Source organism: Oryctolagus cuniculus, chromosome 2 (genome assembly GCF_964237555.1).
Source record: "Oryctolagus cuniculus chromosome 2, mOryCun1.1, whole genome shotgun sequence".
NCBI lineage: Eukaryota > Metazoa > Chordata > Mammalia > Lagomorpha > Leporidae > Oryctolagus > Oryctolagus cuniculus.
Window position 1 is genome coordinate 93,379,744 of NC_091433.1, and position 144,179 is coordinate 93,523,922.

The window sequence follows — 144,179 nt, forward strand, 5'->3', positions numbered from 1 at the left end:
AATGGTTAAGGTCCACAGAGGTCGATCTGCTAAAGACAGGGACAAGGCTGCAAATTTCTCCCCTTGGGGTCCATGAACATCCTGCGCTCCAGTCATAATCAGCATTTGAGCCACAGGTTCTTCTGGCTTGATTTGTATAATACCCTTTGTAGATTGTATTAGCACCTTTAACTTATCAAAAGGTAATTGGATAACTCCGGTAATGACCATTAGGCCTCTTAAAGCATTTGTTTCTTTTCCTATGATTATTCCAAGTCCCTTATGCTCAGCTGAAATTGTTTCTGCCCTCACCTCTATGGCTTGTGCTCCCATTTGAGGTGTTAGTACCAAATACCCGGTGGCTTGTAACTCTGCGCAGTAAATATTTGGTTTTTGTATTGTTGGGACCGTGGCACCCACCGATTGTTTTGGCCCCGGGGTGCAGGGGCCCACATTCCATTTTTTTGTTGTTGTCCATATACACCTGGTCTTTTTATGGGGCCCGGCTCATTTGGCATCCTCAGGGGATTGCCTGTGCTATACATTTTAGAGTAACATTCACTGACCCAATGATTCCCTCTTCTACAGCGTGGGCAAAGGCCTGGTCTTCTCGAGTTCTCTATGCCCTGCTGATCTCGGGCTGGAAATTTCGCCCTACATTCCCTCATTAAATGCCCTTCTCGACCACATCTAAAGCATTTTCGTCCCCTCATGTTCTGTCTAAATTGTCGGGTCACTGCTGCTGTAGCATGTGATCCAGAAGCTACATCATCCATGACATCCCTACAGATTTTCAAAAAGGTAGGGATGTCCTTATGCTGCCATGGTCTAAGAGCTTCACGACATGTTTTATTGGCCTGTTCATACACCAATCTTCTGACTAAGGGCATTGCTTCTTCCACAGTTTCAAAAATATTTCCTGCTGCTTCCATTAATCTGTTCATGAAGTCAGCGTAAGGTTCAGTAGAGCCCTGCACTATCTTAGTCAAGCTGTGTCTTATCTCTCCTTTTCTGGGTACCACCTTCCAGGCTCTTCTTGCTATCTCTCTTACTTGTAAGAGGACAGCTGTTGGTAGTCGGGCCTGCTCATTGGGATTGGCAAATCGCCCTTCTCCATTTAACATTTCCTCATCCCATGTTTGATTCCCTGCTCGATAGTTCTGCTTTGAATATTCTTGCGCGAATTCTCTATAAGCAGCTAACCATAAGAGGAAGTCACCCCCGCCCAACACCGCCTTTACTAAGTTTCTCCAATCCTCGGGAATTAGGCCTTGCTGTCCAATGTTATCAAGGATTGCCTGTGTGAAACTTGCATGGGGGCCATATAATTGCACTGATTGTTGCAATTCTTTAAGTAATTTGTGATCAAGTGGCGTCCAACCCCTGTTTCCCTGTTGATCCTGAATTACAGGAAACACCTGGCCTGGTTCCTGGTACTGCTCCCAAGCAGGTTTTCCATAAACAGCTCCCCTTTGCTTGCTTTTGGTTCTTGGCCTTTCTATCTCCTCCTGCATACCTACTCCCTCCATCACTCCTTCCTCCTCCCACTCTTCTTCAATCTCATGTGGAAAAAAAGGGCTTTTCTTTACAGGAGGAAACTTTGGTAGTACCAATGGGCGATACCGGGGTGGTGATTCATCCTTTATGGTTGAATTTGCCAGCCTTGTAGGGCCAGGATATATTCTTGGCATCTCTCTCGGGGGCGAGGTTCCCTCTTCAGCTTCCTCCTCCCCCCTGTAAGCTTCCTGGCTCTCTAAATCCTTCTTTGATTTTCTTCTCACCTGTTCGTTACAATAGCTGCTCACCTGGCTGCCCTGCCGTAATTCTTCCTGCAATTCACTCCCCTCATTAAGCAACAACTCGATCCCTTCCGTGGGGTCCTAAAGCACCTGATCAATGAGTTGCCACAGCTTCAGCACTCCTATTGATTCCCCAGCTGCGCGCAATTGCCGTCCCACCTGCCTCCACTGCTGTAGAAACCAGGGGGACGTCTCTATGACTGCTCTTACGAATGCATGAATTTTCCTCCCCCCTCGTTTCCCTCACTTAGAAGAAAAGCTGCGAGGAGGTGGGGAGTAGGAAGAGAGAGAGAAACCGCATTCAGCCCATAACGGATAATCTTTAGGGAGAAATAGAGGATGGTGCCTAGCAGGAAGAAGACAGTGGGCAAAGAGTAGCCAAAGAACTCCATTGTCTGTACCGTCCGTGACATGTTGGAGCGGTGGGCGTAGTGGAAGACTGAGTCTCCCAGGCATTCCCAGTAAATACCTCTTTCCTAGCTTCTATTTTTCTTCCCCCGTGGCTTTTTTCCTGGGTTCTAACTAGCTTCTCACCGGCACTTTTTCCGTCCGGCTTTCCCCTAGGCTCTTTGCTAGTCTCTCTCTCCGGTATTTTCCCACTTCTTCCCGCTTCTTCCCTCCTAGGTTTCCTATCCAAGTCATGGCACCATTTGCTGCTCCTCCGCATGCGGAGGAGCCGCACCGGACCGGACACTTGTTGTTCCCCTTTTTTACAAGTCTTTTCTATAGTAAAGTAAGAATAAGTAAACAGCAAACTCCCAAAGCAAGAATGAGTAGAGAGAAATGAGAAAGAACGAAGCAACGAACTTCCCCGCGAACTCTCCAACGCACTCTCCAACCACCCCACACCACCATGCCGTCTCTCTCCTCCTATATAGTCCTCTCCACCAATCCATGCTCTGCTACCCACATGCTGAGCACGCTGCTCTCCTCCAATCAGGAGCAGCTCCTGCAGCTTGTCAAGTTGGTGAGAGGCAGCTGGGTAGAAGCTGTTTGCTCCTCTCCCAGCGCCATATTGTGGGAGAGCAGATGTATAGAATAAGTCTTAATTCCAGTAACAGTATAGTCCGAGTTGCTCCCCACAGTGAGGATTAGAATTTTGCCCACTTCAGTGAATTGTTGGACCACTTCTTCATTTTCCTAGTTTTCTTAAAGTTGTTTCTCTGGCTCAACACATCAATGGAACAGAATTAGGGTGAGGAGGGCGTAATGGGAATTCCAATCAGTGTGCAAATCTGGCCATTTTTAGCAGTGACCTCAGTTTCTTCTATTGACACCATTAGCTAGAATATGTCTTTTTTTTTTTTTGACAGGCAGAGTGGACAGTGAGAGAGAGAGCGACAGAGACAGAGAGAGAGGTCTTCCTTTTTCCTTTGGTTCACCCCACAGTGGATGCTGCAGCCGGCGTGCTGTGGCCAGCGCACTGCGCTGATCCGAAGCCAGGAGCCAGGTGCTTCTCCTGGTCTCCCATGTGGGTGCAGGTCCAAAGCACTTGGACCATCTTCCACTGCACTCTTGGGCCACAGCAGAGAGCTGGACTGGAAGAGGGGCAACAGGGACAGAATCCAGTGCCCTGATCGGGACTAGAACCTGGTGTGCTGGTAAGGGACACAGTGATAAGCCAGACAGACCCAGTCCATACCTTCCGAGTATTTGTGGTCCAGCTTGATCTGTTGTTACTCAATAGCCCCCTTACTTTCTACGTAACCCTGAGTTTCAGGGCATGTCTTAGCACTGCTTGTGTTTGCAAGTCCCCATATGTTTGCCATGGAGTATCTGTAAAGGCAACTGAGGCAGAGATGAAGTGATTTTTCTCAAGGTCACATAATAACAGAACCAAAGCTGCAGAAACACTACTTCCAGCACTGATGATCAATTTCAGCATTTTAGATAACACAGCCCTGAATATTATGTTATTGATTTATAGGTATGGTGGCCACTCAACTTACCGTCACCACAAAAAATGTTGACAGTGAATGGAGTGTCCAAGACAATAGATGCTCACGAAGGTTGTACCAGATAGACCAGCATGAGTGTTCCGTTATTCACTTGTAACTCACCTTGCAAAATGGCCAAAGGCAAATGTGTACTGGAAGCTAGGCAGGAACTCAAGTTCAGCAGGACTTCCTTTCAGCTTGTCTCTTCTTACTGTTGGGACACGTCCAAAGAATGGTCAAATTAGTGGTAGTTATCTGAATCACTCTGTCACTTACATAGCAAAATTCAAAGGCTATGAGCCTTGTAAGTCCCAACTGGGGAGGACAGACTTCAGGAGCCTCCACTTCCATAACTTCTTTCCCCAATAGGGGCATCCTCCTGTCCTTCTGTTCGTGGGCCCCTGGAATGTGGGAGCTTGTTCTGAGGTATTTGATGTATTTGATTCTTTTTGGAGCTACTGTGAATGGCACAAATCTCACAAGTTCTTTTTCACCCATGGCATTGTCTGTGCATACATAGGCTCTTAATTTTTCTGTGTTGATTTTATATAGTGCCGCTTTACCAATTCTTTTATGAGTTCCAATAGTCTCTCAGTGGAGTTTGTTGGATCTCCTATGTATAGGATCATGACATCTGCAAATAAGGATAACTTGAGTTCCTCTTTTCTAATTTCTACCCCTTTGATTTTTTCCTTGCCTGATGGTGCTAATTAAAGCCTGCAGAACTATATGAATAAAAATAGTGAGAGTCAACATCCTTTTCTGGTGTCAGTTCTGGGGGTGGGGGTGTTGACAGCTTTTCTCCATTCAATAGGATGCTTGCCATGGCTTGTCTTATATTGCCTTGATTGTGCTGAAAAATGTTCCTTCTATACCCATTATCCTTGAAGTTTCCATTATGAAAGGATGTTGTATTTTATCAAATGCTTTCTCTAAATCAATTGAATAATCATATGATTTTTATTCTTCAGTTTATTAATGTGGTGTATCACATTGATTGATTTGTGAATATTGAACTATTGCTGCATTCTGGGGATAAATCCCATGTGGTCACAGTGGAATATCTTTCTGATGTGTTGATGGATTACTTGCTAATATTTTGTTTTGGAGTTTTGTGTGTATGTTCATCAGGGATATTGTTCTATAGTTCTTTTTCTTTGTTGTATAGTTTTCAGGTTAAGTATTAGGATAATGCAAGCTCTGTAGAAGCAGTTTGGAACGATTGCCTCCTTTTCAATTGTTTTGAATAGCTTGAGAAGAATTGAAATTAATTCTTCTTTAAATATCTGGTAGAATTTAGCAGTGAAGGTGGTACTGTGATTTTCTTTGTTGGGAGGGTCTCTATTACTGATTCAATTTCTGTCCTGATTATTGGTGTGTTTAGATTTTCTATATATTCATGACTTTATTCTGATAGATTGTATCCTTCTAGGAATCTATCCATTTCTTCTAGGTTTCCCAGTTTGTTAAGATAGAGCTCTTTGAAATAATTTCTAAAGGTTCTTTTTTATTGTTTTTTTTTTTCCCTTTTGTTTAGTTGCACCCGTGCTGTTTCAATTTTGTTTATATTGTCAAAATAACAGCTTTTCATTTCACTGATTTCCAGTATTATTTTTGGTTTCAATTTTATTTATTTATTTTTTAATTTTAATCCTTTCTTTGTTACTGCTAGTTTCACCTTTGGTTTGTTTGTTGCTATTCTCGGTCCTTGAAGTGCATTGGTAGTTCATTTATTTTGTACCTTTCAAATTTATTCAAGTAGTCACAGATTGCTATGAAATTTCCTCTTAAAACTGATTTCTCTGTTCCCCATAGGTTTTGAAATGATGTATTATCTTTCATTTGTTTCCAGAAATTTTTTCATTTCTCTTTTAATTTCTTCCATGACCAACTTCATTCAGGAACATATTGTTCAGTCTCCATGTGTTTACATAAGTCTAGAGAATTCTGAGTTCTTGATTGCTAGCTTTATTCCATTGTCTGAGAATATGTATCGGATGATTTTGATTTTTTTTTTTTGGAATTTGCAGAGACTTGCTTTATGGTCTAGCATATCATCCATCCTTGAGAATGTTTCATGCACTGATGAGAAGAATGTTTATTCTGCCACAGTGGGGTGAAAGGTTCAATGGATATCTATTAGCTCCATTTGGGTCTATACTGTCAATTAACTCTGTTTTTTTTTTTTTTTTTTGTCTGGTGTATCTTCCATTGCTGAAAGTGGGGTATTGAAGCCCCCTGTTATTATTGTATTGGAGCCTATGTCTCCATTAAGGGCTGCATTTCTCTGAGTTCTCTGGCTGCATGTTAGCACATTAGCCATGCAAGTTCAAGACATTACCCTTCTCACATGAGGCTTCCCAGGAAGTTTGCTCCATACTTATCCAGCAAGTATGTACCACCTACACTATTTTCCTCATTGATTTTTCCAGCCATATCCAGACAAAGTGTTGTGGAATTTTGGTGAAATGGACGCAGAAAATCACAGTCAAACTGGTTTTGGAGAAAAGTGAAATACTGCTCGTTGGCAACTGTCTTTAATTTCATGTTTACAAACAAAGAATTCATGTTGCCCATGGTTACTGTAGCATTCTGCCTAGAAAACTTGAATGTATAGTATTCTTGTATCCAGTTCCCTCCATTGCATTCAGCAGCAAGACAACTTCAAAACCGTGAAGTCCATGAATAATGTCCAGAAAACACAAACAAACACAGAGGCTGTAGCAAGATCTGAGATGGAGTTAGCAACACCTGAACCGAATATTTTCGGTTTCATCCAGCCATAAAGGACAAAGTGTTGTGGAATTCTGGGTAAATGGACCCAGAAAATCACAGTCAAACTGGTTTTGGAGAAAAGTAAAATTCTTCTCATCGCCAACTGTCTTTAATTTCATGTTTATAGAAAATAATTCATGTTGCCAACAGTGAATGTAGCATTCTGCCTAGAAAACTTGAATGTGTAGGGTTTTTGTATGCAGTTCCCTCCATGGCATTCAGCAGCAAGAAAACCAAATGTTGAGTGCTAAAATTCATTCAAAACCGTGAAGTCCATGAATAATGTCCAGAAAACAAAACACACACAGAGGCTGTAGCAAGATCTGGGATTCAGTTAGCCACATGTGTACCTGATATTTCTGGTTGGATCCAGCCATAAAGGACAAAGTGTTGTGGAATTCAGGTGAAATGGACCCTTAAAATCACAGTCAAACTGGTTTTGGAGAAAAGTAAAATTCTTCTCATTGGCAACTGTCTTTAATTTCATTTTTATAAGCAGATAATTCATGCTGCTGATGGATACTCTAGCATTCTGCCTAGAGAACTCAAATGTGTAGTGTTTTTGTATCCAGTTCCCTCCATTGCATTCAGTAGCAAGAAAACAAAATGTTACATGCTAAAATTCATTCGAAACCGTGAAGTCCATGAATAATGTCCAGAAAACACAAACACAGAGGATGTAGCAAGATCTGGGATGGAGTTATCCACACCTGAACCACATATTTCCGGTTTCATCCAGCCATATCCAGACAAAATGTTGTGGAATTCTGGGTAAATGGACCCAGAAAATCACAGTCAAACTGGTTTTGGAGAAAAGCAAAATTCTTCTCAACGACAACTGTCTTCAATTTCATGTTTACAAACAAATAATTCATGTTGTCCATGGTTACTGTAGCATTCTGCCTAAAAACTGGAATGTGTGGGATTTTTGTATCCAGTTCCCTCAATGCATTCAGCAGCAAGACAACAAAATGTTACATGCTAAAATTCATTCAAAACCGTGAAGTCCATTAACAATGTCCAGAAAACACAAACACACACAGAGGATGTAGCAAGATCTGAGATGGAGTTATCCACACCTAACCACATATTTCTGGTTTGATCCAGCCATATCCAGACAAAGTGTTGTGGAATTCTGGGTAAATGGACCCAGAAAATCACAGTCAAACTGGTTTTGGAGAAAAGTGAAATTCTTCTCTTCGGCAACTGTCTTTAATTTCATGTTTACAAGAAAATAATTCATGTTGTCCATGGTTACGATAGCATTCTGCTCAGAAAATTCGAATGTGTTGGGTTTTTGTATCCAGTGCACTCCATTGCATTCAGCAGCAAGAAAACAAAATGTTACATGCTAAAATTCATTCAAAACTGTGAAGTCCATGAATAATGTCCAGAAAACACAAACTAACACAGAGGCTGTAACAAGATCTGGGATGGAGTTAGGCACACCTGAACCACACATTTCCAGTTTGATCAAGCAATATCCAGACAAAATGTTGTGGAATTCTGGGTAAATGGACCCAGAAAATCACAGTCAAACTGGTTTTGGAGAAAAGTGAAATTCTTCTCTTCGGCAACTGTCTTTAATTTCATGTTTACAAACAAATAATTCATGTTGCTCATGGATACTCTAGCATTCTGCCTATAAAACTCAAATGTGTAGGGTTTTTGTATCCAGTTCCCTCCATTGCATTCAGCAGCAAAACAATAAAATGTTACATGCTAAAATTCATTCAAAACCGTGAAGTCCTTGAATAATGTCCAGAGAACACAAAGAAACACAGAGGCTGTAGCAAGATCTGGGATGGAGTTAGCCCAGCCAAAATGCATATTTCTGGTTGGATCCAGCCATTTCTGGACAAAGTATTGTGGAATTCGGGTGAAAGGACTCAGAAAATCACAGTCAAACTGGTTTTGGAGAAAAGTAAAATTCCTCTCATCGGCAACTGTCTTTAATTTCATGTTTACAAACAAAGAATTCATGTTGCTCATGGATACTCTAGCATTCTGCCTATAAAACTCAAATGTGTAGTGTTTTTGTATCCAGTTCCCTCCTTTGCATTCAGCAGCAAGACAACAAAATGTTACATGCTAAAATTCATTCAAAACCGTGAAGTCCATGAATAATGTCCAGAAAACACAAACAAACACAGAGGCTGTAGCAAGATCTGAGATGGAGTTAGCAACACCTGAACCGAATATTTTCGGTTTCATCCAGCCATAAAGGACAAAGTGTTGTGGAATTCTGGGTAAATGGACCCAGAAAATCACAGTCAAACTGGTTTTGGAGAAAAGTAAAATTCTTCTCATCGCCAACTGTCTTTAATTTCATGTTTATAGAAAATAATTCATGTTGCCAACAGTGAATGTAGCATTCTGCCTAGAAAACTTGAATGTGTAGGGTTTTTGTATGCAGTTCCCTCCATGGCATTCAGCAGCAAGAAAACCAAATGTTGAGTGCTAAAATTCATTCAAAACCGTGAAGTCCATGAATAATGTCCAGAAAACACAAACAAAAACAGTGGCTACAGCAAGATTTGGGATTCAGTTAGCCACACCAAAACTGCATATTTCCGGTTTGATCCAGCCATATCTGGAAAAGTATTGTGGAATTCAGGTGAAATGGATTCAGAGAATCACAGTCAAACTGGTTTTGGAGAAAAGAAAATAATGCTCATTGGCAACTGTCTTTAATTTCATGTTTACAAACAAATAATTCATGTTGCCCATGGTGACTGTAGCATTCTGCCTAGAAAATTCGAATGTGTTGGGTTTTTGTATCCAGTTCCCTCCATTGCATTCAGCAGCAAGAAAACAAAATGTTACATGCTAAAATTCATTCAAAACCGTGAAGTCCATGAATAATGTCCAGAAAACACAAAGAAACACAGAGGCTGTAGCAAGATCTGGGATGGAGTTATCCACACCTGAACCACATATTTCCGGTTACATCCAGCCATATCCAGACAAAATGTTGTGGAATTCTGGGTAAATGGACCCAGAAAATCACAGTCAAACTGGTTTTGGAGAAAAGTAAAACTCTTCTCTTAAGCAACTGTCTTTAATTTCATGTTTACAAGAAAATAATTCATGTTGTCCACGGTTACTGTAGCATTCTGCCTATAAAACTCAAATGTGTAGGGTTTTTGTATCCATTTCCCTCCATTGCTTTTAGCAGCAAGACAATAAAATGTCCAGAAAACACAAACAAAGACAGAGGCTGTAGCAAGATCTGGGATTGAATTAGCCACACCCGAACCACATATTTCCGGTTTGATCCAGCACTGCTAACAGAATCCACAGAATCACCCTGGGCATCACACCACCTCTGCTGACTCCATCCACATCTACTGCATTTTCCCAGAAATGAAAGCTCCTAATTCTTTGTTTCTATCTTTTCTTTTCTTTATTATTTTTACTTTTTTTTAACTTTTATTTAATGAATATAAATTTCCAAGTACGGCTTATGGATTACAATGGCTTCCCCCCCATATCGTCTCTCCCACCCGCATCCCTTCCCTTTCCCACTCCCTCTCCCCTTCCATTCACATCAAGATTCATTTTTGATTCTCTTTATATACAGAAGATCAGTTTAGCATACATTAAGTAAAGATTTCAACAGTTTGCTCCCACACAAACATAAAGTGAAAAATAATAGATAATTTTTTTAAATGATGATGAAATCAGATCAGACCTATTGTCATGTTTAATCCCAGTGAGAGTCAAGTTGGGAATTGATAATTTCTTTCTTTCTTTTTTTTTTTTTTTTTTTACAGAAGATCAGTTTAGTATACATTAAGTAAAGATTTCAACAGTCTGCACCCCCATAGAAACACAAAGCGAAATATACTGTTTGAGTACTCATTATAGCATTAAATCTCAATGCACAGCACATTAAGGACAGAGATCCTACATGAGGAGTAAGTGCACAGTGACTCCTGTTGTTGACTTTTAAGAGTCGGAGAACTCAAGGGGCTTCCATAGCCTTGGAAACTCATGACTGGAGCATGGGGAGATTACTGAAGCCATAAACAGGAATGTCAATTTGTAAAGTCAACAACAGGAGTCACTGTGCACTTACTCCTCATGTAGGATCTCTGTCCTTAATGTGCTGTACATTGAGACTTAATGCTATAACGAGTACTCAAACAGTATATTTCACTTTGTGCTTCTATGGGGGTGCAAACTGTTGAAATCTTTACTTAATGTATACTAAACTGATCTTCTGTAAAAAAAAAAAAAGAAGAAATTATCAATTCCCAACTAGACTCTCACTGGGATTAAACATGACAATAGGTCTGATCTGATTTCATCATCATTTAAAAAAATCATCTATTATTTTTCACTTTATGTTTCTGTGTGGGAGCAAACTGTTGAAATCTTTACTTAATGTATGCTAAACTGATCTTCTGTATATAAAGAGAATCAAAAATGAATCTTGATGTGAATGGAAGGCGAGAGGGAGTGGGAGAGGGGAGGGTTGCGAGTGGGAGGGACGTTATGGGGGGAAAGCCATTGTAATCCATAAGCTGTACTTTGGAAATTTATATTCATTAAATAAAAGTGAAAAAAAAATCCCATTCACAATAGCTACAAAACAATCAAATACCTTGGAATAAATTTAACCAAGGACGTTAAGGATCTCTATGATGAAAATTAGAAAACCTTAAAGGAAGAAATAGAAGAGGATACCAAGAAATGAAAAAATCTTCCATGCTCATGGTTTGGAAGAATCAATATCATCAAAATGTCCATTCTCCCAAAAGCAATTTATAGATTCAATGCAATACCAATCAAGATACTGAAGACCTTCTTCTCAGATCTGGAAAAAATGATGCTGAAATTCATATGGAGACACAGGAGACCTCGAATAGCTAAAGCAATCTTGTACAACAAAAACAAAGCCGGAGGCATCACAATACCAGATTTCAGGACATACTACAGGCAGTTGTAATCAAAACAGCATGGTACTGGTACAGAAACAGATGGATAGACCAATGGAACAGAATTGAAACACTAGAAATCAATCCAAACATCTACAGCCAACTCATATTTGATCAAGGATCCAAAACCAATCCCTGGAGTAAGGGCTGTCTATTCAATAAATAGTGCTGGGAAAACTGGATTTCCACGAGCAGAATCATGAAGCAAGACCCCTACCTTACACCTTACACAAAAATTCACTCAACAGGGATTAAAGACTTAAATCTATGACCTGACACCATCAAATTATTAGGGAGCATTGGAAAAACCCTGCAAGATATAAGTACTGGCAATGACTTCTTGGAAAACACCCCAGAAGCACAGGCAGTCAAAGCCAAAATCAACTATTGGGATTGCATCAAATTGAGAAGTTTCTGTACTGCAAAAGAAACAGTCAGGAAAGTGAAGAGGCAACCAACAGAATGGGAAAATATATTTGCAAACTATGCAACTGATAAAGGGTTGATAACCAGAATCTACAAAGAAATCAAGACTCCACAACATCAAAACAAACAACCCACTTAAGAGATGGGCCAAGGACCTCAATAGACATTTTTCAAAAGAGGAAATCCAAATGTCCAACAGACACATGAAAAAGTGTTCAAGATCACTAGCAATCAGGGAAATGCTAATGAAAACCACAATGAGGTTTCACCTCACCCCGGTTAGAATGGCACACATTCAGAAATCTACCAACAACAGATGCTGGCGAGGATGTGGGGAAAAAGGGACACTAACCCACTGTTGGTGGGAATGCAAACTGGTCAAGCCACTATGGAAGTCAGTCTGGAGATTCCTCAGAAACCTGAAGATAACCCTACCGTTCGACCCAGCCATCCCACTCCTTGGAATTTACCCAAAGGAATTTAAATTGGCAAACAAACAAGCTGTCTGCACCCTAATGTTTATTGCAGCTCAATTCACAATAGCTAAGACCTGGAACCAACCCAAATGCCCATCAACGGTAGACTGGATAAAGAAATTATGGGACATGTACTCTATAGAATACTATACAGCAGTCAAAAACAACGAAACCCGGTCATTTGCAACAGGATGGAAGAATTTGGAAACCATTATGCTGAGTGAAATAAGCCAGTCCCCTAGGGACAAATGTCATATGTTCTCCCTGATCGGTGACAACTAACTGAGCACCAAAGGGGAAATCTGTTGAAGTGAAGTGGACACTATGAGAAACAGTGACTGGATCAGCTCTTGTCCTGACTGTTGATGTACGATGTAATACTTTATCCATTTTAGTATTTTCTCTTTGTTTTGTTCTAGTACTATTGGTTGAACTCTGTGATTAATACACAATTATTCTTGGGTGTTTAAATTTTAACGGAAAAGTGATCCCTGTTAAATATAAGAGTGGGAATAAGAGAGGGGGGAGATGTACAATTTGGGACATGCTGAATCGGACTTGCCCTAAATGGTGGAGTTAGAATCATGCCAGGGGATCCCAATACAATGCCATCAAGGTGGCATGTACCAATGCCATTTCACTAGTCCAAGTGATCAATTTCAGTTCACAATGGATCACATTGATAGGTCAAAGAGTCAAAGGGATCACACAAACAAGACTAGTGTCATTATCCAGAATGATTCATCCTTTGTATTAAAATTGCTAATAACATTCAACATTTTTTCCTTAATGCTCACATAGTGTCCTTTCACTCTCCTGCCTGCAGTTGAAACAAAAGCAGTTAGAACAAGCTCCTCTAAATTCATTTGATTTTTGAGAAAAGAATAAACAAAATGAGAACAGAAGGTATACAAGTTAACTTTGCAACATTAAAACTGGCTATAATCTCCAATCTATAGCACTAAGGGAAAATTCAGGGTACAATACAACTTTTACCTTGGTTGACATATTAAAATGACTTAGCTCAAAATTGATCTGAAGAATTCTCTTAGGGACCTGCTTTAAAAATACATCTAATTCTACTGCTTCATAAATGGGAAATTACATTTCTTAAAAAATGAATGATTAAAAATACACAGAGACTAGTGAATACATGGATAACAAAAAGAATTCACATGATAGTGGTGTTCTGGGTGAGAAACAGCACTGTGCCATGATACCAAGACGTAATGCTTGGGTCTGGTGAGCAAAGAAAGACTCAGGGACCCATTCTATGAACATGTTCCAAAACATGATGTTCATTGCTTCACAAAGAGAAAAATCATACAAAAGCATCTTCATAAAATTCTCACAAATGTTAAATAGTGTTTAAAAAAATAAAAGAGCATGCACAGATTTTCTTATCTTTAAAAAGTTAAAGATCTAAAAATATCAGAATGTACATATATTGACCATTGCATTCAGTCCACAAATTTCTACAAATCACACACTCTTCAGCTTGTATGTCCTGGTAGATTGCTTTCGTAAAAATTCAGGAACACATGCATTTGGTTCAAGATTTGGATTTAAAGAGTAATGTTCTTGGCCGGCGACGTGGCTCAATAGGCTAATCCTCCACCTGCGGTGCTGGCACGCCGGGTTCTAGTCCTGGTCGGGGCACTGGATTCTGTCCTGGTTGCCCCTCTTCCAGGCCAGCTCTCTGCTGTGGCCCGGGAGTGAAGGGGAGGATGGCCCAAGTGCTTGGGCCCTGCACCCACATGGGGGTCCAGGAGAAGCACCTGGCTCCCGGCTTCGGATCAGCACAGTGTGCCGGCCGTGGCGGCCATTGGAGGGTGAACCAACGGCAAAGGAACACCTTTCTCTCTGTTTCTCTCTCTCACTGTCCACTCTGCCTGTCAAAAAAAAAAAAAAAAGAGCAATGTTCTTGATTTAAAAATATAGTACAAAAGAGCTAATGAAACCATAGCAGTGCAAATCATTAGCAGAGAAAGTCTGTTGCAACCTCTTTTACAAGCTGGCATTTATAATAGCACATGAAACAGGTAAAAATAGCCTTAGGTTACAATACAATCAATTTCAAATTTTATTTTAGTACAACAATTTCAGAAATCAGGTCTTTGTGGATCATATATAGCTATAAAGGCTAAATTCAATTTTATATTTTACAAACAAGTCTGAAAAAAGAAGGTGTGAAGTATGGAAGAATGGTCTCTGGATGTTACTACTGGCCTCAGAAAAGTAGTGCTACAGATTTCTGTGCAAACAGAATATGCTGTTCAAACATTTTCCTATTTCAAGGCTTGAAAACATACTGGATAGAAGGAACAGGAAAATTACTTGTAACAAATTAAAGATAGGTGCAAACACACCAATCCCTGTCTGGCAGTATATAAAGCATATGGGGCTCAGAATTTTTTGTCTGTTGCTAGGACCTGGCTTTCATAATAGATCCATACCAAGTAATCAGATTGAAATTTCAAATCGTCATTAAGGAAAAATACCAAAACAATCCCTAGTGGCCATATCTCACTCCTCCATCAGATTTTCACGAGTTTATAAGTAAAACTGAGGTTGTCCTCTGAAGGTGCTTGACTACCTCCTGCCAGGAAGGTCAATGCCATTAACTTGGGGCAGGAAAGGCAGTAAGAGCTCCAGTTGTGCAAAAAGTGAGAAGTGGTCAGCGGGGATTAGAGGGTGTGGTCAGCTGCTGCTATTATTCTCCGTTAACCAGTGGTGGTCTAAAGGTCCCAGTGTTCAACTGAGGTTTAGAATAGAAGATTCAATATCAAAACCTTCTGAAGAAATCAAATGTATAATTTGTGTAAGGCATCACGCCACTCTCATAGGCACTCTTCAACTTGAAACCATGAGTGATCCTTCTGTTGGTTGTTCCGTTCTTCCCATTACTAATAGCTGAAGTTTGTAAGACTTTCATTCTACCTCAGTCCTTAAAGTCTTTATGATTTGTTTCTACTCAACCAGTTCTCAAATATTCCACAACAGCAGAGTCTGGCAAAGAATTAAGGTTGGCACATAACACAAGTGGAATAGTTACGAATTCTCCTAGTACCTTAGATCTGAGGCTTCGAAAGGCTTCATCGATAATGTTCTTCACTTTGGAGAGGAACATCATAGTTTGTACCAACTTCATATTGGAGTACTCTGGATCCCAGTGTATATGAGCATTTGCCATGAGAATGAGTTGTGTGCCATGATGTGCCTTTCCAGATGATACTTCAATCAATTCTATGCGAAGTACTGCAACTCCAATGTTATCTTTTTTCATGATTCTGTTCAGCATTGTTTCAGACCCTTATGAATTTGCCATTACTAGCTGATTAAATTCAACAGTGTGTTTCTGAACCAAGTTAAATTTTTTGATCTTGAAGAATATTTCACAGCATCAACATGCTTTCTTTTTTGGTCTGACATTGTCCTAGATCAAAACATAGGGCTAAAGAATCCATGATAGCCACTTTTTTTTTCAGTTATACCAGAAAAAACTGTAATACTGTTCCATTTCAATCTCCTTAAGGCTTATGATATCAGCACTGCAGCTCAAGATTTCTTGAATAAGGGCCTTTTTCCTGTAGTCCGAATTTAGTGCCCATGATGGACAGTAGCCATAGAATTCTCAGGTCTCATATTTATCACATTATAGCATACGACAGAAAGCAAGGCAGTTGGCCTTGTTCTGTCTGGTTCTTGTAACATTATCCAAGATCTCGGAGGTGGCTGTTCTGTTGAAACTGACAAATTATCAAGCACATAGCTCAGCAGCCTTCTTGGTCCATCGGGTTTCTAATAGAGGTTCAAGATAGCCTGTGTAAGTGGATTTCCTGAGTGATACCATGTTTCCAAGTTCTGCAAGTAAACTATGGATTTTATTAGAGGACAGGTCCAGATATATGAGACTGTGAAGCTTGGCAATGTCTGAGGAATGCAGGACATGAATTGTCACTCAGATGCAAAGCTGTCAAGTGAGTTAGTGACCGCAAAGATGAGCTTCAGCTTCTTACTTCACCACTTCTTTCAAGCTCTGCCCGATGTGATTTCTGTTTGCTGCTTCCTCAGAGGACATAATTGTGTACATCTCCGAGGCTCAGAGCATCCTATTTTCCTTTGGGGATGCCTCTGGGGCGTCACCGCCCTCCTCTGCCACTTCTGCTGCCTCCTCTCTGTGAGTGCAGCGGGGTCTCATCTGAGGAATTACCATACCAGTCCTGCCCACTGCTGCAGCTCTGCAGCCACCACTCTTCTACTGCCTCAGCCACCACTCTTCCTTCCCCTCCGAGTGCTGCTGCTCCAACAGCCAGCCTCAGATGCCCCATGGGCCTGGCCACCGCTACACCCTGCAGCTCTCTCAGCCCCAGGCCTCTCCCTCCACACCGTGCTGCCTTTGCTTCTGTGCCGCAGATGTCAAGGCCAGCAATGCAATAGTATCACCTCTTCCTCCCTGCCCCCTCATTTTCATTGAAAGCAAACAAGCATCATGGTCCTTGTTGACAATCTATAAGGGATGGCCGGCGCTGCGGCTCACTAGGCTAATCCGCCTAGCGGCGCCGGCACACCGGGTTCTAGTACCGGTCGGGGCGCCGGATTCTGTCCCGGTTGCCCCTCTTCCAGGCCAGCTCTCTGCTGTGGCCAGGGAGTGCAGTGGAGGATGGCCCAGGTGCTTGGGCCCTGCACCCCATGGGAGACCAGGAAAAGCACCTGGCTCCTGGCTCCTGCCATCGGATCAGCGCGGTGCGCCGGCCGCAGCGCGCCGGCCGCGGCAGCCATTGGAGGGTGAACCAACGGCAAAGGAAGACCTTTCTCTCTGTCTCTCTCTCTCACTGTCCACTCTACCTGTCAAAAAATTAAAAAAAAAAATCTATAAGGGCTCCTTTTCCTATACATTTTCTTTTTTTTTAACTTTTATTTAATGAATATAAATTTCCAAAGTACGATTTATAGATTACAATGGCTTCCCCCCCATACCGTCCCTCCCACCCACAACCCTCCCCTTTCCCACTCCCTCTCCCCTTCCATTCACATCAAGATTCATTTTCGATTATCTTAATATACAGAAGATCAGCTTAGTATACATTACGTAAGGATTTCAACAGTTTGCTCCCACACAGAAACATAAAGTGAAAAATAATAGATGATTTTTTTTAAATGATGATGAAATCAGATCAGACCTATTGTCATGTTTAATCCCAGTGAGAGTCAAGTTGGGAGTTGATAATTTCTTTCTTTTTTTTTTTTTTTTTTTACAGAGGATCAGTTTAGGATACATTAAGTAAAGATTTCAACAGTTTGCACCCCCATAGAAACACAAAGTGAAATATATTGTTTGAGTACTCGTTATAGCATTAAATCTCAATGCACAGCACATTAAGGACAGAGATCCTACATGAGGAGTAAGTGCACAGTGACTCCTGTTGTTGACTTTACCAATTGACACTCCTGTCTATGGCATCAGTAATCTCCTTATGCTCCAGTCATGAGTTTCCAAGGCTATGGAAGCCCTCTGAGTTCTCTGATTCTTATCTTGGTTAGACAAGGTCATAGTCAAAGTGGAGGTTCTCTCCTCCCTTCAGAGAAAGGTACCTCCTTCTTTGAAGACCTGTTCTTTCCACTGGGATCTCACTCACAGAGATCTTTTGCCAGAGTGTCTTGGCTTTCCATGCCTGAATTCCTATACATTTTCATCAGCACTTACTTACTGCTTGAGAATAGTCACTCTGTTGCTTTAATTTGCATAATTTGTTCCTCAAGGCATAGAACTTCTAAACAAATAACCAAGAGGAAATTTAACTGAATAATAACCTCCCAACAAAGAAAGCTCAGGAACAGATAGCTTCACTGCTGAATTCTACCAAATTTGTAAAGAGGAACTAATTCCTCAAACTATTCAAAACATTTGAAAGGGAAGTAATCCTCCCAAGCTACTTCTATGAGGTCAGCATCACCTTATTTCCTGAAACCAGAAAGATACAGGAAAGATACTCATAAACAAATAGCCCTGATGAACAGATGTAAAGATTCCCCAACAAAGTGCTAGCTAATTGAATCCAGCAACGCTTAAGAAAGATCTTTCACCTGTACAAGTTGCATTTATACAGAAATGGATCAACGTATGAAAATCAATAAATATGATATATAACATTAACAAATAGGACAATAAAAATAATATTATTTCAACAGATGCAGAGAAATCATTTGATAAAATAGTGAGACCAAAAGACTCCACCAAGAGACTATTGCAACTCCTAACATAGTTTGGTAAAGTTGCAAAAATAAATTCTACACACAAAAATCAGTGACATTTGTATGCACAATGCTGTGGCTGAGAATGAACTTGTAAGATCCAGTATCATTCACAATATTTACTAAAAGTTTAATTACCTTGGAATAAATTTAACCCAGGATGTGAAAAATCTCTATAATGAAAATCATAAAACATTAAGGAAAGAAATAGATGAAGGCAAATATAAAATGGAAGGCGTTTTCATGTCCATGGATTGGAAGAATTAATAGCATCAAAATGTCCATAATACCCAAAGCAATTTACAAATTCAACACAATCCCAGTCAAAATATCAGCCATATTATTCTCATGTCTAGAAAAAATTGATGCTAAAATTAATATAGAAATAGAAGAGACCCCTGATAGCTAAAGCACTCTTAAACAAGTAAAACAAAACTGAGGGCATTACAATAGTGGATTCATGACACACTATACAGGGAAGTTATAATGAAAACAGCCTGATATTGGCACAACAATAGACATGGCAACCTATGGAGCAAAATAGAAGCCTCAGAAACTAATCCACACATCTACAACCAACTAATCTTTCACAATTGAGCTAAAATCAATCCCTAGTGAAAGGAGAGTCTCTTCATCAAATGAAGTCTCTTCATCAAATGCATACAGAAGCATGAAACATGACCCCTACATTACATCTTATAAAACAATCAACTCAAAATGGACCAATCCTCTAAATCTAGGCGCTGATACAATCAATAACTAAAGGAAGACTTTAGGGAAACTGCAAGACATTGGCAATGGAAATAAGTTCTTGGAAAAGATCCCAGAAATACAGGTAATAAAAGTAAATATACAAGTGGAATCAACTTAAGCTAAAGAGTTTCTGTCCTGCAAAAGAAATACTCAATAAAGTGAAGAGGCAATCAATGGAATGTGTTAAATTATTTGCAAATTATGAAATAAAGGATTATTATCCAGAATATATTAAGAGCTCAAAAAACTCAACAACATCAAAACAAACAATCCAGTTAATAAATGGGCAAAGGACATGAATGGGCATTTTTCAAAGGATGGGTTCAAATGGCCAACAAATAAAAAGTGCTCAGAATCACTAGCCATCAGGAAAGTGCAAATATATACCACCATGAGAGGTCAGCATTGCCGCTGTAGCATGTATACTACCACCTGTAGCATCCTTGTGTCAATTTGAGTTCTGGTTGCTTCACTTCTGATTCAGCTGCCTGCTAATTCACCTCAGAAAGTTGTGGAAGATGGCCTATTTCCTTGGGCCCCTGTGCCATGTGGGAGATCCAAAGCCCCTAGCTTGTGCTTTAATCTGGCCTACACCTGACCACTACAGCTGCTTGCAGAGTGATCTAGCAGATGATAAATCTCTCTCTCCCTCTGCCTCTCTTTCTCTGTAACTCTTTCAAATAAAAAAAGCATTAAAAAAGTACAGTAGATAATAGCCAGTTTGAATGGCTATTATCCATAAATAAACAAATGCATTAACTAATTAATTAAATGCTGGTGAGGGTGTGGGATAAAAGATACCTTAATAGACCTTTGGAATGATATAAACTAGCGCAACCATTGTTGGAGATAATATCCCAATATCTCTGTAATCTGACAATATATCTACCATATGACCCAGACATCCCACTCCTGGAAATTTACACATAGGATATGAAATCGGAATATGAAAGAGTGATCTGCACCCCCATGTTTATTGCAGCACAATTCACAATAGCTAGGATATGAAATCAATCCAGATGTTAATCAACTGATGAGTTGATAAAGAAAATGTGATACACATTCTCACACACACACACCACACACACCACTACACACACACCACACACAGTCTGTGGAATAGTACTCAATCTTAAATATAATGAAACCCTGTCTCTTGTAATAAAATGGATGGACCTGGAAGCCATTTTGGTAAATGAAATAAGTCAATTGCCAAAAGAGACAAATATTCTGTATTTTCTCTGATTTGTAGTAACTAACATACAGAATACAAAAAATGTATTATATATAAATGAAAATTACATTTTGAGATTTGATTATTGTTTACAGCCCTTGTTTACACTATTGAATAGTTTTTTTTTTCTACTTACTATTCTTTGAATTATTTACTTAGTGGAACGTTAATTTTGGAATTATAACATAAAAAGAATGTGGTTCAATGTAAAGATTAAAAGAAAAAATAAGGAAGCAAGGAGGGATGGAGGTTGGGCACATGGGTAGGAGAAAGGGTAGGGCAGGATATATCACAATGCTCCTAAATCTGTGCGTATAAAACATCAAATTTATTCACCTTATACAAATAATTAAAAACAGAAAATAATAAAAAGGATCTAAGGTATTTATAGTTTCAGATGATTCCTTATAATACTACAATAGTTATATTTTAGTGGAATATTTTAAAAAAGGAAATCCATATGGAATGTCAAAGGATCAAAGTATCCAATATATTCTCAAAAATGAGATTAAAGATTTAAGTCTCACAATCTCTTAATTCAAAATGAAAAGTAATAGAAAACTGTTGAAGAAGCATAAACACAAAGGTCAATGCAATGGAATAGAGATTGAAGGTGTGCATTTGGTCCCTCAGTTAAGATGCTGTTTAAGATGGCTGCATTCCATACTACAGTATTTGGGTTTAATTCTAGCTCTGGACTCAAATTTCCTGTCAATACCAAATATGAGAAGCATCATGATGTGACAAATAATCAGGTCTCTGCCACTCACATAGGAGGCCAGATTATGTTTATGGTTTCTGGTTCAGGTTCCAGTTACAACCCAGACCTGGTCATCACAGAAAACTGGGCAGTGCACCAGAAGTTAGGAACTCTCTGTCCTTCTCAATCTGCCACACAAATTAACATACTACTACTAATAATGATAAACATTTAATATAATTGGCTATGTTAATAAATGAAACTCAAGATCTGTTAACCTTATTTATCAAAAAAAAAAAAAAAAACTGATTGAATCCAGCATATCATTAAAACCTTAAACACACTATGAATGGAAGAGAATTTCCACAAGAAGGTCACCTACAGGAAATCTACAGCAGACTTCAATAAATGGGAATAAGGTACAGATACTTTTAAAACTTTTTTTTTTTTTTGACAGGCAGAGTGGACAGTGAGAGACAGAGAGAAAGGTCTTCCTTTGCCATTGGTTCACCCTCCAATGGCTGCCACGGCCAGTGTGCTGTGGCTGGTGCATTGTGCTGATCTGAAGCCAGGAGCCAGGTACTCTCGTGGTCTCCCATGCAGGTGCAACTTGGGCCATCCTCCACCTCACTCCCAGGCCACAGCAGAGAGGTGGCCTGGAAGAGGGGCAACTGGGACAGAATCCAGCGCACTGACCGGGACTAGAGCCCGGGGTGCTGGCACCGCAGGCGGAGGATTAGCCTATTGAGCCATGGCACCGGCCTTAACACTTCTATTCAACAGTGTAGTACAGGATTCTGCCAAAGAAACCACACAGAGAAAGAAAAAACTCCACAAGGGACTATTTATTGCCTCAGCAGTTTTTCTCCCAGGTGTGCCACTAAAATATTCAAAATCCACATGCACACAAAGGTTCACAGCAGAAATATTCATGAAAGCCAAATCTAGAAGCAACACAAATACTGATGTATAAGAAAAACAGTGTGTATTATGTCTTTTATAATGCTATGCTATTTGGCAATCAAATACATACTGTTTTTGGTTTTGAGAGTCAAAACCAAAAACAGTATGTATTATGTCTTTTATAATGTCTTGCTATGCTATTTGGCAATCAAAATTAATAATGAAATGGCATACTACAAAATAATAAAACTCACAAAACAAAGAAATAAAAAATAAAATTTCACATATAGTAATTCTCTATGATTCCAATTTTAGGACATGTCAAAAGAAATCCTAAAAAATCTCTAAAGACAGATTTTAGATTAATGCCTGTCTGTCACTGATAGTGAATGAGGATCTATTGTAGATAATATTAATTATTTGGGAATTAATGAAATGTGCTTATATTAGACTGTGGTTATGATTATGTAATTTCCAAAATTTTATGAAATATGGAATATTCGGGGCTGGCGCCATGGTGCCCTAGGTTAATCCTCTGCCTGCAGCACTGGCATCCCATATGGGCGCCGGTTCTAGTCCCAGTTGCTCCTCTTTAAGTCCAGCTCTGCTGTGGCCTGGGAAGGCAGTGGAGGATGGCCCAAGTGCTTGGGCCCCTGTACCTGCACAGGAATCCAGGAAGAAGCACCTTGCTCGTGGCTTCAGAGCAGTGTAGCTCTGGCTGTTGTGGTCATTTGGGGAGTGAACCAACAGAAGGAAGACCTTTCTGTCTTTCTCACTGTCTGTAACTCTACCTGTCAAATAAATAAATAAATAAAATCTTTAAAAAATAGGGAATATTCACTTAAAACATGGAACAGTTAGGTCTGGGCATATAGGCTTCTGAGTTTGGTCTTCACAGAAGAAACTGGAGATTAATAAATATGAGGGGGTTTCAACTATTTGGTGGAACATGAAATTAAAATACACTAATACTCATTTGGTTAAAATATATAAAAGCATAAATATGAGGGACCTTACAATTCATAGACTGTTTTTCTATGAATGAAGTATGCATGTGATTCAAGAGATTCTTGCACCAAAGTTAACCTACCATTTAATTCCTTATTTGTTACTTGATATTGCTTGATGTAGCTCTAATTCAAATTAGTTCATATATACTTGAAAAATACTTCATTTTCTGTATGTGAAACAATTTAAAGTATATATTAACCACCAATGTAAGGAAAGTACTGTTTCCTAATCACTCAAAGTACCATGAAAAAATATAAATCTAGTTATTTCCAAACTGTTTGTCTTAATAAACTTCCTCCAAGGGTCATAATTTCAGCTGTGATACTAATTTAAATATTTCAACACCTCTTAAACTTATACAATAAGTGAAATGCCTTTTTGAGTGTATTTTTTGTTGCCTATAGTTACACATATCTATGTTTTACAGTGTGAAAATTTAATCCCTGAAAATGATGTCTACTGACCAAATCAGGGTAAACAACATTTTCCCTTCTCTGGTATTACACATCATGATCAAGCCTTGTAACACATTTTTTTCTGTTTGCTCATAAAATATAGTCTACTTTATGATGGACTTTAGTCACCCCACCATTCTTTGTAAGTCTAGGAACTCACATGTATAATCTAACTCATATTTGGTACCAATTATCCAAGTAGTTTTTACATACCAGATTTCAAGACATACAACAAGGGAGTTATAATCAGAACAGCCTGGTACCAGTACAAAGACAGATGGATAGACCAATGGAGCAGAGAAGAAACATCAGAAATCAATCCAAATATCTACAACCAATTTATATTCAACAAAGTAGCTAAAATCAATCCCTGGAGCAAGGACAGTCTCTTCTGGTGCTGGGAAAACTGGATTTCCTCATGCATAACTATGATGCAAGACCCTTACCTTATACCTTACACAAAAAGCCACTCAAAATGGATTAAAAACCTAAATCTATGACCCAACACCATCAAATTATTAGAGGACATTGGAGAAACCCTGCAAGACATTGGCATAGGCAAAAACATCTTGCAAAGACCCCATAGGCACAAGCAGTCAAAACCAAAATTAACAAATGTGATTTCATCAAATTGAGGAGCTTCTGAACTGGAAAAGAAATCCCCAGCTAATTAAAGAGGCAACCTACATGGGGCCAGTGCTATAGTGCAGTGGGTTAAACCTAAGCCTGAAGAGCTGGCATCCCATATGGGTGCCGGTTCTAGTCCTGGCTGCTCCTCTTCCGATGCAGCTCTCTGCTATGGCCTAGGAAAGCAGTAGAAGATGTCCCAACTCTTTGGACCATGCACCCACGAAGGAGACCTGGAAGAAGCTCTTGGATCCCAGCTTCGGATCAGCTCAGCTCTGGCCATTGTGGTCATTCAGGGAGTGAACCAGTGGAATGGAAGATGTTTCTAACCTCTCTCTCTCTCTCTCTCTCTGCCTCTTGTTCCCTCTGTGTAACTCCGACTTTCAAATAAATAAAATAATTCTTAAAAAAGAGGCAACCAACAGAATAGGAGAGAGTATTTGTGAACTATGCAAACGATAAAGGATTAATACCTAGAATATATAGAGATCAAGAAACTCAACAACAAAACACACAACTCAGTGAAGAAATGAGCAAAGCACTTAGACATTTCTCAAAAGAGGAAATCCTAATGATTGATAGACACATTAAAAAAATGCTCAGAATCATTGGCCATCAGGGAAATATAAATCAAAACTACAATGTGGTTTCACCTCAACCCTGTTAGAATGTCTTTCATACAGAAATCAACAAACAACAAATACTTGCAAGGATATGGGGAAAAGATACCTTAATCCACTGTTGGTGGGAATGTAAACTGGTAAAGCCACTATGGAAGACAGTATGGAGATACCTCAGAGGATTGAATATAGACCTACTATATGACCCATCCATCCCACTCTGAAATTTACCTAATGGAAATGAAACCACCATATGAAAAAGATATCTGTACCCCCATGTTCATTGGAGCTCAATTCACAATAGCTGAGACATGTAATCAGTCCAAATGCCCATCAACTGAAGACTGGAAAAAGAAATATGGGATATGTACACTATGGAATACCACATAGCAGGAAAAATTAAATCCAGTCATATACAATAAAATGGAAGAATATGGAAAACATCACACTTAGTGAGATAAGCCAGTCCCAAAAGGACAAATACCACATGTTCTCCCTGATTTTTTATAATTAATAGAGCACCTAAAAGGGAAACTGTAGAAGTGAAATTAACACTTTGAGAAGCAATGACTTGAACAATCCTTGTCTTGACCGTGGGGGACTATTTTTTTAAATACTATTTGTTGAACTCTTTTGTATGAAGTGAATTGAAAATAGATTTTGGTATAACATAAGATTGGGAATAAGGAGGAGGAAGAATGGTTTTGGGAGTACGGGCATGGTGGGAAGAATCACCATATATTTAAAGTTATAATTATGATGTGTATGAAGTTTATAACTGTAAAGCTGTATGGTTCTGCATACATTCCTACCAACTTACTTCTAAGGATATAGTTTAAATACTTTCCATGGAACCCCAAATCCACTTTAGAAGTATCCACAAATCCACAAAAGAAGTATCATTTTTGGATGCTTCTGTAATGTTGATTGCGTTTCTTTAAAAAAAGGAGTGAAATTAACTTCAAGATGCAATGACTTTGAACAGCCTTTGTCATGAATGTTGAACCTTTTTATTTTTTTGATGTACCAATTGTTGAACTCTTTACTTATATAGAGTCAGTCTTCTGTGTATAAATTTAATCAAAAAGGGGACAATGGAGAATGGGACTGGGGAAGAAAGAGGGAGGAGGAGAAAAGGTGGGATAGTGGATGAGAGGGTGGGTATATATTATATTCCTAAACATATACTTATGAAATGCAAGAAGTGTGTATTCTTAAATTAAAATATTTCTCTGTGGGAGTGTGTGTGAAATTCATCAGTTTGAAAAAAACAAAGAGACACACAGAAAGGCAGGGTAAAATACTTTCTGTCAATTGTCACTTCACAAATGCCTGAAGCAGTCATGGCTACGCCAGAACTATTTTGATATGACATCAACCACACAGATGGCAAAACTGAAAATAAAGTAGTAGGACACGTAAAAACAAATCAAAAGACTACATATTAAAGGAAAAATAAAACAAAATAGCAAAACATAGGAGAAAATACTGGCAAACTTAGTATGAGTTAGGGAATACTACAAAGAACATACAGAAACCAAAAGCAAATATAATAAAAATGGACAAATTTAACAATACTTCTTTTGTGAGCACTTAGACTTGGTTATAATACAACTCATTCTGAAAGAGGTCCTGCATAGGAAGTTAGTGCACAGTGATTCTTGTTGTTAATTTAACAATTAGCACTCTTATATGACGTCAGTGATCAGCCAAAGCTCTTGACATGAACTGACTAGGATATGTGGGGAAAAGGGAACACATAAATTGTTTTTAGGAATATAAAGTGGTACATCTGTGGGGAGCAACTCGGACTAGACTGTTACTGGAATTAAGACTTATTCTATGCATCTGCTCTCCCACAATATGGCGCTGGGAGAGGAGGAAACAGCTTCTACTCAGCTGCCTCCAGTTCAACCAATAAACAGCAGGAGCTGCTCCTGATTGGAGGAGAGCAGCGTACTCGGCGTGTGGGTAGCAGAGTTGGGATTGGTGAAAGAGGACTATAAAGGAGGAGAGAGACAACATGCACCAGGAACATCTAAGGGGAACACCTGAGGAACATCTGAGCAGCACCCGAGAGAGCTGGCCGGCGGTGTGCCGCTCCCCCACGGAAGTGGGGAAAGTGGCAGGGGGAACCGCCCTTCCACGGAGGTGGAAGGGTCGGTAGCCAACCCGGGAAGAACCAGCAGCAAACCTGGGGAGGGCCGAGCAGACGAAAGAACAACGCAGGGTCCTGTGTTGTTCCTCCACGAAGAGGGGGAGCGACAACATCTACTATGGAAAACACGATAGAGGAGTCTCGAAATATGGAACAAATGACAAAGCAATCCAACTAATGGATGTGTATCCAAAAGAAATAAAATCACTATCTCAGAAATATACCTGCACATCAATGTTCACATAAACATTATTCACAGGAAAAAGATATGGAAGTAACTACATTGTCTGTCAACAGATGAAAAGAGAGAACATTATATACATACACAATGGAATCACATTCAACCTTAAAAAAATTCTGATGTTTTGTGCCAATATGTATACTAAGGTATGAATATGTACATTAGGCTGCTTGATGTAATACAGAGAAAAATAAATGCCACTTATGTGTGGAATCTAAGGAAGTCAGTCATAAGCACAGAATATAATGTGGGTTGCTAGTTGAATGACACATTTGCATAAGGAGACAAATTAACATTAAGATATAATATAGAGCCCAGTACTGATATGAATACAATATTATATACAATGTGTTAAAATCTGAAATATGTTTTAAAAACTATGTAAGGTGATGGGTATTAGTTGATTGTCCTAATCATTTCATAACATATATGTACAAGGGGACATCAAAAGGTTTTTGATAATGGGCTTAAAATATAATATGTATATTCCATATACTTGTAAAAGTCCCCACATACCAAACAGTCAAGTTGCAGGCCTTGAATGTATACAAATTTTGTCTGTCAATTATACTCCGATAATCTTTTAAATCTTTTAAATCACCCTATATCAAAATAAAAATTAAAATTAACTTAGGAATCCAGGCTAATATCTGTGGAGTGGGAAGGTTATCATGGAACATAAATAGTTTTTAAATCACTCATAAATGTGACCAGTTAAAATTTGTATTTTGAAAGTTCAGAGACAGGTGACAGCCTGTCCACAGAATGTGCAAGGCTAAGATGACATCCAAGTATCAACGTACAGTGTCCTCCTGCCATTCCTCCCCATAGCCTACAAAAACCTGAGCCAAATATTCTTAGAATGAGCTACGCTGAGGCCCTGCTTCTCAGAAATCAGAAAACAAGGGGAATGAAGTCAGCCCTGGAAAAAATAAGTGAGGACTCCATGAAGGACTGCTCTTCACCCGCATGAACCCCACACATACAGGGTCTGGGTTCTCCCTGGTGTCCATCACGTGCTCACTGCACAATCTGGGAAGACGGGGGATGCCACCAACACTGGTTCTCTGAAATGGCTCCCAGCCGACAATGGGCTGCAAGGAGACAGGATTCCAGGAGTCCCAGCTGCCAGCCCAGCCCGGACACCGTAGACCAGAGTGGGCCGAGGGAAGGGCCGCGCCAGCAAGGAGATTCCCAGAGAGGACCCTGGGGAGGCCCGCCTCAGACCAGCCTTCTCCACAACTTTCCCCAACTCCTCCTTCCCCATATCTGCCTGCCGGGACTCTCACACTCACATTACAGCTTCTGAGGGGAGCGGTGTCCCGACGCTGAGCTACACCGGAATTCAGTAAACACCAGAGGCCCCGCCTTGGACCTCTGTCCATTGTGACACTAGAAGACTGTTATGGCATCAAGATCTTGCGTGATTACGTAGCATTCATGCCCCATGCCTGATTGGACAGTGTGGATATCCATTAGCATGCACACCTTACCAAAGTCGCAATCAACATCCTCCATAGTGCTGCAAATAACTTCAGATCTTGCTGGATGGGAAAAATAAGAGGTGAGTCCTGCGTTCTGTTCTGAAACTGTGTCCTGCCACCGGGGGTTTTCACCTCCCTGGTCCACCACCTGCTGGCCCACTCCTACCTCCATGGTCTCTCCTGCGAGGATCCTTCCTGGGCTCGCAGTAACTTGCTTCAGATCAGTGACAATTTAAAGGCTGTTTATTAGATCCTGAGCATTTTTCATCATATGTGTGATGCACTTTTCAGTTTAGTATTTTTTTATATTGCTTTAAAGAATGTTTAAAGACACATAATTTAATCCTTTTGTTTCCATTTCTCTTGTGGATTTTTTCTAGTCTGCCTATTGTCCTTTAATATTATTTTTTTAAATCTTTTATTTAATGAATATAAATTTCCAAAGTATGACTCATGTGTTACAATGGCTTCCCCCCCATACCGTCCCTCCCACCCACAACCCTCCCCTTTCCCACTCCCTCTCCCCTTCCATTCACATCAAGATTCATTTTTGATTATCTTAATATACAGAAGATCAGCTTAGTATACCTTAAGTAAGGATTTCAACAGTTTGCTCCCACACAGAAACATAAAGTGAAAAATAATAGATGATTTTTTTTAAATGATGATGAAATCAGATCAGACCTATTGTCATGTTTAATCCCAGTGAGAGTCAAGTTGGGAATTGATAATTTCTTTCTTTTTTTTTTTTTTTTTTTTTTTTTACAGAAGATCAGTTTAGTGTACATTAAGCAAAGATTTCAGTCGTTTGCACCCCCATAGAAACACAAAGTGAAATATACTGTTTGAGTACTCGTTATAGCATTAAGCCTCAGTGTACAGCACGTTAAGGACAGAGATCCTACATGAGGAGTAAGTGCACAGTGACTCCTGTTGTTGACTTTACCAATTGACACTCCTGCTTATGGCATCAGTAATCTCCCTATGCACCAGTTATGAATTTCCAAGGCTATGGAAGCCCCTTGAGTTCTCCGACTCTTATCTTGTTTAGACATGGTCATAGTCAAAGTGGAGGTTCTCTCCTCCCTTCAGAGAAAGGCACCTCCCTCTTTAAAGACCTGTTCTTTCCACTGGGATCTCACTCACAGAGATCTTTTTGCCAGAGTGTCTTGGCTTTCCATGCCTGAAATACTCTCATGGGCTTTTCAGCCAGATCCGAATGCCTTTAGGGCTGATTCTGGGGCCAGAGTGCTGTTTAGGACATCCGCCATTCTATGAGTCTGCTGAGTATCTCACTTCCCATGTTGGATCACTCTCCCCTTTATTTATTCTATCGGTTGGTGTTAGCAGATACTAGACTTGTTTATGTGCTCCCTTTGACTCTTAGTCCTTTCATTATGATCAATTGTGAACTGAAATTGATCACTTGGAGTAGTGAGATGGCATTGGCACATGCCACCTTGATGGGATTGAATTGGAATCCCCTGGTATGTTTCCAACTCTACCAATTGGGGCAAGTCAGCCCGAGCATGCCCCAAATTATACATCTCTTCCCTCTCTTATTCCCACTCTTATGTTTAACAGGGATCACATTTCAGTTAATTTTCAACACTTAAGAATAACTGTGTGATAATTACAGAATTAAACCAGTCATATTAAGTAGAACAGACAAAAAAAAATACTATGAGGGATAATGTATTAAGTTGTCCATTAGCAGTCAGGGCTATGCTGATCAAGTCACCATTTCTCATAGTGTCCATTTCACTTCAGGAGTTTCCTTTTTGGTGTTCATCAGTTGTCACCGATCAGGGAGAACATATGGTATTTGTCCCTTTGGGACTGGCTTACTTCACTCAGCATGATGTGTTCCAGATTCCTCCATTTTGTTGCAAATGACTGGATTTCGTTGTTTCTTACTGCGGTATAGTACTCTAAAGAATACATATCCCATAATTTCTTTATCCAGTCTACCGTTGATGGGCATTTAGGTTGGTTCCAGGTCTTGGCTATTGTGAATTGTGCTGCAATAAACATTAGGGTGCAGACTGCTTTTTTGTTTATCAATTTAAACTCCTTTGGGTAAATTCCAAGGAGTGGGATGGCTGGGTCGAACGGTAGGGTTATCTTCAGGTTTCTGAGGAATCTCCAGACTGATTTCCATAGTGGCTTGACCAGTTTGCATTCCCACCAACAGTGGGTTAGTGTCCCTTTTTCCCCACATCCTCGCCAGCATCTGTTGTTGGTAGATTTCTGTATGTGAGCCATTCTAACCGGGGTGAGGTGAAACCTCATTGTGGTTTTGATTTGCATTTCCCTGATTGCTAGTGACCTTGAACATTTTTTCATGTGCCTGTTGGCCATTTGGATTTCCTCTTTTGAAAAATGTCTATTGAAGTCCTTGGCCCATCTCTTCAGTGGGTTGTTGGTTTTGTTTTTGTGGAGTTTCTTGATCTCTTTGTAGATTCTGGTTATTAACCCTTTATCTGTTGCATAGTTTGCAAATATTTTTCCCATTCTGTCGGTTGTCTTTTCACTCTCCTGACTGTTTCTTTTGCAGTACAGAAACTTCTCAATTTGATGCAATCCCAATAGTTGATTTTGGCTTTGACTGTCTGTGCCTCCCGGGTCTTTTCCAGAAATTCTTTGCCTGTGCCAATATCTTGAAGGGTTTCTCCAATGTTCTCTAATAACTTAATGGTGTTAGGACGTAGATTTAGGTCTTTAATCCACGTTGAGTGGATTTTTGTGTAAGGTGTAAGGTAGGGGTCTTGCTTCATGCTTCTGCACGTGGAAATCCAGTTTTCCCAGCACCATTTATTGAATAGACTGTCCTTGCTCCAGGAATTAGTTTTAGATCCTTGATCAAATATAAGTTGGCTGTAGATGTTTGGGTTGATTTCTGGTGTTTCAATTCTGTTCCATTGGTCTATCCATCTGTTTCTGTACCAGTACCATGCTGTTTTGATTACAACTGCCCTGTAGTATGTCCTGAAGTCTGGTATTGTGATGCCTCCGGCTTTGTTTTTGTTGTACAAGATTGCTTTAGCTATTCGAGGTCTCTTGTGCCTCCATATGAATTTCAGCATCATTTTTTCTAGATCTGCGAAGAAGGTCTTTGGTATCTTGATTGGGATTGCATTGAATCTATAAATTGCTTTTGGGAGAATGGACATTTTGATGATGTTGATTCTTCCAATCCATGAGCATGGAAGATTTTTCCATTTTTTGGTATCCTCTTCTATTTCTTTCTTTAAGGTTTTGTAGTTTTCATCGTAGAGATCTTTAACGTCCTTGGTTAAGTTTATTCCAAGGTATCTGATTGTTTTTGTAGCTATTGTGAATGGGATTGATCTTAGCAGCTCTTTCTCAGTCATGGCATTGCTTGTGTATACAAAGGCTGTTGATTTTTGTGCATTGATTTTATATCCTGCCACTTTGCCAAACTCCTCTATGAGTTCCAATAGTCTCTTAGTAGAGTTCTTTGGATCCTCTAAGTACAGAATCATATCGTCTGCAAAGAGGGATAGTTTGACTTCTTCCTTCTTGATTTGTATTCCTTTGATTTCTTTTTCTTGTCTGATGGCTCTGGCTAAAACTTCCAGAACTATGTTAAATAGCAGTGGTGAGAGTGGGCATCCCTGCCTGGTGCCAGATTTCAGTGGAAATGCTTCCAACTTTTCCCCATTCAATAGGATGCTGGCTGTGGGTTTTTTATAAATTGCTTTGATTATATTGAGGAATGTTCCTTCTATACCCAATTTGCTTAGAGTTTTCATCATGAAAGGGTGTTGAATTTTATCAAATGCTTTCTCTGCATCAATTGAGATAATCATATGGCTTTAATATTATTTTTATTTGTTTCTTCCAGATTCATAATAATGAGTGAATTTTATGATCTTCCTAGTAATCTCATTATCAGTTATATTTGTTTCTAGATTTTTATCGATTATCTGCATACAAACATCATGCAATGCATTCATGTTTTGTTACATAGAAGTTTATCCTTACAACTTATGTTTGCCTCTTGCTGTATTATTTCCATGACTACTCTTGCAGTAGAAAGTTGAAGAGAGAAAGTGCAAGCATTGTCTAAGTTTACTCCTAGGAAAAAAATCTTTCAATAATTGTGTATTAGTTATGTAGCTTGTTGTAGGTTCCTTTTGCTCTTGATCATGCAATGGAGTCACTGACTTTTTTTCCTATTCTGCTAGCAGTTTTATTTTTTACTAGATGCTGAACTTTACTCAATGCATTTCAACATATAATCTACAAAATCATGTGATTTTCTTTTATTGTTTACTACCTGGATGCCTTGCATGGAAATCTTAACCACTGTTATATTTCTATTACATCTTGCTTGCTATTGATATGTTTTCTTAAGTGATTTCTTTTATTATATTGATATTTTGCTTAAGTTACTTGTAGCTGTGTTTATGAAAGGGATGCTTAAAAAAAGTAAGTTCTGGTTCATTTGCATCATCTTTAATGTAAAGATGGTTTCCCAAAAGAAATTTTTAAAAATTCTCTGCTTATTTCCACTTTGAATATGTCTGGGAAATGTAATTTATATGTTACTTTTTGAAAGTTTTGGGAATTCTCTAAGTCTGTACCTGAAATTTAGACTTGTGAGACTTTTTTCATGATTGGTTGGAGTTTTCAAAATGTGATTCAACTTATTTAGTTTATATAGGAGTTTTGCTATTTTGTACTTTTGTTTTGGAAAGTTGATTTTCAAAATACAGTGAATTTTGAACTCTGTAGTCATGTTTTTACTCCTAAGGTTTTCATACATTTCTCCTTATATCTTGGTAAAAGCTTATAATCTCTAGAAAAGGATGATTTCCTTTAACTCATGAAACATGTTGTTCCATTTTTTTCTTAAATGCTTTGCTAACATTTTTCTTAAAAAAGCACGTCCTTGTTTATTTGTGGTACTTTATATGGCACTTAATAGATATCTGCTGTAATCTTTTCCTCTTGGTTTTTTTTTTCAATATTCTGTCACATTTTTTGATTCTTGACAAAGAAGATGTAATGATTAATTTTCAGTGTTTTATTTTTACATCATCATTTAAGGCTGTACATTATCTCCAGGCACTGATTTATCTGCATTCTCTTTATTCCCTTGTGTATTTCAAAACCCTGTATATGCAGGCCCTGTCTGCTTCCTCATGTTTCTACCCCCATGTGCCTGCAACCATCACAGGCTTACATGTATCTCAATTTCTGCAACCCATATGTTATGATTGGTAAACTAGTGCTTCAATAATTAGACACCTTTTCTGTACTCTTGCCTAGCAATCTCAGCACATCAACTGCTACTTCCATGTCTGGAAAAGAGCTGTGGCTCCTCAAAATCTATCACATCCTCACAGAGCCATGTCTCTCCTGATTTCATCTAGAAAAGCAGGTAAAATTTTCCAGACATCCTAAGGTAGATATCCCCATTTTTACTATTGAAAACATCTGAACCATCTGGACTGCTCTGTCAGTTCTTTTTTTTCTTTATGGGGCTCTTAGTTAATTGCCAAATTGTGTTGAGGCTAATGAGATCCACATACCTGATTTTTCTATTTAATGAAGTATCCTGAATGGCAAATCTCCACTCTCACAGAGCGTATGTGAAGATGGTTGTACAAATTATATCTTTATGTAACAATATTTAACTTTTAAAATGCTCTGGAGAAAAAATAAAATAATGGATAGGCCTTAATACAGGGGGCAAAGGTTACTTTAGTGAGAATAGTTTGAAAAACTCACGTATGGGCAATATTTGAGTTTAAAACATAATGACAGGGCTGGGAGCCAAGATGGCGGAATAGTGAGGGCGCGCACCGATAGTCCGGGAAAATTTAGTTTAATAAAAGGGGAGTTATGGTAGCCTCAGAAAAAAGAACCAAAATATTGCAGAGGAAACCCTTCTGGATTGAGTGGTCGTGAATTGGAGGACCTACTGGGAGAAAAAGGTCGCCCACCGCGCGGAAGCCGAGCCGCGGGACCGAGCCGCGGAAGCCGAGCCGCGGGACCGAGCTGCGCAAGCTGCAGGCTCTGCGCGCCAGTGCTCGAAGAGAGTGCGTGCCACACAGACAACAGCAGGGAGACTTGGGACGTCCAGGGCTCCGAGTCCACACATCGGCGCTGGAAGGGGAGCGGACCTGCGTGGAGAGCGTGGGAGCCCACAGTTCGGGACACCAGTGGCAGACTCAACACACCAGCGCTGGAACGCGAGGTGAGCCGAACCTCAATAGCCCGAGACACCGGCAGGCAAGCGGAGAGAGGAGACTAGAGGGAACGACCCCCGGGGGGGGGGAGGAGAGAGGAAAAAAAAAAAGGTGACTGGTACGGACACGGGTTTCTCTCTCTCCGCTTACCTCTCAAGGGCGAGCAAGACAAAGAGCAGGCGCCATCTTGGACATACGTCATAAGCAGAGCGACCTCAGCTCTGCACCGGCCCTGAGCCTAGCAGAAAAACCTGACTCTGGGCGGGACAAATTAACAGGAGATTAGGACCTAGTAACTTTGTGGTGCTACTGAACTGAGACTGAAAAAAGAGATGGTGGGGGAGAGAACTCACGGAATTCACGTGAGCACTCTCCAGAGACGCTACAATTTCGTAACTTTGGCAACCCAGTGGGAGACTGAAGGAGAATTTGAGCCCACCCTGAGGGCCGAACAGATTCCCTGTGTGGTCCTTGGGAAAGAGCTTCTGATCTCTGGCTCCTGTGGGTATATCATTTGCCTGCTAACTACCTCCAACTTCGTTCAGCTGTGCAGAATAACTTCCCTTTTGAATCAAAAAAAAAAAAGAGAGAGAGAGAGAGAGAGAGAGGTTTACCATGCCTAACCTGGGAGTGTCACCTTTGGCACACCAAACAGAGCTCTCAGGCCACACCCATCTCAAGCCCTAAGGCTCCATCAAAAACAGATAGTCCACTTAATCTAGAGTCATAGTATAACAAGAAAAAGCACCACAGTGAAGAAACCAAATATCTCCAATATGCCAAATAACAAACACAAAAACCAAGGTAATAAAAACAAGGAAGTCACCATGACGCCCTCAAATGAAAAAGACACCCCAATTCAAGATTATGAAGATGATGACATAGAAGAAATGCAAGAAGCAGATCTCAAAAAATTGATAAGAACATTAAGAAGTTCTCAAAAACAAATTCTTGAACTACAGAAATCCTTAATGGACAAGATAGAAAATCTCTCTCGTGAAAATGAAATATTAAGGAGGAATCAAAATGAAACGAAACAACTAGTACAACAGGAAACTGGGATAGTGACTGAAGTGAAGAATTCAATAGATCAAATGAAAAACACAATAGAGAGCCTTACAAACAGAATGGGTGAAGCAGAAGAGAGAATATCGGACTTAGAAGACAGAGAACAGGAAAGGATACAGTCAGACCAAAGAAAAGAAGAGGAAATTAGGAATCTAAAACATATTGCTGGGAATCTTCAGGATACTATTAAAAAACCCAACATTCGGGTTCTAGGAGTTCCTGAAGGCATGGAGAGGGAGAAAGGATTAGAAGGCCTTTTTAGTGAGATATTAGCAGAAAATTTCCCAGGTTTGGAGAAGGACAGAGAAATCCTAGTACAGGAAGCTCACAGAACCCCTAATAAACACGACCAAAAGAGATCCTCACCACGACACGTTGTAATTAAACTCTCCACAGTGAAACATAAAGAAAAGATCCTAAAGTGTGCAAGAGAGAAACGTCAGATTACTCTCAGAGGATCTCCAATCAGACTCACAGCTGACTTCTCATCAGAAACTCTACAAGCTAGGAGGGAATGGCGAGATATAGCCCAGGTACGAAGAGAGAAAAACTGCCAGCCCAGAATATTATATCCTGCAAAGCTATCATTTGTGAATGAAGGTGAAATAAAGACTTTTCATAGCAAACAGAAATTGAAAGAATTTGTTGCCACTCGTCCAGCCCTGCAAAAGATGCTTAAAGATGTGTTACACACAGAAACACAGAAACACGGTCATCAATATGAAAGAAGGTAAAGGAAGGAAACCAAGGAAGGAAACCTCACAGCAAAAGATCACAGGGAATTCAAAGCATATATTAGAACTTATCTTTGGCAAATGGCAGGGCAAAGTTACCACTTATCATTAGTCACATTGAACGTGAATGGCCTGAACTGTCCAGTTAAAAGACACCGATTGGCTGATTGGGTTAAGGAACAAAACCCATCTATTTGCTGCTTACAAGAAACACATCTTTCCAACAAAGATCCATACAGACTGAAAGTGAAAGGCTGGAAAAAGATATACCATGCCAACAGAAATGAAAAAAGAGCGGGTGTAGCCATCTTAATTTCAGACACCATAAACTTTACCACAAAAACCGTTAAGAGAGACAAAGAGGGACACTACATAATGATTAAGGGATCAATTCAACAGGAAGATATAACAATTATCAATGTATATGCACCTAACTACAGGGCACCGGTTTATCTAAAAGATTTGTTAACGGACTTAAAGGGAGACTTAGACCCCAATACAATAGTACTGGGGACTTCAATACTCCACTCTCAGAAATAGACAGATCAATAGGACAGAAGATCAACAAGGATACAGTAGATTTAAACGACACTATAGCCCAAATGGATCTAACAGATATGTACAGAACTTTCAATCCTACAGCTAAAGACGTTACATTCCTCTCAGCAGTACATGGAACCTTCTCTAGGATTGACCACATACTAGGCCATAAAGCAAGTCTCAGCAAATTCAAAAGAATTAGAATCATACCATGCAGCTTCTCAGACCATAAAGGAATGAAGTTGGAAATTAGCAACTCAGGAATCCCTAGAGCATACGCAAACACATGGAGATTGAACAACATGCTCCTGAATGAACAATGGGTCATAGAAGAAATCAAAAGAGAAATCAAAAACTTTCTGGAAGTAAATGAGGATAACAGCACAACATACCAAAACTTATGGGACGCAGCAAAAGCAGTGTTAAGAGGAAAGTTTATATCAATAGGTGCCTACATCAAGACATTGGAAAGGCACCAAATAGATGAGCTTTCAATTCACCTCAAGGATCTAGAAAACCTACAGCAAACCAGACCCAAATCTAGTAGGAGAAGAGAAATAATTAAAATCAGAGAAGAAATCAACAGGATTGAATCAAGAAAAACATTACAAAAAATCAGCCAAACGAGGAGCTGGTTTTTTGAAAAAATAAACAAAATTGACACCCCATTGGCCCAACTAACTAAAAAAAGAAGAGAAAAGACCCAAATCAATAAAATCAGAGATGAAAAAGGAAACGTAACAACAGACACCACAGAAATAAAAAGAATCATCAGAAATTACTACAAGGACTTGTATGCCAGCAAACAGGGAAACCTATCAGAAATGGATAGATTCCTGGACACATGCAACCTACCTAAATTGAACCAGGAAGACATCAAAAACCTAAACAGACCCATAACTGAGACAGAAATTGAAACAGTAATAAAGGCCCTCCCAACAAATAAAAGCCCAGGAGCAGATGGATTCACTGCTGAATTCTACCAGACATTTAAAGAAGAACTAACTCCAATTCTTCTCAAACTATTCAGAACAATCGAAGAAGAGGGAATCCTCCCAAATTCTTTCTATGAAGCCAGCATCACCTTAATTCCTAAGCCGGAAAAAGATGCAGCACTGAAAGAGAATTACAGACCAATATCCCTGATGAACATAGATGCAAAAATCCTCAATAAAATTCTCGCCAATAGAATGCAACAACACATCAGAAAGATCATCCACCCAGACCAAGTGGGATTTATCCCTGGTATGCAGGGATGGTTTAATGTGCGCAAGACAATCAATGTGATACACCACATTAACAGACTGCAGAAGAAAAACCATATTATTATCTCAATAGATGCCGAGAAAGCATTTGATAAAATACAACACCCGTTCATGATGAAAACTCTAAGCAAACTGGGTTTGGAAGGAACATTCCTCAATACAATCAAAGCAATCTATGAAAAACCCACAGCCAACATCCTATTGAATGGGGAAAAGTTGGAAGCATTTCCACTGAGATCTGGTACCAGACAGGAATGCCCACTCTCACCACTGCTATTCAATATAGTTCTGGAGGTTCTAGCCAGAGCTATTAGGCAAGAAAAAGAAATTAAAGGGATACAAATTGGGAAGGAAGAACTCAAACTATCCCTCTTTGCAGATGACATGATTCTTTATTTAGGGGACCCAAAGAACTCTACTAAGAGACTGTTGGAACTCATAGAAGATTTTGGCAAAGTAGCAGGGTATAAAATCAATGCACAAAAATCAACAGCCTTTGTATACACAGACAATGCCATGGCTGAGGAAGAACTTCTAAGATCAATCCCATTCACAATAGCTACAAAAACAATCAAATACCTTGGAATAAACTTAACCAAGGATGTTAAAGATCTCTACGATGAAAATTACAAAACCTTAAAGGAAGAAATAGAAGAGGATACCAAGAAATGGAAAAATCTTCCATGCTCATGGATTGGAAGAATCAATATCATCAAAATGTCCATTCTCCCAAAAGGAATTTATAAATTCAATGCAATACCAATCAAGATACCGAAGACCTTCTTCTCAGATCAGGAAAAATTGGTGCTGAAATTCATATGGAGGCACAAGAGACCTCAAATAGGTAAAGCAATCTTGTACAACAAAAACAAAGCTGGAAGCATCTCAATACCAGATTTCAGGACATACTACAGGGCAGTTGTAATCAAAACAGCATGGTACTGGTACAGAAACAGATGGATAGACCAATGGAACAGAATTGAAACACCAGAAATCAACCCAAACATCTACAGCCAACTTATATTTGATCAAGGATCTAAAACCAATTCCTGGAGCAAGGACAGTCTATTCAATAAATGGTGCTGGGAAAACTGGATTTCCACGTGCAGAAGCATGAAGCAAGACCCCTACCTTACGCCTTACACAAAAATCCACTCAACATGGATTAAAGACCTAAATCTACGACCTGACACCATCAAGTTACTAGAGAACATTGGAGAAACCCTTCAAGATATTGGCACAGGCAAAGAGTTTCTGGAAAAGACCCAGGAGGCACAGGCAGTCAAAGCCAAAATCAACTATTGGGATTGCATCAAATTGAGAAGTTTCTGTACTGCAAAAGAAACAGTCAGGAGAGTGAAGAGACAACCGACAGAATGGGAAAAAATATTTGCAAACTATGCAACAGATAAAGGGTTAATAACCAGAATCTACAAAGAGATCAAGAAACTCCACAAAAACAAAACCAACAACCCAATTAAGAGATGGGCCAAGGACCTCAATAGACATTTTTCAAAAGAGGAAATCCAAATGGCCAACAGGCACATGAAAAAATGTTCAAGGTCATTAGCAATCAGGGAAATGCTAATCAAAAGCACAATGAGGTTTCACCTCACCCCGGTTAGAATGGCTCACATACAGAAATCTACCAACAACAGATGCTGGTGAGGATGTGGGGAAAAAGGGACACTAACCCACTGTTGGTGGGAATGCAAACTGGTCAAGCCACTATGGAAGTCAGTCTGGAGATTCCTCAGAAACCTGAAGATAACCCTACCGTTCGACCCAGCCATCCCACTCCTTGGAATTTACCCAAAGGAATTTAAATTGGCAAACAAAAAAGCGGTCTGCAGCCTAATGTTTATTGCAGCTCAATTCACAATAGCTAAGACCTGGAACCGACCTAAATGCCCATCAACGGTAGACTGGATAAAGAAATTATGGGATATGTACTCTTTAGAATACTATACCGCAGTAAGAAACAACGAAATCCAGTCATTTGCAACAAAATGGAGGAATCTGGAACACATCATGCTGAGTGAAATAAGCCAATCCCAAAGGGACAAATACCATATGTTCTCCCTGATTGGTGACAACTGACTGAACACCAAAAAGGAAACCTCCTGAAGTGAAATGGACACTATGGGAAACGGTGACTTGATCAGCATAGCCCTGACTGTTAATGAACAACTTAATACATTATCCCTCTTAGTAGTTTTTTTGTCTGTTCTACTTCATACGACTGGTTTAATTCTGTAATTAATACACAGTTATTCTTAAGTGTTAAAAATTAACTGAAATGTGATCCCTGTTAAACATAAGAGTGGGAATAAGAAAGGGAAGAGATGTATAATTTGGGACATGCTCAAGCTGACTTGCCCCAAATGGTAGAGTTAGAAACATACCAGGGGATTCCAATTCAATCCCATCAAGGTGGCATGTACCAATGCCATCTCACTATTCCAAGTGATCAATTTCAGTTCACAATTGATCATAATGAAAGGACTAAGAGTCAAAGGGAGCACATAAACAAGTCTAGTACCTGCTAACACTAACCGATGGAATAAATAAAGGGGAGAGTGATCCAACATGGGAAGTGAGATACTCAGCAGACTCATAGAATGGCGGATGTCCTAAATAGCACTCTGGCCTCAGAATCAGCCCTAAAGGCATTCGGATCTGGCTGAAAAGCCCATGAGAGTATTTCAGGCATGGAAAGCCAAGACACTCTGGCAAAAGATCTCTGTGAGTGAGATCCCAGTGGAAAGAACAGGTCTTCAAAGAAGGAGGTACCTTTCTCTGAAGGGAGGAGAGAACCTCCACTTTGACTATGACCTTGTCTAAACAAGATAAGAATCGGAGAACTCAGAGGGCTTCCATAGCCTTGGAAACTCATGACTGGAGCATAGGGAGATTACTGATGCCATAGACAGGAGTGTCAATTGGTAAAGCTAACAACAGGAGTCACTGTGCACTTACTCCTCATGTAGGATCTCTGTCCTTAATGTGCTGTGCATTGAGATTTAATGCTATAATGAGTACTCAAACAATATATTTCACTTTGTGTTTCTATGGGGGTGCAAACTGTTGAAATCTTTACTTAATGTATACTAAACTGATCCTCTGTAAAAAAAAAAAAAAAAAAAGAAAGAAAGAAATTATCAGTTCCCAACTTGACTCTCACTGGGATTAAGCATGACAATAGGTCTGATCTGATTTCATCATCATTTAAAAAAAATCATCTATTATTTTTCACTTTATGTTTCTGTGTGGGAGCAAACTGTTGAAATCCTTACTTAATGTATACTAAGCTGATCTTCTGTATATTAAGATAATCGAAAATGAATCTTGATGTGAATGGAAGGGGAGAGGGAGTGGGAAAGGGGAGGGTTGTGGGTGGGAGGGACGGTATGTGGGGGAAGCCATTGTAATCCATAAATCGTACTTTGGAAATTTATATTCATTAAATAAAAGTTAAAAAAAAACATTTAACCGCACATTAATTACACTTATTGTTGTCTAGACCATATATCTATAAACCTCAGAGAATATTTGTTTTATAATGCTATCTGAACATATATATTATTGTAGTAATGTTCTGCTAAAAAGAAAACCTTCCCTTGTCATCTGGGAATATCAGTAATTCTAAACTATGGTTACTAATTGAAAGATGGAAGACAGGATTAATAAAAATTACTACTTGAGTTTTTCTCCAATTGCGACAACTCAATGACTAGGACTCCCAAGAATATGATGCCTTGTGTAATTAAAGATTGGACTAATTATGCCATTTAATCCAGGAATTTCATTTCTAGGAATATATGCTAGGGGAACAAAAGGAGTAGACCACAAGCACATCTGCACATTTTGTTTCATACAATGTTGCTTGTAATGACAATAAATCAACAAATAAATAGGGAAAAAATGGGAGGTGGACATTCAAATTTCCATCAGAAATGGATTAGGTAGTTAATTATGGTACATTTAACAAGATTGGTCTCCTAATGTGGTCTCAGCAATTACTCAGTGTCGAAGAGATAGGTAGTCCCTTAAAACACCAGAGACATAAAAAAGATCTCTATGCTTGAAATTCACCTGTAAATTCTCATTTTATTTTTATTTAATTACTTGAAAAACTAATAAAATCTAAAATATACACAGTATATATTCACATATTACATACAATGAGTATTTCAAAAAGTTTGAGGAGGAAATTCAAAGAGAAGTTTATTTTTGTGCAAGAAAATTTTAATCCATTCATATAAAGAATCTTTAAACACACATTGAAAATGTGTATTATAAATATCTATACATCTATTTCAAGTTTTTTTCTAAATCTAAATCATTAAATCCATTTCATGTGAAGTTTTTGAAGTAGCATTATACATATTGTTTTGAAATATGTAGGTATTTTGCATTGGATTAATAAAGTGAATTATTATCATACACATAAATTTGCACATTTTTAAGAAGTAGGACTTTTTAAATCTATTTTCTCAATAGTCATTGTCATTGACTATAATCACATTGATTACATTTTTCTTCATCTTCCAACCTAATCATCTTTTATCCTTTGATTATACTCCCACATTTTTCTTTCTTTTATAAAGATCATTAAATATGTTGTTTTGATTCTTCAACTTAAATGAAATCTTCCTAGCTTCCTTACTGAAAGCTACTTCCTGTCATTATGTTTTTTTTTTTTTTTGCTAACACCACTCTATTGAACCTTTATTTATTTTTTTTAACATTTATATAATGAATATAAATTTCCAAGGTACGATTTATGGATTACAATGGCTTCCCCCACATACCGTCCCTCCCACCCACTACCCTCCCCTTTCCCACTCCCTCTCCGCTTCCATTCACATCAAGATTCATTTTCGATTATCTTAATATACAGAAGATCAGCTTAGTATGCATTAAGTAAGGGTTTCAACAGTTTGCTCTCACACAGAAACATAAAGTGAAAAATAATAGATGATTTTTTTTAAATGATGATGAAATCAGATCAGACCTATTGTCATGTTTAATCCCAGTGAGAGTCAAGTTGGGAACTGATAATTTCTTTCTTTTTTTTTTTTTTTTTTTTTTTTTTTACAGAGGATCAGTTTAGGACACATCAAGTAAACATTTCAACAGTTTGCACCCCCATAGAAACACAAAGTGAAATATATTGTTTGAGTACTCGTTATAGCATTAAATCTCAATGCACAGCACATTAAGGACAGAGATCCTACATGAGGAGTAAGTGCACAGTGACTCCTGTTGTTAGCTTTACCAATTGACACTCCTGTCTATGGCATCAGTAATCTCCCTATGCTCCAGTCATGAGTTTCCAAGGCTATGGAAGCCCTCTGAGTTCTCCGATTCTTATCTTGTTTAGACAAGGTCATAGTCAAAGTGGAGGTTCTCTCCTCCCTTCAGAGAAAGGTACCTCCTTCTTTGAAGACCTGTTCTTTCCACTGGGATCTCACTCACAGAGGTCTTTTGCCAGAGTGTCTTGGCTTTCCATGCCTGAAATACTCTCATGGGCTTTTCAGCCAGATCCGAATGCCTTTAGGGCTGATTCTGAGGCCAGAGTGCTATTTAGGACATCCGCCATTCTATGAGTCTGCTGAGTATCTCACTTCCCATGTTGGATCACTCTCCCCTTTATTTATTCCATCGGTTAGTGTTAGCAGGTACTAGACTTGTTTATGTGCTCCCTTTGACTCTTAGTCCTTTCATTATGATCAATTGTGAACTGAAATTGATCACTTGGAATAGTGAGATGGCATTGGTACATGCCACCTTGATGGGATTGAATTGGAATCCCCTGGTATGTTTCTAACTCTACCATTTGGGGCAAGTCAGCTTGAGCATGTCCCAAATTATACATCTCTTCCCTCTCTTATTCCCACTCTTATGTTTAACAGGGATCACATTTCAGTTAATTTTTAACACTTAAGAATAACTGTGTATTAATTACAGAATTAAACCAGTCGTATGAAGTAGAACAGACAAAAAAACTACTAAGAGGGATAATGTATTAAGTTGTTCATTAACAGTCAGGGCTATGCTGATCAAGTCACCGTTTCCCATAGTGTCCATTTCACTTCAGGAGGTTTCCTTTTTGGTGTTCAGTCAGTTGTCACCAATCAGGGAGAACATATGGTATTTGTCCCTTTGGGATTGGCTTATTTCACTCAGCATGATGTGTTCCAGATTCCTCCATTTTGTTGCAAATGACTGGATTTCGTTGTTTCTTACTGCGGTATAGTATTCTAAAGAGTACATATCCCATAATTTCTTTATCCAGTCTACCGTTGATGGGCATTTAGGTCGGTTCCAGGTCTTAGCTATTGTGAATTGAGCTGCAATAAACATTAGGCTGCAGACCGCTTTTTTGTTTGCCAATTTAAATTCCTTTGGGTAAATTCCAAGGAGTGGGATGGCTGGGTCGAACGGTAGGGTTATCTTCAGGTTTCTGAGGAATCTCCAGACTGACTTCCATAGTGGCTTGACCAGTTTGCATTCCCACCAACAGTGGGTTAGTGTCCCTTTTTCCCCACATCCTCACCAGCATCTGTTGTTGGTAGATTTCTGTATGTGAGCCATTCTAACCGGGGTGAGGTGAAACCTCATTGTGCTTTTGATTAGCATTTCCCTGATTGCTAATGACCTTGAACATTTTTTCATGTGCCTGTTGGCCATTTGGATTTCCTCTTTTGAAAAATGTCTATTGAGGTCCTTGGCCCATCTCTTAATTGGGTTGTTGGTTTTGTTTTTGTGGAGTTTCTTGATCTCTTTGTAGATTCTGGTTATTAACCCTTTATCTGTTGCATAGTTTGCAAATATTTTTTCCCATTCTGTCGGTTGTCTCTTCACTCTCTGACTGTTTCTTTTGCAGTACAGAAACTTCTCAATTTGATGCAATCCCAATAGTTGATTTTGGCTTTGACTGCCTGTGCCTCCCGGGTCTTTTCCAGAAACTCTTTGCCTGCAGAGTCAGGTTTTTCTGCTAGGCTCAGGGCCGGTGCAGACCTGAGGTCGCTCTGCTTATGACGTATGTCCAAGATGGCACCTGCTCTTTGTCTTGCTCGCCCTTGAGAGGTGAGCGGAGAGAGAGAAACCCGTGTCCGTACCAGTCACCTTTTTTTTTCTCTCTCTCTCTCTCTTCCAGTTAGCCTGGTGAACTTTCCACCCCCCCCCGGGGGTCGTTCCCTCTAGTCTCCTCTCTCCGCTTGCCTGCCGGTGTCTCGGGCTATTGAGGTTCGGCTCACCTCGCGTTCCAGCGCTGGTGTGTTGAGTCTGCCGCTGGTGTCCCGAACTGTGGGCTCCCACGCTCTCCACGCAGGTCCGCTCCCCTTCCAGCGCCGATGTGTGGACTCGGAGCCCTGGACGTCCCAAGTCTCCCTGCTGTTGTCTGTGAGGCACGCACTCCCCTTCGAGCCCTTGCGTGCAGACCCTGCAGCTTCCGCGGCTCGGTCCCGCGGCTTGGTCCCGCGGCTCGGTCCCGCGGCTCGGCTTCCGCACGGTGGGCGACCTTTTTCTCCCAGTAGGTCCTCCGATTCACGGCCACTCGATCCAGAAGAGTTTCCTCTGCAATATTTTCCTGGTTCTTTTTTCTGAGGCTACTGTAACTCCCCTTTTATTAAACTAAATTTTCCCGGACTATCGGTGCGCGCCCTCACTATTCCGCCATCTTGGCTCCCCACCTTTTTTTTTTTTTATTGACAGGCAGTGTGGACAGTGAGAGAGAGAGACAGAGAGAAAGGTCTTCCTTTTTGCTGTTGGTTCACCCTCCAATGGCTGCCGCAGCTGGCACACTGTGCTGGTCCAAAGCTGGGAGCCAGGTGCTTCTCCTGGTCTCCCAAACGGGTGCAGGGCCCAAGCACCTGGGCCATCCTCCACTGCCTTCCCAGGCCACAGCAGAGAGCTGGCCTGGAAGAGGGGCAACCGGGACAGAATCCAGCACCCCGACTGGGACTAGAACCCGGTGTGTCGGCGCTGCAAGGCAGAGGATTAGCCTATTGAGCCACAGCGCCGGCTCGGTTAAATGTGTGATGGAAGTAGAAATTTATATAGTATCAAAGTAACTTCACATCCTTGGTTACAGAAGGGGAATAACCATAATGGACAATGTGTCATCATCTCATTATTTAATTTGAGAAGTTTTATGTCTTTCAGTTAAGATGGTCATATATAAAGAAAGATGGAACTCTTAGTTAAATTTAAAATCAGTTAAACAGCATAAATTTTAGTATAACTGTGTTCCACACAGTATTAGGGTATCTTGTATTTTATCTGGCAGAACCACTCTTGTAGCAATACAATGTGTGATACACTTATTGCATATACACACACTCTTCCTGTCAAACATTTTTAACTTGAACTTAAAATGATTTGTCTTCCTATATCAAAGATATTTTGAGGATAGATTAAATATTAAAAGACATAATAAGAGAATCAATATGAAAAGAAGAGAATGGGAGAGGCTTTGAAACAGCTCGCCTTTGTTTCTAGCACATCAGTAAAATCTTAATGGAAATGTGGAACACTAAATGACAGAAAATGGGCAATGGGGCCAGCGCCACGGCTCACTAGGCTAATCCTTTGCCTGTGGCGCTGGTGCCTTGGATTCTAGTCCTGGTTCAGGCATCAGATTCTGTCCCAGTTGTTCCTCTTCCATTCTAGCTCTCTGCTGTGGCCCAGGAAGGCAGTGGAGGATGGCTCAAGTTGGTTGGGCCCTGCACCCACGTGGGAGACCAGGAGGAAGCACCTGGTCCTGGCTTCAGATCAGCGCAGTGCGCTGGCCATAGTGGCCATTTGGAGGGTGAACCAAGGGAAGGAAGACCTTTCTCTGTCTCTCTCTCTCTCACTGTCTAACTCTGTCAAAAAAAATATCACATACTGATATACAGAGAGCATATTCAAGATGGGAGGAATTTGATGGAAAGGAATCTTCAGTGGAAACACAACTAAAAACCATAATCCTTTCGATGTTGCTTATTCTACCAAGATGAAGAAAGGAAACTTGATTACTTGATTGCAAAGTACAACACACATTGACAGGCTAAAATGAGAAATTATGAACAATTTAAGAACCAGAATATTCCCTACTGAAGCACAAGTACATGATTTTCAGTTGATTGAACATTTAATATGTCTCATAGAGGTCTCCAGTGCTTCTGGAGTTTTCACTTTTTAAATTTCTTACAGCATTTGATCAAAATCTCGCATTTCCAAATCATATCTTAAAACAACTCATCCATTAAAATCTACTTCTACCTCAAATATTATGTTACTTAATCTCAGATCTGAGGCTTTAACGTCATGAATTGCCCCTTACTGATGGATCCTTCTCGAGGACTTCTGTAAGCTGTTGTGCTTGTTCTGGCTGGGTGGGTCACCCAAAGAGGACACCTGTGCTAGTGTAGATGAGGAGAGTGAGGCCACACACAAAGGACCTAGACAGTCAGAGTGAATTCACTGATACAATTAAGCTCCACTTTTAGTTCTGCCCCTTCATTTATGGTTTCTGGTCTCAAGGGTTTTGTTAATTTTTTTAAAAAAATTACATTCTATTATAGCATGCATAATTAGTATTTTGCCTTAATTTTAATTTATTTTTACTTGTTTTATAAAGGCAGAGACAGAGAGATAGAAGAGAGACAGAGATCTTCTGTCAGCTAATTAACACCCCAAATATCCTCAACAAGCAGGACAGACACAGAGTGAAGTCAGGAACAGGAAATCCTCTCAGTCTTTCACATGATTGGCAAAGATCTAGTGCTTGAGTCATCACCTGCAGCCTCCCAGGGTGTACTTTATCAGGAAGTGGGATAGAAAGCAAAGGAGCTGGGACTCAAACCAGGCACTCCAGTACAGCATGCAGTATCCAAAGTGGCATTTTAACTGCCGTCTCAATAACCTGACCAAAGTCCTTTTTAAAAAAATGTATTGTGTGGCTGGTGCTGTGGCATAGTGGGTAAAGCCACCGCCTGCACTGCCAGCATCCCATAAGGATGCCAGTTCAACTCTTGGCTGCTCCCTTTCTGATCCAGCGCGCTGCTATGGCTTAAACAAGCAGTGAAGGATGGCCCAAGTCCTTGGGCCCCTGCACCCACATGGGAGACCTGGAAGAAGCTCCTCTCCCCTGGCTCCTGGTTTTGAATCGGTGCAACTCCAGTCATTGTGACCAACTTGGGGGTGGGGGGTGAACCAGCAGATGGAAGACCTCTCTCTGCCTCTCCTCATCTCTCTGTGTAACTCTGACTTTCAAATAAATAAATAAATCTTTAAAAATATATTGTAATTGTAAGCTTACTCAGGAGAAAATTCATTATTGAAATTGCAAAGGTGGGCAAAAGAGACTATTTACTATGTTCTGAGTGATAAAAGCTATGGGTTCCAGAATATTATATTGAAAGATACTTACTGTCTGCATGTAGATTTTATTTGTTCACCATGCTTATCGTATCTTATTGAAGGTTAAAGAAGAAGTATTTCCAATCATCCAGTATAGTTTCATTTAGACCAAGTAGCAGTCCTGGTAAATAGGATGCAGTCATAGATGTAATCTTCCAAATTTGATTCTTAAAAGTTTGCAATCCTTTCTTCCCTGTAGTGTAATCAAGGAAGCTACATAGAAGTACAGCTGCAGGTGCTCATGCAGCAAATGGAACCCAGATGTTGGATCAATTGCCTGGGTAGGAGCAACAGTCCTGGCTGTCCTACAATGCACAGTGAGGTAAGTGAAACATACAGGAGGGAACTTCAAAAAGTTCATGAAAAGTGGAGTTAAAAGTATGAGTTTATTTTGGTACAATTTTTTGGCAAAAAGACATTTTCATAACTATAGAAAATGCATAATAATGGAAAGCACATGAATTTAAAATTAGTATTGCATCAACATAAGCTCATATTTTAGTTCCATTTTATGAACATTTAAAATGTTTTAAGGATTTATTTATTTATTTGAATGAGTTAGAGAGAGAGAGAAAAAGAGAGAGCACTTCTATCTCCTGGTTCACTCTTAGATGGGAGTTATACATAACTTTTTTTTTTTTTTTGACAGGCAGAGTGGACAGTGAGAGAGAGAGACAGAGAGAGAAAGGTCTTCCTTTTGCCGTTGGTTCACCCTCCAATGGCCGCCGCTGCAGCCGGCGCACCGCGCTGATCCAATGGCAGGAGCCAGGATCCAGGTGCTTTTCCTGGTCTCCCATGGGGTGCAGGGCCCAAGCACCTGGGCCATCCTCCACTGCACTCCCTGGCCATAGCAGAGAGCTGGCCTGGAAGAGGGGCAACCGGGACAGAATCCGGCGCCCCAACCGGGACTAGAACCCGGTGTGCCGGCGCCGCAAGGTGGAGGATTAGCCTATTGAGCCACGGCGCCGGCCAGTTATACATAACTTTTAATTTTATTATTTTAGTCGTTCCTTTAGGGTCTAGGATATAGGGTTTAAATGACAAAAGTTTACATTCAAATAATATTATATTGCTTTACATAATAGAACTTTACAATATAATATTTTTAACTTTTCTCCTCTTCACCTTCATATTATTTTCTTGAATATCTAATTTTAATTTATTTCATAAACTACATGATGCACCATTATATTTTACATACTCAATTATGATTTTTTACAGAATAGCATGATTTAGGTATAATGAACCCATTGTTTGAGTGCAATTTAATGATTCTTAGTAAAGTTCTAGTATATACAGTTTATACAACTAACACGAAAATTCTTTTTTTTTTTTTTTAATAAGATTTACTCATTTATTTGAAAAGCAGAGTTACAGAGAACCAGAGGCAGAAATGGGGGAGGGATTTCCATCTGCTGGTTCACTCACCAAATGGACATGTGCATGGCCGGAGCTGTGTCAATCTGAAGCCAGGAGCCAGGAGCTTCTTCTGGGTCTCCCATGTGGGTGCAGTGGCCCAGGGACTTGGGCCATTTCCTCCTGCTTTTCCACACCATTGCAGAGAGCTGTATCTGAAGTGGAGCAGTCAGGACACAAACCAGAGCCCATATGGGATGCCAGCACTGTAGGCGGTGGCTTTACCCAATACGCCATTTCTACCACTCACAAATTCCTTTCATGCCCATTTGCAGTTCATCCCATTGCCAACTTCAATACTTGGGAACTATACATATGCTTTCTCTGTCTATAGAGTACATTTTTTATAATACAACATGTAGATTCTGTGTCTAGCTTCCTTTACCTAGCATAATGCTCCTGAAATCCATTTATGTTGTAAATTGTATTGTTGAGTAATAATTCAACTGAATAGATGTACCATAATTTATCTATCTGCCCACTGGAAAACATTTAGGTTGTTTCCATTTGAGCATTAATAAAGCTGTTATGTATATTCATATCCAGAATTTTTTGTGAATGTTAAATTTTCATTTCCCTAAGCTAAATAAACTAGAATACTACTTCTAAATTATACTCATATGGTGATGTGTGTTTATAAGACACAGCCATGATTTTTTTTTCAGAGATGATATTTCAGCTTACATTCCAACAAGTAATTTGTAGAGGTCTAGTCACTCCAAATCCTCGTTTCCACTTTATATTACCTGCATAAACTTTAGTCAGTACAATAGATTGTGGTAGTATCTCATTCTGTCTTTAATCTGTATTTCCATAAAGGCTAGTGAAGTTGTTTATTTTTCATGTACTTACTTTCTATGTGTATATACCTACCCCTTTGTGAAATGTATGTTCATTCTTTGTGCATTCTCTAATTGGACTTTTTGCTTTTCTACCAATGAGTTTAGAGTGTGCACACACACAAACACACACACACACATACACATACTAGATACACGTACTTTCTGGGACATGCGATTTGAAAATGTTTTCACCCAGTTAGTAGGTAGTATTTCATCTTTTATTATAACAGTGTAAATGAATACTGAAACATTCAGCTATCATTTATGTACACAAATGATTCTCACTTCAGTCATCAGTTATTCCTATGTGTGCAAATTTTGAAGCTCTGTCATTTTGTATATATGTAAAATAATTATATATTCCTTGTCAATTGGTCATTTTGTCAATATGGAAACTTGTTTTTATCCCTAGCAATATGCCATGTTCTGAAATATATGTTGCTTCTTATCAATATATTCAGCCTTTCTTATTATGACTAGTGTTGGCAAGGTACTCTTTTTATTTTAACTTGTCTGTGTACTGTTATTTAATTTACTTTTCATTTCTTTTAGAAATTTAGCTTCTTTAGCAGATAGTTGGAGTGGATTTTTTAATTCAGTATGACAATTGATATAATAGGAATGTTTACAGCCTTTACAGTTAAGGTAAATCATCCATAAGGTACAATCCATATACATTGTACTGCCTATTTGTTGTTTATTTCTGTTTTTGCTTACAAGTTTTCTTTCTTGCTTTAGCTAATTGGGTTTATTTATTCATTGAGGATATATTTTGTCCTAGCTATTTGCTTATATACTTTAGCACTTTATTCTTTTAAAAATATGATTTTCTATGGATTAATATAACTGCATTTACCTTATCTCAGTCTATTTGTTAAACTTATTTGTTTACTTATGGGCATGCAAGGATAGAGATGAGGATGAGCAAGAGAATGAAAAAGTGAGAGTGAGAGAGCAAGAAAGTGAGAGAGAGAGGTCTTCCATCAGGTGGCTTTCATCTAAAATACCAAAAATTCTCATGGCTGGGCTGGGTCAAAAGTGGCAACTTTTGGAACTTGGAAACCTCCCAGTTTGAGGAATGGTTTTATCTTTGGCTTCCTAGTTTTACCTGATTCACACACAGCTTATTATCCATCAATACAGAGATCCTCATGCAAATTTCTTCAGTTCTTTCGTTGTGTAGCTTCCTTCTTCCCTCTCTATGCCTCCCAAATCACACCTGCTTCAGCCTCTGACAACACAAGGTCTACTCAGCCCAGAACCACCTTAGTTTCCCTCCCCTTGAGCTACCTTCTTCCAATATAAAGGGGTCCCATTTTATAGGGGTCTCTTTTGTTTTTCTGCTCAGGGATCATGGCCCAATGCTGCTGTTGTCCAGTATCTGTTTACATTGGTCTCATTTTTCTGTTTTCTTCATGTTTATGGTGGCAAGGTAAATTCGGTACCAATTACTTCAAGGCTCAAAATGAAGCTAGGTAATATTGTTTATTCTTTCATTAAAGTGTAGTACAGCAATACTAACTTTGAATCCAAAAATCTCCCTTTATTCTCAATTTTTTTTGTTCTTGCATTCTTTTGTGGGTGTAGATTGGTGTATTTGAAAAATTAAATAGATTTAATAATTAGAACTATCTCATTAGTGGTAAACTTTTTGTCCACCTTCTGTATAAATAGATAAAAATAGAGTCAAAATCTTTATCAATTCTTTTCCAATATAATTATTCATGACCATGAATTTTTTTCAGAATATTTTATGGTATATAATTAAATTAGTATAATTGAATGGAAGATTTTCTCAAATCTTTGGAGATGAGAATACATTTCTGTTGTTTTTCCACTTAAATGATAACTTTGATTTCACATAGCACTTCTATTTTGTACATTTAATAGAAAACAGTTGGATGTTATTTGTTGCTCAGCAGGTTAAGCTGCCTCTTGTGATGCTCACATCCCATATTGGATTGCCTGGGATGTGTTACACCTCTGCTGCCCCTCTAGATTTCTGCCTATGCACCTGAGAGGCAGCAGATTATGGCCCAAGTGTTTGGGTCCTTTTCACCCATCAAGGGAGATCTTAATGGAGTTCCTCTCTCCTGGCTTGTATTTGATCCAGCCCTGGTTGTTGTGAGCATTTGTGAAGTGAACCAACAGATGGAAGTTCATCTCGCTCTCTCTCCTTTTAAATACTAGATAAAAATAAAAAAGGCTCTAAAATATTTTAAAATCCTTACTTTTAGAATTCATTTTTTAAAATGACCAATATGAGAAGATCAATGCTATTTTAATTCCTTTGAATGTAATGATTATTTTATGTTCTGCTAGTATACATGTAGAATTCCTCCCCATTCAAAATTTGAGTGTGTTTCTAATATTTGTCCTCATGTATTCTACTCACTAAATTGATTTAGAATATAGCCAACTTTTTCAAATTACAGTATCACTTTATAGAGTGTGTATATATATATATAGAGAGAGAGAGACCACACCACATTTCAACATTTGGGGATAATTACTGCATGAACTTGTGATGCTAAGTTGATTTTTTTTCTGACAGGCAGAGTTAGACAGTGAGAGAGAGACAGAGAGAAAGGTCTTCCTTCCATTGGTTCACCCCTCAAATGGCTTCTAAGGCCGGTGCGCTGCGCTGATCCAAAGCCAGGAGCCAGGTACTTCCTCCTGGTCTCCCATGCAGGTGCAGGGCCCAAGGACTTGGGCCATCCTCCACTGCCTTCCCAGGTCACAGCACAGAGCTGGACTGGAAGAGGAGCAACTGGGACAGAATCTGGAGCTCCAACTGGGACTAAAACCCAGAGTGCTGGCGCCACAAGCAGAGGATTAGCCTAGTGAGCCATGGTGCCAGCCGCTAAGTTGATTTTGATACAGTCCTCTTTTCTTAAAAGATCCAGGCATTTATACTTCTAGCAAATAAATATCTGATAAAAAATAGTTAATTTTGTACAAATCTTGTCTTAATGCAAGCTATTCATGTGTGCTCATGCAAAACTAATAATAGAGATATCATGGGAGCAGCTGCTATCCAAATGACTCAATTGGCAAACTTGTCAAAACATAATAATTAAGCGATGGTACTGTGGCATGTTTTCTAATATCATACTTTAGATAGATTTGGTGCTTCATTTAATTTGTGATTCATTCTTTTGTGACAAACTTAATGAATTCAACTTGGCAATAGATTAACAAAATTGCCGTGAACAGAGTTACCAAAATCATATGAACATTAAAATTAAATTTAATTTAGCAGATTTTGATACCAAGATATCAAACATTTAAAATGACATTTCTAATATCTGATGATATTAATTTGATAAATATGAAGCTTTTTTATTTTTTAACAAATTGAATTTACTTAAAAGTCAGAGTCACAGAGAGAGAGAGGGAGAGAGAACGAGATCCTCCATCCGTTGGTCTACTGCCCAAATGAATTCAGTGGCCTGGTCTAAGCTAGGCCAAAGCCAAGTGCATGGAGCTTCAGCCAGGTCTCTCAAATGATTGGTAGGGATCCAAGCACATAGGTGATCTTCCATTGTTTCCACAGCCACATTTTCAGGAAGCTGGATCAGAAGTTGAACTGCTGGCCTCTGACACTCATTGGATGCCAGCATCAGATGCCTTTGCATTATCTGCTGAGCCACAGCATTGGCCCCAAACCACAAGTCATGTATTTCAAAATTAAACTCCAGAAATTATTAAGAATCTATTCATACTGTCTATCCCTCTCTATCACTCTGTCTTTCAAATAAATAAATCTAAAATTTATTTATCACAGTGGGATGAGCTACCACCCACAAATCCCAGATGCTTTACTTTTATTCCTGCTCCTTTTTAAGGTACCTTGGAAAGCAGTGGAAGATGACTCAAGTAGTTGGGACACTGCCACCCTGTGGGTGACTCATATTATCAAGTTTCTGACTCCTGGATTCTACCTAACACAACACCAGTGTTACAGCAATTTGGGAATGAACCAATAGTTGGAAGATCAGTGTCCCTCCCTCATTCACACTCCTTTCCTGCCATTCTGCTTTTCAACTAGATAGAATAAATCTTATTAAAAAGAGCATGTTAGTGGAGATGGCATTATGTTTCAGCTAGTTAATCCACTAGCGTCCCATATCACAGTGCCAGTTTGAGTGCTCCTCTTCTGATCAGGCTTCCTACTAATTTATCTGGGAAGGCAGAAGATGGCCCAAATATTTGAGCCCATGCCACCTGTGTGGGACACCCAGTTTGAGTTTCTGTCTCCTGGCTTCAGCCAGGCCTAGCCCTGGCTGTTGCATCCATTTAGATTGTGAACCATTAGATGAAAGGTATAGCTCTCTCTCTTCCTTCGTGTGTGTTTCTGACTTTCTGTGTCTCACTCCCTGTCATTCTGATTTTCAAATAAATAAAATGAATACATTTAAAAAGTAACCTGTTAGTGATTAACTTCCCAAAACAAAATAATAGAACACTTTATTTCAACCATGTTTCATAATTAGTTTGACTATCATAGTGATTCTGAAAGTCATTAAAAACTATTACCCTTTATGTAAATGTATTGATCAAGATTTCCTTGATTCCTTGCAAAGATGTTTGCTCATCTATACTAAATGGTATAGTCCATATGCCCATACATTATTTTTAGAACAGTTTCTAGCACCTATTAAGCCACTAAGCACAAGGAATTAGTAGTAGCATTAAAACAAAATACAAAAATAATCTAAGCAATAGATCTTAAGCTGTGATTAACACCAAGAGATCTAATCTCAAATTGCTATGTTCACCAGAATAGTCTCATTTTTCTCACTACTGACTTTATAATGAATAAGATATTTTTGAATTATGCTAACAACGAATATCAATTTTTGTGAAAAATCATGGCTGGATTGAAATCCTTCTAAGATCTAATCATAAATATCTATGACTCCTAAATCATCAGTATTGATTCAATTGTTTACTTTTATGTAAGCATCATGATGCACTCTTAAATGACTAACATGGAGCTGGCACTGTGGGTTAGCAGGTAAAGCCACCGCCTGCAGTGCTGGCTTCTCATATGGGCACTGGTTCAACTCCCCACTGCTCCACCTCTGATCCACTCTCTGCTATAGCCTGGAAAGCAGTAGAAGATATTACAAATCCCTGGGTCCCTACACCCAAATGGAGATCCAAAAGAGGCTCCTGGATGCCTTCGAATTGGTGCAGCTCTGGCCATTGTGGCCATCTGGGCAGTGAACCAGCAGATGGAAGACTTCTCTCTCTCTCTCTCTCTCTCTCTCACTCTCTCTAACTCTACCTTTCAAATAAATAAATATCTCTTTTTAAAAAGACTAACATATCTGTTGTTATAGATAAATATATGCTTTTCCAATAATCACATAATATATGCATACTACCTACAAGTAAAGCTGTCATATCCAATAAATGAGTAGTTTTAACTGTTCAGCATTATGCACAGTTGTAAATTCCAGTAGCATAACAGTAGCTTTAAGAAAGCTTTAACAAAGGAAGATAAAGTTTTTCAAAATGGTGGGAAAGACATTTGTACAGTAAACAAATACACTTATTTCTGAAGTTGTAGGTTTTGAATATTTAGAACAGGAAAGCTAAGTATCCCATTGCCAGAATAACTCATGTTGTGGCCAGTATAGAGCTCATTTTCCATACAAATACAACAATGGATTTGGTGTTATAAAAAATAATTTCACACATGCAGAAATTTTAAGCAAAACAAAATATAAAAAATGAATGTGTCATTTAAAATACATAAAAATGACAGTATTACACTAATCTCTGAATATTTTTATCTTTAATTGATGAATGAATTTTCTTTTCACTTACATAATGGAGAAATTATTCCATCTTCCATAAAAGTGAAAAGGAAATGTTTAAAAACTAAAGAAACTGGCCGGCACCGTGGCTCAATAGGCTAATCCTCCGCCTTGCGGTGCTGGCACACCTGGTTCTAGTTCCGGTCGGGGCACCGGATTCTGTCCCGGTTGCCCCTCTTCCATTCCAGCTCTCTGCTGTGGCCCGGGAGTGCAGTGGAGGATGGCCCAAGTGCTTGGGCCCTGCACCCCATGGGAGACCAGGAGGAGGCACCTGGCTCCTGGCTTCAGATCAGCACGGTGTGCCGGCCACAGCATGCTGGCTATGGCGGCCATTGGAGGGTGAACCAACGGCAAAAAGGAAGACCTTTCTCTCTGTCTCTGTCTCACTGTCCACTCTGCCTGTCAAAAAAAACTAAAAAACAAACAAAAAAAAAACCCAAAAAACAAAAAACAACTAAAGAAACTGGCCGGCACCGTGGCTCACTAGGCTAATCCTCTGCCTGCAGTGCTGGCACCCCGGATTCTAGTCCGTGTGGGGGCACAGGATTCTGTCCCAGTTGCCCCTCTTCCAGGCCAGCTCTCTGCTGTGGCCTGGGAGTGCAGTGGAGGATGGCCCAAGTGCTTGGGCCCTGCACCCACATGGGAGACCAGGAGAAGCACCTGGCTCCTGGCTTCAGATCAGCACAGTGCATCAGCTGCAGCATGCCAGCCATAGTGGCCACTTGGGGGTGAACCAACAGAAAAAGGAAGACCTTCCTCTCTATCTCTCACTCTCTCTCACTGTCTAACTCTGCCTGTCAAAAAAAAAAAAAAAAAAAAAAAACCTAAAGAAACTGATGAAGTGGGACCTGCACTGTGGTGGGCAGGTTAATGCCCTGGCCTGAAGTGCTGGTATCCCATATGGACACCAGTTCTAGTCTCAGCTGCTCCTCTTCCAATCCAGCTCTCTGCTGTGGCCTGGGATAGCAGTAGAATATGGCCCAAATCCTTGGGCCCCTGCACCCACATGGGAGACCCAGAAGAAGCTCCTGGCTCCTGGCTACAGATTGGCACAGCTGGCCATTGCAGCCTTCTGGGGAGCGAACCAGTGGATGGAAGACCTCTATCTCTGTTTCTACTTCTCTGTAACTCTGTCTTTCAAATAAATAAAATACATCTTTAAGAAAATATAAACTGATGAAGCAATTTTATAATAGGTATTATTTGGACACATAGACACACAGAAACTAAGTACATTTAAATCTTATACAGGTGATGATAGTACAGAATCTGGTATACTGTGCACAAGATCCTGGATTTACTTACAACCCAATTCACTTTACAAATGAAATAATCTTACACTGTCGGAATATTTTACCTGTGTAACATATAACTTTAGATTCCTGAACTCTTCCACTTTTTTTACACTTACCCTGAGTCTTAGCAAATACAGGAAAATATCTATGGAATCGTTTGCTTTCTGGGTTTTGTAAGATCAAGGAATCAATGAGTGTAGACAGTTGTACAGACAAAGAATATCCAAGGGAAGCCAATGTAGCAAGTAAAAATATTATTAATATATATGCTGGATTATCTGTCCCTTAATATATCTTTCTTGCTTAAAAATAGATCAAGGTATCACTCTTTCTTAATATAGCTAAGGAGAGGATATTCATATTGGTGAAGAAATTTGAGTAAATTAGATATCAGAGTAACACAAAATCCCAGCAAATGTAAATTAGAAAAATTTGATATGCAATCTGTTCATACTTCCTGATGTAGCAATGAAGTAGAACAAATATAAAATTCAGAATAAAAGAAAGCCAATGTCAGTTTAAGGGAATTTAACTTTTGTTCTAATACAAATCATTAAAAAATATCCAAACTGGGGGAATACACAATTACTTTTTTAGAAAACAGAAAGGAAAAAGAACATTTAGAAGCTACTATAACACCACACAGAAAGAATGGAAAATCATGACCTCAACTAGCATAGTGACAGAATAAAAGCAGGAGAAATATTACCAAAAGGGTAAAGATAAATCAGTTTTGACAGCTGAAAGAATTTGAGTGTAAGGAACAAGCATCCCATTAACCAAAACAGTGAATAGAGAAAAGTCTGAGAAAAGAAAAAAACATGACTTGTTAATATATTAATGAAATATTTATATATAAACATAATGAAACAATACAAAATGGCTAGTTAGAACCAAGGTTATAGCTAAGATCAGGGAAAGGGTAACAAAATTGTATCTTCACATTCTGACCCTTGAAATTCCCATAAATTTGGCATTCTTATTATTCAAGGTTTGATGACTCTTCAATACAAACTAATATATTTCCAATCTAAGTTTTATATATTGTCACGTATTTTGAAATTAGGATGTGCTGAAAATGATGACATGACATAACTGAAATGTTGTACATATTTTGTATTTGAAAAATGGTATACTTTACCATAATGCCATCATAAAGTCCATAAGATCATCCTGGATCACCCTGAAAACATTAATATTTCAATTCAAAATACATTTTTCAGTTAATGCCACTTCAGACATTTCTTTCAATAAATATATAAGGAAAGTGTAAGCTACCACAATAACATGACAAATAAAATCAACTTTTTAGAGTCTAAAAAGAATGAAAACAAGCATTATCACATTACTTTACAACATTATACCTAGCAAAAATGCTCAAATTAATGATATTCTGAAGAGAAAGTTATGATTATTTTCTAAATGATGGAACAACTTTGACTTTGATAAATAGGAAATGCATCTAAATATTTCTACCTCTTAGGTAAAAAAAAAAAAAAACTGAAAAATAATCCATTGAAATGCCTTGGTTAACTGAAACCATCAAATGGCCAACATGTGATCCTTTAAGTCTAGAAGTCTACTAAAATGTCTTATTTGTTTACAGTTTCCAATTACTAGAAAAATATATTTTCAGACTAATAAGTGGGAGGAAAAGTCAAATCTCAGCGCCTACACACATGCATACACAGAATGAGAGAGAGATTTTAGCTTAAAAATATTTATTATCTAAGAATAATTTTAAAAGCTTTAGAAGTTTCTTAGTTTTAAAGTAATCTTCTTGGTTATAAGTGTTATAAATGGCCATAAAAGATGACCCTGAGGAAAGGAAAAAATGATAAAATAAATAGAAAGAAAAGAAAAAGAACAGATGAAATGGAAGTAATGGATTAGTATGTGTATAGTTGATTCATGTTTCTGTAGTTCAGCAGTATTATTATAATGCAAATATTGCAGTTGCAATGGTGTCATGATGAACACATTGGGTCCAGTAACTCTTTAATTGCATTGTCAAACTAAAAAAATGTGTCAGGAATTATGCTTAGGCAAAAGGTCATGTGATTTTCTAGATATCTCCAGTTCTACTGTAAAAATAGATTTTTCAACCAATAGGGACTTTAAAATAATTCATAACTTGCATGGAAGTATTTTCCTGTGTCTTATTTTAAAAAGGGCATTGGAAAATACAGCATAAGCAATAAAGCAATATTTACTTACTGAAAAAAATTACTTGAATTCTTCCTAAGACTTACATGGTCATCTAGATTCAGGCAGCTAAAAGACCCAATGTAGTCCACCCCACCACACACACACACACAAAAACCCAGAACACACTTTAGTCAAACTATGAAACATAAAAGAAAAGGAGAGAATTCCAAATACAGTAACAGACAGTGTCATGTGTGTCATGTTTAATATAAAGGAAAAGAAGCAAGTTTGTCAATAGAAACCATAGAGGCCAGAAGAGATTGGGTGATATATTCAATATTTTAAAAGAAAAAAAAACAAAAACACTGAATATTTTATCCAGCAAAGCTATCCTTTAGAAATGGAGGCAAAATAAACTATTTCATATGCATACAATAACAGAGAATTCTACACCACTAGACCAGGCTTATAAGAAATTCTGAAGGGAGGCCTATATTAGAAGTAAGTGATAAAGACACATAACACTACCAAATTCACCAATAGTGCTGATACCATCAGCAACCAATCAGCTTAATGGCAGCTGGTAATTCTTATCAAAACATACTAAACTTGAATGTAAATGGATTAAATTTTCCATTCAAATACATTCTGTTTCGCTGAATGGATTAAAATTAAAAAAACCCAACTCTACACAGACTACATGAAACTAACTTCACAAGTAAAGAAACAGATAGACTAAAAATGAAAGCCTGGAAATTGATATACCAGGCAAATGCAAACCAAAAGTGAGTGAGAATAGCAATACCCATATTAAATAAAAATAGCATATTAAATAAAAAATAACATATCAAATCAAAAACTTATATTGTCACAAACTATAGAAAGAGACTAAGAAGCACATTTTATACTGATAAAAAGGTCATTGATATCTATTCACCTAGCACAACACCACCAAGAGATATACAGTAAATATCATTAGACCTAAAAGGAGAGATGGACTCCAATACAGTAATAGTGGGCAACTTCAATGCCACACTGTTATCAATGGATAGATGAACCAGAGAGAAATTCAGTAAAGAGATATCAGAATTTAACCATACTGAGCAAATGGATCAATTACAGATGTAGTTACAGAAGTAACTGGGTATAATTTCATCCAACAGCTGCAGAATACATATTCTTTCTTTTTTTTTTTTTTTTTGACAGGCAGAGTGGACAGTGAGAGAGAGAGACAGAGAGAAAGGTCTTCCTTTGCTGTTGGTTCACCCTCCAATGGCCGCTGCGGCCGGCGCGCTGCGGCTGGCACACCGCGCTGATCCGATGGCAGGAGCCAGGTGCAAAAAATTAAGTACAAAATACATTTTTAAAAAGGAATGACAACCTAAATTTTTTTAAGAATCATTTCCTCTATAAAATCAAAAGTTGTCAGTATACACTTTTCCAGGAATCTGGAAATGGCTTAAAGGCTTGCAATAACTAGGAGAATGTTTACTCAAAAAGTGTGGAAGAACTTTTGTTACAATATTGGTCTTTTGTGAGTCACGGTATTTAGACAGATTACATTAAACTGTATAAAAATATTTTATAATTTTTTTAATTACAAGGTAACAATGACATAGCATTTTAGACAGCTACTTAATTTGGTGTCATATGCTTATACAGAATCTCACAATATATATGTGTTTTATATGCATATGTTTCTGTGTGTGAACTTTGATGCTCAAAATATGGTGCCTTATATAACAATAGGATGCTTTATATGTATTTTTTCTTCTAGATAAATTAATGAAAGGTCTGCAAAGTGATTTGTAGAAGGAATTGTTATCAGAAACAGAACCTAATCTTTAAAATAGTGTTTCAAGTATTACATAAGAATTTCTAAAGAAAATATTCATCTTTAGTTTATTTTTCAAGTCATAGACATTGAATTTTTCATCTCTCTTCACTCCTCTACTCCTTGTTTATTTTCCCCTAGAGGAAAAGTCTGGAGAAAGAGAAATGGAGGTGAAGTGGAATTTTTCATGATCTCAGATACATTGGTACTTACCCACATAAGACTTACAGAAAACCTCCAAAGAACATGCATTTCATTGTATGTATGTGTATTAGACAGTAAATGCAAGACAACCAACTCAAGTTCCCTCTGTCAAAATACAGAATGTCAGAGGACATTTTCCAGACTGAAATCATTCACTATTACCTTCTTTGCAGTGGCACCGCATGAGTAAACTTATCACCAAGAATTCTATAATAACCTAGAAGTGATGCACTCCCAACTGAGTAAACTCATAAACTGAAAAAATTTCAAAAAATAAGCAACCATCTTTATTGTTTGTAATTCACATTTCTATCATGTCTATTTTAGACTTTTTAATAATTGTATTGTTTATTTTCTTGAATGATTGAAACAACAGTTGAAATAAAATTTGTTGTCTTATTTTTATCAGTTGGACCATAACTTGTGGATAAGGTCCTAACTGGCTGCTCCCTAAACCTTACCTTTGGCTGAAAACCCTGATTAATGCTGCAGGCCCTAAAATCTGTTGACATGATGCATTTAGTGCCAGGTCTCCCAACACAGCTGCTTTGTTGCTTGGCTGAAAACCAAACAAGTCTCTGGCAACTGACTCCATCAGAATTAAGGAATTGGACCACTTGAACATTCTCTGCTCCCACCTCTCTGTTAATACTCATGTTTTTTTTTTTTTTTTTTTTTTTTTTTTTTTTTTTTTGCTAGAACTTTGTCTAGGGGATAAAATCAATGGGAAAAAATAGAAAGTGATAAACAAAATTTCCCTTTATCATCCTACTTTGATGGTTACTCCTCCCAAAAACCTTCAAACACATCGAACCTCCTCCTTACTGCATTTCCTAGTGCTTCTACCATTGAAATACAACCAACCATACTATATTACTCTATTTACATTCTGAAAATTGATGAGGTTTACTTTCAGGATTTTTCAAGCAAATGAATGCTGATATTATAAGATAATATGTCAGGCTCCAAGGATTAATTTCAAATATAATGTGAATCCCTTTCTCCCTGCTCTCTTGTTTACTGCAAAAATGTACTTCAATCATTCGCACAGATAAACTTTTCAACCAGTCCAAGCTTGGACTCAAGTGTCCTGTTGGCCTCTCACGTACTCACAGCATAGGGCCTCCATGGGAGAAAGCCACCTGCCAGTAACTCTCAGATGCACTCAGGGAAGCAGCATGTACTTGCACTGTAATGATGCAATGATATTCCTCAGTTATGACAACCAGAATTTGATGAAGAACATACGTGGTTCATTTTATTATTGTGTGCAGAACACACAAGGGCATTGGAATTTGTCTCACATATAATAAAACTAATGTTAAATAATTATTTGAAATATATGGCTTAGTGATTCCCCTACACTCTCATACCCCAACAGACTGAAGAAATTATTTCTCTGCAAAAAATGTGTAAAGGAATTATTCCTTTGAACTTAGTATATAATTTTTGTTTATAGTTTCCCACATCTTAACTTAGCAAATAATGAATAAAGCCTATAATATTCAAAGCAGGATTTTGACATCTTTGATATGAATCTGCTAGGACAAGAGAAATTTCTTAAGAAAGGTTTTAGTTAGCTTCTGAAAGAGTTAGAAATATTAACCAGTTTTCCATTCAATTTTTAATCATTATTCATTGAATGCTCACTATCCAGATATAAGGGTAAGTGAAAAGCATATGGTGATGAATAATAATGGTAAACAATTGATAATTATTAATACCTTCAGTCTACACCAAGTTTTTGGTGGCAGTCATAATTGAATGCAGAACCAAATATAGGAAATAGAAAAAAAAATTGTCACTGGGTTTTTGCGTATTTAAAGAGTGCATGTAAAGCTTCAAGCATCATTTAAAGAGTCATATATATGAATTAGATTTTTTCTGTATTTCTATTGTGTTTTTCATTTTTGTGCTTAGTTGGAAATTGCATAGAATTAATGAATTCTGAGACAAGAAACCAAGCCATTCTTATATTTCTTGAACTTATTGTTCTGGTGAATATTTCATTTTAGTGTTTATTTTTAAAAATTAATTATTTATTTGAAGGAGTTACAGAGAGAGAGGGAGAGAGAAGAGAGAGAGAGAAAGACAGACCAAGACATTGAAAGACATCTTCTATGCATTGATTCACTCCCCAGATGGCTATTGCCAGCTATGGTCCAGGCCAAAGCTAGGAGCCAGGACCTTCTTTCAGCCATGCCACATGGAGAGCAGGGGCAAAGCACTTGAGTCATCTTCTGCTGATCTTCCCAGGCCATTAGTGGGGAGTTAGATTGGATGTTGAGTAAGCTGGTTCAAGAACTTGTTCCCATATGGAATGCTGGCATCTCAGGCAGCAGCCTTACCCATGACACCATAATGCCAGCCCTCCATTTCACCACTTTGTATTTTAAATAATTATAAATCTTATAAATCAATCTTCTGTCTATAAAGATAATTGAAAATGAATCTTCATGTGAATGGAATGGCAGCGGGAGCAGGAGATGTGAGGGGTGTGGGTGGGAAGGAAGTTATGGGGGAAAAGCCATTGTAATCCATAAACTGTACTTTGGACATTTATATTTACTAAATAAAAGTTAAAAAAACAAAAATTATAAATCTATAAGACTTCTCCTGGAAGTGTGTTTTTAAAATGTCATGATAATGCCACACTTCTCATGTATATTCTGATATACATATATATATAAAGTCAAATAACATAAAATAAACTGGCTTGCTATAAATACATCTACTTCTCTATCACAATTGTCCGATATGCTTTAAATAGGGCTTTATAAAGCTAAAATTTTTGTAATATTCTATTATGTTCTTCCTTAGAAATATTAGAAATGAGAATTTAAACTAAATGCCTTTCAACATATGTGTCTCATGACATTTACCAACAAAAATACCTCTATGGATTTCTCATGTTTCTCTCCCTGTTGAAATGAATTTGGTAAAAGAATCATTGCCTGAAAGACTTAAATTAAAAGCCAGCAAATAGCAGAAGACATACTGTTTACATTTTATATATTTATGTATATATAGATATATATTTATATAGAATGATTTAAGGTGGAACTGAAAAATTTGTGGGCACTAAGAGCAGAATTGAAGTGACATTTTGAGGTTACATTGAGGTATTATACAATTAACTAGGAACCAATTGCTTCAACTTCTCATTTAGGGAATTTGATGCTTTTGTGTCCTTAGAAGTAAACTATGAGATGATGTTTATATATTTGCTTTTTTTTTTTTTTGGCAGGCAGAGTTAGACAGTGAGGGAGAGAGACAGAGAGAAAGGTCTTCCTTCCATTGGTTCACCCCACAAATGGTTGCTATGGCCAGTGCACTGTGCCAATCTGAAGCCAGGAGCCAGGTGCTTCCCCCTGGTCACCCTTGTGGGTGTAGGGCCCAAGCACTTGGGCCATAATTCACTGCCTTCCCAGGCAACAGCAGAGAGCTGGACTGGAAGAGGAGCAACCAGGACAGAATCCGGCGCCCCCACCAGGACTAGAACCCGGGGTGCCTGCACTGCAGGCAGAGACTTAGCCTAGTGAGCTGTGGTGCCAGTCAACATATATTTGATTTTTAATTCACAAAAACATAAAATAAGTTTCAAAAATTATATCACAAAAAGCGCTTACTTAAACTACTTTCAAGTTTTAAGTTTTTGCTCAAAGTATTTCCAAATCTTGATACTTTTTCAAAAGTGTATTGAATAATATTTGGATTTTCAGACTTAAATAACATTTTCAACTTACAATATTATGACTTCTCAAACATTTTCAGCTTCATAGAAATTTAATGTACAGTTTAGTGAGTTTGATTACTCTGTGTTTCGCAGCAACTAGTAAGAACTGTTGGCAGGGGCAACCACTGCACTTCAAGTAAATTGGTGGTTACTGTCTCCACCTTGTCATCAGGTAAACACCAGCTCCTCCATGCTCAACCTGCAATAGGCTTGGAGGAGAATCTATTGCAACCAAAGGGAAATGTTGCCAGTTGGGACACTTGTACACACCCAGCACAACTATGAAAGGAGTGGGGCTGTGGCTGGCAGGTATTGTACATGCATGTCACTCAAGGATTTTGCCAGAGGGAAACATTCACATTCCCCACTGACTTTCAGTCTGGCTGAGAGGCTCCATCTGCCAGGGTAGAATACATGGGCTGTGGCTCCAGGAACTCCTCAGTCATTGTGTGGACAGAACACGCTAGTGGGGCAGAGTGTACCCTCTGGCAGTCCTTGAACATGGGAACCCTGGGTGCTGAGACTGTGAAAGCACTGTGACTGCCTGGGAGGAGGCAAGGTGTAGCCTGGGTCTGGGCAAGCTCTGGATGCAGAGTCACACTCTCAGAATTCTTTGGTTGCCAGGGCAGATCTCTGTAGCAGGAATCATGCTCATAGAGAGGACTATGCAGATCATTTGTGTGGTTCATCCAGAAGTGCAGATGAGTGTTGAAGACACTGGGGACAAACACCTGGGCATTACTCAGCTTGGAGGAAAGGAGGTGAGAGGCTGATCACACCAACACATGTGACCATCTTCTGCCCTAGCAATCTTTTCTAGGATGAAAGCATAGCTGTACTCTGTGCTCAACCACTATGATGAGATGAAGAGGCTATATCAGATTTGGAAGAATTTGGAAGGTTGTGTCTCTTAGGTGAGACCATTAGCAGTTAGAGCTGGGTCAGGAGAATTGGGAAAAGGAGACATTTGGCAAGGCATTTACTTGTGTGGCAAACTTCATTGATTATTTAATAGACCATGGATAAGCAGGTTAATTAGCAAGATTTTAATTAACAAGTTCCAGGATTATTTTCCAACTTCCCGAGGGAAACCGATCTCTTCCTATTTATTCCCAGAGGTTTCCTAGCCTGCTTAAACGAACCACACAAGATGAATTGAAATTCAATCTTCTATTATAACTGGAAAAACAGCAAGAAAATGCAGAAACACAGTACTACTCCTTATGATAACAGCAAATATTCTTTGACCTCCTTCTTGATGTCAGTATTCTGGGTGCCCTGAAGGTAATTATTTATTTATTCTTTAAAACAGCTTTAGGAGTCAGATGCTATGTATCTCCATCTACAATTGAGGAAACTGAGCTACAGGGTTGTTAAGCAAAGCTCCCTTCATCTCACAAGCAAGAAGTATATATATATATATATATTATATATATATATATAATATATATATCTCCTGTGAAAACTTTATTATGTATATATCATAAAATAAATATGTATATAAGTATATCTATATATAATATATATACGCCTATACAATATTTTCCAAAAAAGTTTGCATGCTTTCTTATCATACTGTCATTTAAAAAGTCAGTGTAAATCAGTGTATTTACTTTCTTTTTCTTTTGGAACAGTAAAAACACCCAAAGATTATTTTTTTTGACAGGCAGAGTGGACAGTGAGAGAGAGAGAGAGAGACAGAGAGAAAGGTCTTCCTTTTGCCGTTTGTTCACCCTCCAATGGCCACTGCGGCCAGCGGGCTGTGGCCGGCGCATTGCGCTGTTCCGAAGGCAGGAGCCAGGTGCTTCTCCTGGTCTCCCATGTGGGTGCAGGGCCCAAGGACTTGGTCCATCCTCCACTGCACTCCCTGGCCACAGCAGAGAGCTGGCCTGGAAGAGGGGCAACCGGATCAGAACCCAGCGCCCCGACCGGGACTAGAACCCCGTGTGCCGGTGGAGCAAGGCGGAGGATTAGCCTATTGAGCCACGACGCCAGCCCCAAAGATTTTTTTTAATTAACCTAGTACTAAGTTCTTAAACTTAGCTGAGAATTTGGAAATTTGAACTTGGCTATCACTGAGTTATTATGATTTATAGCATAACATTTCATGAAATTAGAGCCTTTGAAAGATCTTCATTATTATCATTCCATTAGTTGAATACAATTGTATAGATATCCTTTAAACTTTATTTAATAATTTTTATTTAATTAATTTGAGAGACAAAGACAGAGGGATTGTCCACCTGCTGGTTCACTTTCCAAATTCTCACAAGACCCAGGCTGAAGTCAGGAGGTTGACACTCAATCCAGGTGGCAGGGACTCAGGGGCTTGAGCCATCACAGGCTCCCTCCCTAGGTGTGCATGAGCAGGAAGATGGAATCGGGAGAGGAATTATACTTCAACACAGGTATTCTGATAAGGGATTTACACATCCCAGGTGACATCTTAACCACTTTACCAAGGGTCTCCACCTTCTTTTCTTTTTTTTAACTTCTGTTTCTTTCATAGCTACAATGATGCCTAGGAAATAGCATACACTCAATGTTACTAACTTTGAATTTTGCCTTTAGATAAATTTATCTGGACTGTATTCCCAGAGTGTATTCATGACAACAAATGAATTTTTCACATATTGATCTTTAAAAGTTCATGAGAAGGAAAAAGAAAAGAAGTGGACAGAAGAAAAAATTAAGAGGGAGTCAGCTACAATCAAATTTACAGTTATCACTGTAAAAGGCTACTTAAGTTTCTTTTGCAAGAAGAATGTTAACATGTAGAAATACAGATTTTGAAACATATACACCCACAAGGGAGTGGCAAATAGCTGCTTTTGACATTACATAGATCCACGGCCGGCGCTGTGGCTCACTAGGCTAATCCTCCAGGGTACGGCAGCACTGGTACCCTGGGTTCTAGTCCTGGTTAGTGTCGCTCCCCCATTCGCAGAGGAATGACACAGGACCCTGCGCTGTTCTTTTGTCTGCTCGGCCCTTCCCGGGTTTGCTGCTGGTCCTTCCCGGGTTGGCTGCTGACCCCTCCACCTCCGTGGAGGGGCGGCTCCCCCTGCCACCTTCCCCGCTTCTGCGGAGAAGCGGCACACCGCCGGCCAGCTCTCTTGGGGGCTGCTCAGGTGTTCCTTCAGGTGTTCCCTTTAGATGTTCCCGGTGCATGTTGTCTCTCTCCTCCTTTATAGTCCTCTTTCACCAATCCCAACTCTGCTACCCACACGCCGAGCACGCTGCTCTCCTCCAATCAGGAGCAGCTCCTGCAGATTATTGGTCGAACTGGAGGCAGCTGCGTAGAAGCTGTTTACTCCTCTCCCAGCGCCATATTGTGGGAGAGCAGATGCACAGAATAAGTCTTAATTCCAGTAACTTAGTCTAGTCTCAGTTGCTCCCCAAAGTTAGGGTGCCGGATTCTGTCCCAGTTGCTGCTCTTCCAGTCCAGCTCTCTGCTGTGTCCTGGGAGTGCAGTGGAGGATGGCCCAAGTCCTTGGGCCCTGCACCCTCATGGGAGACCAGGAGGAAGCTCCTGGCTCCTAGCTTCGGACTGGGGCAGTGCGCCAGCTGTGGCGGCCATTTGTGGGGTGAACTAATGGAAGGAAGACCTTTCTCTCTGTCTCTCTCTCTCTCTCACTGTCTAACTCTACCTGTCAAAAAAAAAAAAAAGATATTACATAGATCCTTGTCAACTTTATCAAGTCATGTAATTAAATAGCTAGCTAGTATTTATTAAACCCCAAATATGTAAACTGAGGAGGTTATATCTTCTACATTAAACAAAATGATCTCTATTAGACAAACAAGACAGCCTGCTCATGAAGGTTCCTCTGAATTTTTTAAAGATTTATTTATTTATTTAAAAGTGTTACAGAGAGGCAGAGGCAGAGGCAGAGAGAGAGAGAGAGAGGTCTTCCATCTGCTGGTTCACTGCCCAGATGGCCACAATGGCTGGAGATGTGCCAATCCTAACCCAGGAGCCAAGGCCTTCTTTCAATTCTCCCACATGGGTGCAGGGTCTCAAAGACTTGGGTCATATTCTACTGATTTTCCAGGCCATAGCAGAGAGCTAGATCAGAAGTGGAGCAGCTGGGACTTGAACCGGCACCCATGTGGGATGCTGGCACTGCAGGTGGCAACTTTACCTGCCAGGCCACAGTGCTGGTCCTGCCTTCTGATTTTTATTCAAAGTACCTCTTTTGGAGATGTCCACAGGTCTCTCAAAATGGCCATTGCAATTTTAAGTTGTCCCTGGTGAAACTGTGCCAGAGGATAAATGCACACATTACCGTGGTGGTGGGAAACATGAAGGAAGCAGGTGTTTAGGGTGGAAAGTGTGGGGAGCAACTGGGAGCAACTTGGACTAGACTAAGTTACTGGAATTAAGACTTATTCTATGCATCTGCTCTCCCACAATATGGCGCTGGGAGAGGAGGAAACAGCTTCTACACAGCTGCCTCCAGTTCAACCAATAAACTGTAGGACCTGCTCCTGATTGGAGGAGAGCAGCGTGCTCGGCGTGTGGGCAGCAGAGTTGGGATTGGTGGAAGAGGACTATAAAGGAGGAGAGAGACAACATGCACGAGGAACATCTAAGAGGAACACCTGTGCAGCCCCCGAGAGAGCGGGCCGGCGGTGTGCCGCTCCCCTGCGGAAGTGGGGAAAGTGGCAGGGGGAACCGCCCTTCCACGGAGGTGGAAGGGACGGCAGCCAACCCGGGAAGAACCAGCAGCAAACCCAGGGAGGGCCGAGCAGAAAAAAGAACAGCGCAGGGTCCTGTGTCGTTCCTCCACGAAGACGGGGAGTGACAGGAAAGCATGTGTTGTTAGCCTGAAAAAGCCCCATGGGAACTCAAAAATCTGTAAAGATGGTGAACTTTCTATCTGCACAGTTTGACCAAAGGGCAAACATCTGACCAGGAGTAAGCCAAAACCCTCTGAGTCTGGGTAGATCAAGTGAAAGAAAGAGGTCTCAGGGACACAAGGACAGTATTCAGAAGTCAGGACATCAGTCTTAGGAGACCTTATAAACTTATCTATCCTCTGGAGGTAGCTCAAGGAGAAGGTTACTGAACCCATTCCTATCCAAGCCCAACAGAATTTTCCTCTTATAAACAAACATAAAAACATTAGATGAGCAGAAAGATCATAGGAATATGTGTTAGTGTTAGAAATCCATTTCTCCAAGAAGCAGATCAATGAAATACCTTCCTAGAAAAACCAAACCCAGACTGATGGGCTTTAGTGAAATATCAGAATTCAGTTCCAAGCTACTAGTAGGGAGCTGGATCAGATGTGGAACAATCAGGACTCAAAATGGCACCCAAATGATAGCTGGTGACAAAACCACTAAGCCACAATGATGGCCCCATTAAGGCAAATCTTCATGTCAACTAATGAAAAAAATCATTTTATTATCCAATTTCCCTTGGACAAACACAATCACTGTTAATCCCATACTACATGAGTTAGGGATGCTACAGCCATTTCACATATGAATGAACAGGCTTCAGCAGCTCACTGCTAGCACTTAAAGAGTTATAATTCAAATACCATTCTTCTAAGCCCAACTCAAATCGTTCTCCCTTCTATACAAGGATATTGTATTAGAAGATCACAAAGCAATGTGCAAAATGTGCTAAATCATGTACTATGAACATTTAGACAACAAATACATCAGAGAAGGGAGTTAGAGAAATTGTTTTTAGGTACAAGATTCCTTGGCTTGCTTCCTGAAAACCCAGGAACACCCACTCTCTCTAAATCTCTGTCTCCCAAATAGTTAAAAAAAAAAAAAAAAAAGACAAAAAGTAAGGGGAAGGCAACATTTGGATATACAGTTAAAATACTGTTCTTAACCTAATCACAATAAAAATCCCAAAGCATATTCTAATTAAATTTATATAGATTAAAAAATTGCACAGGTTTACAAATTCATCTCAAATAATAATCATTATTTCCAAGAGAATCCTGAAAGGGAAAAAAAGAGGTGGGAGTTTTCTAACTGTAATGGATTTTAAAATATTGTCCATTTAAAAATTTTAATATTTTCTTTCCTTTCACGTTATTTTAATGGCAGAGAGTGACAGAGACAGAGAGACAGATCATCCTGTCACTGGTCCATTCCCAAAGTGGCAGCAACAACTGGGAATGGGTCAGGAAAAATAGGAGCCTAGACTTGATCCAAGCACCGAGGCAGTCCTATGTGGGATGTGGACATGCCACGTGGTATCCTAATCAATGTTTCAAACACTCACACCAACATCCTGCATACTTCAGAGGTGAGTGAGTTAAGGTGCACTGATAATCTGGGTGTCACCTTTTCTGGGGCAGGCTGAGCAGGCTGCACCACCTGAGCATGTGCTCAGGCTGTCCATGGGCCACTAGCCCTGTGCTCTGCTTTCCTGGCCAGTGGCCTCGGATACCAAGAGCCAGGTCCAAGATGAATGGATTTTTCACTAGGAGAGCTGTGCTGGCTCTTCTGCTGTCCGCCCTGATGAACCACAGCACCGCCAAAATAGCTTTCCTGAAGCCGGAGCCTACCTACACGGTGCTTGCTCTCTCAGGAGGCCGCTGTGGCCCTAGCCTCTGCCACCAGTAGTCATTGAGGGCCCAGGCTGGGCTCCTGGTGCTTGCACAAACTGCACATGAGTGAGCGCGCGACTGGCAGTACCAGGCACAACTGGCAGGGTTGCATGTCTGTGCACTGCATGCCCTGCAGCCTCTACTAGCTGTTCTCTAACAGTAACACAGAGGAACTGGGCTGGACGAGCAGCTTTTCTGACGGCTCCATCTTGTGCATCAGGTACATCTAGGGATACTCAGGCTACAGCTTGAGCCCAGGGCAATCCTCCAAGAAGAACCTTTAGAGAGAAGGATTTTAAGAGTTTACTTTAGATGAGGCCTTCGGCTTCCTGAAATTGCACTCCACTGTAGTCCTGGTCCAGTGCAGACTTCTTTCCCACAGGCACCAGTGTTACTGGTCATTATAGGAACTACAATTATACTTATATTTATAATTATATATTATAGTTTATAATTCATAATATTTTATTATAATTTATAATATTTGCATTATTCATACAATATATTCATACAATATTTATATAACATTATATATTATATATAATTTATATAATAAAATAAAATTATATAAGATATTTATATATTTATATGAATTTATATATTTATAAATTTAATATATAAATTTATATTTATATATTCATAAAAATTTATATTTATATTATTTATATGATATATTTATATATTTATATAATATATGTAATTGGTATTATTACAAAATTATAATATAATTTATAAATTATTTATATAATTTATATGTTAATATATAAATTATGTATATTATATATAATATATGTATTTTATATATAAAATATTATGTATATGTATATGTATATATAAAATATTATGTATATGTAAATAATTATAATGTTATATAAATTTATAAATTTATATTTATATATTCATATTTATATTATTTATATAATGTGTTTATATGTTATATAATATTTATATAATATAATATATATAATTAATATAATTATGTAATTATAATATTATATGTACATTGTATAATATATAATTATATAATATATTGTATAATAATTATGTAATATGTATTATAGATATATAATATAATGTATTATATATTATATAATAATTATATGTAATTGTAATATAATATATTTATATCATAATATAACTTATAGTAATTGTATATTATAGTTTATAATTTACATTTGGAAACAACATAATCCATCCTGTTTGAGAGATAGAAACTGTAAGTGCACACGGAGCACCCATTGCCTCCAAACTTCTGTGCGCACGCTCAGCCATTGACCGCTAGAGGGCGCGTGCGCACTTGTGTTCTGGAGCGTTGCTTGGTTACAGAGATTGTGCACTCAGGTGGAAAAGCCTTGTTGGGAGGTCGACTGGAAACCAGTCCTTCATCTACAGGGTTATCCTTAGGCTTGAGAGGCGGTGAGAGTGGCCAGAAGTCTCGGCTATGAAGGTTTTACTTTCCCATTTCAGAAGGGCGAGTTTCTCTTCAGCTCCTCCATCAGGTGTGAAAATGACAAATAGGATTAAATCACTGGTTACCACAAAGCTGCCAAGGCTGGTGAAGAAGACCAAGAGCCATCGCTCCTGTTGCTTATCAAAAGTGGTGTAGATGGTGGAGGCAAGAACAGGTAACAGGGAGTGCAAGTTGGGTGTGAGGGGCGGGTGGTGAAGGCTGGGGCTGATCGGACTTACTTTCTGGGACTCACAAGCTGCAGGGCCTGCTGTAACCTGGGATGCTGGGCTTCTTGCCCTCTGCAGTTCCTCAGCACCTAATTGCCTTTTCCTCAGGATCACTTTGGCTATCCGCTGGCTATGGTTCTATATGAATTTTAGCATTGTTTCCTCTAATTAGTAAAAATGTCATTGTTATTTCGATAGGGATTGCATTGAACCTGTAAAATGCTTTGGAGACTATGGACTTTTAATGACATTAATTCTTACAATTCATTCTGTGATTTTGATAGTTTCTTTCATCAAGATTTCATATTTTCCATTGTGTAACTCTTTCAATTATTTGGTTAAATTTATTCTTAAGTATATAATTTTTGTAGCTATTATGAATATGATTTCTCTATAAATAAACCACTGCTTTCATATGTTGATTTTGTGTCTTATGCCTTTATAAAAGTTTATACAAATCTTTTCCCTATGCTTAAATGCTATTAGAAAAACCATAGTGGGTAGATCCAAATATGATATCCATTTCTTTCTGATACTATTCCTTCTTAGAAGTCTTTCTAAGACTTCTTTTTATAATACTTTTTCTTGTTTTCTCAAAGTGATTTATTTGAATTGATAGAGAGAGAGAGATCATTTCTATCTGCTGGTTAACTCTCCAGGTGCCTCCAACAGCTAAGTGTGGGCCACACTGAAGCCAGAACCTCAAACTCAATCCAGGTCTCCCACATGGATGGCAGGAACTCAAGTACTTAAATCATTATCTACTTCATTCCCAGTTACATATCAAGAAGCTGGGTTGGAATCAGAATTTCTAGGACTCAAAATGGCACTCTGACATGGGATGTAGTTGTCTAGTGGTGGATTAGTCTGCTACATCATAATGCCTGCCCCAACTTGTCCTTCTTTAACTGCTTCAAACATTTGGAATTCTCTCTTGCTATTGCTTTTAGTTGTTGAATATTCATGAGTTACATGTATTTAATTCATGAATGTGTATGTATTTAACATTAATGGTACACATTTTTTCATGAATGATTAACTACATTTTATAGACATGATATCTGCATTAGGATTAGGAGAAGAGGGAGATAATCACCTGGGAATTCTGAGAACTGTCCATTGCTACTTACTTTTTTATTTTTATTTTTTAAAGATTTATTTATTTATTTGAAAACCAGAGTTACACAGAGAGAGGAGGAGAGGCAGAGAGAGAGATAGAGATAGAGAGAGAGGTCTTCCATCCAATGGTTCACTCCCCAGATGGCTGCAATGGCCGGAGCTACACTGATCCAAAGCCAGGAGCTTCTTCCAGGTCTCCCACATGGGTGCAGGGGCTCAGGGACTTGGGCCATCTTCTACTGTTTTCCCAGGCCATAGCAGAGAGCTGGATCAGAAGTGGAGCAGCCAGGTCTTGAACCAGCACCCATATGGGATGCTGGCGCTTCAGGCCAGGGCATTAATCCACTGCGCCACAGCACCAACCCTGCTAATTACATTTTTAAACATATTTTTATTGATGTTGAAACATAAAATATACTTTTCTTTTCTTTCCTTTTTTAAAATATTATTTTAGATTGGTGAGATAGAGGCAGAGAGATGTCCCATCTAACAGTTCTTACCAAAAATGACTTCATTGGCCAATGCTGTCCCAGGATACAGTCAGGAGCCAGGAGACCAGTCTTGGTCTGCCATATGTGCAGCAAGGAATCAACTACTTCAGCAATCACCTGCTCACTCCCAAAGAGCACAATAACAAGAATTTGCCATCCGGAGCCCCTTGCAGGAATCAAATCCAGGTTTTCTGACTTGGGATGAAGCCATACTACTGGGATTCTTAGCTATTGGCCAGATGCCAACAAATATGATACTCAGACTTGACTTATTCAACTCCATATATGGCCATAGGACTTTTTAAAAATTTACAATTATCTATAATTAGTAATATAATTATATGCTAACTGTATTACTTATGCATAGTAAAGTTCTACGAATATGAATGATTCATTTTATTTAAGTCAGTATAGTATAGCATAAAATATTTCCTAAAGCTTATAGTGAAATGATCATTTGGGGTTCTAAAACTAAGTGCATCTAAAACCCAAAGATTAGGGCTGGCACTGTGACCACCAATGCCAACAGCCCATGTAGGCACTGTTTCATGTCCCAGCTACTCCACTTCCAATCCAACTCCCTACCAATGGCCTGGGAAAGCAACAGAAAATGGTCTAGGTGTTTGGGCCCCATGTTTGAAACTGGAAGAAGCTCCTGACTCCTGGCTTAGCCCTGGCTATTGTGACCATCTGGAGAGTAAACCAGCTGGTGAAAGATCTTTCTATATCACTCCCTCCATCACTGTATCTCTGACTTTCAAAGAAATAAAATCTAATTTTAAAAAAAGACCCAAAGATTACTCCAATTCATCATATGGCCAAATATTATTCTATATTATATATGTATGTATATATGGATGTAAATGTCGTGATGAGGATTAAAGAAAAATAGGTTGAATTATATTTTTTACAGCTTGGAACTGAGACATAATAGTATGATTCTATTTGGGTTATCGAATTAAGGTTCAGTTATGTGGAAGCCAGAGTAAGAGCAAGCTATCACTTTATTAGTTTTTCCTAAATAGTTGCTTATTACAGAATAATATAATAAAATATTTCTATTACTTATTTTTCTATTTTACATTTTGTATAGCTCACAAAATAGTGACTGTATAAAAATTCATACCAAGTTACCAAAAGCATACAATTTCCAAAAATGTTCTGAGTTTTTGTTACATTCAGTTTCCAAAGGATGCCCTCAACTCAATAGTTAAAATTCAGAAATTCTGTGGAATTTCATTACCTTTGGTAAAAAGTATCCTCATTATTTTGTCTCCTCACAGTATTAACCCTGGTATCTACTTTATGTACAATCTGCTAGTACTAGAATGTCAGAGAAGATTGAGGCTGGAACGACAATTGGCAGATATTGCCAAGAAGCAGTGTCAGCCTTGGGCCACACTGCCACTTTAGTGTCATCTGTCTACACAGATGGGCAAGGTGAGAGCTCTGGGGCCTCCATCTTGGTGTCTACAGATGCTCTCTCAGATGGGCAAAGTGTTTCCATTTTGGGGTAAAATGGAAACAAAGGCCATCTCTAAGGAACCCAAGTGGCTGTGCTGTGGTGTGGTTGTACCAGTGACACTTACCAATGAAAGAGCCAGTGTTGGGGCTGGTGCTGTGGTGTAGTGGGTAAGACTGCTGCCTGCAGTGCTGGCATTCCATATGGGCACCAGTTCAAGTCCTGGATGCTTATTTCTGATCCAGCTATCTTCTATGGCCTGGGAAACCAGTAGAAGATGGCCCAAGTCCTTGAATCCCTGCACCCATGTGGGAGATCCCTGGAAGAAGCTCCTGGCTTTGGAACGGTGCAGCTCCAGCCATTGCAGCCAACTGGGGGGTGAACTAGCAGATGGAAGACCTTTATACCTCTCTGCCTTTCCTTCTCTCTGTGTGTAACTCTGACTTTCAAATACATAAATAAATCTTTTAAAAAATAAAAGAGCCAGTGTATCCCCACTGTCTGGTTTCTGATTGCTGCTGATGTGGTGCCCCTCCTGAAAACTTGAAAGGGAGGTTTGGGGCCAACACCTAAAAGGTAGGGGTACACTAACACTCATGAAACTAGACAGGGATTAATTCCCTGTAATGTTTGTTATGTAGACAACACATGAAATTAAGCAAGATTTGAACACTTAGTGCATTCATGACTATCTTCATACATTCTTCAAAACTTACTGGGGCTGGCACCGTGGTGCAGTAGGTTAATCCTCTGCCTGCAGCAACTGGCATCCCATGTGGGCACTGGTTCTAGTCCTGGTTGCTCCTCTTCCAATCCAGCTCTCTGATGTGGCCCAAGTGCTTGGGCCCCTGCACCTGCCTGAGAGATCAGGAAGAAGCACCTGGCACCTGGCTTCAGATCAGCATAGCTCCAGCACAGCTCCATCCATTGCAGCCATTTTGGGAGTGAACAAATGGAAGGAAGACCTTTCTCTTTGTCTCTCCCTCTCACTGTAACTCTAACTCTCAAAACTTACTAAAAGAAAAGGATTAATATTACCATAAACTATGACTTAGTGTTTTACTCAATGTCAGAATGTGTGCTACTTCTTTAATCCTCAAGATAACAAGGCAAAGACAAAAGGAAAAAAATAGTGAAAACCAAAGAACTAGATGAGTCTTTCTTGTACTCTGTAGGTGTTTACATCTGCAAATGCAGGGAGCCATGCTCCAGGATGCAAGGTACCAGTGTGTGGACATCAGACACTCTAGAACAGTGCTCAACCCTAAAAGCAACCATTGCTCAGCCTAACATCTCCTAAGTCAGGAAGTAGATGGGTTCAATGTGACTGACTTGCCCCTGTGCTGCTGCAATCCTGCTCCTGGGGCTTGCTGAGGAGAGTGGGAGTGGCTGTTCCTGGGGTTTGCCTTCTGGATCTCATGCCATACAGAGAAACGGCAGTCATGTTGTGTCCTTGTTGGGCTCCTCCTTGCCTGAACACTCTGAGCCCAAGCTCCTGCTGGGCTGTGCTCCCTTGCTGCAGTGGGGCGAGCTGTTCTCCAGTTTTCTCCTGCCAGCTGCCTCCTCCCACACAGCTGCCCACTACTGCTGGCTGCTCCTGTCAGCTGGAATACTGCAGGGCAGTCCAGGGCAGCATCTTCAGCCTCCATCTCCACCTTCATACTGTTATTGCTTAGAACTTTCACATCTTCACTGAGCTTGGTTGAGTCCATCTTCTACTCCATTGGGACGCCAAGTTCTGGGCTTTGTAGGGAGGGTGTGGGTCAGCAGTGTAGCCTGCATACAGGATCTGGCTGGGGCCCCTGAGTATTTTCCCCTTTGGGGGTCCATGAACTGCACTAGTGCACAACGTGGTGGGACTCCAAGTGTCACTTCCCGACAAGGAAACAGGAGCTCTTCACTGCAGTACAACCACATGTCTGCTGCCCTTGGCCTAGAGGGGCATGCGTGGGACTGTCGTGGGGGTGCACTGCAGGGGCCAGGGCAGACACCACCCCACAGGCCTGGTGTGGGCCTGCACCCATGAAAAGGTGGGGGCTGCAGCTGTGTATGCAGGGCCTGTGGGGTGGTGCCTTGTGCTCCCTGGAAGTCATTTCTGGAAAATATGTCTTCTCAGACTTGGGAGTGTGGCCCCAAGTGATGTAGACAGGCACATGGGTTAAAATTGATTAGATTTGTGAGCTGGAAGGCCATGCCTCACCACCCCACTGTGTGACCTCATGCCCTACCTGGCCACACCTGTGCACACAATGGCCAATCAGGTTAATTAACCATTCCCCTTTGAAAATAGATTAAAAGCCTGGGACACGGTGTGTCCACCCCTTCCTTTCCTTGGCATCTTGCCAGTACAGGGCCTTTGTGGCCTTGAGCTTCCCGGGTGCATTGTCTTTGGGCCACCCACCCCATGCTTCCTGGCCTAGGTGCTCTTCCATGTGGCTGGTTGCTGGTACTAGGTATGAGCCCAGATTTACCTCTCCTTTAGACAGGGCCCTCACTCTCCTATGCATCTTTCACACTGAATCACTGAATAAAAGCTTAAAATGTACTACGCTGCCTCATTCATTTATGCAAGTATTCAGAATTCTTCTCTAAATATTAGGCAAGAACTCACAGGGGCTTATTAATATTGAGAATTTATTAATAAGCATACAGTGATATCGTATGGCACTCCAAATTCTGGTTACACAAGGACCTCCTTTTCTTCCTCTGGTCCTCCCCCACTTCTCCCTGCCTCTGCTTTCCTCCTCCCTTTCCCCTCTCCTCCCTCCCTCCCTTCTACACCTCTGTGGGCAGCCACAGGTAATCACTCCCTTTGTTTACACTTAAACATATGGAGACTTCCCGGCACAGACAATTGGGCTAAGGAGATTCCGGCCCTCTGGAGGTATCAAAAGTCCAGAAAATTTAAAACTTTCATTTTCAGAAAGTCTGTTAAAGGTGCCAAGAGAATTTAGAGTATCTGGTCAAAATAGAATTCCTTAACATTTAGTCAGGGCAATTTTAACACTTTTAGACCACATCTGATCATAATGTTATTTAACATAACTTTCTTAACAGACAATAGAGTACACAGATTACTTTGGCAGAATATGGATTCTATGTTTCTTGTTGTTGAATAAACCAGAAATAAAAACCTTGGATGTAGGAATTAGCACACGAAATTATCACATAACTCAGAACTATTTAACAGAGTTAAAAAGAGCTTACACGACCTAACTTTAGAAATGGCAGAGTAACTGATTAAGCAGACACTGTTAAAAAGAGACGTTACAGTTTTTGCAACAACAGATTTTAAGATTTACGATTGAGACCATTTCCAGATAATTACTAACATTAGTACACATTTAAAAAAAAAAAAAACCATTGTTATAACAGAAGATCAAACTTCAACTTTAGCTTAGTGTAATTTTGGCATTAACATTTAACTTATAGAAAACTCTGTAAACAATGTTTTAAAATCAAACTTTTTACAACTTTTCATGACTTGCTCATACCTTCTGAAACTTTACACCCGTAGTTACTTTTCCATAGTTTTGAATTGTCATGTATGGACAACCTATGAGAATACATGCTGACAAACTCAAACAGTCTCTCTTATCAAATTTAAGATGTAAAAAGTACACATAATACATTTTTCATGTTTTACTTAGCACTGATGCTTACATGACTTAAGACACTGAGTTATTAATGAATACCACACCATTATCTGAATTAAAAGTCAAAATTACATTTCCATGCTTTTAAGTAACATGAGGATAACACCACTTGGGCAGCAACAGTCACTAGTGCATATTTACAACTTTGGAAAGATCTTCATCCTTAAGAGAAACAAGTTTAAAGCATATCAAAGACATGTAAAACTGAGCAAGTGAACCAAAGGGTGTTTTTAGCCCAACTTTCTGAACCAATCTGTATTGGCTTACTTTAGTTAACAACATAAAGGCTTGTATACACAGAATTTACTCTCATTTTTATAGGACTACTCTAGCTGAAAAGCAAAAACATGAATACAACATAGATTTGACATCATTTAATTTGAATTGACTCAAACAGCTGTTACCTTAACAAATTTAGAGTCTCATCCTTTGAGAGTTCCAGGGATCCGACTGGAAGCCCCAAAGTTGAAAGACTCGGTTTAGAATTTAAACTATCAGAGAGTCAAACCATTTTAGTCAAAAATTAGTACGTTTAACCAAGGCTGTGGGCTAGATCTGATTAGTGTTAGGTAATCACTCAAACATTAAAGACAGGCAAATAACGTAAACAGCTTCGCGTTGCAGTTTTTCCAATCAAGACTCATACTGGCAATAGAAAAATGCGAAACCTTCAAGACACATGAAAACTCTCATTAGATAAGTTAGCTACAGCAGTACAGAAAAGAATTGATTATCAGTGTATGAGCCCATTGCTTAAGTTTTTATTAACTGTAAAGAGAAAAACCCATCAAGTTGGAAAGGGTTAATGGATTAAGGTTCTTGCTCCCTTAGGTAAGGCCAGCAGTAGCCAGAGGCATTTCCCCTGCCTCCCTCCTAGTGAGGAGGTTATTGAATTGGAAATGGAGACTAAAAAAGCAGCCCTGGGGAGCCCTTTCCTAAGAGATATCTGGCTAAGCCTGCTTGGGTGCGGCAGGCCACATTGGCTGGAATAGAGTGTAGAGAAAGGCTGTGGTCCCTCATTTACAGGGAAGACTGCACACACCGGGGCCTAGCAGGACTGGCCATGGGGTTGGGTAGGTGTGCCGTTTCACCAAGAGTGCTGGGAAACTCCATAGTGCCTAGTCTGATTAAAATGGCCACCAAGTTGAGATCTTCAACCAGAGCCAGATCCAATCAGGGCTACAGCAACCACTCAATTAAAACAGATAGTTAATAGCGTACAAAAGCTTTTCAAGACATACCAGAGCTACCATAAGCTGCAAAGATGGGAAAACATTTATCAGGTTGGAAAGGGTTATCGAATTAAGACTTTTCTCTAGGTCAAGATACCTGTGGAATTTTTCCTCTCTCTTTCTCCTGGCCATAGGTATAGGGAGCAGTGGGCCCATATGCATCACAAGCAGATTTTAAATCTTTTAACATTTTAAAGGGGACTGGATGGTGACTGGCATTTCTTGGCCATCTTCTGTATGTACTTTCACTGGAAAAGCATCAAAAAAGATTTTGGCTTCCTCCTGGCCTTGCTGTGCTGCTTTTCTCAGGGTTTGAGTGACACTCTTTTTAAGATATTTGGCAAACATTCCCCTTCTTGACAAAGGGATAATTTTTTATCATTATTTTTTTATAAATAATTTAAAGGAAGGGGCGGAGGGAGTAACTTTTTCCATAGAACTAGAGGATCGGCAGGATCGATTATCCTTGCCATCACAGCTTCTGGCTTCCTCAATTTTCTCATGTCCTCCCGATGCATCTCATCTACAAGGCCTTCTTCAATAAACCAAGGACATGCAATTTCTATGGTTTCTATAAATTGCTCTATTACTTTCTTTTTTAACCCTATTCCTTGCGTCTGCAATAATGCCTTCACTGCCTTTACTATTGGGGGATTTTTCCCGATGCTTGTCCCATAATGCCTGCTCAAAATAAATCTCCACAATTTTGGTGTCGGGTACTCACCACAAATTGTAAACCTCTATAGTCGCGACTCCGTGAATCCAGGTTCCTCACTGCTTCTCTAATTCTCAGGTCCCACGTTCGGGCGCCATCTGTGCCGGCCTGCGGCACGATGAACTGGGTCTTCCTGAAACAGAGAGTGGGAATGCGGGGACAAGGACGCAAAGAATGGAGCCAAGACAAGTCCTGATCAAGGCTCGTTTATTGAATAAATCCAGTAGTATTTAAACATGACCAGTTGTTTACAAGAAGGAGCACAAAAGATTTACATATCAAAAAGGCTCTTAAGGTTACAATAAAACACTTAGGTGATAAATGCAGGTTACAGGTGTGACTGATTATTTGTATCATCTCTTGTGAAAGGTTTAGGTTCCTCCTGCCACTTCCCGGAATCTCCCTAGCCCAATTGTCTGTGCCGGGAAGTCTCCATATGTTTAAGTGTAAACAAAGGGAGTGATTACCTGTGGCTGCCCACACACCTCCTCCTCTGCCTCAGTTTTTTGCCTTTGCTAGTAAACATGTTGCCTTTTTATGTTATTTTTCCATGCATAATTAAATCAATATATACATTTTATTTTGTTCCTTTATGCACTAGTGTCAAACTGTGTGAACATTATTACAGGGTCCTTTCTCATTGCTCTTCATTTTTGCAGGAATTTTTTTTTGCTATTTTTGGCTTGAGTGTTCTAAACATGCCTATAATAATTTACTGCAGAAAATAAAATATCCAGTGATTTTAAATTAATAATTTATAATTTATAAATCATAAATATATTTTATAAAAATATACCTTCCATATTTACATTTTTAAAATTAATGTGGGATAAAAACTTTTTATGATATTAAGCCATTATTCAAAAACATGATATTTTCCTCTTTTACAATGATATGTGTGTATAAGCTTCTAACACTTTATCTTATTTAAAAATTGTTTTTATTAAAAATTAGATCTTCTGTTCCATTATATCTTGTAATTGATGTATGTTGAAAAACACAAAGACTATTGTGATTTGGATGTTGATTTTATAAACTGTTCACTAAGTTATCTTGCTAATTTTAGCTTTTCCAAGATTCTTTTCATTTTTTTCTATAACCAAATAATTTAAATAAAATACTTTCTTCTTCTTCTGAAGCTATCATGATTCTAACTTGATTTTTTCATCCCTATTTCCGTGGTTAATAACCTAATAACAATGAAATGGTAGCATCTATGTCCAACTCTTAAGTGCAATACACTTTTGTTTCAAAATTCTGAGTGTATCAATGCCATTATACAGATAACTTATTTCAGAGTACTTTAAATTTATAAAACAAAAATTACAAAATAATCACATAGTTCCCACATATTCCACTCTCAGGATCCTTACTGCTAACATCTTATACTAATATGATATTTGTCACAATCAATGAGCCACTCATAGATTTCTCTATTTTTATCTCACAAGTTGTGATAGTCTGTCACAATTAGTGAACCAGACCAGTTTTGCCAATTGTTTACCCAACTCCCCCTATCCATCCCACCACTTTCAGATTCTGACACTAACAGTTATTTGTTGAGATTGAGGGGTTTTGGGGGTCCTACATATGAGGAAGATTTTGTTAACGCATAATCTGCCTCTAATTATAGGTTCCAACAAAATATATGATGTTCCTTAATTGAGATAGAGTCTGTATTCTCTTCCTCTGACTCTAAGCTACTATGTGAATGCCTTGACACGAGAGTACACTATAAGCAATGTCGTGCCAGTTTCTAGACCTGGCCTTCAATGCAATGGCAGCTCCAGGCCTTTTGAAGGCAGTAGAACTACTCTCTGTGGGCAATGCCTGGAGAAACCTAGGGAGTGAAGTGTGCCCAGCTGACTCCCAGAACCCTAGCCTCCTCCGTGACAACACACCAGTTATGTGTAAAAACTGTCTTAAACCTTCTAGATCAGCTGAGACCCAAGATAAATATCCCAGTGTGATCTGTCAATGTCATGAGAAATGGACATATTTTCCAGTGAATCAGTGCCTGTATTTTTTGACTGACATGGTCATGAGATAATAAAATATCTCCTCTTTATGTCCAATGTCTGTCATTTTTACACATAATCAGACATAACGATATTATTTCCTTTTGTCTATTCAATGTAATTGATTACATTAATAGATTTCATATTAAACCAATTTCAGTCTGGATTACTATATATAATTATTTTGCTATTTAAAATTACTTAATATTTTGTACTCATTGTAATATTTCATAATTGTTATACATCATTTTTGTTTAAGATTTCTTTTTTGATGAAATGTTAATTTTTTAGACCAAATTTTCCTTCCTTGTCTATATGTGGATAGTATGAGATCATCTATTCTTCCAAGGATTTGCAAATTTCTTCTATTTCTTTTTATTGTGAGGAAGATATTTAGTTTAAAAATGTGGGCTTTTATGGTTTATTTTATTTATTTGAGAGGCAGAGGTAGAGAGAGAGAGAGACAGAGACAGAGATATCTCCAATCTGCTGGTTCACTCCCCAAATGACCACAACAGCAAGGTTTGGAAAGGCTAAAGTCAGGAACCTGGAGCTTCATTCGGGTCACCCACATGGTGTAGGGGCCCAGTGACTTGAGCCTTCTTCTATCTTTCTCAAGTGCACTTGCAGTGAGCTGCATCCGAAGTGGGGCAGCTGGACTAGAACTGGCACCCATTTGGTATGCCAGCATTACAGGTGATGGCTTAACCAATTATGTCACAATGTTGGCCCCAAAATGTGGTTAGTTTTATGTTATAAATTATAATGTCATATATTAGCAGTTTCTCCACCTCCATTTTTAAGCTTAGGTTAGCTAAGTAATCATTTATTTTTTAAAAAGCAACTTGGGGTTGTTATTCTAATATTTAATGATTTCTGCTTTATTAAAATTTTCTTTACTGATTATTAATAACTATTTTATCTTGATTATTGTGTTTTAGACTTTTGAATTGTTTCCCTAATAAAACTACATTAAACTTTATTTATATAGCCATTCGGTGACATGGATTGTTCTCATTAACTGTTTTAGAAACAACTGAGATAATTTTTTTAAAAAAGATGTATATTATGTATTTGAAAGACAACATAAAAGCAAAGGAGAGAAAGAGGTCTTCCATTATTTGGTTCACTCCCTAAATGACCACAATGGTCATACATGACTAGGAACTCCATGTGGGTCTCCCATATGGGTGGTAGGTGTCCAAGCACTTGGAAAAGCTTCCACTGCCTTCCCAAGTGCATTAGCAAGGAGTCAGATCAAAAGTGGAACAGGTGAGACTTGAACCTGCACTCCACTATGGGATCAAGGATTGCAGCAACCTGGTATACCACAACACACCACACAACTCTTAGAGATTATTTTAAGCTATGCATTTGGTTATAATTTTAAGGTTTTTTTTATATACCATGGCATTGACTCTGCCATCTTGCTAACAACTGTACAGACTTGCTGTAAACTGATGGCTTTGTTGTGTTTTTGTTGTGATGAAAATGTCTGCTCTAAATCACAATCTAGATAAAATGTTTGATGTATATTTTTCAGGTATGGATTTTAGGAGACCAATTGTTCTCTTTTATATTCCATCAACTAGTTTACTAGTTTACCCCTAAGACATCACATTCTACAGTTTCAGTTCCAATCTTCTTCTTCTTTTTGACAGGCAAAGTTAGTGAGAGAGAGACAGAGAGAAAGGTCTTCCTTGCATTGGTTCACCCCCCCAAATGGCCACTACAGCTGGCATGCTGCACCAATCTGAAGCCAGGAGCCAGGTGCTTCCTCCTGGTCTCCCATGTGAGGGCAGGGCCCAAGCATTTGGGCCATCCTCAACTGCCTTTCTGGGCCACAGCAGAGAGCTGGAATGGAAGAGGAGCAACTGGGACAGAATCTGGTGCCCCGACCAGCACTACAACCCGGGGTGCCGGCACCGCAGGTGGAGGATTAGCCTAGTGAGCCGTGGTGCCAGCCCAATTCCAATCTTTTTAAAGATTTATTTATTTGGAAGTCAGAGTTACAGAGAGAGATCTTCCATCCATTAGTTCACTCCCTGGTTGGCTGCAATGGCTGGTGCTGGGCCAGGCCGAAGCTAAGAGCCAGGAGCTTGTCCAGGACCACCACATGGTGGCATGGGCCTAAACACTTGGGCCATCTTCCACTGCTTTTCCTAGACTATCAGCTGGGAGCAGGATAGGAAGTGGAGCAGCCAGGACATGTGCTGGCACCCATAATGCATGGCAGCATTGCAGGAAGTGACTTTACCTGCTATGCTGCAATGCTGGCTCCAAATCCAAATCAAGGAAAGAAATCTTAGAGGAGAATGTTAAATTTAAAGAAAAGTAATCACTACAAATGGACAAATGTTTAGAGTATAAAATTTAGATAAATATTTTTATAATTTTCATGACATAAATTTTGAACATTGATAAATATGAAGCTGAATGAAAATATTTAACACTGTTCAATATTTTTCATTATTCTTATATCTACTTCCTCAGTGTTAGTGTTGCTGCATGTTTAGCCTGAGTCTTATATATTGATTTTAAAAGTTCAAAGTTCAAAAGACAAATGAATTTAAAAAGACATAAATCTCACTTAGTATTTATGTTGACACCAAGGCTCTTAATTGGTAATTCTTAGCTTTTCTTATTAACCTTTGGTTTTTCTCTTTTGCATATGTGCATGCAAAATATGTAATTCTAAGAAAGAATTATGCTGCGTGCTGTGACCCCATTCATAAGGCTTCTTTACCGATTTCGTATTTTATAGATTAAATTTTAAAATTGGCTTAACAGTGCACTTAGCACAGGTAATGTTAAACATCATTCGAAAAGGTTCATGTCACTTGTGGTTTTCTTATTATTTTGAATTAGATTCTTCCCAGGATCTTCCTCGGACTTCCGCTGTCTATAAATTGATCCACTTTTTGCTAAGCCTGGGAGGCGGGGCCAGCACGTGGGCCAGGCGGCTGCTGGGCAATGATTGGCCGGTGGCCTGGAGGCGGGGAAGCTGCGGCAGTGGGCTGTGATTTGTCTGGGCTCAAGGCTCCCTGCCGGCCTGCAGGGGAGGCAGAGCTGGGCGAGGGTTACCCGGGCGAGGGTTACCCAACCCGGGAGGGGCCAGGGCGGAGGACGAGGTGGAGCAGGTAGCGGCGGGGCCGGTCCTGAACCCTGGCAGAGATCCTGGGGAAGGAGGCCGTGGTGGGGACTGTGGCCTGCCGAGGCGCCAGTGCGGGGTTGGTAGGGGTGATGGTACAGGTGCTCGCTGGGGAGCCACAGAAAGCGGGCGGCACAGGGGCATATCTGCCTCAGGCCGGGCTGCTAGGACCCCCTGGACGCCAGGTCTGGCACCCCTGGTAACACACGAAGGTGGCCTCGGGGAACCCCATGCTCTCGACTCGGAGTCTCATGGACAAACCGGTGCTGGGGATTCAGGTCCGAATGGTTACAGATTCAACAGGGATGACCCCAAGGAGGACGTCTTTGTTCACTAGACAGTTATTAGAAGAATCAACCCCAGGAAAGCTCTGCACAGCGCTGGCTGTGGGAAGCCTGTGGAGCTTTATGTTGCGGGAGGAGAGACGCGTGCTGAAGCTGCTAATGTAACTGGGCCCAGAGCAGGCAGGCACCGGTGAATGGGGCAGCCGCTGTGCCGCAGTAGGAGCAGGTTCCATGATTCATCCCAGCCTCGCCCAGCTGCCGCGCACCCATGGGGCAGAGGCGCCCTCCACTGGGAAAGAACCTGGCAGTGAAGGGGAGCGAGCTGAAGACTGCACGGGGGCCCAGAGGACATGGCCACCACTTGTACCAAGGGCACCAGGCCTCTGTGCGAGGACCCCTGGCCCCCCAGCCAGCAGCAGCCAAGAGAGGGCACTGTGGGGTGGAGCCCAAAGACAAGGCCCCAGAGCAGGGAGACCAACAATGGGGAGGTGAGGGGTCCCCAGCTCAGACTTCGGCCCAGACATCGCAGGCCCTTCCTTCCTAGGCACCCCAGCAGCTGACAATGGAAGGTGGGGACGGGGAGACCTATTCCAGCCAAGGCCACACTGATGGCTCCTGGACTGGGCCCCAGTGCTTAGGAAACTGCCTCTACTGCTGGTCCCACAGAGACCTCAGCCCCGGAGACCTAGCCCCCATCAACACCGAGACCCCCCCCCCCCACCATGCTGGAGAGCGTATTAGTCAATGGACACCCAGCCACCATCTCCGTCTGCCAGTTCTGACTGACTTGTACCCTACCCAGCATCCCTCTCCGTTTTCCCATAATTCATGACATGAAAACACCGGCTTTTCCCTTTCTCTTGAGACTCAGGAGAGCCAAAGCAGCAGCCTTTTGCCTGGTTCCCCTCTCCCCTACCAAGGGTTGAAGGAAGGGATCCATCCTGATTTTCAGAGGTGTCTACTCCCTCCCCTAAATCAGGCTGATAAGGAACCAGCCAGCTCTTACCTTCTCAGGTTTTCTCTCCCACCTCAGCTTATTTTTTGTTTCCCTCAACCTGCTAACCCAGAAGCCATTTTATGAACTGTTATGTGCCACCTGAGCCTTCAGTAAAAACAAAAGCAGGCTTGCCTATTAAAAAAAGGAAATTGATCTATTTTTAACATATGTCTTTTAGTAAATGCATAAATTGCATAGATACCGATTAGGCATTTAAACATGCCTAAGGGATCATTGAGGGCAGGTATTATTCCTTAACTCTCTTAATGCTAATCAACCTTATTTAACATAGTATTGGAAGTATCAGCAAGAGCAATTAGATGTGAAAAATAAATATAGTGATTCAACTTGGAAAGCAGGAAGTCATGACTTTGTATATGGCAAGGTCTAAATATTGCAACAAAAATTGTTAGAACTGATTAACTAAGTAAATTTACAGGATACAAAATCAGCATCCAAAAATCTAATTTTTTAATGCAACAGTAATAATTTTGCTGAAAGAGAAATCAAGATAGAAATTCTATTCACAATAGATACAAAAATTTAAATATTTAGGAATAAGAAATTTTGGAAGGTGAAAGATATTTGCAGTAAGATTATAAAACATCAGTGAAAGATATCATCAAGGCCACAAACAAAAGGAAAGATTTTTTGTTCATGAACTGGAAGAGCTAATAATGTTAGGATATCCATACAACCTAAAGCAATGTGCAGATTAATATCAATGACATTCTCTACAGAATTACAAAAAAATCCTAAATTCATGTAGAATCACAAAAGATCTAGAATAGCCAAAGTGAACCCAAGTGAAAAGATAAAACTGGAGGCATCATAGGACCAGATTTCAAAACTGCAATAGTTGGAAATAGCATCACACTGGCATAAAACCCAACACAAGGATCAGTGGAACAGATTAGATAATGCTGAAATCAATGTACATGCATCCAATTGATGTTTGCAGGTGTCAGGAACAGACACTGGAAAAAGGATAATCCATTTAATAAATGATCTGACGAATATGTGTACACATACGTAAAAAATAAAATAAAATACATCCCTCTCACCATATACACAAATCAACTCATGACGGATAACAGACCTAAGGATAAAACCTGAAGCTATAAAATTACTAGAAGATAACAATGGGAACAAACTTTAAAACATTGATGTAGACAAAGAATATTTGAATACAATGACAAAATATCACAGGCAACAAATACAAAACTAGATAAATGGGATTATATTACATTCAGAAACTACTGCATAGCAAAGGCAATGACACATCTAACAGAATGTGAGAAAATATTTTCAAGCTACTTATCAAAGAAAGAATTAAGAATCAGAATATATCTGAAACAAAAAACTCATCAACAACAATAATCCAGTGAAGAAATGGGCAAAGGACATGCACAGACAGTTCTCAAGAGAAGATACACACACCCTCAAGAAACACATGAAAAATGCTCAATATCACTGGTCAAAATAGAAATTCAAATCAAAACCTCAGTGAGATATCACCTCAACACTATTCAAATGCTATCATTAAAGAGACAGAAAGTACAAATATGGGCAAGGATGTGGTGAATTGGGAACTCTCACAAAGCATCAGTGGTAATATAAATTATTTTGCAACTCTGGAAAACTGTCAGAATTTCTTTTTGTTTTTAACTTAATAAGTATATATTTGAAATAAGATGGTTAACTTACATCATAGTCAAAGACTTCATGGCTCTACTAAATAAAAAGTTAAAAAAACAAAAATTAAAAAAATAGTCACAATATTATTAAAACTATGGTAATATATAATTCCTATGAACACATTTAACAAAGATTTAAAATAAATTTTGATAATTAATTTAATATTAGGATCCAGAAATTCCATTATTGGATATATATTTGAAAGACATGAAATCATTGTATCAAAGAGTTACAGCACTATTCACAGTAGCTAAATATGGAATCAATGGAGTTCCATTATCAAATGAATGCATAAAAAACATATGGTATATATACACACAATGGAAAACTACTCAGTCATAAAGTGGATGAAGTCCTGTAATTTGCAGTAAAATATTGGAAACTGGAGTTCATTTTGTTAAATGAACTAACATGGATGGATACTTGTAATGAAACATCACATGGTATCCCATAAATATGCATACCTTTAAAAATTTGGCTGACATTTCCCCATACTGACTTCCTTCCTTTCATTTAGTGTGTCCACTATACAACTTCTGTAAGCAGTGAAATATGAGGGTTTGTTTATTAACAATTGTATGTGTATTAATAGATTGCATGTATATTAGTAGTACTAGATTTACGTTTTCAGCATTACCAGAGAAAGGGTAAGCTTTATGCCCTATCTGCATTGCATAGGCCTGAATGGAATTGCAAGATATCTTGACTACATTTATTACCAAAACAATTACATTGAGTTTCTAAATACTGTTTCCACGGGGATTCTTTTGAAAACTCTAAACATCTGTCTATATTTCAGTATACATTCTTAAAGGAAATTTTGTAAGAATGCACACAATTTAAGTGAGGCAAATTAGTTGTCTTTTCTGCTCTTTATTATTTGAGAGGCAAATGGAGAGACAGAGAGATGGAGAAAGAAGGCAGAAACATCTCCCATACACTGGTTCATTTCCTGATTGTGCACAAGAAGTGGGAATGAACCCCTTGAAACTGGAATTCAGGAACCCAATCCAGATCTCTTATATAGGTGGTATGAATCGAAATACTTGATCCATCACCTGCTGCCTCCCAGGGTGTCAGAATCTGGGGTAGAAACAGGACTCCAATTGAAGCACTATGATATTGGATGTGGGCATCCCAACTTGTGACTTAATTGCCAGGCCACATACACATTCACTTTTATTGTTTCTAAAATTTATTGACAGTCCAAGCCTCTTAAATTACAATATTTTATCATGTGTCTTGAATTGAATTTCTCTTGTAGTTTGTACTCATCTTTAATGGATTGAATGTCACATTTTATTCTTGAAGTGTAGATGTAGAGGTATCCTTATGGATTAATATTAAATTGGCAACTGTTATTAATACTTTTCATGGCAATAAACAGATCATATATCAAAATGATATAACAATTGTAAATATTAAGGTGATCAAAAGAAATTATCAAATGAAATGAAACAAAAGCCGCACAGGTGATCACTGACATCATAAATGAGAATGTCAATTGTTAAATCAACAACAGGAGTCCCTGTGCACTTCTTCCCCATGTAGGACTTCTGTTCTTAATGAGTTGTACTATGAGAATCAACTGTAAAACTTGTTTTCAAACAGTACTTTATACTTTGTGTGTGTGTGTGTGTGTGCGAATTATTGAAATCTTTACTTAGTATGGAGGTGATCTTCTTTAATAAAGTTAATTAAAAATGAATCTTAATGGGAGTAGAAGATGGGGTGGGAGTGGTGGTGGGAATGTGGGTGTGGAGGAAAGAACTGCTATATTGCTAAAGTTATACCTATGAAATTTATATTTATTAAATAAAAGCTTTCTAAAAAACTTTTAAAAAGAAATCATTAAGAAAACAGAAGCCCAGAGAATCCTCCAGTATTTAAAACTCAAATAACCTATATAATCCATGGATGAAAAAATCACTAAGAAAATTATAGTTTATGTTGGACAAAATGAAAATACAAAAATAACAATTACATTTGTGGTAGATACATGGAGGCCAGAATGTCTTTACAACTCTAACATCTGAGGTGGAAATTACTGCCCTTTGAATGTAGGCTGGCCTTTGCCTACAGGACCAACACAACTTGGCATATTTAAAGCACTGAAAAAGCCATTAGTAACAAAGACTACTACCCTAACAGGAAATTATTAAATTTAATTTGAATATTGTTCTCTAAATAAATGACAATCATTTAATAGTCTATATTATGATGTCGAATTTTAATTTTGAATTTAAAATGTTAAGAAAAAAGGAGAGAAACAATGACAATGGGGTTGGTAGTAACTTATTTTATATAATACTAGTGATTCAAAAGCAACAAAAAACCGCAGCAGGAATTGTATAAAATTAAAACTATTTATACAACAAAAAGTACTATCAGAGTGAAAAGGGAACACATTTGATGGGAAGAGACTTTACAATTCATGTTTCAGAAGAGATCATTATTGGAGATATGTTGCATATAAGAAAATCCTACAACTCAGGAATAAAAACATTTAGAGATGGGCAACGGATTAAATAATTCTGCAAAGTTATTCAAATTGCTGCTTGGCACATGAAAGAATTATCAGCATATTTGTTGCTAGCAAAATGCAAATGACAAACAATAAAATACCACTTTACACCCATTTGAATGTCCATTATGAACAAATAAATGTTAGCGATGCTGGAGAAATTGAATCTCTAATATACTACAGTTGTGAATGCAAAATGATGAAAATAATATGGAAGAAAGTACTGAAACTTCCAAAAAACTAAATGTAAAATTTTCTTATGATCCAGGAATTCCACTACTGAGTATGCAACCAAAAGAAGTGAAAGTGGGTTTCCACTGTTGAGGAACAATTTATATATATATATATATACACACACACATATATATATATATATATATATATATATATATATATATACTATTTAACTCTTTACTTAGTGGAAGTCTAATCTTATGAGTATAAAGTTAACTGAAAATGGATATTTGTAAAAAATAAGAATAGGAATAGGCGAGGGAGGTTGAAGAAGAGTGGTAGCATGGATGGGAAGGAGGGTAAGGTGGAAAGTATCACTATGTTCTTGAATCTGTGTATATGGAATACATAAAATTTGTATACCTTAAATAAGATTTTAAAAAGAACAGATATTTGCACACACATGTTCAAAGCAACATTATTCACAATAAACAAAAGATAGAAGCAACTCAACTTTCCATGAAAAGATAAATTAAAAAAGAATGTGTGGTATATACATATTCATTAGTTTAATTTCTGTTGCTAATAATACGTTATGACAGCCTGACCAAGTTATATACAGAAAGGTTTATTTCTGCTCACAGTTCTGGTTGAAGGATAAGGAGCAGCATCTGGTGATGGCCTTTTCACTGGTGAATTCTAGAAGAACAAGGCTTCACATGGTAACAGACAGGGAACATACAAGTGTCTCTGGTCTCATCCTGCATTCTCTAAAAGCCATGTCATGAGGGTTCCACTCTGATGATCTCTAATCCTAATCCCATCCCAAAGGTCCCACCTCTAATCACCACACTCAGATTAATTTTCCTGCCTTGATGCCTCACAAGGGGAGATTAACCCCAAAGTTATGTTCAAATGAGAGCAACATGCAATGAAATGTATTTGGAATTGAAGAATTATAAGTTTTACATGTACCAGGACAAGGGATGAAACGTGAAGACATAATAGAAGTGACCGGTAGTAAGAGTACAATTATTGTATGACTCCACTGATATGAGGTTTCTAGAGTAGACAAGTTCAAGAAAGAGAGTAGAGAAGTGATCACAGGGTCTGTAATGGAGGGAAACATGGAATTAGCTTTTGATGCATTCAAAGTTTTACTTGTGGGGAATTAAAAAAATCTGAGATGGTATGTGATGGTTGCTGTATAATTCAAAAATATTTAATGCTATTAAAATATACACTTAAAATATCCCATGTTCTGTAATGTATTTTATTACAATAAAATGTTTTCTGCCAACTATGAACCATAGTCCTAGTCCATAATCATTTTAATGATTGATTCATAAGCCTATTTTTCATTACTAATTTTTAAGATTGCGAAATAGCAGAATATACCAATTAAATGAGTTTGAAACAATGGCAGGTAATTTTGGGGCTACAAACATGCAATTTAGTATTAGTACAAACTACATATAGGATCATAGAAATATATATATGCAAAATTTATTTTAAAATTATTTACTTGCGGCTGGTGTTGTGGCACAGTGGGCTAAAGCCCTGGACTGCAGCACTGGTATCCCATATGGGTGCCAGCTCGAGTCCCAGCTGCTCCACTTTTGATCCAGCTCCCTGCTAATGTGCCTGGTAAAGCATCAGGGGATGGCAAAGTCCTTGGGCCCCTGCACCTATGTGGGGGACCTGGAAAAAGCTCCTGACTCCTGGCTTCAGACCTCAGCTCTGGCAGTTGCAGCCATTTGGGGACTGAACAAGTGAATGGAAGACCTCTCTCTCTCTCTGTCCCTACCTCTCTCTGTACTTTTGTCTTTCAAATCAATAAAATAAATCTTAAAAAATTATTTATGTGTGTACTTATATTTGCCATTTTGTAGTGTTTCATGACATATTTAATCTAGTACTTTACAAATTTTTACTAAAATTAATGACAATATTAAGAGTTTCATTTATTTACAAAATGCAATAAGTTCTATTACAATAAAATGACTGAAATAATATAAATATAATAATATAAATATAATAATATAATATAAATGTAAACCAATAGGTGTCCTTCTTACAGATAGAATTTAAGGAGATGCATAATGACCATTGCTGGGCATATGAAAAACATTGCTTAGAACAATGTTCACAGTATATGAGGATGCATTCCATGTGAAAATACCAATGTTGCTCCAAAGATAAAGCTTGTGACATTGACTAGATTCTCCTTCAATAATGACATCTATTGATCACCACTCCATGAAAGGCCAAGGCTCCATCAAGGTAAAGCTCAGAGCTTGGAGATCAGTTCCAGTCTCCCATGTTGGTGGCTGGGACCCAACTACCTGAGCCATTACCTGCTGCACCCCAGGATGTGCATTAGCAGAAAGCTGGAATTGGAAGCCAAATCAGGGTTTGATCCCAGACATGGATATGAGATGTGGGCATCCCAAGCTGTATTTTAACTACTGTGCCAAACATGTACCCAGAATTTTCTTAAAAATCAAATAATAAATATGAGATTTCTGATACAAGTGTAATTATTAAGCTATTTTGCTACCTACTACCAAACAGATAATAATCATTTTTAAAGATATATTTCTATGAAAAGGGGGTGGGAGAAGAGGGGAGAGAGAAAGGGGAGGGAGAGAGACAGAGAGACAGAGAGAAACGAAGACACTGATTTTCCATCCACTGATGCACTCGACAAATGCCCCCAACTGCCAGGGCTAAGCCAGCCCAAAGCCAGGAGCCAAGATTCCATCTTGGTCTCCCATGTGAGTGGCAGGCACCCAACCACAGAAGGCATCATCCACTGCCTCCCAGGTACATGATCAGGGAGCTAGATAGCCAGTGTGATAGCCAGAACTTGAAGTGCATGCTGATAAGGGATGCAGGGCTTGCAAAGGGTATCTTGGGCTGCTTTCCACCACAGCAACTCCATGAACATGATAATTTAAAAACTACACTTAAGCTGTTCATTCAAGGTAAATATGGCATTTTAAAAAGAGAAAAATAATAAGTGTCCTTTGAAGGAACATGTTTTATGAAGAGAAGAAATTTTAAGAATACATGCTTCAAATATTTCTTTCATATGTGATGTGTGGATGTGACAGATACTGAGCTGAGCAGCTCAGACCAAGATAGGACTTTTTGCTCACTTATGGAGATAAAGGTCAGTGGACTGCCCCCTGCTGTCACCTCCTTCTAGGTCAATCTCTGTTGCAGTCATCTAGAGGTCTTAACCCTTCCTGAGAAACAGGGTGATGGAGTGGTGCTAAGTTGTACAAAGGTTCAGAATTGGAGAAAAAAAGCACACTTGTTTCAGACTTAATTACTGATGGGGTAAAGCATTGTAGGGCCTCTACAACAGTTCCAATTTCTCCCTTTGCCCTATGCTACTTCCTCTCCCATCTAGTTATAGGACTTGGTCCCTAAAAAAAATTTTGCCCACCAACTCAGCAACATCTGCTTTCTGGGAACCTAAACTGGAATGTGTCTCACTTAGTAAAACTCTGCATACATTGACTTAACAACTGAGAAACAGAATTTTTTTTAACTTTTATTTAATGAATATAAATTTCCAAAGTATGATTTATGGATTACAATGGCTTTCCCCCCCATACCGTCCCTCCCACCCACAACCCTCCCCTTTCCCACTCCCTCTCCCCTTCCATTCACATCAAGATTCATTTTCGATTATCTTAATATACAGAAGATCAGCTTAGTATACATTAAGTAAGGATTTCAACAGTTTGCTCCCACACAGAAACATAAAGTGAAAAATAATAGATGATTTTTTTTAATGATGATGAAATCAGATCAGACCTATTGTCAAGTTTAATCCCAGTGAGAGTCAAGTTGGGAGTTGATAATTTTTTTTTTTTTACAGAAGATCAGTTTAGTATACATTAAGTAAAGATTTCAACAGTTTGCACCCCCATAGAAACACAAAGTGAAATATATTGTTTGAGTACTCGTTATAGCATTAAATCTCAATACACAGCACATTAAGGACAGAGATCCTACATGAGGAGTAAGTGCACAGTGACTCCTGTTGTTGACTTTACCAATTGACACTCCTGTTTATGGCATCAGTAGTCTCCCTATGCTCCAGTCATGAGTTTCCAAGGCTATGGAAGCCCTCTGAGTTCTCCGATTCTTATCTTGTTTAGACAAGGTCGTAGTCAAAGTGGAGGTTCTCTCCTCCCTTCAGAGAAAGGCACCTCCTTCTTTGAAGACCTGTTCTTTCCACTGGGATCTCACTCGCAGAGATCTTTTGCCAGAGTGTCTTGGCTTTCCATGCCTGAAATACTCTCATGGGCTTTTCAGCCAGATCCGAATGCCTTTAGGGCTGATTCTGAGGCCAGAGTGCTATTTAGGACATCTGCCATTCTATGAGTCTGCTGAGTATCTCACTTCCCATGTTGGATCACTCTCCCTTTTATTTATTCCATCGGTTAGTGTTAGCAGGTACTAGACTCGTTTATGTGCTCCCTTTGACTCTTAGTCCTTTCATTATGATCAATTGTGAACTGAAATTGATCACTTGGAATAGTGAGATGGCATTGGTACATGCCACCTTGATGGGATTGAATTGGAATCCCCTGGTATGTTTCTAACTCTACCATTTGGGGCAAGTCAGCTTGAGCATGTCCCAAATTGTACATCTCTTCCCTCTCTTATTCCCACTCTTATGTTTAACAGGGATCACATTTCAGTTAATTTTCAACACTTAAGAATAACTGTGTATTAATTACAGAATTAAACCAGTCATATTAAGTAGAACAGACAAAAAAACTACTAAGAGGGATAATGTATTAAGTTGTTCATTAACAGTCAGGGCTATGCTGATCAAGTCACCGTTTCCCATAGTGTCCATTTCACTTCAGGAGGTTTCCTTTTTGGTGTTCAGTCAGTTGTCACCAATCAGGGAGAACATATGGTATTTGTCCCTTTGAGACTGGCTTATTTCACTCAGCATGATGTGTTCCAGATTCCTCCATTTTGTTGCAAATGACTGGATTTCGTTGTTTCTTACTGCGGTATAGTATTCTAAAGAGTACATATCCCATAATTTCTTTATCCAGTCTACCGTTGATGGGCATTTAGGTCGGTTCCAGATCTTGGCTATTGTGAATTGAGCTGCAATAAACATTAGGGTGCAGACCGCTTTTTTGTTTGCCAATTTAAATTCCTTTGGGTAAATTCCAAGGAGTGGGATGGGTGGGTTGAATGGTAGGGTTATCTTCAGGTTTCTGAGGAATCTCCAGACTGACTTCCATAGTGGCTTGACCAGTTTGCATTCCCACCAACAGTGGGTTAGTGTCCCTTTTTCCCCACATCCTCGCCAGCATCTGTTGTTGGTAGATTTCTGCATGTGAGCCATTCTAACCGGGGTGAGGTGAAACCTCATTGTGCTTTTGATTTGCATTTCCCTGATTGCTAGTGACCTTGAACATTTTTTCATGTGCCTGTTGGCCATTTGGATTTCCTCTTTTGAAAAATGTCTATTGAGGTCCTTGGCCCATCTCTTAAGTGGGGTGTTGGTTTTGTTTTTGTGGAGTTTCTTGATCTCTTTGTAGATTCTGGTTATTAACCCTTTATCTGTAGCATAGTTTGCAAATATTTTTTCCCATTCTGTCGGTTGTCTCTTCACTCTCCTGACTGTTTCTTTTGCAGTACAGAAACTTCTCAATTTGATGCAATCCCAATAGTTGATTTTGGCTTTGACTGCCTGTGCCTCCCGGGTCTTTTCCAGAAACTCTATGCCTGTGCCAATATCTTGAAGGGTTTCTCCAATGTTCTCTAGTAACTTGATGGTGTCAGGTCGTAGATTTAGGTCTTTAATCCATGTTGAGTGGATTTTTGTGTAAGGTGAAAGGTAGGGGTCTTGCTTCATGCTTCTGCACGTGGAAATCCAGTTTTCCCAGCACCATTTATTGAATAGACTGTCCTTGCTCCAGGAATTAGTTTTAGATCCTTGATCAAATATAAGTTGGCTGTAGATGTTTGGGTTGATTTCTGGTGTTTCAATTCTGTTCCATTGGTCTATCCATCTGTTTCTGTACCAGTACCATGCTGTTTTGATTACAACTGCCCTGTAGTATGTCCTGAAATCTGGTATTGTGATGCCTCCGGCTTTGTTTTTGTTGTACAAGATTGCTTTAGCTATTCGAGGTCTCTTGTGTCTCCATATGAATTTCAGCATCATTTTTTCTAGATCTGAGAAGAAGGTCTTTGGTATCTTGATTGGTATTGCATTGAATCTATAAATTGCTTTTGGGAGAATGGACATTTTGATGATATTGATTCTTCCAATCCATGAGCATGGAAGATTTTTCCTTTCTTGGTATCCTCTTCTATTTCTTTCTTTAAGGTTTTGTAATTTTCATCGTAGAGATGTTTAACATCCTTGGTTAAGTTTATTCCAAGGTATTTGATTGTTTTTGTAGCTATTGTGAATGGGATTGATCTTAGAAGTTCTTCCTCAGCCATGGCATTGTCTGTGTATACAAAGGCTGTTGATTTTTGTGCATTGATATTCTACCCTGCTACTTTGCCAAACTCTTCTATGAGTTCCAATAGTCTCTTAGTAGAGTTCTTTGGGTCCCCTAAATAAAGAATCCTGTCATCTGCAAAGAGGGATAGTTTGAGTTCTTCCTTCCCAATTTATATCCCTTTAATTTCTTTTTCTTGCCTAATTGCTCTGGCTAGAACCTCCAGAACTATATTGAATAGCAGTGGTGAGAGTGGACATCCCTGTCTGGTACCAGATCTCAGTGGAAATGCTTCCAACTTTTCCCCATTCAATAGGATGTTGGCTGTGGGTTTTTCATAGATTGCTTTGATTGTATTGAGGAATGTTCCTTCCAAACCCAGTTTGCTTAGAGTTTTCATCATGAACGGGTGTTGTATTTTATCAAATGCTTTCTCGGCATCTATTGAGATAATAATATGGTTTTTCTTCTGCAGTCTGTTAATGTGGTGTATCACATTGATTGTCTTGCGCACATTAAACCATCCCTGCATACCAGGGACAAATCCCACTTGGTCTGGGTGGATGATCTTTCTGATTGTTGTTGCATTCTATTGGCGAGAATTTTATTGAGGATTTTTGCATCTATGTTCATCAGGGATATTGGTCTGTAATTCTCTTTCAGTGCTGCATCTTTTTCCGGCTTAGGAATTAAGGTGATGCTGGCTTCATAGAAAGAATTTGGGAGGATTCCCTCTTCTTCGATTGTTCTGAATAGTTTGAGAAGAATTGGAGTTAGTTCTTCTTTAAATGTCTGGTAGAATTCAGCAGTGAATCCATCTGGTCCTGGGCTTTTCTTTGTTGGGAGGGCCTGTATTACTGTTTCAATTTCTGTCTCAGTTATGGGTCTGTTTAGGTTTTCTGTGTCTTCCTGGTTCAATTTAGGTAGGTTGCATGTGTCCAGGAATCTATCCATTTCTGATAGGTTTCCCTGTTTGCTGGCATACAAGTCCTTGTAGTAATTTCTGATGATTCTTTTTATTTCTGTGGTGTCTGTTGTTACATTTCCTTTTTCATCTCTGATTTTATTGATTTGGGTCTTTTCTCTTCTTTTTTTAGTTAGTTGGGCCAATGGGGTGTCAATTTTGTTTATTTTTTCAAAAAACCAGCTCCTCGTTTGGCTGATTTTTTGTAATGTTTTTCTTGATTCAATCCTGTTGATTTCTTCTCTGATTTTAATTATTTCTCTTCTCCTACTAGATTTGGGTCTGGTTTGCTGTAGGTTTTCTAGATCCTTGAGGTGAATTGAAAGCTCTTCTATTTGGTGCCTTTCCAATGTCTTGATGTAGGCACCTATTGATATAAACTTCCCTCTTAACACTGCTTTTGCTGCGTCCCATAAGTTTTGGTATGTTGTGCTGTTATCCTCATTTACTTCCAGAAAGTTTTTGATTTCTCTTTTGATTTCTTCTATGACCCATTGTTCATTCAGGAGCATGTTGTTCAATCTCCATGTGTTTGCGTATGCTCTAGGGATTCCTGAGTTACTAATTTCCAACTTCATTCCTTTATGGTCTGAGAAACTGCATGGTATGATTCTAATTCTTTTGAATTTGCTGAGACTTGCTTTATGGCCTAGTATGTGGTCAATCCTAGAGAAGGTTCCATGTACTGCTGAGAAGAATGTAAAATCTTTAGCTGTAGGATTGAAAGTTCTGTATATATCTGTTAGATCCATTTGGGCTATAGTGTCGTTTAAATCTACTGTATCCTTGTTGATCTTCTGTCCTATTGATCTGTCTATTTCTGAGAGTGGAGTATTGAAGTCCCCCAGTACTATTGTATTGGGGTCTAAGTCTCCCTTTAAGTCCGTTAACAAATCTTTTAGATAAACCGGTGCCCTGTAGTTAGGTGCATATACATTGATAATTGTTATATCTTCCTGTTGAATTGATCCCTTAATCATTATGTAGTGTCCCTCTTTGTCTCTCTTAATGGTTTTTGTGGTAAAGTTTATGGTGTCTGATATTAAGATGGCTACGCCTGCTCTTTTTTCATTTCTGTTGGCATGGTATATCTTTTTCCAGCCTTTCACTTTCAGTCTGTATGGATCTTTGTTGGAAAGATGTGTTTCTTGTAAGCAGCAAATAGATGGGTTTTGTTCCTTAACCCAATCAGCCAATCGGTGTCTTTTAACTGGATAGTTCAGGCCATTCACGTTCAATGTGACTAATGATAAGTGGTAACTTTGCCCTGCCATTTGCCAAAGATAAGTTCTAATATATGCTTTGAATTCCCTGTGATCTTTTGCTGTGAGGTTTCCTTCCTTGGTTTCCTTCCTTTACCTTCTTTCATATTGATGACAGTGTTTCTGTGTGTAACACATCTTTAAGCATCTTTTGCAGGGCTGGACGAGTGGCAACAAATTCTTTCAATTTCTGTTTGCTATGAAAAGTCTTTATTTCACCTTCATTCACAAATGATAGCTTTGCAGGATATAATATTCTGGGCTGGCAGTTTTTCTCTCTTCGTACCTGGGCTATATCTCGCCATTCCCTCCTAGCTTGTAGAGTTTCTGATGAGAAGTCAGCTGTGAGTCTGATTGGAGATCCTCTGAGAGTAATCTGACGTTTCTCTCTTGCACATTTCAGGATCTTTTCTTTATGTTTCACTGTGGAGAGTTTAATTACAACGTGTCGTGGTGAGGATCTCTTTTGGTCGTGTTTATTAGGGGTTCTGTGAGCTTCCTGTACTAGGATTTCTCTGTCCTTCTCCAAACCTGGGAAATTTTCTGCTAATATCTCACTAAAAAGGCCTTCTAATCCTTTCTCCCTCTCCATGCCTTCAGGAACTCCTAGAACCCGAATGTTGGGTTTTTTAATAGTATCCTGAAGATTCCCAACAATATGTTTTAGATTTCGAATTTCCTCTTCTTTTCTTTGGTCTGACTGTATCCTTTCCTGTTCTCTGTCTTCTAAGTCCGATATTCTCTCTTCTGCTTCACCCATTCTGTTTGTAAGGCTCTCTATTGTGTTTTTCATTTGATCTATTGAATTCTTCACTTCAGTCACTATCCCAGTTTCCTGTTGTACTAGTTGTTTCGTTTCATTTGGATTCCTCCTTAATATTTCATTTTCACGAGAGAGATTTTCTATCTTGTCCATTAAGGATTTCTGTAGTTCAAGAATTTGTTTTTGAGAACTTCTTAATGTTCTTATCAACTTTTTGAGATCTGCTTCTTGCATTTCTTCCAACTCATCATCTTCATAATCTTGAATTGGGGTGTCTTTTTCATTTGAGGGCTTCATGGTGACTACCTTGTTTTTATTACCTTGGTTTTTGCATTTGTTATTTGGCATATTGGAGATATTTGGTTTCTTCACTGTGGTGCTTTTTCTTGTTATACTATGACTCTAGATTAAGTGGACTGTCTGTTTTTGATGGAGCCTTAGGGCTTGAGATGGGTGTGGCCTGAGAGCTCTGTTTGGTGTGCTAAAGGTGACACTCCCAGGTTAAGCCTGGTAAACCTCTCCCTCTCTCTCTCTCTTTCTTTTTTTGATTCAAAAGGGAAGTTATTCTGCACAGCTGAACGAAGTTGGAGGTAGTTAGCAGGCAAATGATATACCCACAGGAGCCAGAGATCAGAAGCTCTTTCCCAAGGACCACACAGGGAATCTGTTCGGCCCTCAGAGTGGGCTCAAATTCTCCTTCAGTCTCCCACTGGGTTGCCAAAGTTACGGAATTGTAGCGTCTCTGGAGAGTGCTCACGTGAATTCCGTGAGTTCTCTCCCCCACCGTCTCTTTTTTCACAGTCTCAGTTCAGTAGCACCACAAAGTTACTAGGTCCTAATCTCCTGTTAATTTGTCCCGCCCAGAGTCAGGTTTTTCTGCTAGGCTCAGGGCTGGTGCAGAGCTGAGGTCGCTCTGCTTATGACGTATGTCCAAGATGGCGCCTGCTCTTTGTCTTGCTCGCCCTTGAGAGGTGAGCGGAGAGAGAGAAACCCGTGTCCGTACCAGTCACCTTTTTTTTTTTCTCTCTCTCTTCCAGTTAGCCTGGTGAAGTTCCCCCCCCACCCCGGGGGTCGTTCCCTCTAGTCTCCTCTCTCCACTTGCCTGCCGGTGTCTCGGGCTATTGAGGTTCGGCTCACCTCGCGTTCTAGCACTGGTGTGTTGAGTCTGCCGCTGGTGTCCCTAACTGTGGGCTCCCACACTCTCCACGCAGGTCTGCTCCCCTTCCAGCGCCGATGTGTGGACTCGGAGCCCTGGACGTCCCAAGTCTCCCCGCTGTTGTCTGTGTGGCACGCACTCACCTTCGAGCACTGGCACGCTGAGCCTGCGGCTTGCGCAGCTCGTTTCCGCGGCTCGGCTTCCGCAGCTCCGTCCCGCGGCTCGGCTTCCGCGTGGTGGGCGACCTTGTTCTCCCAGTGGGTCCTCCGATTCATGGCCACTCAATCCAGAAGAGTTTCCTCTGCAATATTTTCCTGGTTCTTTTTTTCTGAGGCTACCGTAACTCCCCTTTTATTAAACTAAATTTTCCTGGACTATCGGTGCGCGCCCTCACTATTCCGCCATCTTGGCTCCGCCCCATCCCCACAAAACTTTTTTTAAGTGCCTTGCTGCTGTCTGAATGATTTTCCTTACCCCCTAACTGTTCTCCCTAGTAACAAGGCAGATTTTGCTCTCCAAGTCAAACCTGGAGTTCCTAGTACTGGCAGATCACCCTGAGAGCATGCTGACTGGATTCAGTTTGCTGACACAGATTTCATGTTTTCTTCTGACAGGTCTAATGCAAAGAAAGGAGAGAGTCCAGAGTAATCAGTGCCTTGCTGTTTACCTAACTGTCCACTCACAGGCCTGAGAGAGAACCACTGGAATACAGCACTGTCAAATTCTGGACATAGTATCCAAAATTTACTCACCTCATGGATGAGGGACTGTGTCCTTACCAATCATTTTAAGTCTGCAGGGGTAGTGAGGAGTGGTTTCTGAAAAATTTCACAAATGCAGCTCATTCAAGTAAGTTGCTCCCACCCCCACCGCAACCCTATATACATTGTGTTCACTATTTAAAGGTTCTGGTGAGTTCTCAGCTGACCAGCAGTGACTCAAGTAGAAAGCCGACTCCTCTCACTGTCAGACTCAAAGACCCTAGTGCACGCCAGCGGTGAGCTCACTGTGCCCCGCTCTCCCTTGCAAACAGGATGCCAGACTCCCTGCGCCACTAGGAAGCCAGGAGCAGTTCCACAGGCCCAGGAGCACAGACGCCCACCCAGAGCCCACCCAAAAGCAGGCCCACCTCAGGTGTCACCTTCTGACAGTCACTGTCTCCTGCTGCCCGAGACTACCTGGCCAAAGGTTGCAGAGTTCCTGGTTCGCCCGCCCATTGAGGGAAGCAGAGGCACAGCTGTGCTTTCCGGAAATCCGTTTAGCTAGGGGCCAGAGATTCTGCAGGCTAGGGGAAAGGAGGACCTGGGCCAGCCTGCGCCATAGCTCTGCCGCCTGGAAAAATTTGTCGCCCTCTGTGATCCTGCAGGTCGTGGCGTCTCGCCAGATGGTGCTCTAAGCGGTAGTCTCAGACGTCAGCAGCTCCCTGGCTTCCAGCCAGTCAGCGGGCTTCAGTGCCCAGCTCCGGCTCAGGGTTCACCCCTGCCGTAAGTCTTCAGCCAACCATCGCTGTAGAGGGGCGGGGCTGGGTAAGAGAGACCCTGCCCCCACACTGGCCCGCTATAAAGGCTGCGGCCCAATGCGGGGTGTGGGTTAGTGGTGTGTGTGTACTGGTGAATGTCGCGTGGGGTGTGTGTGTGTGTGTGTGTGTGAGTGTGTGTGTACTGGTGAATGTCGCGTGGGGTGTGTGTGTGTGTGGGGACTGGTGAATGTCGCGTGGCACCAAGAGTGTGCAAAAGCAGGAGAAGACGAAATGGTCCTCGTGAGTACATGTGGCTTCCTGTACACGCGGCACTTTAGGATATTCTGTAATCTGAACCTCTGCAGAAAAGCCAAGCGCACAAAGGGCTGTGCTCGCTTTGTGAGTGCGGACACTGAGGAGGGCTTGGAATGAGGCAGGTAGAGGGCGCTGGGTCCCGGTGAAGTGGCCTTGTGTGCGGCCGAGAAAGGTTTCATCCCCAGGAACCCTGGCCATGCTGCGTCCTTGATCATCCTGTGCTGCTGCTGGGTGGAGGGAGTGGGCGGAAAATCCTTTACCTTTATTTTAAAATCAAGATGGATGTATCGAGGGTTCTTGTCTATTTAGATAAGAATTCTAAGTATCGAGTTTCTGTAAATGAGAAAACATTGTACAGCCTAGCGTTTAGAGTGTGAGAGAAATGCACAGGAAGGTGAGGACTTTATTAAGAGGAAGGGGGTCAGAGATTGAAAGCAGCTGTTGCACACCAGGCTTTTCCAGGGAGTAGACCAGAGGCTGCAAGGGAGAGAGAGCATATGGGCAGGAGTGCAGCTGCAGGGCAAGCCAGCAGGCTCCAGAGGCAGCCAGAAGGCCCCACACCAAGAGATGTGGGGTGAACAAGGGCCATGTGCAAGCTTTCACAGGCCAGAGCCATGGGGAGAGGAAAAACCTTGCAGGCAGGAATGACCACAGAACCACGTGGTGCAGGCAAACAGCAGAGGGGCTGCTAAAAGGCTGTGTGCCTGGAGGCTTGGGAGGGCAAGGGCAGGCCCAGAGGGCTTTATGCTTTTTATGCACTCCCCAAAGGGGCATGATTAGTTGTCTGATTGGCAAGTTGGGAATACAAGTGGGATACGTAGGGGTTGGGGGCATAGTTTTCCAGCTCCTGAATCTGATTAATTTAATCCTATATGCCTGCTCATATCAGAGGAAGTGCTTTTGCTGGCTGAAGACTTCCTTTTGAGTCCTTTCTCACTTTTTCATGATAAAGCCGTTCTCACAGTCAGGACTTTGGAACAAATCATAGTTCTGCAGTATCTTCCTCAAAGGAGTGTAGTGGGTCAGAGGGGTGCGAGGCTGCGGGCCAGTCATCACTCCCTATGCATGGTCTCTGGCGCATCCAGGACCGAAGGTGGAAGGCAATTAACCTTGCAAAGAAACTGCTAACTTTTGTGGGCCAGAAATAGCATGTAATAATAATGAATAATTGTTTACTAAATTTGCTCACATTTTCTTCACATTCACTGTTTATAGTTACCACAGTATCATTGTTGTCATAGCATTTAAATTCCTTTTTGTTTTTGCCTTTGAATTTAATGTTATCACCTATATATAATTTCAAGTTCTTATATATCCTGGTCCTGGCATTATGAATATATGTATTTTTCATTATAAGTTTATCAGCTCCATGGAAATTTTCTAAGTTATCTTGGAATATTTGCTGTATATAATATTTCTGAATGGTCTAACACCTATGTATTGCTTCATGCTATCAGAATCACACAATTTGTTTTTCTATTTGGAAGTTTTTAGGGAACTCCAAATTTATTGCTACCATTGACATTTTCAATAGCATCATTTTACATAAGGAAATCATTCTGTCAGGGTTCTTCTGTAAGGTAACATTATCATTAATGAATATAAATTTCCAAAATACAGCTTATGGATTACAACGGCTTCCCCCCCATAAATTCCCTCCAACCCGCAACCCTCCCCTTTCCCGCTCCCTCCCCCTTCCATTCACATCAAGATTCATTTTCAATTCTCTTTATATACAGAAGATCAGTTTAGCATACATTAAGTAAAGATTTCAACAGTTTGCACCCACATAGAAACACAAAGTGAAAAATTCTGTTTGAGTACTAGTTATAGCATTAAATCACAATGTACAGCACATTAAGGACAGAGATCCTACATGAGGAGTAAGTACACAGTGACTCCTATTGTTGACTTAACAAATTGACACTCTTGCTATGGCGTCAGTAATCACCCTAGGCTCTTGTCATGAGCTGCCAAGGCTATGGAAGCCTCTTGAGTTCACCGACTCTGATCATATTTAGACAAGGTCATAGTCAGAATGGAAGTTCTCTCCCCCCTTCAGAGAAAGATACTTCCTTTTTGATGACCTCCTGTTCTTTCCACTGGGATCTCACACGCGGAGATCTTTCATTTAGTTTTTTTTTTTTTTTTTTTTTTTTTTTTTTTTGCCAGAGTGTCTTGGCTTTCCATGCCTGAAATACTCTCATGGGCTATTCAGCCAGATACACGTGCCTTAAGGGCTGATTCTGAGGCCAGAGTGCTGTTTAGGACATCTGCCATTCTATGGGTCTGCTGTGTATCTCACTTCCCACGTTGGATCATTCTCTTCCTTTTTGATTCTATCAGCTAGTATTTGCAGACACTAGTCTTGTTTATGTGATCCCTTTGGCTCTTAGTCCTATCATTATGATCAATTGTGAACAGAAATTGATCACTGGGACTAGTGAGATGGCATTGGTACATGCCACCTTGATGGGATTGAATTGAATCCCTTGGTATGTTTCTAACTCTACCGTTTGGGGCAAGTCAGCTTGAGCATGTCCCGAATTGCACATCTCTCCCCTCTCTTATTCCCACTCTTATATTTAACAGCGATCACTTTTCAGTTAAGTTTCAACACTTGAGAATAACTGTGTATTGATTACAGTATTCAACCAAAAGTATTAAGTAGAACAAACAACAAAAATACTAAGAGGGATAACGTATTAAGTTGTTCATCAACAGTCAGGGCAAGGGTTGTCCAAGTCACTGTTTCTCATAGTGTCCATTTCACTTTAACAGGTTTCCTTTTTGGTGCTCAGTTAGTTGTCACCGATCAGGGAGAATGTATGATATTTGTCCCGTTGGGACTGGCTTATTTCACTCAGCATAATGCTTTCCAAATTCCTAACAGGGATCACTTTTCAGTTAAAATTTAAACACCTAAGAAAAATCGTGTGTTAATTACAGAGTTCAACCAATAGTACTAGAACAAAAAAAAATACTAACATGGATAAAGTATTACATTATACATCAACAGTCAGCACAAGAGCTGATCAAGTCACTGTTTCTCATAGTGTCCATTTCACTTCAACAGGTTTCCCCTTTGGTGCTCAGTTAGTTGTCACCGATCAGGGAGAACATATGATATTTGTCCCTTTGGGACTGGCTTAATTCACTCAGCATGATGTTTTCCAAATTCTTCCATCTTGTTGCAAATGATGGAGTTTCATTGTTTTTGACTGCTATATAGTATTCTATAGAGTACATGTCCCATATTTTCTTTATCCAGCCTACTGTTGATGGGCATTTAGGGTGATTCCAGGTCTCAGCTATTGTGAATTGAACTACAATAAACATTAATGTGCAGACAGATTTTTTGTTTGCCAATTTAATTTCCTTTGGGTAAATTCCAAGGAGTGGGATGGCTGGGTCGAACGGTAGGGTTATATTCAGGTTTCTGAGGAATCTTCAGACTGACTTCCATAGTGGTTTTACCAGTTTGCATTCCCACCAACAGTGGGTTAGTGTCCCTTTTTCCCCACATCCTCCCCAGCATCTGTTGTTGGTAGATTTCTGAAGGTGAGCCATTCTCATCGGGGTGAGGTGCAATCTCATTGTGGTTTTGATTTGCATTTCCCTGATTGCTAGTGATCTTGAACATTTTTTCATGTTTCTGCTGGCCCTTTGGATTTCCTCTTTTGAAAAATGTCTATTGAGGTCCTTGGCCCATCTCTTTAGTGGGTTGTTTGTTTTGATGTTATGGAGTTTCTTGATCTCATTGTAGATTCTGGTTATCAACCCTTTATCTGTTGCATAGTTTGCAAATATTTTTTCCCATTCTATCGGTTGCCTCTTCACTTTCCTGACTGTTTCTTTTGAAGTACAGAAACTTCTCAATTTGATGCAATCCCAAATGTTAATTTTGGCTTTGACTGCCTGTGCTTGGGGTCTTTTCTAAGAAGTCTTTGCCAGTATCTATATCTTGCAGGGTTTCTCCTGTGCTCTCTAATAATTTGATGGTGTTGGGTCATAGATTTAAATCTTTAACCCATATTGACTGAATTTTTGTGTAAGGTGAAAGGTAGGGGTCTTGCTTCATGCTTCTGCACGTGGAAATCCAATATTCCCAGCACCATTTATTGAATAGACTGTCCTTGCTCCAGGGATTGGTTTTGGATCCATGATCAAATATAAGTTGGCTGTAGATGTTTGGATTGATTTCTGGTGTTTCTATTCTGTTCCATTGGTCTATCGATCTGCTTCTGTACCAGTACCATGCTCTTTTGATTACAACTGCCCTGTAGTATGTCCTGAAATCTGGTATTGCAATGTCTCTGAGTTTGCTTTTGTTGTACAAGATTGCTTTAGCTATTCGAGGTCTCCTGTGTCTCCATATGAATTTTAGCATCATTTACATTCTTCTCAGAAGTACATGGGACCTTCTCTAGGATTGACCACATACTAGGTCATAAAGCAATTCTCAGCAAATTCAAAAGAATTAGAATCCTACCATGCAGTTTCTCAGACCATAAAGGAATGAAGTTAGAAATTAGCAACTCAGGAATCCCTAGAGCATATGCAAACAGATGGAGATTGAACAACATGCTCCTGAATGAACAGTGTGTCATAGAAGAAATTAAAAGGGAAATCAAAAATTTTCTGGAAGTAAATGAGGATAACAGCACAACATACCAAAACTTATGGGACGCAGCAAAAGCAGTGTTAAGAGGGAAGTTTATATCAATAGGTGCCTACATCAAGACATTGGAAAGGCACCAAATAGAAGAGCTTTCAATTCACCTCAAGGATCTAGAAAACCTACAGCAAACCAGACCCAAATCTAGTAGGAGAAGAGAAATAATTAAAATCAGAGAAGAAATAAAAAACATTACAAAAAATCAGCCAAACGAGGAGCTGGTTTTTTGAAAAAATAAACAAAATTGACTCCCCATTGGCCCAACTAACTAAAAAAAGAAGAGAAAAGACCCAAATCAATAAAATCAGAGATGAAAAAGGAAACGTAACAACAGACACCACAGAAATAAAAAGAATCATCAGAAATTACTACAAGGACCTGTATGCCAGCAAACAGGGAAACCTGTCAGAAATGGATAGATTCCTGGACACATGCAACCTACCTAAATTGAACCAGGAAGACACAGAAAACCTAAACAGACCCATAACGGAGACAGAAATTGAAACAGTAATAAAGGCCCTCCCAACAAAGAAAAGCCCAGGACCAGATGGATTCACTGCTGAATTCTACCAGACATTTAAAGAAGAACTAACTCCAATTCTTCTCAAACTATTCAGAACAATCAAAAAAGAGGGAATCCTCCCAAATTCTTTCTATGAAGCCAGCATCACTTTAATTCCTAAGCCGGAAAAAGATGCAGCACTGAAAGAGAATTACAGACCAATATCCCTGATGAACATAGATGCAAAAATCCTCAATAAAATTCTCGCCAATAGAATGCAACAACAATCAGAAAGATCATCCACCCAGACCAAGTGGGATTTGTCCCTGGTATGCAGGGATGGTTCCATATGCGCAAAAAAGCAATGTGATACACCACATTAACAGAATGCACAAGAAAAACCATATGATTATCTCAATAGACGCCGAGAAGGCCGAGAAGGCATTTGATAAAAAACAAAACCCTTTCATGATGAAAACTCTAAGCAAACTGTGTATGGAAGGAACATTCCTCAATGCAATCAAAGCAATCTATGAAAAACCCACGGCCAACATCCTATTGAATGGGGAAAAGTTGGAAGCATATCCACTGAGATCTGGTACCAGATAGGGAGGTCCACTCTCACCACTGCTATTCAATATAGTTCTGGAGGTTCTAGCCAGAGCTATTAGGCAAGAAAAAGAAATTAAAGGGATACAAATTGGGAAGGAAGAACTCAAATTATCCCCCTTTGCAGATGATATGATTCCTTATTTAGGGGACCCAAAGAAGTCTACTAAGAGACTGTTGGAACTCAAAGAAGAGTTTGGCAAAGTAGCAGGATATAAAATCAATGCACGAAAATCAACAGCCTTTGTATACAAAGGCAATGCGAAGGCTGAGGAAGAACTTCTAAGATCAGCCCCATTCACAGTAGCTACAAAAACAATCAAATACCTTGGAATAAACTTAACCAAGGACGTTAAAGATCTCTACGATGAAAATTACAAAACCTTAAAGAAAGAAATAGAAGAGGATACCAAGAAATGGAAAAATCTTCCATGCTCATGGATCGGAAGAATCAATATCATCAAAATGTCCATTCTCCCAAAAGCAATTTATAGATTCAATGCAATACCAATCAAGATACCGAAGACCTTCTTCTCAGATCTGGAAAAAATGATGCTAAAATTCATATGGAGACACAGGAGACCTCGAATAGCTAAAGCAATCTTGTACAACAAAAGCAAACTCAGAGACGTTGCAATACCAGATTTCAGGACATACTACAGGGCAGTTGTAATCAAAAGAGCATGGTACTGGTACAGAAGCAGATCGATAGACCAATGGAACAGAATAGAAACACCAGAAATCAATCCAAACATCTACAGCCAACTTATATTTGATCATGGATCCAAAACCAATCCCTGGAGCAAGGACAGTCTATTCAATAAATGGTGCTGGGAATATTGGATTTCCACGTGCAGAAGCATGAAGCAAGACCCCTACCTTTCACCTTACACAAAAATTCAGTCAATATGGGTTAAAGATTTAAATCTATGACCCAACACCATCAAATTATTAGAGAGCACAGGAGAAACCCTGCAAGATATAGATACTGGCAAAGACTTCTTAGAAAAGACCCCAAGCACAGGCAGTCAAAGCCAAAATTAACATTTGGGATTGCATCAAATTGAGAAGTTTCTGTACTTCAAAAGAAACAGTCAGGAAATTGAAGAGGCAACCGACAGAATGGGAAAAAATATTTGCAAACTATGCAACAGATAAAGGGTTGATAACCAGAATCTACAATGAGATCAAGAAACTCCATAACATCAAAACAAACAACCCACTAAAGAGATGGGCCAAGGACCTCAATAGACATTTTTCAAAAGAGGAAATCCAAAGGGCCAGCAGAAACATGAAAAAATGTTCAAGATCACTAGCAATCAGGGGAATGCAAATCAAAACCACAATGAGGTTGCACCTCACCCCAGTGAGAATGGCTCACCTTGCTCTCTCCGTAGGTCCTCCATGCCACATCCACTAGATACGGAAGAGTTTCCTCTACGATTTTTTCCTGAGCCTTTTCCTGAGGCTACAATAACTCCACTTTTATTAAACTATCTTTGCCCTGACTATCGGTGTGTGCCCTAACTATTCCTCCATCTTGGTTCTGCCCTCCGATAGATATTTATATTGAAACCCTTGAAGATTAAGATGAAAAGTTAATTTATATTCCTCTGGAATTCCAAAAAATCTAAAAAAAAATCATCTGAGAACTGAGCAAGATTGGGTCAAGATGGGCTGAGAATTTGGGGTATGAAATAGTTGCAAAGAGAATTGAAGTAATTTTCATCATGTTGATGTCATAAAGAAAAAGCCACCCAAATAGGATATTGACAATATATACAGATCACACTCGTGAATAAAGACAAAAATTAAAATAATACACATTTTATCATGTGAATTACATTTTGATGATTCTAATTAGAACATAGGATAAACAATAGAGTTATCAGTAGACATAAAAGAATTTAGTGAATAATAATCCAGTAAATTATTTTACTATGAGAAAAGTTTTAAAATCAAGGAATATAAATTGAGGTACATTTGTGATGCCTTAATTATTCATTCTCTCATTGTTCAACTTTTGGCTTATTTCCCCGTTTCTATTTTAAGAAGCAACACAGTGAATATTCTTGTGGATAGATCTCTTTTTACAATCCTGATAGTTTTATTTTCTTTTTTTAAAAATAATATTTATTATACAAGTGCCACATATTTAATACATACTGATCTAGAAATATGATGAGACTCCTCACTGTCCACTCCCTCTTGCACATGCTCAAACTCTTCTCCCTCCTCCCTCTCCCATTACCACTGTTAATTTTTTTAAAAATGTACTTTCATTTAATTAATGCTTGTAAAGTTAATCCTAAATTAAGTAAAAGAGTTCAACAAATAGTATAAAGAAAAATAAAGAGAAAACATAAAAAAAATCAAATTGATGAAACCACAATGAAAAAGTTAAGCAAGATGAGCTACAGCTCTCTGTACTAGGATCAGCATACACTATGTCATGATGTATACATATCATAGAAATAAAAGATAAAGAGTAATGTGCATGTTAGGATATAACCCATATTCTGATTACTAGAAGTGACAGCAATAATGTAGGAGTAATAATAGCATAACAAGCATATACAACAGAATTGGTTCAACCAACATGCATTAAATTTGCATTAAACTTGAGAAATAAAGGAAGAAATCAACAATGATAAGAAAATATGCTATTTATTGAAGAAAATCACCCTTAAATGAAAGATACTGGTATCTACAGATACACTTTGAAAAATATCAATAGTCAAAGATTTATTTGCATTCAAAAAAATCACCAAATTTTGAGTATGTTTATGATTTTCCAATATAAAATCCAAGCAACATATGAGTAGATTTAGTCCTAGGATGGGCTTTCATTAGAGTCCTAATCATTTACACAGGTGATAAGAATACATTCAAAGACAAAACAAAATACACAAAGAGGTTACTGGCTAGAATATAAATCATATTTTCAATATTATGTGTAGAAATCAATGACTTGATAGTAAAAATAATAATGTGACAAGCACATTTCAAAGATTATTGTGAAAAATAATCCATGCTTTTATACATACATATGTGTATATATATAGTTCATTTATTTTTATATTTGTATATAGAGCAGCACTTTAAAAATTTATATATATGTATAAAGTTCATTATCTAAAATGTATAGTTCAGAGTTCCATAAGAATCTAGCCACTGGTCATTACTAGAATGGAGATTAAGCCACCAGATGTAACTCATATTTTCTGTCTCTCTCTCTCTACCAACCTCTAAAATTAGATAAACATATATAATCCTGAGATCAAAACCACATCAAGATCCTGCCACAAAGGAAGACCTTTCTCTCTGTCTCTCTCTCTCTCACTGTCCACTCTGCCTGTCAAAAAAAAATATATAAAAAAAAGATCCTGCCACTTACCCACACATTTATCCAGGAATGTGCCAATATCTAGACACACAGTGGAAAATTTGAATAATCAGAAAACTGAATAATCAATGATTTAAAGTTCTATAAAAATCCAGAAGTTTTATATATATATACATATATATATATAGCTGATAATTTTTCATATGTGTGTATATATATATATATACACATTACCTGAGAAGAAGGAATGATTATGCTCAGCTAAGATGGCTCTGAGACACTGTACCTGAAAGTTTCCAGGACAACTTAGAGAATGCTGGGTGTGATGGTGACCTCACAATAAAAATTTAAATCATCATGGCCACAGGTTCACAGGACTGGGATTAGCCTAGACAAATAATTGTGAAAAAGAGTGAGTTCAATGAATTTAAGGACCAAAAAAATTGGCCTAAATTTTCAAATTGAAATGTTAATTTCAAGTTCCATGAATGTATGTAAGGCTAAAGTTGAACTCCCCTGCTAATGAGACTGATGAAACAGGCCCTAGATTGTACTCAGATACCGTGAACATAAAATTTGTTTGGATAACTTCCAGAAATTGGAGAGTTAATGTCATTAAAATGGTAGCCTTAAATTTCCTGCACTGGAATTGGTACAAATTAGGTTATTGTCTATTTACTCAGGTTGTAGTAAACAAATTCAAATACAATATGTAAAATAGAAAAATGTGACAATTACATATATGTGGTATATTGACTATTGGGTGTGCCAATAACAAATGTAGTAGAAGTAGAAATAAGGCCACAAGGTGATCTAACAGACATAGATAAAACAGCCCTAAATAAACATTTAAACTACAGAAAATTTGTACACTCTTAAATTAAGAAATTTTATGCCATTGAATTCAATAATCTTAGAGCTAAGATAACAGTGTTTCAACCTAATACGTAGAAAACTTAAAGTAAATGAACAATTTTGAGTCCCTAAAAATAAACTATAAAACACATGTGTCCTTGAAAGTCTGAAACAATTTGATGTCCAAAAGTGATTTGATAGAGCATGAAAATGAAGTTTGCTAACACAACTTGAATAATTTTTTTTAACTTTTATTTAATGAATATAAATTTCCAGAGTACGACTTATGGATTGCAATGGCTTCCCCCCATACCGTCCCTCCCACCCACAACCCTCCCCTTTCCCACTCCCTCTCCCCTTCCATTCACATCAAGATTCATTTTCGATTATCTGAATATACAGAAGATCAGCTTAGTATACATTAAGTAAGGATTTCAACAGTTTGCTCCCACACAGAAACATAAAGTGAAAAATAATAGATGATTTTTTTTAAATGATGATGAAATCAGATCAGACCTATTGTCATGTTTAATCCCAGTGAGAGTCAAGTTGGGAGTTGATAATTTCTTTTTTTTTTTTTTTTTTACAGAGGATCAGTTTAGTATGCATTAAGTAAAGATTTCAACAGTTTGTACCCCCATAGAAACACAAAGTGAAATATATTGTTTGAGTACTCGTTATAGCATTAAATCTCAATGTACAGCACATTAAGGACAGAGATCCTACATGAGGAGTAAGTGCACAGTGACTCCTGTTGTTGACTTTACCAATTGACACTCCTGTCTATGGCATCAGTAATCTCCCTATGCACCAGTCATGAGTTTCCAAGGCTATGGAAGCCCTCTGAGTTCTCCGATTCTTATCTTGTTTAGACAAGGTCATAGTCAAAGTGGAGGTTCTCTCCTCCCTTCAGAGAAAGGTACCTCCTTCTTTGAAGACCTGTTCTTACAACTTGAATACTTTTGAGTAAATTCATGGCATTACAATGTAAATTCCCAAAGAATGACCATATTATGGCAGTGCTAAGATTAGATTTCACGTGGATAGTGATAAACATAGGTTAAAGTAATAAAATGAAAGTCAATATAAAAAATACAAATCTGATGCACATGGCAAGGGAAAAGTTTGCTTTGCCTTAAGTAACAATGAATATTTTAGTGTGAGACACAATTTAAAGATAAACATGTGGATGGGTACTTCTATAAAAGAGTCCAAAATAAACTAGAAAAATCTTATGTCAGGGACATGTATTTTGGAATATTTGAAAGATCAGAAAATAATTTACAACTCCAGTAACATCCAGAAAGATGCAGTATCCCATGCTGATGACCATGATGGTACTGGCCCTGTCATGTGCTGAAATCCTGTACTCATGACAGCTTCTAGGATAACTTCCAGCATTTAAATTGAGTTTATGGCCAGCGCCGTGGCTCACTAGGCTAATCCTCCACCTTGCAGCGCCGGCACACCGGGTTCTAGTCCTGGTCGGGGTGCCGGATTCTGTCCCGGTTGCCCCTCTTCCAGCCCAGCTCTCTGCTGTGGCCAGGGAGTGCAGTGGAGGATGACCCAAGTGCTTGGGCCCTGCACCCCATGGGAGACCAGGATAAGTACCTGGCTCCTGCCATCGGATCAGCGCGGTGCACCGGCCGCAGCGCGCCAGCCGCAGCGGCCATTGGAGAGTGAACCAGTGGCAAAGGAAGACCTTTCTCTCTGTCTCTATCTCTCACTGTCCACTCTGCCTGCCAAAAAAAAAAAATTGAGTTTATGACCACAGAATCATAAACCAAACTATGGCATCCACTGTTTCCTTGTGTTAGTACTGTCATAAATAAGGTTATTACACATTCAGTTGGCAGTGGTAAATTCTAAGACAAATTTGTAGAAATAGTGTCACAATCATATAGAGATGGCATAGATGAATACAACCTTAAAATTACATTAAAGAATAACAAAAAATAAGAAACTTAAATTAGAAAAGACCATACTAATTAATATATTAATTTTTAGTCAATATAAAAGTACCTTGACCTAAGAAATATTTATGGTCAAATTTTTATTTTGAGTACCTAAAACACAAAATGTAAAGAGAATACATTAATTTAAACATCTGAATGAGTCCACTGTAGTGACATAATTTTTCAAAATAATGTATATGGAAAGAGTTAGACAACTTAGAGAAATGTGAGCCACTTGATGAAAAATATGGCACAGAGAACTACATTTTGGACAATTTCAAAAATATAAGATAGTTAGTTCTCTAAATATTCACAAGAGTAAATATATATTTCCTTTCAATGAATATGATAGCACTAGGGCCTACAAGATTCTGAAAAACTATGAACATTAAAGGTACTAGGAAACTATCCAAAATATACAGGGAGTTGATGACCTCAAAATGAAGAATGAAAAAGAATCATGTTTTCTATGATGTGTACTGGCCAATATACAGAGTATAAAACAAATTTATTGTATATGAGTGAAACTTTCATGTTGGGGTTTGATTATTATTTATAATGCTTGTTTTTACTCCTGTGAACAGTGGTCTTTCTACTTTTGACTTGTTGAACTCTTTAGTGGTGCATTAAGCCTGTATATAAAACTGTTATCAGAAAAATTAGAAAAGAAATAAAAAGGAGGAAGGGAGATAAATATCATTATATCCTTAGAATTGTGCCTTTGAATTACATTAAATCTGTTCTCTTTACAGTAATAAAAATAAATTATTAAAAACATATAATCCATTCTATTGAATGACCAGGTATTTTATTCTGTCCTGTGACTTGCCTGTTTTTTCCTCAAAAAACTATTTTTAACATATTGTGCTCAAAATTAGATGATATGTAAAATGCAACCAAGAAAGGGTTATCAAAGAACTGTGCTTTCTCTTTGAACTATTCCATATTTAGCAGAATTCCCATGCCATTAGTTAGGAGCTGTATTGGAAGTGCAGCAGCCATGAGGACATGAATCAGTGCTCATATGGAATGCTGTCATAGGCAGAAGAATTACCTGTTCTGCCACAATGCTGGCTCCTCATGCACTTTTACTTGTATGTGGACTTTTACGAAATGTGTTCACATAATTATCCTTTTTCATTGATTTGTCTTATTTTGTTATAAAAAGCCAATACTTTCAGTTTCCAACAGTACTAAAATTCCAACAATGTGCCTTATTACTCTCACTTTTCTCATTATTAAAAATAAAATTATAGCAATTATAACCCATAAAATCATACAATAAAGGGAAGTCTCTAGACTGTTCCTGAACAACAAATCAATTTAATTGAAGACGCCATATTAGTTTGATGTATCTTATACTCTAAAAGCATAGACCATATTCCAGGCCATAATTCAAGTCTCAGCAAATTCAAAATTTGAAATAGCATCATGCATCATCTTAGATGAAAAATGGAATAAAGCTGGAATTCAACGACTCAGGATTCTCTACATCATATGGAAACACATGGAGACTGAACAAATGGTTTTGAATTAACCGTGGGTTAAAGTCATGGGATTCATGTAACCACTTTGGAGAAAGGAGTAACCAAAAACTGCACAAACCACAGCTTCACCTTGCAGTCCTGGTTCTCTTTAATGACTTTCATATCCTCACTACACAATGGGGGAGACTAGAGCTGTGGGTGTGGAGTTTCCCAGCAGGTACTTTGTGAGTGAGCCAAAGTAACTGCTTACAGTGACGGGACAGGATGTATGATGTACTGGGTGCTCCTACAGTCCACACTTCATAGGCCAAAAGAATTAGGGAAGAGGCTTTCCAAGAAGGAGCCTGCATCCATAGATTTCAGAGCTAACCATGGTTCTCCTGGGCCTCATTAAAATCATTTCCATACAGTTTCAATAAGTTGCATGCTCCCCCTACCTGATGCCCAGAACTACATGCACCATTTCCAATACCCCAGCTTCCAAGGTGTTCCAGCCTCCTGGTTGCCAGCATCTATGATGAGGGACAGTCACAGAAAGTGGAGTATGAGCCACTGACTGACACCTCAAAGCAATCTGCAACTATGGCAGCTCCCGAAATGATAATCCTGCAAGATTAGGTAGTGTTGCAACCAAGGGGCCTGCTGATTGAGCAATTTGCACAGCCACTGAGCACGCACATCAGAACAGATGCAGGCAATCAGAATCCTCCCTATAGCTAGGTGGGCCATTTGTGATTATGCAATGTGAAGCAGGAGTGAGCCACAGGATTTGAGTTCAGATCTGAAGCCACCTCCTCCTCCTGGGCCCAGAACCTCCCTAAAGTGAAAGCTGCCATCAGCTTCCAGGTAGTCTCACCTCCAGGAATAACCTCCTTGCCTCCTGTGTCCATGTTCCTGCTAGGAAACTGTGATTTGTTGATTGACATAACCTGTTGCAGGGGAAGTTACAATTCACTGACTGTTCTTTGGCTTCTGGACCTTTTTCTTAATATTTTCCACTCATTTTTCTATTAGGTCTGTGGACTTTTTTTATTATATTGTTTTGAAGAATGTTTAAAGATAGTACATAGATTAATCCCCTTTTGCTTATTTTTTCTTGAGATATTTGTTTCCTTGTCTTTTTTGTTGTTTAATAAGATTTTTTTGTATTATATAATAATGGTGTTAGTTTCATTTATTGATCTTGGATCTAGTAATTGTGTTTAATTATTGTCAGGTTATCTTTCATATAATGATGGGATCCACATGTATGGTTGCCCAAAATAGATCCTTATAGTTCAAGTTTCCTGTTTGTTATTTGTTTCCATCACTAAAAATCCAGTGAAATGCTGAGGAGAGGTAACAAGGAGAGGGAACCTTGTCTGAGTCCAATCACAGAAAAAGCATTCAATGATCCTGTATTAACTACTGCATGTACATTTTAGACTATCTTGATCAGTTAAGGAATTAACTATTTTTACTCTTCTATTTTTTAAATATTTAAATAATCACATAAAGGAAAGCTGGAAGCATTTTCACTAAAATCTGGAACCAGACCAGTATGCTTACTCTCACCATTACTATCCAATATAGGATATATATCTCCAATTAGGATAAATCTAATATAGGATATATACTATCCAATATATGGCTGGATGTTTTAGCCAGAACCATTAGACAAGAAAAATAAAACAAAAGGATACAAATGGGAAGGGAGGAAGTCATGTTTTAACTTTCTTTGCAGGTGATATTGTCCTATACATAGAGGAACCAAAAGACTCCACTAAGAGATTCCTAGACTTTATAACAGAGTTTAGAAAAGTAGGATATAAAATCAACACACAAAACATATAGCCTTTATATAAACAAATAATTTCATTGCTGAGAAAGAAGTTGTAAGATCAGACTCATTCACAATTGATATAAAATATATATACCTTGGTATAAATTTAACCAAGCATGTGGAAGACCCTGGAAGGCACAAAAAATAAAGGCAAAAACAGACAAATGGGTATAAATCAAATAAATCTTAATAAAATTTTAACTGGCCATGTGTTATAAACAAATGAGAAAGGATTGTAACTTTTGCTTTTACTTGATTTAACAAAAATCTTTATAAGATTATAAGAATATAATTCTTATTAAATAAGAATGTAAAATTAACTCAATAAGAATAGAGTTAGTTTAGATGTTTGGTCTTTATGAAATAGAAATAAATATAAGAAAAGGAAGCATTACATGCTGGAAGGAAATATTTATTATTTGTGTATGATCCAAAGACTTGAAAGACCCATATTTATTAAAAACCGTATGTGAATTACCACTTAGGAACTTGAAATGAAAAAGACAGTTATATATTTATATTAAGAATTCACATACAAATACATAACTCTCTTTCTCAAGTGCTCACCATATTTTACTACAAAGAATGAGGCCTGAAGCCATAGAAGTTCAAATATATAAAACATACTGAAATATCAAATATTTTGATCTAAACAAACAAATCAAATAATGAACTGCAAAGATTTTCATACTATTTGACTCAATGAAAACATAAACAGGTTAACAGCTGCAAAAATCCTGAAAAATATGAAGTTTATTGGGTGTACACAATGCATTTCATTAAAAAAAAGCCTGCAGCAGGTTTATTTCATTTTGGCTCTCATATTTTTAAGAATTATAATTCACTATACACAAGTTGAAATTAAGCTAGAACAAACACATGACAATATCTGGAGACATTTGTAATTTCTACTATGAAGTTCTGTACAAGATAAAGGGATTAAATCATTAAACAAAATCTAAAGGAAAGGCCTAGTGGTGTAGCAGGTAAAGCCACCATTGTGATGCCAGGATCCCATATGGGTGGCAGTTTGTGTACTGGCTGCTTGCTTCTGCGCCAACTTCCTGCTAATGGCCTAAGAAAGGAAAAAAGGTTGCCCAGAGATTGGGTCTCTGCCATACATGTGCAAGATCCTGAGGAAGCTCTTGGCTCTTCTCTTTAGCCTGGCCCATCCCTGGTTATTGAGGCCATTAGAGAAGTTTATCAGTAGGTAGAAGCTTTCTCTCTCTCTGGATCTCTCCCTCTCTCTCTCTGTAACTTTCAAATAAACAGATAAATAGATCCTAATAAAAAGGATACAATGAGCAACAATTATTTTTTTCCAATCATATTTATAATGCTTTATTGAAAAGCAATATCGGGGTTGGAAATATGAGGTTAATGTTATACACTATTGGTAAATGAAATGAATGCATTCTTTTATATGGTAATTTAGTAAGATATATTTAAATTTGTAACATATCATCCTTTCTATCTTGTAAGAACTTCACTGGAATTAGATTCTACACAAAACCCTGGATATTGTGGAAACATATGCACACCTATGATTAGAACATTTCTAATGTATTATATGTATCATATATAAAACATAAGATGGATTTTTCCAACAAAATAACAGACTAGTTATGAGAGTTCTGGGTTTTGTTTCCAATGCATGAATCCTCAAGTGATAGACAATTAAATTAATAGCAGAGAGCTGGTCCAGTCCTTTAAAACTACAAAGAAGGCAAAGAATGCATCACCTTGAAAAGGAGGAGTTACATTGGTCTAAGAAAATGTATATAGGTTGGTGTCCTGTTGCATCGGGATACCCCACTGTTTGCAAGGACTGCATCCCATATCAGAGTGCCCATCTGAGTCCTAGCTCCACTGTTTTGGATCCAGATCACTGCTAGTGTGCCTGTGAAGGGACAGATGATACCAAAATTCTTAACTGCCTGGCACTGCCCACACAGGATGCCTGATGGATTTCATTGCTCCTGGACTTGGTCTGGTCCAGCCCTGGATGGTGCAGCCATTTGTGTAGTGAACCATTAGATGGAAGATCTCCCCCCCCCTTTCTCTCTCTCTTTACATCCTCCTCTGATTTATAAATAATAAAAGAAAATGTGAACATTAACATTGTAAGGAGAATGTGGACTAATACCCTCCATTTGGTGAGGTCTCAATGAAAAACCCACCAAGATGGTCACAGGTTCACTATTCTAGCATTTTTAGACAGTAGAGTATTGATATTATACATGTGATAGTAATATTTTGAAACTCAAAATAAACTGATATTATAATGGTTTGAATACTGTAAAATTAAAACTAAATAGCAACAAAGTAGTTATAAGAAGATATAAAGAAATAATTTATTATGAATTAACTATTATCTTTAGACTGTAATCAACATATGAGTTCATAAGATGAATTACTACACCAGATCTAGACATCTCTGATCAACTGTAAAAGATGTTATTGCAAATCACACAGTTTTCCATGACTTCATTATCACACATGGAACAAGCCAACCACAATGGCCATACATTCACGGTGTTAATCTTGGCAAAAACTGTGATACTGATAGTATACACAGGCAATAGTAATTAGGATATGACAAAGGCAAAAACAATTAACATTCTCTTAAATAATATATAATGTGATTACTCTCAAGAGAATTGAGTAATTTCATGGAAGCCATAATAGAATGAGGCTCGGCTGCTCCACTTCTGCTCCAGCTCCTTTATAATGCACCTTGGAAAGTGGTGGAAAAGGTCCTAGTGCTTGGACACTCATACACTTGTGGGAGACCTTTAAGAAGCTCTTAGTTCCTGGTTCAGTCTTAGCCACTGCGGCAATCTGGGAAATGAGCCAGTTGGTGGGAAGATTTTCTCTCTCTCTCTCTCTCTCTGAATTTCAAATAAACAAATAATTGTCTTAAAAAGAAACAATTAAAATTTTATCTAAGAATAAATATGGAGGCCGGCACTGTGGCTCAATAGGCAAATCCTCCACCTGCAGCGCCGGCACACCGGGTTCTAGTCCCGGTCGGAGTGCTGGATTCTGTCCAGGTTGCCCCTCTTTTCTGCTGTGGCCTGGGAGTGCAGTGGAGGATGGCTCAAGTGCTTGGGCCCTGTACCCCATGGAATACCAGGAGAAGCACCTGGCCCCTGCCTTCGGGTAAGTGCAGTGCACCGGCCACAGCGTGCCAGCTGAGGCAGCCATTGGAGGGTGAACCAACGGCAAAGGAAGACCTTTCTCTCTGTCTCTCTCTCTCTCACTGTCCACTCTGCCTATCAAAATAAATAAATAAATAAAGGAATATAGAGCTTCAGGATTTGCAATCAAGAAAACATCACTCCTTAAGTCAATAGAAAACTTTAAGACAACTGTGTCTAGAATGACACTGTGGAATATTCCAAATCAAATGTTAAATTGAATCTCATCTCTATCAAGATACAGTGAAGGGAAATGAACTTGAATGGGTGAAACATACTGGACATGGGGAGTACAGAAAAAATGTACACTTGAAAATGGACAGGAAAGCTTAGACACCTTTATTTAGTTAATAAACTCTCAGTAAAAACAGTAACCCACAATGCTAACACTTGCCTACAACTTGGGTACTGACTGATGGATTACACTGGTGACAGTAATAAAGTAAAAAAAATGAAAAGTGATGTTCATATCACTGTATAAATCATGATTAGGATAGAACTGAGCAGTTTGGTAGGAATAATTACCAAGTGGCAAATAAACAAAGAGATTTAGTGAAAATAGTCTTTAAAAATCATATTTCTAAAGTGATTGCATATTGCAGGAACTTAAGACAATGTCACCTTATAGAAGAACCCTGACAGAAAGATTTCCTCATGTAAAATGATGCTATTGAAAAATGTCAACAGTAGTGATAAATTTGGAATTCCATAAAACCTTAAAAATAGCAAAATTTGGCCGGCGCCGCGGCTCACTAGGCTAATCCTCTGCCTAGCGGCGCCGGCACACCAGGTTCTAGTCCTGGTCGGGGTGCCGGATTCTGTCCTGGTTGCCCCTCTTCCAGGCCAGCCCTCTGCTGTGGCCAGGGAGTGCAGTGGAGGATGGCCCAGGTGCTTGGGCCCTGCACCCCATGGGAGACCAGGAAAAGCACCTGGCTCCTGGCTCCTGCCATCGGATCAGCATGGTGCGCCGGCCGCAGCATGCCAGCCGCGGTGGCCATTGGAGGGTGAACCAACGGCAAAAGGAAGACCTTTCTCTCTGTCTCTCTCTCTCACTGTCCACTCTGCCTGTCAAAAAAAAAAAAAAAAAAAGCAAAATTTGTGTGATTCTGATAGCATGAAGCAGCATATTGGTGTTAGACCATTCAGAGATACTAAGTATATGGAATATCCCAAGATAGATAACTAAGGTTACTTACAAAATTTTGAGAACTGACAACACAATAAAAAGCCAATAAACATGGACACATGTTCACAGTGCTAGAATTGGTACACACTATGATTAGATAATATAATTGGACAATAGTCATAAATTCAAATACAAAGTGCAAGTTAAAAACTTTTATCTATTAAGCTACAAATATATTGTGATAACAATGGCTAGACCTGTTTTTATAGCAGTGATACTAAAATAACCATATATAAGATCATTTCTTAAACAATAGTCCATTAAAATCTCTTTAAATTGAAAATAAAGGGAAAATGAATGGAAATAAAGGAAAAATTTTGACAATTACCAGATAAACATTGATGGAAAGATATTTGTATTCAAACCCTTGAAAATTAAAATTAAAATTTTATAGTCCTCTGGAATTCCAGGAAGGCTAAAAAAAATCCTCTGAGAACTGAGCAAGATTGTGTCAAGATGGCCTGAGAATTTGGGGCATGAAATAGTTGCAAAGAGAATTCAAATAATTTCCATCATGTTGATGTCCTAAGAAAAAGCCACCCAGTTAGGATATTGATGATATACACAGGTCACACTAGTGAATAAAGATAATAATTAAAACAATGCACATTTTATCATGTGAATTACATTTTGATGATTGTAATTAGAATATAGGATAAATAATAGAGTAATCAGTAGAGATAAAGAAATTTGGTGAGCAATAATCCAGTAATTATTTTTATTACAAGAAAAATTTTTAAATCAAGGAAAGTAAATCAAGGATTATTTTTGGTGCCTTAATTCTTTATTCATTCACTCACTGTTCAACTTTTGGCTTATTTCCATTGTTTCTATTAGAAGTAACAAGTGAATGTACTTGTATATAAATCTCTCTTCACAATCCTAATAATTTTATTTTCTTTATTTTTTTAAAAGTTTTATTTATGTTATACAAGCTCCATGTATTTCATATATTCTGATTTAGAAATGCTGTGATACTTCTCACCCTACCCTCCATCTCACCCTTGTTCCAACCCTTCTTCCTTCTCCCTCTCTCATTACCACTGTTAATTTGTACAAAGATCTATGTTCAGTTTAATTAATATCTGCAAAGTTAGCCCTAAATTAAAGTGTTCAATAAATAATATAAGGAAAATTGAAAAGGAAGCATAAAGAATTTTCATCAAATTGATGAAACCACAATGAAAAATTTAAACAAGATGAGTTACATGAAATAAGACTTGGATGCACATAGTATGCTAAAAAAATTTCAAAATGTCTGAACAGAACTGAGTCATTTTTTAGGAACGATAACAAAGTAATAAACACATACACAGGAAGTGGATGAAGATATAAAATTAACGCTTAAAGAACAGTAAAAAGAAAATTTTCATATTTTAAATCAAGAAACCAACATATCTCATGACAAAGTCAAGTTAATGGAATGGAAGTATACAGAATTACACTGTGGAAATAAATAACCTTGGTTATTTTATCTTTTTTTAATACAAGTATCTTTATTATACAAGGTTATTGTATCTTTTCCATGCAATCCACAATTTGGTACATATATTGCATATATAGCCATGTGTATTTGCTTCTGAAAAATTATGAACATGAAAGTTACACAAACACTTCACGAAAGGATATGACATGGTCACCTCCCAACGAAAAGCAAGCCAGGGTAAGCCCAGGTTCCCCATGTTAAAATTGCAATAACATAGTGTGGTAATGACATACACTACTGCTACAGAAGTGTAAATAATCTTGTTACAGGCAAATCAAAATTGTCCCAAAATAGGTGTGATATTATGCATTTATTTCATTGTTGTGGTTAGAAAATAGAACTTTGGCAAACAAATTAAAGAATCCCAAGCAGATGTAATGGACATTATTGAAAAATATTTTCAAAATTTCACTTATAAAAATAAAAAATTTGCAGGAACTTAATCTAGAAATGTATATGGTACTCAGGGAAATGATGTTAAATCAAGTATACCACTGCGTATTATTCAATAATTTCAATTATTATAGTTTTTTTTTTTTTTTGAGGCCAGCTCTGCTTTTATTGCACAGGAGCCGCTCCATGGCTGCCAGGAGCTCCGTCTTCAGGAGCCATGCTCGTGGGGCTCGGCACGGCAGCCCTGAGGCCTCCAGCACAGCTGGGTCCCAGAAGAAGGTCAGAAGGGCGGAGGGCACCTGGGGGGGCAGAACAAGCGTCACCCCGCTGCTGGAGGCAGCACGTGGCCCTGCTGTCTCATCTCCTGACCCCGCGCCCAGCCCGGGCACCCCTCCCCAGGGTGCACTCCTTCAAGGCCAGGTTCTCCTCCTCCAACAGCTTCTGCTTCCTTGAGGCCTGCAGCTCCAAGGGCAGCCAGCTGCTCGCCAAGGCCTCCCGGATGAAGCTGTACAACACCAACAGCTGCTCATGGGGGCATAGAAGGTCCCTTCGTGCAGGGCGGTCAGGGCTGACTGGACAGCCTGCGCCCTTCCCCCTGCCCTCCAGGAGCACCCACGGCCCACACGCCCCCTGCAGCATGCTGCCATCCAGGAGGCACACGCGCAGCAGCCTGAACCTGTACCCCCGCAGCACCCTCTGCTGCTCCTCCTCGCACCTGGCCTTAGCCCGCAGCACACTCAGCTGCTCCACCGCATCCGCCCTGAACCTCTGCTCTGGCTTCACCTCTTCTGCCATGAGGCTGAGGAAATCCGCGGGCAGCTCGAAGTTGGAGGCCTGCAGCGTGGTCCCCACGGGATCAGCAGCCAGCGGCTACTCCTTGTGCCTGTGCAGGCTCTGGGGATGGGCCAGCCCTGCCTGGCTCAGCACACAGAACTATTTGGGCTCTCCTGATCAGGACTGGAACCCGATGGCCTCAAAACACTCGTGCGCCCCCTCCAAGCAGTTGATGCGCTCTGGGAACAGCTTGTTCTGCAGCTTGATCTTCGGTATTTCTCCTCCTCGGGGTGCAGGTGGAGGTTGTCCAGGTACTTGGCAGTGGTGTCCATGCCCAGCTTCACCCGGTCACGGACTTTGTTGAATGTGTGGATCTTCTTGATGGACACAGCCACTGAGAGAATGGCCTCCTTGATGCTGGCCTCCTGCTGGTTCCCTGCTCAGGGCGGCCCGTGAGCGCGCAGGTGAAGTACATGCCCAGCACCGCCAGGTGAGCTGAGCCCTCCTCTTTGGCCTCAGGGACCGCGTTAGTCCCTTGTGCCTCAGGGCTCCCATGGACAGTGGCCTGGGCTCGCAGCTCCTCCCTCACCTGGTTCCCCATGGAGTCCTGTGACTTTGGGCCTCGGCCCAGGGCTGGTTCTGCTCTAGCTGCCGCCATCTGTGCCTCATTGGTGGGTCCCTGGAGGGGCTGCCTCAGAGCCAGCTGGTTGGGTTTCTCTTCTTCATGTTGGCTGGGGGGGGGATTGGAGTGGTTGGGTGACGGTAGTGGGGAGGGAGGGGGCACAGCCCAGTCAGGATGGGCTCGATTATTATATTTATAGGAAAAATATGGGCATAGAGAAGTGCATTTTGGACAAGTTCAAAAATATAACATAGTTTAATTTTTCATTCTCTAAATGTTCATGAAAGTAAATATAAATTTCCTGTCAATGAGTATGATGACACTAGAGCCTAGAAGATTCTGAAGTGCTATGAACATAATAGTTACGCGGAAATCATCCAAAATATACAGGGAGTTATATGACCTCAAAATGAAAAATGCAAACATCATGTTTTCTCTGATGTGTATTGGCTAATATAGAGAGTATTAAATATGTTTATTGTATATGAGTGAAACTGTCATGTTGGGATTTGATTATTTATAGTGCTTGTCTATACTCCCATGAACAGTGGTTTTTCTATTTTTGACTTGTTGAACTTTTATTTAGTGATGCATTATGCCTGTGACTATAAAGTAAGTAAAAATGTGATCCCAAAAATTCAAAAAGAAAGTAAGAAAGAGGGAAGGAGATAAAAATCATTACATCCTGGCCAGCACCGTGGCTCAATAGGCTAATCCTCTGCCTTGCAGCGCTGGCACACCGGGTTCTAGTCCCGGTTGGGGCACCTGATTCTGTCCCGGTTGCCCCTCTTCCAGCCCAGCTCTCTGCTGTGGCCAGGAAGTGCAGTGGAGGATGGCCCAGGTGCTTGGGCCCTGCACCCCATGGGAGACCAAGATAAGCACCTGGCTCCTGGCTTCGGATCAGCGCGGTGCGCTGGCTGCAGCGCGTTGCCCGCAGCGGCCATTGGATGGTGAACCAACGGCAAAGGAAGACCTTTCTCTCTGTCTCTCTCTCACTGTCCACTCTGCCTGTCAAAAAAAAATCATTAAATCCTTAGAATTGTACCTTTGAAGCACATTTAATATGTTCTCTTTATATTAGTTAAAATAAATTATTAAAAACATACGATCCATTCTATTGAGTGTGACAAGGTATTTAATTCTGCCCTGTGACTTGCCTGTTTTTCCTCAAGAATGTATTTTTGTCATATTGTGCTCAACAGTAGATGATATGTGAAATGCAACTGAGAAAGGGATACCAAAGAACTGTGCATTCTCTTTGAACCAGACTGTATTTAGCTGTTTTCCCATGCCACTAACAAGAAGGTGGATTGTCAGCTAGGACAAGAATCAGAGCTCATATGGGGTGCTGTCACCATGGGCAGAAGATTTACCTGCTCTGCCAAAATGCTGGTTCCTCATGCACTTTAGTGTTATGTGTTCTTTTATGAAGTGTGTTTACATAATTTTCTTTTTTATTGGTTTGTCTTATTGTTGAGTTATAAACATAAATAGACAATACTTTCAATTGTCAACGGTACTAAATTTCCAACAATGTGCCTTTTCACTATCACTATTCTCATTATTAAAGATAAATTTTCAGCAATGATAACCCATAAAATCATATGATAAAGGAAGACTAGAGACTGTTCCCAGACAATAAATCAATTTAATTCCAGATGCCATCTTAGCTTGATTTATCTGGTACTCTAAAAGCATAGACCACATGCTATGTCATAAAATAAGTCTCAGCAAATTCAAAAACTTTGAAATAATATGATGCATCATCTTAGATGAGAAATGGAATAAAGGTGGAATTCAACAACTCAGGACTCTCTAGATCATATGGAAACACATTGTGACTGAACAACATGCTTTTGAATTAACAGTGGGTCATACAAGAAATTAATACAGAATATAAAAAGGAATGGGATACAGCAAAAGCAGTGTTAAGGGTGAAGTTTACAGCAATCAGTGCCTACATGAAAAAATTGGAAAGATACCAAATAAATGAGCTGTCAATGCATCTCAAGGACCTAGAAAAACAACAACAAATCAAACACAAAATTAATGAGAAAAGAAATGATTCAAATGCAAGAAGAAATAAACAAAAATGAAATCAGAAAAATGATAAAAAAATTGGTGAAATAAAGAGCTGGCTTTTTGAAAAAATAAACAAAATAGATCTACCACTGGAGCAACTAACCAAAAAAAAAAATGGAGCAGACCCAAATTAATGAAACCAGAGGTAAAAAAGGATATGCAAGAACAGATAACACAGAAATATAGAGTCATCATAAAATATGACAGTTTTGACAAAGCTATAAATTTAAAGAATGAAACAGGTCATTGCACTCCAATCATAGGATAAAAAAAATCACCATGCTAAGGCAGATCATAATTAAACTGCATAAACCCAGAAATAAAGATAAATGTTAAAAGCCCTGTAAAGAAAACAATGGGTGTTTTTATTTTTAACAGAGGATCAATTGAATGTTAACAGCATACATTGTTGGCATGCGTACAAATTACATGACTCTCAGAAACCTCCTTCAAGTATTGAATGAAAATAGTGTTCATGTAGTATTATTCATATGAGCAAAATATCTTTCAAAGCCCAAAACGAAGAGTATGTTCATGTTAAAAATATTTTACTTATTGTGATTGACATACAAATTTGAGAATTTGGTGTAAAATATTCTATTACATTTAAAAAGAATACTAAAATAATCCTAATCTCTTTAATCAAGCCACTTTAGATAATAATCTTAAAAGAATTATTTAAGTCGCTAAAGATATATACACTAAAGCAAATTTCTAAAAGGTTAGCTTACATTTGCTGAATTCTATAAAATGCAAAAATAAAGGAATTTGGTGAAAAATACTTAATTGTGATTACATAAATTGAAAAGTAAAAATCAATGAATATAAAACTCATTCCACCTACTAGAAAAATTCTGAGAAAGTATATCTAGAGCTACATTTTGGGAAAATTCAGTGAATGAATTCTGGAGTTATAAAAATTAAGAAAGTTTAAAAATGTGTGACTTTAAAGTGTGTAAGATTATGCTTATCCTAACAGAGTTCAGAGAGACTGTACATTAATGTTGCCAGCGAAACTTAACAGAATTTTGAGTGATCTGATGACATTACTGTGAAAGAAAATCAAGCAGCAATGTCACAGTACGAGGATTTACTTAAATAAGAATATTAAGTACACACATATCTGGCACCGGGTCTGTGGCACAACAGGTTAAGGCTCCAGCCTGCAGTGCTGGCATCCCATACTGGTGCCAGTTGTAGACCCAGCTGTTCCACGTCCAATCTCTCCCCGTTGATGTGCCTGGGGAAAGCAGTGGAGGACAGACCAAGTCTGTGAGCCCCTGTACTTGCATGGGAGAACCAGAAGAAGCTACTGGCTACTGACTTTGGATCAGCTGAGCTCCAGCCATTGTGGCCATTTGTGGATGGAAGACATTTCTTTTTCTGTCTTTCTCTCTCTACTTCTCTCTGTAACTCTTTCAAACAAATAAAATAAATATTTCAATAAAAAACCTGCATATATCAATAACTGCAATCACAAAACCAGAAAGGATGCTCACAATATTAAATATACCACTGATACTGTAAGTAAAACTAAATAACTTAATCGGAGTTCCAATAAAATCACTTCCAGATATAAGGGAGTTTGGAGAAAAAGAATCCATTTCAAACAGTTTAAAAATGTAAATAGAGCATCTTAAGTCATGAAGAGATAACTGTACTTTACACAGTATATTATAGGAAAGGTACACATCAATGGCAAAATTCAGGAAAAATAAATTGATATGTGGAATAGAATACCATGGCAAACATTCTGAAAATTTGTAGAGAGAATTACAGAACTTTGAGCAGGTTTGTGATACCACTACGAAAATGCAAAGCAAGATTGCCACAGCTATATTATCACCATTGGCTTACTTGGATGTTAGTGAACTATACATGGTATAGCATTAGATGCAAAGGCAATGAAAACAGATGTACATGTCATGGAATAATGTATGCTGTGATTGCTATGAAAAGAAATGAATAATAATGGTATGAAAAGCAGATAGACAACTTTCTGTTATTCTTCACTGCAACTACATCTATATTGAAGAACATGAAAAAATACCACAAACATGATTGAAAAAAGATCATGCCTTGTTCTACAATATATGAGCACAGACTTCCATATCGAGATTATGCTTAGAAAAACCTTAAAAATTAAACTCAAACTTAGTTCCACAAACATCCAAAAAAGTAAAAAATATGTTATCTAGAAAGGGTGAATAATTAAAGTAGAGTAACAATGTCTGAGAACTTGTACATGACAGTTTACAGGAGACTTACAGAAATTTGAGATACGTGATGATTTCACAATCAGAAAGCTAAGCAGTCTGGTAAAAGGTTAAGAGTACTAGGGTTGACTCAGACTAAGATATTACAAATATGAACTGCTGATAGCTATAATTTCAAAGAAAGCTTAAAAAGGCATTCAGCTGTTATTACCATAAAAATGGATAATTTTGTGGAAGAAACAATGACAAAATGAGTGAATACAGGCAAAGTGGATGAAAAGCAGATGATTACAATTACACTAAAAATGGAAAAGAAAAAATTTCAGCAAACATAACAAAGATCATAGCAGCTCTTACCAACTTAGAGTAAGGATGCCTGAGGCAGTGTTGTGGTGCAGTGGATATACCCACCATTTGGGATGACTTCATCTCATATCAGAGTGCCTGACCAAAGTCTCATCTATTCTCCACTGCTGACCCAGGGCTCTGCTTATGTACACTGGAGGAAGTAAACAATGGCCTGTGTTCCAGTCAGGGACCTCCCTGTTACATTTAATGAAACCAAGTTTCTTTTCTTTTCTTTTCTTTCCTTTTCTTTTCTTTTCTTTTCTTTTCTTTTCTTTTCTTTTCTTTTCTTTTCTTTTTTCTTTTTTATTTTTGACAGGCAGAGTGGACAGTGAGAGAGAGAGAGAGACAGAGAGAGAAAGGTCTTCCTTTGCCGTTGGTTCACCCTCCAATGGCCGCCGCTGCAGCCGGCACACCGCGCTGATCCTGGCAGGAGCCAGGAGCCAGGTGCTTTTCCTGGTCTCCCATGGGGTGCAGGGCCCAAGCACCTGGGCCATCCTCCACTGCACTCCCTGGCCATAGCAGAGAGCTGGCCTGGAAGAGGGGCAACCGGGACAGAATCCGGCGCCCCAACCGGGACTAGAACCCGGTGTGCCGGCGCCGCAAGGTGGAGGATTAGCCTATTGAGCCACGGCGCCGGCAAGCAGAGGAATTTTTTAAAATTCTTTTTTAATGAGACAGTCTTTATTGATTGTGTACCTACAACCCTGATCATGTTAGCAATGCTGTTTTGAGCCAGGTCAGAAAGTTAACCTGCCCATTTTTTGCTAATAAACGATTGTTGATGTTTCAAAAAACTGTGAATTTTCCATAATTTCTGAAAGTTTCCTCATATTCATAACATCATGTTGCATGCTTTGAATATACACAAATTTGTCAATCATATCCAACAATCTTGAAAAAATTTAAACAAATATAAAGTACCAGGCTCCCATATCAACATATAAATTCAAAATAACTCAGGAGACATATTTTCAGGATTGGGAAGATTTTTATGGAACAGAATAAATTTAAAAATACTCATAATTTTGAGCAGACAAAATTCCTACTCTGAAAGTGCAAATGCAGAGGGCAGGCTGTGAAAGGACAATGTAAGGGCTAAGATGATACCCAAGTGTCAAATTACAGGGAACATGTGCCCCTCTAAAACCTGAACAAAAACCCCAAGTCAAACAGAACATTTGTTTTTGTGTTACCCACGTTATTGGAAACAGAAAATGGAGAGACCTCTAGAAACAGCTGTGCTGAGAGGCCAGCATCCTGGAAGAGACCCTGCTGCCCACATATTTAGAAAACTGGGGGGAATCAGGTCCCGGCAGGGAAGGATGGAGGAGCCCAGGGCAGCACAAACTACAGCTCCCGTCCCTCACGCACCCCACACACGGAGCCCACATTCCCCTAATGACCACCCCGTACCCACTGCACAGTCGGGGAAATGCAGGGCTGCTGCCACACAGCTGCCTGGGGATGGCTCTGGGGATGAGAAGTCGCTAAGAGCAGGGAAGGGGCAGGGTGTCGGGGGTCCCAGGTGCCAGTTCAGACCCCGACCCCCGGGTCTGAGGGGACCAAGGGAAGCACTAGGCCAGCGGCAATATGACGCCACAGATTCAGAGACGAGCTCTGGGAGGCCCGCGTTCTGCCAGCTTCTCAGAAGCTTCCACGGCTGCTTTATGCCTCTCCCGACACCTGGGTGCACACACTCACCATGTCGTGGTTTTCAGCTCCAGGTGTCCAGCGTCCCCTGGTGATGAAGGTGGAGGCCACGTAGCCCGACTTACTTCGGGAGCATCGGGGGCAGCGGAGCCATCTACTAGCACCTTGCTCCTGCCCAGAACTGTTAGATGACTGTGACGTCAAGACCCCGCGTGATGACGAGGCGTGGACATCGTCGTTCCTGATTGGACAGCATGCATGGCCGTGAGCGCGCACAACGTCACAAAGTTCGCAGCCCATCAACATCCTCCAGGGCAATGGGCCCCTGACTTCAGGTTGTGCTGGGTGGGAGCAGCAGGAGGCGAGGTCTGGGTGCAGGTCGGACTCCACCTCTTCAGGCGGGAGGCCTCTCCCCTCTGCTCCTGCACCCGCCAGGTCCCTCCTGTGGCCCTGTCCTTCCTGATGGGTCCCTGCTGGAGCTCTCAGTACAGTAACTGCTTCAGTGAGTCACAGTTCTGTGCATTGGCCTCTGGGCTTCATTTTCTTCGTATTGTGACTCATTTTCCTGTTGGGTCGTTTGTGTTACTTTTTATTATTGATCAGAAGAATGCTGAAAGACATCCCATGATTGAATCCTTTTTTTCCCTTTTCTCCTGTCAGCATTTGTTTTCTACTCTGCCTACTGACCTTTAATATTTTCTTTTTGTCTTTTGCTGTGCATGGTATTCTAGTGGATTTTAAAAATATTGATCCTTCCAGCAATCTTATTAAATTCATTTATCAGTTGTATTTCTTTTTAGATTTTATGGACTCTCTCTAAATATACCCAACATATTAACATTTTATTGGTTAGAAATCTTTACACCTTATTTTTTCTTTTTGCTCTCCCCTCTCCCCACTACTGCTCCAATAAGAAGTTGGAGATAGTGGAGGTGCTGCTGTAGGCTTACTTCCAGGGGAAAAGCTGTCAATGATCCTGTATGTATTGTGTTGTTGTTGTAGGATCCTTTTAAACAATATTGATCAGAGTATGGAAGGCAGTTTTTTACTATACTGCTAGCAGGGTTTTTTTTTTGTAAATTTTATGCTAATTTTTAAGTGTTTTCCACATTCAATCTAAATGGTCATGGGACTTTCTTCTTCAATTTTTCACTTACTTGGAAAATTTACATGGATTGTTTAAAAATGTTAGCCACCTGTTGCATTCTTTCTTGTATCTCACTTGTTCTTCATTATATTTTCATATGTGATTTAATTTATTATAATAATGCTAAGGATATATGCATCTGTCTATGAATGAGAGGCTTATACTTAATGCATATTTCAAGTTTGGTCAACTTGCATCATCATCAATGTAATGCTGGCCTTCCAAATAAATTTGGAAATATTCTCTACTTATTTCTACCTTGGTACGGCTGGAAATAAAGGTGTGTTTAAATATTTTGTATTTCTTTCTTTTTTCCCAAAGATTTATTTATTTTTTGAAAAGTAGAGTTACAGGGAAGTGCAATCAGAAAGAGGGAGAGAAAGAGAGAGAGGTAGAGTTACAGTGAGAGGGAGAAAGAGAGAGAGAGAGAGAGAAAGAGAGAGAGAGAAAGAGACAGTAAGAGAGAGAGAGAGAGAATCTCCATCTGCTGGTTTATTCCCCAAATGAACACAAAGGGCCAGAGCTGGGCTGATCTGAAGACAGGAGGCAGGAGCTTTCTCCAGGTCCCCCACGGTGGTGCAGGGACCCTAGCACTTGGGCCATCTTCCACTGCTTTCCCAGGCCATCAGCAGAGAACTGGATCAGGAGTAGAGCAGCCAGGACTCAAATCAGCACTCATATGGATGCTGGCACCACAGGCAATAGCTTTACACCTTATGCCACAGCACTGGCCATAGCTTTACACCTTATGCCACAGCACTGGCCCTGGAATATTTTGTATTTCTTTACAAAAGTTTTGCTTCTGTAACTTTTTAATTGGTTGGTAATTTTCATATTGTGATTCAATTTGCTTGTTTTAGGTAAGAGTTTTGCTATTTTATATTATATTTGGCTTTGGGAATTTGATGTCCAAAATATAGTAGATTTTAATCTCTAGTCAAATTTTTCTTCCTAAGCATTTTACAGATTTTTTTTTTGCTTCTTGACAAGGCTAGCTTCTATGTAAAGCATTGTTTCAATTCCCTGAAACTGGATATTAGTGTTACTTTTCCCTGTATTTTCTTAATTACTTTTACTCATAGTTGATTAATTTGGAACTTTAAAAAGTAGATCCTTCTTTATGGTGCTTTTTAAAAAGCATTTCATATTATGGTATATATACACTATAGAATACAACTCAGTGATAAAAAATGAAATTGGACTAGTTAAGACTTGGCCCGGGGGGTTGGGGGCAAGATGGCGGAATAGGAAGGGAGCACACTGATAGTCTGGGGAGAGATAGTTTAATAAAAGTGGAGATACTGCAGGTTCAAGGAAGAGTAGGGGAGGAAACAGCAGAAGAAACTCTTCCGGAACGTGTGATTCACAGCGGACCTGCGTGGAGAGCGTGGGAGCCCACAGTTAGGGACACCAGCGGCAGACTCAACACACCAGCGCTGGAACGCGAGGTGACCCGAACCTCAATAGCCCAAGACACCGGCAGGCAAGCAGAGAGAGGAGACTAGAGGGAACGACCCCCCGGGGGTCACTCTGTGAGTGAGATCCCAGTGGAAAGAACAGGTCTTCAAAGAAGGAGGTACCTTTCTCTGAAGGGAGGAGAGAACCTCCACTTTGACTACGACCTTGTCTAAACAAGATAAGAGTCGGAGAACTCAGAGGGCTTCCATAGCCTTGGAAACTCATGACTGGAGCATAGGGAGACTACTGATGCCATAGACAGGAGTGTCAATTGGTAAAGTCAACAACAGGAGTCACTGTGCACTTACTCCTCATGTAGGATCTCTGTCCTTAATGTGCTGCGCATTGAGATTTAATGCTATAACGAGTACTCAAACAATATATTTCACTTTGTGTTTCTGTGGGGGTGCAAACTGTTGAAATCTTTACTTAATGCATACTAAACTGATCTTCTGTAAAAAAAAAAAAGAAATTATCAATTCCCAACTTGACTCTCACTGGGATTAAACATGACAATAGGTCTGATCTGATTTCATCATCATTTAAAAAAAATCTATTATTTTTCACTTTATGTTTCTGTGTGGGAGCAAACTGTTGAAATCCTTACTTAATGTATACCAAGCTGATCTTCTGATTATTAAGATAATCGAAAATGAATCTTGATGTGAATGGAAGGGGAGAGGGAGTGGGAAAGGGGAGGGTTGTGGGTGGGAGGGACGGTATGTTGGGGAAGCCATTGTAATCCATAAGTCATACTTTGGAAATTTATATTCATTAAATAAAAGGTAAAAAAAACCAAAAAACAAAAAACAAAAAAAAACAAAAGCTCATCTTGGTCGTGCTGCCTGGAGATTTCTAAGCAGGACACGCCAATTGGTTGTGTTTTTTATTTCCTAATGGATCCTCTGTCTAAACTCTTGTTTGTATTGCGTCAGAATACAAAATTTGGGAGGGAAGAAGGCAAAACCAACTCAGACCCAGAAACCATTTAGGAAATTGCCGCTCAAGAAACCAAAAGTCGGCTGAAGCACCCAAACCAATGACAGAAGGCCAGATTTGGAGCAAGCCAACAGCTGTGCCTTGATTGAAAAGGACCATTCCTTCCGTGTCTTGAACTCCATATTCCAGCCTCAAAGTCAAAGCTCACATCAGAAAATTCATTACAAACCTTGATAAATAAGAAACATGTGAAAAAAGCCAAAGACATGCAAGAGTCCTTTGTGATATTGGGCTTGATTGAGTCACAAGGAAACCGGCTGTTTCCGGATTCATCCACCCCTCCCAGCTGACTGGCTTTGGAAACTCATTGAATTCACCTGAAAATCTCCATCAAACTTGATTGGAGGGGAATTAATTATTGGTCCCCTCTGCAAAAGGGTTCCATTTCTTTTTCCAAAACAGAAAAGCTTATCTTGGTCGTGCTGCCTGGAGATTTCTAAGCAGGACACGCCAATGGGTTCTGTTTTTTATTTCCTAATGGATCCTCTGTCTAAACTCTTGTTTGTATTGTGTCAGAATACAAAATTTGGGAGGGAAGAAGGCAAAACCAACTCAGACCCAGAAACCATTTAGGAAATTGCCGCTCAAGAAACCAAAAGTCGGCTGAAGCACCCAAACCAATGACAGAAAGCCAGAATTGGAGCAAGCCAACAGCTGTGCCCTGATTGAAAAGGACGATTCCTTCCGTGTCTTGAACTCCATATTCCAGCCTCAAAGTCAAAGCTCACATCAGAAAATTCATTACAAACCATGATAAATAAGAAACATGTGAAAAAAGCCAAAGAAATGCAAGAGTCCTTTGTGATATTGGGCTTGATTTAGTCACAAGGAAACCGGCTGTTTCCGGATTCATCCACCCCTCCCAGCTGACTGGCTTTGGAAACTCATTGCATTCACCTGAAAATCTCTATCAAACTTGATTGGAGGGGAATTAATTATCGGTCCCCTATGCAAAAGGGTTCCATTTCTTTTTCCAAAACACAAAAGCTCGGGGGGAGGAGGCAAGATGGCGGAATAGGAAGGGAGCACACTGATAGTCTGGGGAGAGGTAGTTTAATAAAAGTGGAGATACTGCAGGTTCAAGGAAGTGTAGGGGAGGAAACAGCAGAAGAAACTCTTCCAGAATGTGTGATTCGCAGCGGACCTGTGTGGAGAGCATGGGAGCCCACAGTTCGGGACACCAGCGGCAGACTCAACTCACCAGTGCTGGAACGCGAGGTGAGCCAAACCTCAATAGCCCGAGACACCAGCAGGCAAGCGGAGAGAGGAGACTAGAGGGAACGACCCCCGGGGGTGGAAAGTTCACCAGGCTAACTGGAAGAGAGAGAGAGAGAGAGAAAAAAAAAGGTGACTGGTACGGGCACGGGTTTCTCTCTCTCCGCTCACCTCTCAAGGACGAGTAAGACAAAGAGCAGGCGCCATCTTGGACATACGTCATAAGCAGAGCGACCTCAGGTCTGCACTGGCCCTGAGCCTAGCAGAAAAACCTGACTCTGGGCGGGACAAATTAACAGGAGATTAGGACCTAGTAAATTTGTGGTGCTACTGAACTGAGACTATGAAAAAAGAGACGGTGGGGGAGAGAACTCATGGCATTCACGTGAGCACTCTCCAGAGATGCTACAATTCCGTAACTTTGGCAACCCAGTGGGAGACTGAAGGAGAATTTGAGCCCACTCTGAGGGCCGAACAGATTCCCTGTGTGGTCCTTGGGAAAGAGCTTCTGATCTCTGGCTCCTGTGGGTATATCATTTGCCTGCTAACTACCTCCAACTTCATTCAGCTGTGCAGAATTACTTCCCTTTTGAATCAAAAAAAAAAAAAAAAAAAGAAAGAGAGAGAGATTTACCAGGCCTAACCTGGGAGTGTCACCTTTGGCACACCAAACAGAGCTCTCAGGCCACACCCATCTCAAGCCCTAAGGCTCCATCAAAAACAGACAGTCCACTTAATCTAGAGTCATAGTATAACAAGAAAAAGCACCACAGTGAAGAAACCAAATATCTCCAATATGCCAAATAACAAACGCAGAAACCGAGGTAATAAAAACAAGGAAGTCATCATGACGCCCTCAAATGAAAAAGACACCCCAATTCAAGATTATGAAGATGATGAGTTAGAAGAAATGCAAGAAGCAGATCTCAAAAAATTGATAAGAACATTAAGAAGTTCTCAAAAACAAATTCTTGAACTACAGAAATCCTTAATGGACAAGATAGAAAATCTCTCTCGTGAAAATGAAATATTAAGGAGGAATCCAAATGAAACGAAACAACTAGTACAACAGGAAACTGGGATAGTGACTGAAGTGAAGAATTCAATAGATCAAATGTAAAACACAATAGAGAGCCTTACAAACAGAATGGGTGAAGCAGAAGAGAGAATATCGGACTTAGAAGACAGAGAACAGGAAAGGATACAGTCAGACCAAAGAAAAGAAGAGGAAATTAGGAATCTAAAACATATTGTTGGGAATCTTCAGGATACTATTAAAAAACCCAACATTCGGGTTCTAGGAGTTCCTGAAGGCATGGAGAGGGAGAAAGGATTAGAAGGCCTTTTTAGTGAGATATTAGCAGAAAATTTCCCAGGTTTGGAGAAGGACAGAGAAATCCTAGTACAGGAAGCTCACAGAACCCCTAATAAACACGACCAAAAGAGATCCTCACCACGACACGTTGTAATTAAACTCTCCACAGTGAAACATAAAGAAAAGATCCTAAAGTGTGCAAGAGAGAAACGTCAGATTACTCTCAGAGGATCTCCAATCAGACTCACAGCTGACTTCTCATCAGAAACTCTACAAGCTAGGAGGGAATGGCGAGATATAGCCCAGGTATGAAGAGAGAAAAACTGCCAGCCCAGAATATTATATCCTGCAAAGCTATCATTTGTGAATGAAGGTGAAATAAAGACTTTTCATAGCAAACAGAAATTGAAAGAATTTGTTGCCACTCGTCCAGCCCTGCAAAAGATGCTTAAAGATGTGTTACACACAGAAACACAGAAACACGGTCATCAATATGAAAGAAGGTAAAGGAAGGAAACCAAGGAAGGAAACCTCACAGCAAAAGATCACAGGGAATTCAAAGCATATATTAGAACTTATCTTTGGCAAATGGCAGGGCAAAGTTAGCACTTATCATTAGTCACATTGAACGTGAATGGCCTGAACTATCCAGTTAAAAGACACCGATTGGCTGATTGGGTTAAGGAACAAAACCCATCTATTTGCTGCTTACAAGAAACACATCTTTCCAACAAAGATCCATACAGACTGAAAGTGAAAGGCTGGAAAAAGATATACCATGCCAACAGAAATGAAAAAAGAGCGGGTGTAGCCATCTTAATATCGGACACCATAAACTTTACCACAAAAACTGTTAAGAGAGACAAGAGGGGCACTATATAATGATTAAGGGATCAATTCAACAGGAAGATATAACAATTATCAATGTATATGCACCTAACTACAGGGCACCGGTCTATCTAAAAGATTTATTAACGGACTTAAAGGGAGACTTACACCCCAATACAATAGTACTGGAGGACTTCAATACTCCACTCTCAGAAATAGACAGATCAATAGGACAGAAGATCAACAAGGATACAGTAGATTTAAATGACACTATAGCCCAAATGGATCTAAAAGATATATACAGAACTTTCAATCCTACAGCTAAAGATTTTACATTCTTCTCAGCAGTACATGGAACCTTCTCTAGGATTGACCACATACTAGGCCATAAAGCAAGTCTCAGCAAATTCAAAAGAATTAGAATCATACCATGCAGCTTCTCAAACCATAAAGGAATGAAGTTGGAAATTAGCAACTCAGGAATCCGTAGAGTATATGCAAACACATGGAGATTGAACAACATGCTCCTGAATGAACAATGGGTCATAGAAGAAATCAAAAGAGAAATCAAAAACTTTCTGGAAGTAAATGAAGATAACAGCACAACATACCAAAACTTATGGGACGCAGCAAAAGCAGTGTTAAGAGGGAAGTTTATATCAATAGGTGCCTACATCAAGACATTGGAAAGGCACCAAATAGAAGAGCTTTCAATTCACCTCAAGGATCTAGAAAACCTACAGCAAACCAGACCCAAATCTAGTAGGAGAAGAGAAATAATTAAAATAAGAGAAGAAATCAACAGGATTGAATCAAGAAAAACATTACAAAAAATCAGCCAAACGAGGAGCTGGTTTTTTGAAAAAATAAAATTGACACCCCATTGGCCCAACTAACTAAAAAAAGAAGAGAAAAGACCCAAATCAATAAAATCAGAGATGAAAAAGGAAACATAACAACAGACACCACAGAAATAAAAAGAATCATCAGAAATTACTACAAGGACTTGTATGCCAGCAAACAGGGAAACCTATCAGAAATGGATAGATTCCTGGACACATGCAACCTACCTAAATTGAACCAGGAAGACATCGAAAACCTAAACAGACCCATAACTGAGACAGAAATTGAAACATTAATAAAGGCCCTCCCAACAAAGAAAAGCCCAGGACCAGATGGATTCACTGCTGAATTCTACCAGACATTTAAAGAAGAACTAACTCCAATTCTCTCAAACTATTCAGAACAATCAAAAAAGAGGGAATCCTCCCAAATTCTTTCTATGAAGCCAGCATCACCTTAATTCCTAAGCCGGAAAAAGATGCAGCACTGAAAGAGAATTACAGACCAATATCCCTGATGAACATAGATGCAAAAATCCTCAATAAAATTCTCGCCAATAGAATGCAACAACACATCAGAAAGATCATCCACCCAGACCAAGTGGGATTTATCCCTGGTATGCAGGGATGGTTTAATGTGTGC

General features: G+C 39.3%; 1 long non-coding RNA gene and 2 pseudogenes across 1 annotated transcript; 1 reads left to right on the forward strand and 2 right to left on the reverse strand.

Moving 5' to 3' along the window:
- Positions 1-15,276: 15,276 nt before the first annotated feature.
- LOC103352151 (CCR4-NOT transcription complex subunit 6-like) lies at positions 15,277-17,200 on the reverse strand (annotated as a pseudogene).
- A 161-nt stretch (positions 17,201-17,361) lies between these two features.
- On the forward strand, positions 17,362-83,491 carry LOC138848526 (uncharacterized). The gene is made up of 6 exons (XR_011386393.1): positions 17,362-28,856; positions 49,217-49,339; positions 61,753-61,880; positions 67,437-67,604; positions 74,372-74,529; positions 75,241-83,491. It is a non-coding gene; the product is annotated as an uncharacterized lncRNA (long non-coding RNA).
- A 44,906-nt stretch (positions 83,492-128,397) lies between these two features.
- On the reverse strand, positions 128,398-136,038 carry LOC100346419 (UBX domain-containing protein 6-like; annotated as a pseudogene).
- Between the last annotated feature and the right edge of the window lie 8,141 nt (positions 136,039-144,179).